The 144179-nt window shown below is 42.8% G+C and overlaps 3 protein-coding genes across 6 annotated transcripts; 1 reads left to right on the top strand and 2 right to left on the bottom strand.

The window, feature by feature from the left end:
- Nucleotides 1–25852: 25852 nt before the first annotated feature.
- Nucleotides 25853–42520, bottom strand: LOC147630093 (glycine-rich domain-containing protein 2-like). Of its 4 annotated transcripts, none has more exons than XM_086811713.1 (10): nt 42203–42520; nt 40496–40656; nt 34291–34402; nt 33875–34144; nt 33625–33771; nt 33221–33532; nt 32293–32849; nt 31059–31183; nt 30802–30965; nt 25853–26671 (listed from the first exon to the last, which is right to left on the bottom strand). In XM_086811713.1, the coding sequence occupies exons 3-10, from the start codon at nt 34384–34386 to the stop codon at nt 26069–26071; spliced, it is 2274 nt and encodes a 757-aa protein (XP_086667839.1). In that variant the 5' UTR covers nt 34387–34402; nt 40496–40656; nt 42203–42520; the 3' UTR covers nt 25853–26068. The 4 variants fall into 4 exon arrangements, with proteins under 4 accessions (XP_086667839.1, XP_086667838.1, XP_086667836.1 ...); XM_086811712.1 differs by having other exon boundaries at nt 30802–30968; nt 42203–42516; XM_086811710.1 differs by lacking the exon at nt 42203–42520 and having other exon boundaries at nt 30802–30968; nt 40496–41830.
- Nucleotides 42521–72999: 30479 nt separating this feature from the next.
- LOC147630092 (uncharacterized) lies at nt 73000–73524 on the bottom strand. The gene has a single exon (XM_086811024.1). The coding sequence runs from the start codon at nt 73522–73524 to the stop codon at nt 73000–73002; it is 525 nt and encodes a 174-aa protein (XP_086667150.1).
- A 28459-nt stretch (nt 73525–101983) lies between these two features.
- Nucleotides 101984–131877, top strand: LOC147630091 (uncharacterized). Its single transcript, XM_086811023.1, has 4 exons — nt 101984–102255; nt 130717–130844; nt 130945–131007; nt 131816–131877. The coding sequence occupies exons 1-4, from the start codon at nt 102122–102124 to the stop codon at nt 131875–131877; spliced, it is 387 nt and encodes a 128-aa protein (XP_086667149.1). The 5' UTR covers nt 101984–102121.
- Nucleotides 131878–144179: the final 12302 nt, after the last annotated feature.

Raw genomic sequence — 144179 nt, 5'->3', positions numbered from 1 at the left:
TCGTTACGACCTGCATATAAACCAGCTAGAATATCCCAAGCCTGTTTTGCTATTTTAGCTGAACGAATATGTGGGGTGATGTTACGTTTGACAGAAAATGCAATTAAGGCATGAGCCTGTGCATCTTTACCATCCCAACGAGCTTGTTCACAGCAGTGGGTAAAACAGCAGCAACAGTAGAGCTGATAGAACCTGTAATATCCTCAACAGATCCTACATCCATAGAACCTGGACATACATCCATACCCTGCACAATGTTCCACACTCCTTTTGCAACCAAAACATGCTGCATCATGTATGCCCAAAGTGGGTAGTTGCTGTCTCCATCCAATTTGTCATCAGCAGCAGCAGGATAACATGCGAAATACATCATTGTTGTTATCAGCCATGGCCACTGACTGAAACTGATGCAAAAGCTACTTGTAATGAAGCAAAGACTGAACAGAAAACAACTCGTGCTATGTAGCACGGTCCACAATAGAGTACGTATGCCTGTTTTGTAAAAAACTGCACTGTCGAAATTTCTGCAGAAAATGACGAACACCTGTGCAGAACTTGAAATGCAAAAACGGAGCCCGAAACGACCTCAGATGCGATTTCTGAGAACGTGAATACAGGGACCTGCAAGCGCTCGTGAAAGCTCACCTCAATCGGAGAACGTGAGTTGGAGGGTGCTGGCGGTGTAGCCCTGGGAACCGATGCCTACTCTGATACCAATTGTTGGAATTAGGGTTGCAGGAAAGCACACAAAGCTTGCAGAAGAAGAAGCAAGAATGCACACAACACAAAGTGTATTAGATTGTCAATGTACAAAAGATAAGTTAGCCCTAGAATGATGGGCGTATATACAAGCCGGGGAAAAAAACCTCCTAAAGAGGGAAAAAGTGCCCCGGCGGTCCTAAGTGTGTTCACACACATCACTGCCTATATATATGGCAACAAAAGTAGCTTGGTTTTCTATTTTCTTTTCCACAATAGGTGTGTTTTACGCCATGAGTCTCGTTATTGCATTCACATGTGGGTTAGGGTTTCTCAAAATTAGTCTTTGAGTTTGACCACCCACTCCAATCATGTTGAGATATGTGATGGTAGGACCATTCTATTGATTTGCAACTACAACTTTCATTGGGCAATCTTTGATCCAATGATCTATGCCACAACAGTTATAGGTTGCAGGTGGCATGCTAAAAGATGTAGCTTGGGTGACTGGTTGGTTTATGATGGGACACTTAAAGACTCGGTGTGGTCCCCGATAATGATAGTATTGATCGTGACAATAGAGTTGTTGATGTATTTACCTCTTCCTACCATGGCTAGCTAGTATATTGGTTTGTCTCCGCCTCTTGCATTGACTATATAGTAGTCTGGATAAAGCTCTGTGGAGTCCTTAGTGACATGTGATACACTATCCAAGTCAATTGTCCAAGTCAACTTCGTATTGTGGGTACTCAAAAAATTCCTCAAAACCTATTTTCCAATGGTGTAATCTTCGGAGGTTGAGGTTGAGGTTCCAAAACTAGTGGAGGTAATGACACATTTTGTGCATTGAAAATCCCTTTTGGAATAGGTTGCTATGTCATTTACTCAGCATTGGGCTGAGATGTTACATTAGACATTATGGCTTGTGACATGATGGAGCTGGTAAAGCCAATTGTTCAAGTCAACTTCGTATTTTGGACACTCAAAAGATTCCTCGAAACCTATTTGGTCCAATAGTGTAATCCTCGAAGGTGGAGGTTGAGGTCCCAAAATTGATGGAGGCAACAACACATTTTGTGCATTGAAAATCCCTTTTGTAATAGGTTGTTGTGCCATTTACTCAGCATTGGGTTGAGGTCTTACGGTAGGCATTATGGCTTGTGGCATTGATGGAGCCGGTAAAGCCAATTACTGAGGTCTAGAAGCATTAGCAAGGGTTTATAAACATGCGTGGCACTATGAAGCCTCATGACCATAACATCCACAAAAATTACAATTCCCATTATAGCGTGCGTACACTCATTGGTCGAATACACTTATCGACAGATTGAGCACCATTGAATCTCTCTCCTTGGGTGCATATGTACATTTTTAGGAGCTTTATTTGCCTTCATCCCCTCTTGGAGTGTTTTCATGAAGTCTATGAAATTCATCTCCACTAAAGTGTTACCTTTTGCAATGGGTTTAGCAGTAGAAGTGCTATGTCCAGTGACTTTGGAAGCAATAGATTTAGAATCCGATGCTTTGGCTCCTTTGACCATCAAATTATCTTCTAATTGGATGGCATTTGTTGTGACATGTAGTGAACCGTGTATTGACTAAGCCATTATAGATTGCTTCTTATTTAAGTCCCCATGGATGAATCTATCAAGCACTTGATTATTCAAATAGTGTTCATGCGGAAGGCAATGAGAGTTCAAATGATTAAGCCGGTTAATGAAATCTTGTACCAACTCCTCTTCTTCTCTCTCTGCTTTGTATAGCTGTGAAGCTACACCATAAGACTTCTTCACACACAAATTGCTTCAAGAACAATCTCCTAAGAGCGATAAAACTCAAGCGTTCCTTGACCTTGAGAGTTCTGTACCAATCCCTAGTCTTACCGTCTAATATTAGACTAAAGACATTGGTCTTGGCAACCTCATTTTGTTCTCCTAGGGCCTCACACACTTGATCAAATACCTCCAAATGTCTCCTAGGATCACCATTTCCAATGAATCTCTCAGTTAGCTTGGCTATTTGGGCAACCTTTTCATAGCTAAATTGACCCCCCATCTCGCACTATCGCTCTTCCCCCAGGGCTTGTGCAAAAGCAACTGGGTCTATGGGCAGAGCTGGTGGTGGCACGCCAAGTGTAACATGTGCAAGTGTAACATACAACACTGCATGAGGACACACTAATCTAAATCCAGGTGGAGCTAGATGTGTAGCAACATAAGGCGTGTGTTCTACTGGTGCCCCAATAGTTTCTGCAATCATGTGGGCATTAACTGCAGTTGGTCTCACAACAGGAGTTGGTAGCACACTCTTTCTAGGAAATAGATGTGTCATGGGTGCACTAGAATGAGATATGACGAATTATGGATGTGAAGTTGATGACCCTCTTGAAATGGCCATAGTAGATGTGCCATACGCATAGTAAGACTATGTGGAAAGTGGGGGTGGATTCTACCATGGTGGAAAGTGGGGGTGGCTTCTACCATGGTGGTGGGCCTGTGGCTCAGAGGTAATAATGATGTGTGAGCCACTTGATTAGGCAGTGCACAAGCAGTCTCTTGGGTAGGGATTGCTCTAGGATCTAAGAATGTAAAGCTCGTGTTAGCGTGCTCTTAAGTCCCTACATGGCCTTGTGTGACAGAAGATGTGGGTGGGTCCATGGTATAGCCGAGTGATACTACAAAAGTAGGATCCGCCGGGCTCACAAGGGGTGTCACCATTTTGCTCATTGTGGGTGCTCTTATTTTGGATGTCCTGACTTGCATAATAGGTCTTTGGATCCTTTTATGTTTGTTGATCCTATGTCTACAATCGTAGATGCCCTGCAAGTATTCCTCCTCTGTTATTTCCCTAAAGACTGATTGAACAATCTCTTCCCAACTAACACCATAGATTTTAGATGTGCCTAAATCCACAAGAGTTTCTGTCACCCGTGTCATACTCTCAATCTTCTATAAGAAGAATTTGGTCCAAAACTTGCACACCTAGTTCTTTCCTTGAGATAGATGCAATGTTATTGCATGTGTCTAGGCTATCGAGCACTACTTGTATGGTCCTGACTTTTTGGGTATATTGAGCTGTTTGGGCTGCTAATCATTGTTGTGCTAATTGCAAAGTCTCTCCTTATTTGGCTCTAGCAGCCTTGATTAGTGCCTCTACTTCTTGCACTTCTTCTAATGTTTTGTTGTCAAGCATAAGCACTTGTGCAGTGGGTGGTTCAATGGTTACAATTGTTGATTTGCACGGATATCAACGTGAATGCTCCCTACTTTGTAAAACGAATGAGACCACACCAGGTGTCTCTCTAGAGTTTACCTCAACTCCTCCATCATGTGATTGCTATGTACTAAGGTTTGGTTCAAAGATAACAGTTGAGCCTATGCCTCTGAGGTAGCTATGTGGTTAAAAAGATTAGTAGCTGGCCGAGCTGGTGAGGACAGGTTAGGGTTCACTTCTTAGGACTAGAGATCCTTCCATTGACTTGAAGTATCACTGACCCAAGTCCTTGTACAATGCTAAACTAGGTTTCGACCGAAGGTCTAGAGAAGCCTGGTGTAGGTTGGTATGCACCTAGCTCAATAGATGCACTATCGTCTAAATAGGCCTCTAATCCAGACTATATGTGTGACTTAAGGCTAGTCAGGGGGCAAAAGATTCGAATGGCCTTTTTTTTGTGTGAGAGAAACTCCAAAGTGGGTTTCAAGAAATTCTGAACACTTTGGGAAGGATTATGCATGCACTTTTTTGGGCCAACCAGAGAGTTGTCTATAGTTAAGGTGGGTCCCTTAACTATGGAAAATTGTAAAATTTATGGGCCTTGTATAGGTTGTGCCAAAATAACTGCAACAACTGTACTTTTTCAAAAAAGTCATATTTTTTTCCTACCTTTTTCCTTCTTTTTTAAAACTTTTTGGTTCTTTACTTTTTTACTTTTGTTTTACAGTTGCGGTTTACGATTTTCGATTTCACCACAACTACTTGAAAAGCGGTGGTGTCAAGATTTCTGAATTTTTCCTTTTTTTAAATTTGTCTCCTTTGACTTGTGGCCTAAAGCCTACCAAAAAGCCTTCCCACATTAAGGTGGCTAGCCAATCAAGGCCAACAGCTAGCGGCCTAACTTACAGGGAGATTATATGTAATTAATTTACATTATTAGGACTAATACCAAAACACAAAAAGGGAGGGGGTTGAGGGGAGCAAAACATAGAAATTAATCTTGTTTGTAAATCCACTCTAAATCGTTTTTTTCTCTCCAATTTCTCCATATAAGGAGTCGAAATTGGGATAAATTCTATGTTCAAAACCCAATTTTGAGATTTATTTAGCCCAATCGATTCAATTTCTAGTCCAATTTACTATTTCTTTTCTTTTGTGTAAATGTATAAAATCAACACAAAACAAAAATATAGAGAAATATGCAAAAATTAAAAGACACCCCAAATTAAAAAACAATCATTTCCTAAGCTAAACAACAATTAGAACAGAAATCGTAAAAATTGTAGAAATTAAAATATGCCCCAATTTAGAAGAAGCAAAAGCTAAACATTAATTCCCTGTGCCGCTAATAAGAAATCACAACATAAATTTACAAGAAATTGTAACAGAAAGGAACCACAATGCAACAAAATGTACCATTTGTTGGGGATTCTCTCCTACTTCATTCTTCAACTAAAAACAAAAATCTCATGAAATTAAACCATTCAAAATGCACCATGGCTATGCAGTGGGGCTATTTCCCAGCAGCAACGCCACTTATGGGGAGCCCTAGTACCATGGGAAGGATGCAAGGTGCAACCACATGTCATGGGGCTTTGCCCTTCCACACTTGGGAGCACAATAGCCCAATCGAGAAACCAACAAGTCCTCGCCTAGCACATAAATGCACAATCGAGGTGTGTCACTCACCCCATGAACACAGGTCGCATAGGATTTTCATAGGCAACGTTGTTGCCGACACAGCTTTACCCAAAATCTCCACTCTCCATGCTGCTGCCATTGTCGCACTCCAATAGAAGCTCGACCCTCTCTCTCTCTCTCTCTCTCTCTCTCTCTCTCAAATCACTCACATAATGGAGCACACAAGAGATAAGCAAGGGAGGAGAGGAAAAGAGCATTGAGCACTCACTTGGGATATGCATAAGAGAATGAATGGTGAGAATTACATTTTGCCTTTTATGTATGGCTTCCAAGGTTTACACTCTTACGCAACCAAAGTTAAAAATTAGGTCCTAAGGCTCATTCGGCCACTCTAGCTTGTGTAAACACTTAATCCATAACTAGTACTCTCTATCTAAGATCTCATGGTGCATCTTTAATAGACAAACAGTGATCACACACACAAAATAATACAATATAAGCACATTCCAATGAAATTCGACATTTCGAGCGACTTTTTTCAAAATTACTGAAGATGGTAAGATGGTCGACATCGACGTTGTGGATGTGTTTGGCAATGGTTTAACATATATATATATGTGTTGTGTGTATCCTAAATTATGGGAAAAAAATTTATATTTTTCTTAGTAAAATTGGGTAATTTTAATCATTTTTAGTAATTATTGGGAGTAAAAATTAGTTATTTTTAACAAGAAAATTAGAACATTTTGAGAAATTTTTTATTTTTTATTTTTTTCTCTATTTATTGCAAGAAGAAGACACACTCATCACATGGAGTAAACAACAAGGGTGTAGGTCACCATCCTAGAATCTCATGTGGGAGAAGCTCACCATGGAAGCTTGTTCAAGGCAAGGAGATAACCATATGGTCATGTATCAAAGATATCAAAAAGGTGTGCAAACTATCTCATAAGTAACTTATATAGTCACTTACTCTTAGGACCTTTCACACATGGACTGCCCATAAACCCAAGTCTATGCCCCATATCATGTGCTTAGGCCCTCATCTTACATGTGCACATAATTTCCTAAATTACAAACCATCCCCTTCTACAATGATTTCGTCCTCGAAATCGAAGGATGGTCGTGCATGTGGACAAGTCCCATCAACACCATGATCTCATCTAAACTAATGTCCTCATCAATTTGCAAAATACTTTGAGATATTTGCATGAAATCTTTGTCTAATCTTTACACAAAACCCTCTATGCTTTCCTTCTCTTTGATGTTGGGAATGAAGAAGGAAAGGTACCAATATCTCTCCATATAGCTAGATAGAGATTCCTCATGTGAGAATACCATGCATCGATCTCTAAAGCACTTTTGCTCTTGGGTGGATACAAAGTATTGCACATCATATGCCAAATTCTGTTAATCCCAATTATAGTTGTGCATTTTCTTCAACCACCAAGATCTAGCTCTTCCTTTGAAATGAGAAGTCACTTTCTTCACTTTGGCAAGATTGCCACAAGGAAAGGCATGAAAAAGACATCCCAATTACAAACCCAATCCTTGACCCATGTAAGTGACTCCTTCACCATAGAATGCAAACAATCTTTATGTAAATGGCTCTCCTTTTTTGAGCCATACTCACTTGAATAGATACCATATACTCAAGAAAAGCTTGCACTTTCATTGATTCCGACAACCTTGTATGCAAAAGTCCATACATCATAGAAAATCTATACCTTGCTTTTGCATCATAATATTCCATAATCCTTATGTCTTCAAAAGCATATTGTCCTTTGTCTTGACTCTCAATTGATAAAGGCCTTTGATAGGCATTTTCATCCATTGCCTTTGAAAATGAAGAATCTCCGTTTGGCCTTGCTTGAGAGAAGCCTTGTCCCATATATGTTTGAAGAATGTTGCTTGGTAAAAACATTACTTCTTGCTTGCATGTCATCAAAATCCTCTTGCCAACCATCATGCAATTTATCTTGCACAGGTGTCCTATCATGATTATGCATCCTCACATCTTGATAAGGTTGTTGAACAACACCATTCCTTGATTCACTTCTCAACAAGGCCATCTCACTTTTGAAAGTGTTGAGAAGTTGATTTTGTGAGGTGAGGAGTTGGTCTTGAAATTTGGATTGCTTGTCATTAAAACTATCCAACATTTTTCTCACCATGTACATCATGTGACACATGTCGTTAAAGACGGGTGGTACTTCTTTAGCTTTAGAAGATTCTACCCTTGCATGAGTGACATCATCACATACTCCTTTGTCCTTCAATGCCACTATGTTTGCATAGATAGTCTCTTCACAAGTATTCTTATCTTTGCTCTCTCCACGCATTTTGCTATGCATCAATCCATGTATCGGCATTGGTTGAAGACATGCATCATTCCCAATGTCAAGTGCACCATCCATGTCTTCCACAAGTGCCCCTTAAATAAGTTCCAACATCTCTTAAGTTTCATCCATAATCTTGTGTGGCCTTCCCCTAAGCATAGCTGCTGTAATTTTTTTGGATTTGAATGGATGAAAGATCAAACGAGATTAGAATTGAGTGATCAAGGCCTCTATGGATAACTAATGATATGTACTAATACAATATGCAAAAACAAAAAGTTTTTGGATAAGGCAAATACTCTTTGTTTCAAGGTTTATAAAATACCGCTGAAAATGAAAAGTTGACTATAAGATAACCAAAACTCGACCGATTTTAATAATCTATAGCTTGTTGGAACTATCATAGTATGTAACATCATTCTCCCAATGAGTTTGACCAAAGTCAAAGTGAAAGTCAACTCTGTTTTTACTTTTGTTAAAAATTCAGCTATGTCACTTTGACCTGGCAAATGAAATTAGAATCAAAGAGTTAATGGCTTGATTGGTAAATCTAATGAAGTACTAACAAGATATGTAAAGACCCATGCAACACAATCTAGGATTTATGACTGAATTAAGATTTGGTGATTTCTAAAAAACCTTAATTTCACTCCCTCAAACGATGTCGGAATCAAGATCTTTAAGGTTTGATGCAAAGTACTTACGGAGTATTGCAAGAGGTTATAATGCCCTAGGCAAGACCGAAAAATCCATATGATTGAATTTAGGGTTTAGGTTGTAGGTATACAGGAATTTTTTTTAAAATTTTTGGTATTAGCTTTTAACAATTTCCACCAAAACTCAATCCAAGATGTGATCACAAATGATGCCCAAGCATAGGCAATATGCAAATACCAACAATTGCAATCTTTTACCCTTTGCTTGTGCCATTTATTTGCTACAAATGCAATTACCCAACAAGATTATTGTCAATGCCACTTTGCTGGTACCATTGCTTTTCTCCAAATACAATTACCCACAAAATGATTGTCGATGTAGCGTGATGAAGCTTGTCGATCTCTTGGCCAAGCTCTTCCAACCCGCCTACTCAAGTTTGAAATCCAAAAGCATGGGCCATGTCTTTACTACCATTGTACCTAATCCCTTTCCGTATCGCTTTCCCACGGCACTCATGACACAAAAAGTTCAAGACACAAACTCCTTGGCCTCTTCTCCTTATTGCGTTGGTACCCTCACCACATATCTTGCTTCCTACTTATGTAAGAATCAAATGAAAGCTTAGAAATGGTATAGATGCATGCCAAATCATTACAACTTATAAGCATAAACTCTATAATGTATTGGGTGCCAGATCTTTCACCAAAGGCTCAAAGACACGCATGAAAGCCATCCATATGAATCATAGCATATCTCCCATGTACTATTATGCATACAAATGGACCATAATCAACTCCAAATTCACCACAATGCAATCAATCTTGACCATGTGAAGCCATTATTGTCAAAAGAGTCACCAATTTGATGTAGACTCAAGTAACCACCAATGGCAACATAGGCATGTTTGTGGCTTCCATGGCTATGGAAAACTTACCAAAAACCCTCAAGATTCAAGAAATCAAGCAATGAAGCTCCATTGGAATGATTTCTTTATCAACAAATGTAAAGAATGAAGCCAATCTTGTCATTATGATGAAAATTTCAAAGCCAATCTTGTCATTATGATGAAAATTTCAAACTCATGGTAATAGGAAGTAGCCCTTCTTGGTTTCTTGATGAAAATCAATAGAAGAAACATGAAAATCAAGCCATAGGCAACCAAGAACACTCACCAAAACTGTAGCAAATGGTTGTGAAAGGTCTTTGGTGCTATCAATGACACTTTCATGACTCAACAGAACAATTCCTCATTTTTAATGAGATCTGAGAGTCTGTATGTTTGATGCAAATCTGTAGAACTTGGTTTCAGCTCTAGAATCATGTGAAGATGAGGGCTGAATACCCATGTATACATGCAAGTATTACCCAGAGGACACCTAATTTTCCATATCATCAGACTTCAGAAAAATTGAATGATATCATAACTGACACACTAAGAATACAGTATACTCACAATGCTTGGTGAGCATAGCAAGCTGCTGTGCAAACGGCACCCCAGCAGTTCATGGGAATTTGATGCAGGTTTAGGGCATAGAGTTGTGTGAAGACGAGATGGCCGGATTAGCTCTGGTTTTGGAGCTTCTCTCCAAGCAAGGTCCTTCCATTTATCTCACCAAAACTAAACTGTTGCCGTCCACTCCCTCAGCACGGCCTAATCGAATGGCGCCAACACCCTCGAAATCCTCAGTACAGTAAATGCGCCACGATTCTTCCATGTTCCGGCTTGGAAGAAAGCTCATGAGTTCGATCTGCCAAAACCCTAACCTAATGGAGCATTTAGAGCGCCCATCGTACCCCTATGGCCATGGGAAGCTCGAAGGAAGAAGAAACACAGACTGGCCATGGAAAGCTCAAAGGAAGAAGAAACACACCAGGAAAAAGAAAAAGAAAAAGTGAGGAAGACTTCCTCCCCAAATTTGGTCCCTAGAGCAATTCTTTTTGTTCCCCCGCCTCAAATCTAGTCCATCTCCATTCAAATTCAAACTTTTCCACGGCGAAGCTAATGACAAAAGCGTTTATATGTTCGAGTCTTAGAACGAGCTTGCTTGCTTCTGACCCCGGCTCGAAAAACAAAACAAAATCTTCTCATTCCAAATCAAGAATCATCAACTCTACGCAATCTCATGCAAGTTTTCCCAAGAATTCAAGAAATCCAAGAAAATTTCCCAAAAAAAAAATCGTGAAAGGTCAAATCAATCAAGAAACCCAAGAATTTCTCAACACGTCTATTGATCACAACATCCATACTTGAAACATATCCATGTTAGGATCAAGATTTCCTAATAATATTAGGCTACTTAAGGGGTGATTGAGAGAGGATTTGTTCATTGGCTACAAATAGAGCAAAGAAGGATGAAGTTTAGACCCTAAGAGGCTTGGCAACACATTTGTTATCAACCGTGCAACCAAAGTTGAAGAATTGTTGAGGTAATCTTTCATAATTATGCAAGAAATGACCATAATTAGTGAATATTAAGAAATATAACGCATGATTAATGAAATGTTGAATAAAAGTTACATAATATTAATAATTATTGAATGCATGCTTTGTATCTTAACTTAAACATGATTAAAGACTTAATTAATCAACTTTATTAATTTTGACTACATGTCAATTAACAAAGAAAGTATATATTTTAATGTTGATCTTTGAAATGTTATTCGAAATAGATAAATAATATAGTTATAAAAGCTTATTCTCAATTTTTCATAATTATTAAAATCAGTTTGCTAATTAAAGATGAATTATAAAAATACACTATTTTTTATAAATATTTCAAGAAACATATTTAGTTGATGAAATTGGTAATGATGAACAGATCATATGTGTACTTTAGTGTGTTTTTTTATCCAAAAAAAAGAGTCAATGATGAAGGTTTACTCTATTATTTTAAGTTTGTGGTATTTTTAAAAGCTAAAAATAAGATAAATAAATAGAAATAATTAATAATATTTATAACTATAATGTATTTTTCTAATTTATAAGTATAATATAATTATTTAAATTTTTAAATAATGACTTTTAAATAGATATTATTTATTTTACTTTTTTCTAATTAAGTTTTTAGAAAATGAATAAATCAAAATGAAAAGAGAATTTAAGAATACTTTGAAAAGAAACTAATGTTTATTTCTTATGATAAATCTCTATGTAAAGGAAATTTCTAAAATAATGAGTTTAAAGTGTGCTTCCTTTGCAAAATGGCCTTAATGAAGGAATCGTGGAGGGTAATTATACTGGGGAAGAGATAAAGAATTTAGGAGTGATTTGCAAAGTGAAATTACTTATTTTTGTGTGTTCTTTTAGCCTTAGAAAGTGTAGGCTGAATGGATTTTATTTGGAGGTAGTTTCTTTGTAAAATGGTTGTAACTAAGGAGTATTTAAGGACTATTAATTGAATATCTACTGAAAATATATGCATGAGTAATAACAAAGGTGTGTGTTTTAATATAAAGAGTGTGTGATTGAATTATAAGTGCTAAATAATGTGTTCTTTATGTATGTGCTTCATGAAATGAATGTGATACATGATATTAAAATAAATTGTGTTATCATTTAAGTAGCATGGGGTTATTCCAAGTGCTTGAATGATTGTGTAATTGATCACGCTAGTGAAAAAAATGAAATTGAGTTGTTCTATTAAATTTATGTAAGGATTAATTTAATTAAAGGTAGTTTTTTGGACTACATATGTAAGTGAAACATTTCCACGCAATTACCCTTTCTCTAGCGCAATAATTGGGTATTGAAGGAGGTTATTAGAGAGGGTATTGAAGGAGGTTATTAGAGAGTAATGGGCTGATTTATGAAGAAGGAAAAATAAGAAATTTATGATATTTAGGCTTAATTAGAAAGAGAAAGGCTTATGAGAGTGCAACAACCCTTAATCAAGCCAAGGATGTTGCATAAATAGGAGATTAAGATGGTAAATTTTATGGTTTAGCACTTAGGGTTTGTGCCCAACCAGTAATTTTGATGGTGGAGATTAACGTCATTAGTGTTGAGGAACACTTTGTTTGGTGATTAAGATCACCATTAGTGTTTAAAAACACGATTAATGCTTAAGAGCACATTTTTAACATCTAATGACACTTATATTGGTGATTCGATTCACCATTAGTGTTTAAGAAGACTATTAATGTTTAAAAACACTTTGGAATAACTCCCCTTTGCTGGATTAGAAGCCTCATTAATGTTAATCAACACTATTAGTGCTCATAAGCACACTTTGAAGGCTTTGTGAACTTGAAGATGACGAGGAAGCTTGATGACGTTTTGATGAATGCGACTTATGAATGCCTCATGTGTTTGGCCACCGCTTCAAAATCAAGAGTAGGCGTACAAGGTTGCCTTTATAACATTAGGCGTACAAGGTTTAGGAATATAGATGTTGTTACATTTTAAAACAGGTGCTCAGAGGAGTTAGAGATTGATACAAAGTTAGCCTCTGACTCTTTGTTAGGACATTTAGAACTGATATGTCCCGTTTGTTTACACTTGTTACATTTCATTTTGTTGGGATATTTGATCCAATAATTATTTGCCAAATGACCCACCTTTTTGCAATGGGCACATCTTACTTTGACCACTTGATGTGACAAAGCTTGTTCGATATTCGATGAAGTGGTTGCATTTGAAGATTCAGCTCCTCCCTTTGGCCTCTTTTCTTCATCAAGACAAGATTGAATGACTCCTTCAAGGGTGAGATTAGGGTGTTTTCCCTTAATTACCCTTGATTTGGGTGTTTTCCTTCTTTGACATTGGGTATTGAAGGAGGTTATTAGAGAGTAATGGGCTGATTTATGAAGAAGGAAAAATAAGAAATTTATGATATTTAGGCTTAATTAGAAAGAGAAAGGCTTATGAGAGTGCAACAACCCTTAATCAAGCCAAGGATGTTGCATAAATAAGAGATTAAGATGGTAAATTTTATGGTTTAGCACTTAGGGTTTGTGCCCAACCAGTAATTTTGATGTGGAGATTAACGTCATTAGTGTTGAGGAACACTTTGTTTGGTGATTAAGATCACCATTAGTGTTTAAAAACACGATTAATGCTTAAGAGCACATTTTTAACATCTAATGACACTTATATTGGTGATTAGATTCACCATTAGTGTTTAAGAAGACTCTTAATGTTTAAAAACACTTTGGAATAACTCCCCTTTGCTGGATTAGAAGCCTCATTAATGTTAATCAACACTATTAGTGCTCATAAGCACACTTTGAAGGCTTTGTGAACTTGAAGATGATGAGGAAGCTTGATGACGTTTTGATGAATGCGACTTATGAATGCCTCATGTGTTTGGCCACCGCTTCAAAATCAAAAGTAGGATCAGCAACAAGCCCTCACAAGATTACTTAGGTGATTAGAGAAAAGTGGAGAGGATAAGAGCAAGAAAAAGCATAATTATGAAGCTTTTATGTAAGCTTCCATGGAAACCTCACAGGGGACCTGGTTTTTTTGATGTAGCATGTGCGTTGATGCACCATTGAAGCTGAGATTATAGCTGTAGATGCTTGAGACATTGGGCTTCAAAAGCCCTCAACACATGTAGCTTATAATGGCCTACAGGCGGCGAATCGTTGTACGGCCTCCAGCGTAGCAAAAAATGGTGTCGGCTCTCTCAGGCGGCAATGCCGCAGAGCAGAGCGAAGCATGCTTTTTGTCAATTGGCCATACAAGTATGAATGCCCAGGCTTCCTTTTCACTTCTCTAGTTGAAAGCTTGTTGAGATCTTGCCTCCACGAGTAGCTAGAGGTACTCCACCAGCAGGGGGTTTAGCTCCACAAAGGAGAAGATAAGGAAAATGACATATTCTACACCACAAATATGACCTAATCTACCCAAGCTCTAGATACCATATTAGAATTCGTGGTGCTCATGCTAGATCAAGTATGTGGAGGAGAGGGACTCACAAAATACAAAAAAATATCTTGCTTATTAAGTTGCTCAAATACAACTAGGCTTCTTGCTCCATACCTAAAAGCCTTCTAGCTCCACCTTTAAATAGGTGGAGCTAGAATACAACTAGGCTTCTTGCTTATTAAGTTGCTCAAATACAACTAGGCTTCTTGCTCCATACCTAAAAGCCTTCTATCTCCACCTTTAAATAGGTGAGCTAGTGGACCTTAAGTCCCTTCACACACACACCTTTCTCTTACCCTTTTACATGACCTTAGTCTTTTAATAATAGCCACATACTTATAGATAGATTCAAATTTAGGACCATTCATTTATCTAACTACTCAGGGTATTAGAGAGGACCTAGGCCATCAACACAAATTCCTTATTATGTACGCTTTGAGGGCTTTAAGAACTATTTTCCTCCATGTAGTGGAATGAAGGTAGAATTTTGCCCAAAAACTAAACAAAGAGCTAGAAGATTTAGAGACCTTGTGGAATGAGAGATCTAAATGCCTTGATTATTATTGAAATATCAAGTTATTATATTCTAGAGAGAGTATCAGAGAAATAAAATTATGAGGGATCATAGCGAGACTAGCTTATAGGTGCTTCATTAGAAACTATGTTGGTAGCCTAATTAGACCTCTATATGCCTTATTGGAGATTGAGTCTACTCTAGGATTATCCATCATCAGTGAAGTGTTAACCTGCATCAGTTATATAGGAGATTGAACTCTGTTGAAAGAAGTTAGTGAAGTGTAGATGGATGAGCAGTGGAAGTAGTAGTGGCATTAAAGATACAAAGAGAGAAGAGAGAAGGAAGCAAAGAGTCGAGAAACATATCCAACTACTAGTTGAGAGATTGGAAAGGATAAAGAGATAATTCAAGAAGGACTTGGAGGTCAAACAAACATTAGCATAAATCCAAAATAAGGACGTATCATAGGAAGTATTCCCTTGAGTATTGTTGGAATTAGGATTGCAGAAAAGCACACAAAGCTTGGAGAAGAAGAAGCAAGAATGCACACAACACACAATGTATTAGATTGTGTCAATGTACAAAGATAAGTTGGCTCTAGAAGGATGGGCGTATATACAAGCCGGGGGAAAAAACCTTCTGATCGAGGGAAAAAGTGCCCCGACGGTCCTAAGTGTGTTCACACACATCACTATATATATGGCAGCAAATCCCCCCTGGGAGTGATGGTGTGAACAAGAGCTGGCACTCATGTATAGGGAAGTGCCATGCCCGAAGTAGATCAGTCCACAAAGGGGAGCAAGCCTAAAGCTTTGCGGAAAGCTTCAAACTTCTCAGGAGGAGGCGCCTTTGTGAAAAGATCGGCGAGGTTATCCTGTGTTGGCACATATGCCAAGCTGATCTCTCTTGCTGAGAGTCTCTCCCTGACATAGTGATAATGCACCTCAATGTGCTTTGTGCGAGCATGAAAAACTGGGTTTCTCGCAACTGCCAATGCACTCTAACTGTCAGTGTAGATAGAGGTGGTAGACTCCTGGAGAAGAAAATGCAAGAAAAGTACACAAAGCTTGGAGAAGAAGAAGCAAGAATGCACACAACACACAGTGTATTAGATTGTGTCAATGTACAAAGATAAGTTAGCCCTAGATATATACAAGCCGGGGGAAAAAACCTCCTAAAGAGGGAAAAAGTGCCTCGGCGGTCCTAAGTGTGTTGGAATTAGGGTTGCAAAAAAGCGCACAAAGCTTGGAGAAGAAGAAGCAAGAATGCACACAACACACAGTGTATTAGATTGTGTCAATGTACAAAGATAAGTTAGCCCTAGAAGGATGGGCGTATATACAATCCAGGGGAAAAAACCTCCTAAAGAGGGAAAAAGTGTCCCGACGGTCCTAAGTGTGTTCACACACATCACTGCCTATATATATGGCAACAAATCTCCCCTAGGAGTGATGGTGTGAACGAGAGCTGGCACTCATGTATAGGGAAGTGCCATGCCCGAAGTAGATTAGTCCACAAAGGGGAGCAAGCCCAAAGCTTTGCGAAAAGCTTCAAACTTCTCACGAGCAAGCGCCTTTGTGAAAAGATCGGCGAGGTTGTCCTGTGTTGGCACATATGCCAAGCTGATCTCTCTTGGTGGCTGAGAGTCTCTCCCTGACATAGTGATAATGCACATATGCCAAGCTGATCTCTCTTGGCTGAGAGTCTCTCCCTGACATAGTGATAATGCACCTCAATGTGCTTTGTGCGAGCATGAAAAACTGGGTTTCTCGCAACTGCCAATGCACTCTGACTGTCAGTGTAGATAGAGGTGGCAGACTCCTGTCCAACACCCAAGTCAGCCCCATAAGCCGTTTGAGCCACACACACTCAATCGTAGCTGTGAAAGCTGCCCTGTACTCAGCTTCACAAACTAGAAGTGGCCAAAGTAGGTTGCTTCTTCCTCAACCAAGATATGCATGATGGCGGCAACGATCCCCCCTTGGGATAAAACAACCCACGATGTATGGTGCCACTTAAGTAGGAAAGATGCATTTAACTGCCTTCCAATGTTGAGACCCTGGGCTATGCATAAGCCTGCTCACCTGTGAGACTGCAAACTGAATGTCCGGCCTCGTAATGCATACATAAATGAGGCAACCAACAGCTGTCTGATAGAGTGTGACATCAAAGTGATCTCCAGCATCATGAAGACTCAACTTCAAACCTATCTCCATTGGCGTAGCAATAGGCTTGCAGTCTTCAAGGTCAACAATGTCTCAATATACTTTGTCTGACACAAAGCAATACCTCCATCACACTACCTCCATCACACTGCTAAAATTGTATCCCCAAATAATGATGCAAAGGCCCCAAATCTGACATCTCAAAAGAGGCATTCAAATCAGCCTTAAAATCAGCAGTTTGACTCTCATTTGGTCCTGTGAGCAGCATGTCATCGACATAGAGAGCAATGTTTAGATGTACATCATCCACATGTTTAACATACAAAGTGCTTTCTGTTGGACTATTCTGAAAACCATGTGTAGTCAAATATGCATGTATCTTTTCATACCAAGCTCGTGGAGCTTGCTTTAAACCATACAAAGCCTTTTTCAACCTGCACACTTTGTTTTCCTACCCTCTTTGAACAAAACCATGAGGCTGCGATACATACACCTCCTCATGCAAATCTCCATTCAAGAATGCAGTCTTTATGTCCAACTGATGTACATTCCAACCATTATGAGCTGCCAATGCACAAATGCTACAAATGATAGTCATATGACAAGTGGGAGCAAAGGTCTCATCAAAATCAATGCCCTTTTCAGCATAACCCTGTGCAACAAGTCTAGCCTTATAGCGATCAACACTGCCATCTGGCTTTCGTTTCAACTTAAAACCCACTTACATCCAATGACCTTTTGACCAATAGGCAAATCACACAAAGACCATGTACCATTCTTCATTATAGCATCATATTCACTTTGCATTGCAGCCAAACAATTTTTTGATTTTTGTGCCTCATCAAATGAAAGAGGTTCTTCCTCTTCACACATACTAGACACGGCCAAAGCATAACAATCTGATGCATACGAGCCATGGTGAAAACCTAAACGAGTACGACTAGACATAGGTGCATCAATTTTACTATCACACAAGGTTTGCACCAGCCATTTAGGCATGCCTCTAGTTTGCTCATTTTCAGCCCTATCCTCATAAATTACATCCTATAAATTTGCATCAGAAATAGGCTGATCTAAGATGTCATTTGAAATCTGCATAGGCTGGATATTTGCCTCATTAGGACTTACATTTGAATTCCCACCGGTAAAAACAGAGATAATAACGTATCAAATACATCCCGTGAGCTCACACCTGTCTCTTTGGTACATGATAACAAAGGCTGCACAACATCTTCCACAAAAACAGCATCTCAACTAATCAAGATACGCTTTGACTGCGGATGATACAATCTGTAACCCTTTCTCTCAGCACTGTAACCAACAAAAATGCATTTGACAGCCTTATCATCCAATTTTCTACGTTGTTGCACAGGCACTAAAGCATAGGCCAAGCAACCAAAGACACGCAAGTGACCAATAGAAGGCTTCTTGCCATGACAAGCTTCGTATGGAGTAACAGACTGCAAGGCCTTAGTGGGACACCTATTGAGTACATATGCAGCACACATGACAGCCTCAAGCCAAAACGCATGTGGCAAAGCTTGGCTCTTGACCATATATCGTGCCATCTCTATAAGTGACCTGTTTTTCCTCTCAGCAACACCATTTTGCTGAGGGGTATACGGCACTGTAGATTGGTGTTTTATCCCACGACTAGCTAGAAATGCATTAAACTCTTTAGACATGTACTCCCCCCCTCGATCAGAACGGAGGGTGCCCACAGTACAATTGGATACATTTTCAACCATAAGAAAAAACTGTTTGAAGCACAAAAACACTTCGAACTTTGCCTTCAGTGGATATATCCATGCATGCCTTGAGTAATCATCAATGAAAGTCACGAAGTACAAGTGTTTACCAAATGACAGAGTTTGCATAGGCCCACATACATCACTATGTACAAGTTGCAATTTGCGAGTGGCCCGCACAGAACCATCCTTTGGAAACGCAGAACGCTGCATTTTGCCCAAAATACAGCCTTCACAAACATGTTTTAATGGTGCCTCAAGAGGGGGCAATGAAGCAACCATATCAAATTCTTGCAAAACGCAGCAAACTAGCAAAGTTCAGATGACCAAAACGAGCATGCCATAGTTTTGCATTTGAAACTGCCTTTTCATAAGAAATTGCATTTGTTGAATCTTCCACACACTTTTCATAAGAATTGAGCCTATATAGGCCACGAAACAAGATGCCAGATGTAATAATCGTATCACCAGAAGTCAAATCATGAATAGTACATTTGTCATCCACAAATTTGACTACAGGTCCAAGTCTAGCAAGCGCAGAGACAGACAATAGATTCTTCTTTATCCCTGGCACATACAAAGCATTTGAAAGTGTGAAAGCGCTGCCATTTGCAGCAGTAAGCATAATTTTACCAACGCCCTTCACTGGGTAGTAAGAAGCATTATTGGCACATGTGACAGTATTCCCATTAGAGACAGCCTCAAAACAAGTGAACATATCACGATACGAGGTAATGTGCTTTGTATCACCACTGTCAAAATACCATACATCAGAGTCAACAGAAACTGCCAAACATGCATCATGTACAGATGGGTCATACTGGCAATACACGCTAAATGCCCATTCTGTATCTTGCACAACATCATTTGCAGAATCTGCATTTGTAGAAGCATCTGCTATTGTGGCTGCATTTGACTCTTTCTTCTTTGCCTCTTTAGCCTTTAGCTTAGGGCAATTCTTAATGACATGATCAGTTGCCTTACAATAGTTGCACCTGATCTTTTTCTTGCCTTTATCAAGAGCTTTCTCAGACCTATTGTTGCTACCTGTGGAAGGAGAAGAAGTTGCAGACCTACTAATAGGAGAAGAAACAATGGAAGGGGCTACCTTACCACTTCTTCTCTGTTGGTGGGTAGCAACAAAGGCCTGATCAACTGCACATTGCCTAGCCCTGTTTTGCCTAGACTGCGCTTCTTGCAAGAGCTTGTTGACTAAAGTATCATGCTTGACAACATCAGGTCTATCCTCAGTAAACTAGTCTCCACGTGGAAGCAAAAGTCTGATATGACTCAGGTAAAGCATCAAGAACAGTCTGTACAAGAGAATGATCAGGAATAATCTCACTTGCAAAAATCAACTGTTCCTTGAGATCTTTAATCTCAGCAAGAAAAACATTCATGTCATCATCTTCCTGCATAATCTTTGATTCTAGCTCTTTACGCAGGTAAGAGATTTTTGCCTCGTTACGACCTGCATACAAACCAGCTAGAATATCCCAAGCCTATTTTGCTGTTTTAGCTAAACGAATATGTGGAGTGACGTTACGTTTGACAGAAAGTGCAATCAAGGCATGAACCTGCGCATCTTTACCATCCCAAAATGAGCTTGTTCAGCAGTGGGTAAAACAGAGCAACAGTAGAGCTGCTAGAACCTGCAAACATCCTCAACAGATCCTACATCCACAAAACCTGGACGTACATCCATACCCTGCACAATGTTCCACACTCCTGTTGCAACCAAAACATGCTGCATCATGTATGCCCAAAGTAGGTAGTTGCTGTCTCCATCCAATTTGTCATCAGCAGACAACATGCGAAATACATCATTGATGTTATCAACCATGGGGCCACTGACTGAAAGTGATGCAAAAGCTACCTGTAATGAAGCAAAGACTGAACAGAAAACAACTCGTACTATGTAGCATGGTCCACAATAGAATACGTATGCCTGTTTTGCAGAAAACTGCACTGTCAAAATTTCTGCACAAAATGACGAAAACACCTGTACAGAACTTGTAATGTAAAAACGGAGCCCGAAACGACCTCAGATGCAATTTTTGAGAACCCAAAGCCCTACGGGCCGATCTGCAGAGTATAGGGACCTGCAAGAGCTCGTGAAAGAAGGTGGATGTAGACACTCAAAGCTAATTGTGAGATCAAGCAGAGGCAAGGAGAATGTAGTGGCAAATGCCCTTAGCACCACAAGAAGGCTACTTTACTCATACCAGTTACGATAATTTCTAACCCTCTACTCGCCGACCGCTGAGATCAAGGATAAAATCAGATAAGACAAATGTTTCATCCATGTTATTACATGACTTAAGTAGGAAAGTAAGATTGCCCACCACGAAGTTAAGAAAGTTCAAGGATTAAAAAATTGAAGAAAAATGCCGAGACTTCTAGTCTCTGAAAAATTCCTTCTAATCTTCTAACCCAATGTCCTTTGCAAGGGGTCCATTTGTACACATTTATGCATATATTTGTGCACATTTGTGTGCAGCATGTGCACATTGTGAGCATCCCTAGGGCATACACACTTATGCACAAAATTATCGCCAAGCATCTAAACCAATGGTAAAACCTTCCTTTCATGCATTATGTTATCTTATTCATTTTGTCTTTAATGTAATCTTTATGTCCTTGTTAATTATGCAATGTGATTTATTTGTTTTTAAGTTTTCCAAGAGAAAGTACTGACCTTAAGATGCCACTAGGGTAGATTCAAACCCAATACCTCTAGCTAGGGGGGGGGGTCAACCACTTGTTGGAGACGAGAGTCTTCACTTCCACATTAAGTATGCACAAGCAGGCTTGATTTTTTATGGGTGTTTTGAATGTTTTTTGGTATTTTGGACGTAAAGCCCTTGCAAAAATATTTGTCACCCATCATAAATTACATATAAATGGTAAAATACTTGGAAGTCTTGTCCCTTTCTCATCAAGTTTGTGTGTAGAAGTCCTCGAGACCATGTAGGATCCTAACCTTCTCAAGGATAACTATCTTGTGGGAAGGGAGGAAATGTCTGAGCTTGGAAATTTCCCTATAGAAATCATTCTTTGAGGCATTTTCAATATCCACAACCCATTAATAATCTACGAGTCTAAGCTCTTCTATTTCATGAAGGCTTTTTAGAAACACATCACTCCATTCTTCTAGCCGCCATGATTCTTGAAAAATAACATTCAATATTCTTAACTTCATCATTCTCTTCTAAGAGATATCATTATAACCATGGGTATGCTCTGATACCACCAATGAGGTTCCACCCACGCTTGCCCCTGGGTTCACGACCAAAATTCTATTACCGAGCCCAAGTACCGAGCCCAAGTGGGTTACAAATAGTATAAGAACTTGTATAGCAAAAAATTTAAAAACTTAAAATAGTAATGATTCCATTCCATTTAGTCTCGTCATACAAGAGGATACAACAAGTAGGAAAAAATCAAACAACAATGCAAGTACACTATATTTTGTGCAACATGCTCATGCAAGATTCTTACAAGAACTTTCATCATGTAACTTGCAAAAGGAAAACATCGAACCATTAGGCCCACCCAACCATAGGCTAGTACGTCAACCACACCACGCTCCCCTTATTGATGTTTTACTTCAAGATGCTTAGACTATGGGTTCGAACCTATCCAAGGAGCATTATATGAGGAGGGAGCTTTGCTTGAGGTCTTGTCAATAACCAATGAGCCTAAGCACCCTTAGATTTCTCATCTTGACCTCACCTAATCAAGAGGACCCACTAGTCAGGCCCTAGAACCACCAATTTCCATAGTGTGAGTGCAAACTTTCTCGCTACCCTCATCCATCTTGTCTGCCAACTTTGGTTCCAATCTTTTTTTATTCATTTTATTTTACCTTCTTTATCATAACAATTACATAAAGACATCACTGCAACAATTTGGAAACCAACTTAATCTTTTTTATAACATTTTCAAAAACCAACTTAACCTTTTTTGCATTCTTTTCATGACAAAGTAAATTCTTATAATACTTGACATGTTCTTTTTAACTTCCCTTTTACACACCTACTGCCTTCAAAAGAGTATATATTGTACTTATACAATTTTCTTAATACCGTTACTTGAAAATTAGCTCCTTTAAGTAGAAATAACAAGATCTAGATTAGGAGAAGATAATACTCTTTACTCACACACACCAAGCTCTCTACTAATTAGGAAATGAAATCTCTCTTTAATCTCCTATACTCTCATAAAGCCCTTGCTTCTCTCATAGTATAAGGTAGGGAAACCATAGCTTATGCTATGCCCAATATACAAGAATAATTCATCCTCTATCAATCCTAGCTTTACAAATACAAAATATTTTTCCTCTACTTAAAGAGAAACAAGACCCTAACCCCATTACCCATGTTGACCCACAAACTCAGTATTACAAAACAATAACTTTAACAATAAAACTTACTCTACTCTTTTAAGAGATTAGAAGTTGGATTATCTCTAATCTACTTGTAAATCATAAACAAGATGCTTAAGCTAGTCAAAAATTAACCCGACTTAAGAGAGAGATATTGGAGCATATTCATCAATGCCTGGTCTGCTAGAAGATAAAGGTCGAAAGAATAAAAATGCCTAGTCTACTAGACTTCCATAAAGGTCGAAAGGATAAAATTTCCTAGTTTGCTAGAAGATAAGGGTCGAAAGAATAAAAATGCCAGGAAAGTTGCATCCCCTAGACATTCCGTAGATGAAGTGGGAGTACATAAGTATGGACTTCATTACTAGATTGCCTTTAGTTAATGTTGGATATGACTCCATCTTACTAGTGGTAAATCAATTAACAAGGGCCACTCATTTGATTCTAATAAAGCAGACTTATACAGCTCTAAGGTCTTTTTAAAGAAAATATTCAAACTCTATGGATACGTGTGTGTGTGTGTGTGTGTGTGTGAGAGAGAGAGAGAGAGAGAGAGGGAGAGGGAGAGAGAGATATGGCAACACTCTAAACCATTTGCTTCTACCATCTTGGATTCATGCACATGGCAACACTATGGGATATGCAAAAGTGTGAAAGATGGTAGAAAAAACACCACCCACGTATATGGAAAAGTAAGCTTCCATTAAAGCAAATATTGTTTCTTTGGAATTGTTTAGTGGGTGTCCTTCCTATTACCTATTGTGTCCCATCCAAACCCTTCCAAGGAATATTTCCTTGCGTATTGTTCTTGCAGGCATCACATAGAACTTCCCTTCCAAGGGATTATTTTCAATGTGGAATAAAAGTGTGACTGTGCCTAGACAATGAATATGTTGAGATGCCACTGTGGTGATTGGGCAGGGGTATCTTTTAGTGAAGGTTCCCCGAGGAAACATGTTTCATGAGACAAAAAATTGTACCCCTATATCTACAAGAGCTAATTTTTGGGCGAATTTCTAACCACAATCGGACAGGCTTCACCTCCCATTCTTCCTCTTTGAGGTTGACCACTCGAGACATGTTGACCATGATTTGGTGTGCGTGATGCACACGAGTGTTGTGGGATCGTGACCTTTTTGAGCATTGGGGCTGCTTGACAATGCTATGAAAGTGTGTGCATGGCACTCTTTGGGGTTTGGCACCACGCGTGGATCTTCTTTGATGGGAATAGGGATGGGTAAGGCCACTACACATGAATCGAGTTGGACCCGGTTGCTATCCATTCCTGCTTAAGATTTGGGTTGGCGTTGGAGACATGGATTTTAGTCTACATTCCATCTTGGTCTGGTGTTATGGTGTGGTTGGCAGAGGCTTGTGTTGAAAATTTGTTTCCTGACTTTGGAACGTAAATGTAGGGCTAGAAGCCTTCTGCTTTTAGGACCCAACAAAATTTAAGTTGTTGAGCTTAAACTGGGGCATTTGAGGTGACTGTGGGGATCCCTTTTGAAAGCTTGGCTCAAGAACAAACCCCTTCTTGGGTGAAAAGGCTTTAAGAGGGGATCTCCTCATTCCGAGCTTGGAAAGAGTTTCTCCTCTCCAAGCCACAGTTATAAGTGCGCTACAGATTTTGAAAGAAAGGCATCTGCAAATGGTCTAACCTTTGCCACAAAAGGCAAAACAAATGGATGTATGAGAAGGAATTGGATGCTACTCACACTGTTATCACATTTGACATTCTCTAAATAATTGAGAGAACTAGCATTTGGGAAAAGCATATACTCTATTGGATTATGGGGAGTAATGCTTAGCCTAACAGAGAGTTCTCTCGGCATAACCAAGAGACTCTGCTACCCCTGCTCGACTGTCAAAAAATACAACTCAGAACTTATAGGTGCCCTTAACCAGAAATGGAACCCCACAGATCCACTACATGTGTGAGAGAGAAGAATTACATGGCTTGCCTCACCTGGCTTTTCCGTCACCACATGGTGTGGGTAGGGAAGAAAGCTCAGCAGTAGGCGTGGCAAGTGGGCTTTGTGAGCAATGCATTCTAAGAGTCGATCTTCTCAATGCTTGCCCCAAATCAAGGCAGTTCTAGTCTATGCCTGAAGCACACTTTATTGAGGGTATGAGAAAGTGGAAAGAGATCCTACCAGTGCAAAAGCAGCTCAGCCAGCCCTTCTATTTTTGCGCCTTTTGGAAGTGAAGAAATAAAATTGTTTTTGTTAACATCAAGTTTGCTCCTTCTCAATTCTAATGTTTTGACTCATTGCCAGAGAAACCTTCGTGCATTATTGAAGCAATGGAACAAGGAGAGTGCCTGAAGAAGGCTTGATAGGATCTACTAAAAAGGGCAGACCAATGGACTGTAGAATCCATGTATCCATGCTCAGAGGAGAGAAAAGAGCACCTGGCAGCAGCTTATAAAGATTGGCATTTTGACCAATGTGGAATCGTGCATGAAAAGCAGATGCGGGCCGATGAAGCAGCAGCTGAAGCTGCAGAGAGCACTGCTAACAACCTAGCGGTGGGGTGGAAAACACCTAAGGAGAGCCTCTTAGTATGTCTACTTCCATGGTGCCCAGTTTTAGTAATCCCTTAATATTGTGCTCAGGCATTTCTCTTTAAAAACATTGTATATAACTCCTACATATAATACTGAAGCAGGTTTTTTTCAATTGAGCTTTAGGTTCTTCACATATCTATGGCTGTCCATTGCGGACAGAAGAGATCACGGCCATAACTTGCTTGGACTAGCAATGTTTCCATCCATTGCCCGCCCCCATTGCCTGCCCATCCATGAAGTATGGTTGTGTGTGTAAGCTGCATTAGACTAGCGAGATACTGCAGGAACCTTGGTTTGGCTGCCAAAGCGAGGCAGGGATGCCAGCCCAAACAAATGGTCACCTCCATCACACGCCAAGGATTCACATGATCCCTTGCTGGACATTTTGTAGAGTCCCTTTGTGCTCCCTGCATAAAGCCAACTTGTGCCCCTATACATTTGTTCACTGGACCCTTTGGGCAGAACCTCTTCATTGTCCACTTCAGCTAAGTTTACCCTCAACACTTCCTCTGGATTCAGATACCAAAACATTAGCTCTGATGGTACATCTTGCCCTCCTTCCATCACTACTGAACCCCAATCCCTCTTCCCCAGTTCCTTCCTAATCTTTTTTCTTCTGTATAAGTTCCGCAAGGTCCTGCTTCCCAAATCTGCCACACCCCTCTGTGTTGCTGTGCATATGAGCATGACCAAGAGCACATCCTCCTCTTGCAAAACCTCCATAGCTGACATCTTCCAGTTGAAGAGAGCTGTCGCCCTTCCTTGTCGAGCTTCAGCAGTGTACCGTACCAACGTTACAAAGCCTTCTTCTTCCTCTGGCACTGCAGATGGTACCTCATACTGCATGTGACGCCCGTTAAGAAGCCGGACCTGATAACCTTTAAAAGTTAGCTCTCTCTCTCTCTCTCTCTCTCTCTCTCTCATGGATGCACCTGCAGATGTGGTGCGCACACACTTATCACTTACGCATGCGGTGCATGCATCCTTGTGTGTGCATGTTTCAAACACATTAGCTCATCAAATGTGATAAACAAACAATTATTTGGCCTCTTCTTTGAATTGGCTTGTTGAGCTCAAGGCTGTGGAGGTGGTTTTGGAAGCGGAAGTTAGGTGTTGCCTTCAAGATACTTTTGGGCAACTAACAGGTTTTTGGGGACCACTCTAGGGTTTTGTTGATAGCCAGGGCATGCAGCATTCTTAGGTAGCGAGATGAGAGTATTACCCTCGTAGTTTCCTTGTATGGTTTTTACCTTTCCTTGACTGCTGCTTGTCTTCCTTTCTGGGGATCCATCGTTTTGTGTAGCCATCATCATAGCCTTGGGCAATAAGCAGGTTCCTCAACACCCAGCATTTGTTGTGTAGGTAATGGTATGAGGCTTGGTTAATATTTGATGGATAGGCTTGGTTATTCCACCCTCATGGTCTAGTAACACCATTGTGCAGATCCATAAGGCTGAAGATCCATTCATTAGATCCAAACAACTACCGCACCATCATGATTGGCCACACACAGGCCAAAATCTATGGGTCAGTGCTGGAGTCTGAGGTCTGGCAGCACCTTTGCAGAGAGACATGGGCACAGAGCTAGGGAACAGGAAGGTTTCTAGAGGACCTATTCCACTTTGGATCTCTATTTACATTGACAGCCATCATTGAGGAGGCCAGATCGAAAGGGCAGAAGGTCTATGGCTGCTTTGTGGATTTCCACAAGACCTTTGATACTATACCCCGAGTGCATCTTCTTAGACATCTTCATGAGTTGGCTCTTCCACTGGGCATGATATGTGGAGTCATGGCATTGTATGAGTCGGTGACAGGGAGAGTTTGCCCTCCAGAGGAGATTTCGGTGCATGCTCCACAACAGGCTACATCTTGGGAGCAAGGTTCTACTTTTGAGGCGAGATCTCGTATACCCAATTAGTTGTACCAGACATTGCGGGACTCAGGGGTAACACAATTGCCTTCACCTACAGCAGGGGGTCCCCATCAATCGGAGCAGTTGCGTACCGCGACATCACCTCAGGAGAACCCGTGCACACTGATGTCACGCATCGAGAAGGCCTCAAAACCTACTCATATTGGGGAGGCACTCTGCAAACCAACTTGGAAGCAGGCCATGGAAGCAAAGCTCGACTCTATTGAACGGAATCAGACTTGGGAGCTAGTTTCTAGACCGGCAAAGCGGAAGGTGATTGGTGTCAAATGGGTCTATAAGACCAGACGGGACTCTGGATAAGCACAAGGCCAGGCTTGTGGCCAAAGGCTATTCTCAGAAAGCTGGCGTGGATTTTGATGAAACTTTTGCGCCGATGCTCGACAGTCCTTGCTCTTGCTACACACTCTCATTGGCCCATCTTTCAAATGGATGTCAAGTCAGTATTCCTCCACACGGAACTGAAGGAGGAAGTTTATGTGGAATAGCCCCCAGGATTTCAAGTTCCTGACTCCAAAGGTATAGTGTACAGGCTGAAAAAGGACTTGTATGGTTTGAAACAAGACCCCAAAGCTTGGTACGAGAAGATTGCTGCTTTCTTTCAACAGAAGGGTTTCAAACAGTCAGTGGTGGCTGATCCAAATCTCTACATCTTTCCCGAGAAATGGTTATATACTCTTATCATTCTCTATGTGGATGATTTGATCATCACAAGCAGCCATACATTTCACATTGCTCAGACAAAGGTTAACCTCAGTAAAGAATTTGAGATGACAGATCTCAGGTTGCTTCACTTCTTTCTTGGATTGGAGATTTTTCAGCGCTCAGATGGCATATTCATTTCTCAGCAGTGGTATGTTGCAGAGCTGCTAGAGGCTTTCAGGATGACAAATTGTAAGCCAATCACTTCCCCCATGGATCCCGGCATCAAACTCTCCTCTTTTGGATCCAATCCAACGGCAGATACACTTCTGTACAGGAAATCGGTTGGTTCCTTGATTTGGTTGCTCAACACATGGAAAGATTGTGCATTTGTGGTGGGAATGGGACAGCCTCGGATGGGGAAGATGGAGCGGCTGCCATGAGAGTCCTCCGAGGAGCTAAGGCCAACTGTTATAGACCACATGTCGTCGTCAGAGCTATCGAGGCGGAGGAACGGGGAAACAAGGGAGCACAGGAGGGAGGAGGATGAAGGCAGATAGACAACGGGTGATGAGGCCACCTGGGCATAGGGTGCGGGTAGCTGGGCGGAGACGGCGGGACCGAGCACCACCAGGGCACAGCAGGCAGAGAAAAGGAGGCCGGCAAAGCGACGGAGGAGGAGGGCGGCAAGCTCAAAGGGCCGTAGGGGGAGGAGAGGGCGGTGGGCGAACGAGAGCAGGGCAGTGGCGGTCGAGGAGAGCAGGGCGGCATGCAGAGAAGAGGAGAGTAGGGCAGGCGAGAGGGTCACGGGCAGAGCAAGGCATGGCAGAGGAGAGCATGGCGGCAGCAGTGATGAGATTCAGAGGGTGAGGGCAGGCGGTAGGGGGCACAAAAAAGGAAAAGTGGGGTGCACCAAGCTCAGGTGAGGGCTGGCACACAAACATGCATGGGGGGGGCGGGGGGGGGGGGCGGGGGGGGGGCAGAGACATGCATGGAGGGGGAAGGGAGCCCAGTATGCGCAGAGGGAAGCTCCACTTGAGGACGTTAACGGGCTTATCCGAGCTGACCTCTTCAAACTCATGTCACATGGCTTGATCCATTGCAGCTTCCTACGAAGATGCAGTTTTACCATAACCACTTTATGGGGCTTATAGAGGATGGCTTCATTGAGAAGCCTGGATATCTTCATAGACACATGTCACATGCCATGAGGTTGCAATCCGCTAGATCAGAGTCTCATCACATCGCCTGAGGGTGGAGACTGGGCGAGCAAAGGGAATTACCAGAGAGACCAGGATCTGCCGATCCTATTCACTAGAGGTTGAGACAGAGGAGCACCATCTTTTCAGATGCCCAGTGTCCTATGAGATACAAAAGAGGTTTGATTGCCTATTCAAGGAGGGATTTGGCTCACTGTCTTGGTTCATTGATTTCCCGGACCAGCAATACCTAGGACTCTACCCGATGGAACTGTGCCACCACAGATGAGCTATGCAAAGAGGCACAGAGGCAGGCCTCAGATACCTCACAGCCAGCATCACGAGTTTCATTCATCCGTCCCAGGATGGAAACCCTCACCAATGACCATGAGAGATACCCCTGAGCCGGATGCCCCTACTTGATGGCCCAAGCAGTGCACACTGACAGCGCATGTGCCATCCCACCTCCCGGGTGTCTCCTTAGACAGAGCCATCCAAGTGCAGCAAGCTAGTGGCCCAAGACCTACCGGTCCAAGGAGATGCTCCACCCAACAGCTTCAGATCCAAGAGATCCTCCTGAGATACAGGAGTGCCCCTTTACAGGCAGTGGACAGTCATAGATGTCGAGGACCCACTTTGATTCCCTCACATTGTATCATCAGTGCAGTGTTCCTTTGTTGGCACTTACAGGGCTGTTTGTTTTTACTGTTCTTTCAGCTCTTATGTTTCCATGATTCTGTCACTTTATGCACACATTGTAACACTTTTGGTCTCATATAGACCCTTTTTTGTAGACGATAATAGAACTCTCTCTCTCTCTCATGCATGCACCTGTGCATGGAGCACGCACATGCATGTACATAAGCACGCACATGCACACCCTACCTTAATAGAACTCTCTCTCTCTCTCTCTCTCATGCATGCACCTGTGCATGGAGCACACACATGCACGTACATATGCACGCACACGCACACCATACCTTAATAGAACTCTCTCTCTCTCTCTCTCTCATGCATGCACCTGTGCATGGAGCACGCACATGTATGTACATATGCATGCACACGCACACCCTTTGTCACTCCACCATTCACATACCAGTGGTCACGTGGTGCATGCATGCATGTGTGATGCTTCAATCATGTTAGCTCACCAATTGTTTTCTCAATCCCTTAAATCAACAGAATCACAAGGGTTTTCTGTGAATTCATATTCACTCAATACCTACCATTCCAAGAGGATTTCCTTTGACTGAAAATCGTAAGTGTCGCTCCCATTCAAGGTCCTCTATGGGCATCTGTATCGTTAGAGTCTCACCGGTGGAAAATGACCATTTCATTTTATACTGCTCAAGCTCATCAGCGACAGGTGTTGCAGTGGCAAGAACTTCATCTGCTATAGACACCACCGTCAACAAGGGTCATCACTAGAACATCTATGTATGTGATAAAATGAAGGTCTGAAACTTGAACCCTTCCAAATTACCTGGAGCGATTCCAATGGAACCAGAGATGTAATTCCATCCTCCCCCGTGAACACGAATTATCCTTTCATTCCAGTCAACACCGATAGGTCGCTCATTTTTGCTTCTCCACACACCTGCGGCAACCCTGCTTGTCATCCAGTAGTTTTAATCCTTGTAAGAAGGCATAACACTTCACATAACAAGAAGCTACATGTTTGAATGATAAAAATTGTGAAAAATGGAAACATTTTCCAACAAAGTAGACATTTTCGAGAAAATAAGTTTGGAAGCATTTGGGCACCCGAACAAGTGGGAACAGGACGTCCATGGCCAAGGACAATGTGGACACCCTATGGATTCCTTGTATGGTATTGTGAACGAACAGCCAATAGCCAACCAGCCGACCAGCCATCTAATGTGTATGTAAGGGCAGGGCAAGGGTCATTCATAGAGCATGAGAGATAGCGTTTGCAGCCAGAGCTCCCACGCCAGCATACATGACATGTGCATCAGCATAGCACAACTTCCATAAGCGTTTTCATGATGCTCACCTAGAGGACAACGAGTTAGCACATGCATAGCATCAGGTTTGCACAGCGTTCAGTTCAGATCCGACGACAACATTGTATATAATAGCCGCCTGCAGGGTAAGTTTAGAGGCTGGTTATAGCCAAGTTTGGGAGTGTTTGGGCACCCAGACAAGTGGGAACAGCACATCTATGGCCAAGGAGTTCATGGACACCATATGGGTTCATTGTACAGGGTCATGGAACAAACAGCCAACTGGATAACTAGGAGCCAACGAGCCAACCAGCCATCTGATGTGTATATATAACGGCAGGTCGAGGGTCATTTATAGAGCATGAGAGACAGCATTTGCATCCACAGCTCCAGGGCAGCATACATGACATCTGCATCAGCATTGTACAACTTCCATGAGCGTTTTCATGATGCTCACATGGAGGACAGCACAGTCATCAGTTAGCATATGCATGGCATCAGGTTTGCACAGCATTCAGCGCTCAGATCCAGCTCAGACCTGAGGATGACATTGTATATAATCATGTTTTGAGCAATATACAGTAGCTTCTGCACCCATGTTACATTTATATTATATATGTTTGTACATACATGCATACACGTAGGTATGTCTGTCTGTCTGTCTGTATGTGCATGAAGTACTTAAGTAAGCGTATGTGTAGAATTTGAACTTGTACTTTCCTGATAGATGGGGCATCTCACAATGGCACTTACCGGATACGAATAATGAAGCACTCCTTTCCAGCATGATTCAAGACCGTGCGTGACATCCAGCGGCCTTCTTGTGGTTTGTTCTTGTTCAATCTCAACATCATCTTTGAAAGCATGGCACCAGCATTATCCGTAACTCGATCTGACAATGCCTTGAGTAGGTAGGGTGCCTGAACTGGAGGCGTGATTGAAGTCAAAATGGTCCAAGTGTCTGAAACATGGCTCCTCTTTTTCATGGCAAGGGGTTTCTCGCTTGCCAAAAGTGCTTCACTTTCTAGCTCTTTCCAAATCAATGTGGCTTGTCCCAGCAGCTTTGAAAAGCAAGGGGCTCCAAGGCACTTTGTTGTATGTGACCTGAGCTCTAAAATCAAACCCTTTGAACTAACCTCACATTGCATCCACCATAATTTGTGCCATGCCATGTCATATCGGTAGCTTTGAATCGGCACATCTTGTTGCAAAAACTTGCATGCTTCCATTGTTCGCATGCGCACAAACAGGTCATCTGCATCTCCCTGCAGCTTCTCACTACTCTTTGTACTCTTGACATGAATGCACACCTGTGGATTACAAAAGAACAAGTTAATGAAATTAAGTTCAATGGAGCTTATCCTGTGGGACTGTGATCCTCATGATGTCAACCAACAGAACCTTGCAGTTGCCAAGTGCAGGGTTTTAATTAGTACCTGCCAAGTGTTTGGTGTTAGATAACAAATTTTTCAGCTATATAGCAGTTGGCACGTGCTATCTAATCCTGGCAGGTGCTATATAGCAAGGCAATTTGTTCTTTAGCACCTGCCAGGTGTTAGTCAATACTTACGAGTTAAAATGTAATCCCTCTCCCAATCCACAAAAATCATTAATAGTTAGAATGTGATCCCTCTCCTAATATACAATAAATTATTAATTGTTAGAGAATATAATCCCTCACCTCCACTACATATCTGGGAGTAAGAGATGCATGCTTGGAGTTTAAGTCAGTGCTCTGATGATGCCAGTTAACCGAGACCGGTATACTTTCCGACAATGTGTCCAAGGGGGCGATGGTCCCAACCATGTTAACTTGTTGACACAATGCACCTGCCCTTTCATAGGGATGTCCAAAAAGGATTTCCCAAGTTCTCGCAGTATGTTCAAAAGCTTGCAACATGCTATCATGTAACTGCTTCTGAATAAGGGAACTGTTATCTTCTAGAGATCCAAAAATTCCTTCCGTGTCAAGTGCATAAGCCACAGGAGAGATCTGTACTGCAAAAATCGCATCAAGCTTTGAAAACTCAATATTTGCCTCATTAGCTTTATCTTTTATTCTCGAGCTTAATTCTGATCTTTTACCTGATGAGTTTTCCACATAAGCTGTATGTCAGAGGTTGGCATGCAAGCTGTTCTCCCTTTTAACTTGTGTAACATGTACAAAAAGCACTTGTATCTTTCTGTTGCCACCTTTAAGTAATCATCATGATACATGTACGGCTGTGATACCTATACACACATTCAAACGGGCATCATCAAACTGAAGAGTTAACATCTAAGGTGGCCATCATGCTCTCCAAATACACAAAAAAGGCTCAGTCTATGTGAAAACCTGGTTATAGAAAGCACTTTGCTGCAAGACAGCTTCCATAAGCTCCTTGTCTTCTGCTTGAGATGGCCTATGTGTTCGAGAGGTTTGGTTTCTGAGGTTTGCTGGGCTGTTTTTTTGCGAAATTTGTATTTCAAAAGGCTCATTTGGATAGCTTTCATACCAGAGTGATCTGCACCTTTCCCGCGCAGAAGTCTCACTTGAAAGATCCAGGAAAACAGGGACATCGATAATTTTAAGGTAATGCAGTTTGCAAAAATGTTGATAAGACTTCTGCAGAAAAATAATATTAATAAGAATGATATCAGTCATATTTTTTTTCCTTTTGTTTGATTTATAAGAGAAATTTTACATACAAATGGCACCAAAAAAACATCTCAAGCCTCAAGAGAGTTATCTAATGGAGATTGGAGACCAACCGGACTCAAACAATGGCAGAGCCACACCCACTGGACATCCAAAGGTGGTAATAGACTGTTTCCAAAAGCTGATTCGCTTTTCGCAGCAAGTGGCATCCAGTAATTTCGGTACCTGGTCAGAACATCATCGCAAATCTCCTAATCATATCAAAAACTGCAACTGATTCACATTTCCTTTTTCCCATATAATTTTTCTTTTCTCAAAAGTAATGAGAAGAGAATACTTGAGATAAAACAGATAAGAAAACCCTCTTTTGAGGCAAAGTATTGAGGAGAGGCTTCCTCCATGGCTGGCTGCTCTTGGAGGGAGACTACATGTCATATTAGGGGCAAGGAGGAGTTCTTGTGATGAGTACCTGATTAAGGAGTTGTTCTTATGATGAATACCTGATCAAGGAGTTGTTCTTATGATGAGTACCTGATCAAGTGGAGGGCTGATATGAGAGGGAAGCTACGTGGGAATCTGTTCAAAATGTCAAGGCTCAATTTCCCGTATTCATTTCTGAGGACACCAATGGTGAGGGAAAGTATGCTACGTTTACAGGGTAACCCAGGATTAGGAGAGAACCCCACTTGGGTTAATGCTTATAAGGGAAGGCTATAGTTGTAGTCAATAATAGGGTTACTAGCTATTATTAGGCCCAAGCTAAAATTGTTGGACAGACGTCTATATAAGCAGGCCCTAGACTTAGTTGTGAGATACTATCATTAATAATAGGGTTACTAGCTGTTATAAGGCCCAAGCTAAAATTGTTGGACAGAGGTCTATATAAGCAGGCCCTTGACTTAGTTGTGAGATACTATCCTTAAGTAATAGCGCATGGCCCATCCAGACTGCTTGGTGCCAGGACACCCTCGGGGTGTGGCTAGGTGGTATGAGATGCCTAGTCTTCCTGCATTTGGGACAGGGCCCAAGATCTAGCTTTGGCCTCTAGCTCTCGAGGGTGAGTTCGAATGGACTCTATGGCTGGGAGCTGATGAGCCTTAAGCCTTGATCCTCAATGGGTTCTATATGAGAAGGTCCTAGGGTTTGGGTCTGTGAGACCTTACACTCTCCTTCTCTATTGTGTCTTTTTGCTCAGTGTTGATTAGCGTTAGATTAAGGCTAAATCTTGCAGGTGCTTAGCCTTAATCTATGTTTAAGTCTTCTGTTGTGTCACTCATGTGACACAACTGGAGAGCAGTTGTGGTCCTAGTGGCAACAAGAGGGAGGGTAGATGTGGACAGTGAAGTAAGAGCAGTTGATGTCCTGGTGGCAACAGGAGGGAGGGCAGATGTGGACAGTGAAATCGTTCTGCTGCAGCATACAAACTGGCCTCGCTCTGTGAAGTCCAACGCTAAGGAAAGCAGATGATTATGATGATATGGCTACTACATACATATATGTATGCACCAATGCTATTGGTTGGTTTGTTTTATTGCTGTCAGCCAGGTCCGCGACCTGCTACATGGCACTTGCGCCTGCCCAAATCCTTGTACATGCTATCCTACAGGTGAGGTGTGTCACGTTCTCCCCCACAGTGTGAAGGCTCATATTCTATCGCCGCCACGTCAGCACAAAGACTTGCAAAGGCACCTACAGATAACCATCTTCTATTCGATCCTTCAACACTTTCCATCTGCCCAACCGTCCATGAAAAAACACTACGGACCACTGAGTATCCTCGGTAGCCCATGAGAAGAACGCTCCAAAGAACAGCCTGGCAAAATGCCTCTGTCCAAAACCAGCCACGAATGCATCACCTCACACTGAAGTGTCAAGTCTTGGCCAGAGCGACACTTTTGGCGATCCTACTGGGGACTCGTTTCGAATAGTACTCTGACTCATCTAGACTAATCTTCAGAGCATCCCCTACTCATGCAGACCGGTGTTGGGCATGTTTTGCCCACTTATGGTGTTGGGCTCAGTCATACAGCTCAGCTCAAGAGAGCTCAGCTAGGCGGTCTGGAACCACTGAAGTGTCGGGTCTTCAACAGACAGTGACACTTTTGGCGATCCTACTTGGGTTGACTACTTGGGAATGAGTATTGGAGAGCGAGCGTTGGGGATTGAGCTCGCTAATAATTTATTGGAAGGAGTGTGATTACTATGTCATGACAAGAGTTGTGGTCACGTGTGTAATTTCTAGTGAAGCTATACACATTGAGACTGCATGGAAAATGATGGACGCTTATCCAAATCACTGCGTTACCGACGCAGTCAGATAAGACCAGACGGAACTGGTGGTGAGCCATAGCACACGAATCAGTTCTAGAGAGAAGACCTAAAACAACAAGTTGTGAGGGAGGCAAAGCTCCAAGATCAAGAAGATCAAGATTTAGAAAACCAAGAAATTCAAGAAGATCAAGAATTTCAAGAAGGACAAGCCAATGGTACAGAACACCTACAGCTACATAGTACAAGATAGAAGGCAGGAAGGCCAAAGAGAAGCTAGACAACCTCAACCAGTAGCAATGGCACTTAAGTACCCAAAGTTCAAAGTGAAGAGTAATAAAGATCCTGACGCTCATGTTTTCTCATTTGAAACCACATTTTTGACCACCAAAGCTCTAGTAGTTCAGAAGATAGAGTTCTTTGCAACAACACTGGGGGTGGTAAGCAACCAGCTGGTATGCATAGTATGGTCTCGACCACTTCCAAACATTTGATGAGCTCAAGAATGCTTTGTTGAAGAGGTTCTAGAAGGACAACACAACCACATAAGTGATGGAGAAGGTACAAAGGCTGACCCAAAAGAAGAGGCCCACTAAATGCGACAGAGTTTAAAGCACTCTTAATGAGATTGGATCAAGCAGACAGACCAACAACAGCTAGTCTGAGCCAATGGTTTGTTGGAGGATTACAAACGACATTCTAGACAGTTGTGGCCTCGTCTAACTTAGAAACCCTCACATTTGAGCAAGTGGTGGAAGGAGCAATGAGAGCACAAAGAATCATGAGGAATAGCAAGAAAGAGAATAAGAAGAAGAAGAAGTTCAAAAAAGAGAAAGAGAAGGAAGAGGAGTCTTCAATGTCGGCGAAGTCTGGTGAAGACACTTCTGACTTCAACTCCAGTTCACATTCGGATGCCGATGAAGAGCGAAAGCCCTGGAAGAAGAAGGGCAGGAAGCAAGAGGCGGTGGATGTTCAAGAATCGAAGGCCACCCTGGCCAAGATTACCGGAGGACACACGAGAAAGAACGGTTCCTGGACTGAGACCAGACATCTAGTGCACATGGTGAAAGTGAATGCCACACCCTAGATATTGCAGGAAAAGCCCCCAAGAGTACTGGCGGTAACAAGGTCCCAACGACCGGTAAAGGAATTGGCAAATAAGAGACATGATCCAGAAGACCAGATGAAGCCAGAACAATGGGTGGGACAACAAAGGATCCATGAACAAGTCACCAAACTTGTGAAGAATGCACAAGGAGTGATTTGGAAAATGCCATGCCTACAAGAGCGAGCTGAGGACAGTCTAGATAAGACCACTCTGGCTAGGAAAAGAGAGGAAATTGCTACAGGAAAGAAGCCACATGCAAGTATGGATATGATAAAGGAAGGGTTGTAAGTGCCAAAGAAAGCCCAAAGCGACCCAAAACAAGAAAGTCTTCTTGCAAGAAAACTTGAATGTGAACCAGGAGCAAGACACGAATGGAATCCTAATAGGAAACGTTCAAGAAAGAGAAAAGCATAAGCAAGGAGAGCCAAGCAAGAGAAGCAACAAGTCCCTATGCCCATGCCAAGGATGTAACACAAAGATAGAAGGAAGAAAGTTGTGAGGCAGGAGATCAAGTGGACAGGCAAAAGGTTACAGGGAGCTGCTACGTCACATCCTAACTGATTTCTTGGAGGAATTTCACTGAGAATCAACCACAGATTCTCTTCCTTGGCGCTAGGTGAATTCCAGAATAGGGCTGGTTGAAGTTTGGTCCAGGCTCAAAGGAGGCTTGTTGCAAACTGGGAAGTAGAAAGTTTTTCTATCTCAGCTTAAACCTATATGTATCCTAGATTGTAAGGGCCCGTTTCTTCCAGCTCCTGAGGCCATGTAGTTGGTCACTACCACAGCCACAAAACACTAAGTTTCCCTCAGTTCCCTCGAGGTAGACTACCATGTCATCAGCAAAGCAGCTCCTCGGTCCCTAATTAGGTAGGTCTGTGTAAATGCCTTTTAAAGAAGTTGCTCATGTCCTCTTCCAAGAGCAAGAAGAGGTATGAGGCAAGCAAGTAGCCTTGACAGACACAGTAGGAGCTACAAAATGCTCTACTCCCTGTCTAAGCACTGGGTTATGTGACAGGGTGTGACACACATACGAGTATAGTAGACATCAGATAGCAGCCGATGGGCATGGTCCGACAGTGTGAGTGACACATGGCATGATGATGTGGGAATGGTGGCATTGCCCTAATGACATGGCAATCAGGTACAGCTTGCTGACAACATTACTACTAGCCAACTAGGAGCATTGGTGCATATATAGGGTAGCCAAATCGTCATATTCATCTACTTTCCTCAGTGTTGGACTTCACAAAGTTTCTCTGGAGGCAAAGTGCTAGCCTCATTCGTCACAAAGAGTTGCATGGACCCACCCCCCTGGTCATGGTTGGCCACTTGACAGCCAAAATTTATGGGGTGATGCAAATAGTTGTGGCTTTGTATATAGAGAGAAAGAGAGAGCTCTCTTTGAGATTAGGGGCTGCTTTCATTGCCTATCAAGAAAGGAGTATGAGGACCAAAGGTGTGTGGCACTCTTTCTGCATGAGATACAGACACACAGAGACTCACTCATGAAGGAACAAAGGAGGCAAGAAGAACATAAATAGTGTCAGACACTCCTTACATCCTTCTTCCAAAGCATTGGACCGTACCGAGCCCAAGCGACAAATGACGAGCAGGAGACACAAGTGCACCAGGTTAGCGCACACATCGAGAGATTGCAGCCACAGGGAGTTTCTATTCTGACATCCAAACTCCTAGGTGCTGCTAGATGCCCTCGGACGACATGCAGAACACATCAAAGACCCACAGCTCAGCAAAAGGGACCAACCATCATGCAATGCCGGGCGCACACTCCTCGGGGACACGGGACCATTTTTTATCTTATGGCAATCCATGGGTTTGGATCATCCTCAAGTACATCGCCAGATGAGGACTTGAGATGGCTCTGCAACCCTATCAGGCTTTGACATATCATGCATTCATTGTCTGTCAGTGTCTTCTCAGCATACCTATGGGTTTCCACCTTTTTTCCATTTTCATCATGCTTTGTTCAGATTATAGGGGATGCCCGATGCATCTCCCCACCGATATTGTATCATCATTGGTCTCATGGGTCATTTTCATGTCCCAAAGACTCTCTCTCTCTCGCATAACGGTTTTCCACTTTGTACTCCCTAACCAGAGATCCCAGGTTCAAGTTCCATTCCCTACACTTCAGTGCCATCATATGGATCGAATGTTGTCTGCTGATCTGGCTATGACATTATAAGAAGACTCTCTCTCTCTCTCTCTCTCTTTCTTTTTTTCTTTTTCCGTGGAAATGTGTATGTATTATGTACAGCTATCTACGAGAGCTACATGGGTGATGCCACCTATGTTGGTTTTCAGTCAGGCCCCAAGTGGATTGCTCGAGCCAGAGCATGATGTGATTTTTGACTTCTTCCGATGGATTGGGGCATGGCATATATGGTTGACCAGGAATGCTTTCTTTTTTGATGCTGCGACGGGCATTCGTGGTCACCTTGGCCGCATTCGGGGTCTTCTGCTCTGGTCGATTTCTTCCATGGTCAAGGGACATGTGATTGATCAGCTTAAAGCTGACCCATGGATTCGAGCATTATGGGCTACTCCTTTCTAGGATTCTAGATTTTTGATGGCAGGGGCTGCTTAGCCTCCTCTCTCTCTCTCTCTCTCTCTCTCTCTCTCTCTCTCTCTCTCCGCCAAAATGCATGTTAACTTTCTCAAGAATATTCTGTAACTGTGAATTGAATCATTGATCACAGATTATATTTCAGAAAACATAACTTTTTTTCCCCGGAGAAAAGACTTCCATTAAGTATGAAAAAAATATACAACGGGGATATTTCCCCCTTGTTTGGCAAAAAACATAACTTTTCACTTGACCCTTATACAAGATTACACACAATCAAATGACAAGAATCAAAAGCTGCTTGCAAAAGCGAAAGATGAAAATACAACAATTAGAAAAATTGCAGAAAACTGACCTTCTAATGGCTTGAGTGATCAAGGGTCCTCCATGAAGGTGTGGCAGTCCTGAGACAGTCTTTAGAAAGTGGAGAAAACGCTTTGCAGCTGATACCAAATCAATGCTTATGCTAATCTGATCTGTTGATTGAAGCTCTGTGTCATCGTCATTGTTGGTTACCTGCTTGCCATGGGCAGAAGCCATGCTAGATCATTTTTTTAGGCCACTAATCTCAGATTTTGTTGAGATGATGTTACCAATGGTGCTTAATATGATTCTGCAGTTATGCTTTTGGGCAACAAGATTCAAAGACCCAAAAGCTTCCTTTTGTAGATAACGGTAGATTGAATTGTGAGTATCAGATGTTTGGCGAGCTACAGAGTTAAAGAGAGATCAGAAATATAAATTGTGATGTGGGTGCTGTTTTTAGCAAGATAATCTAGGCTATTTTGGGTATAAATCTATGATGAAGAGTCCAAAAAATTATCCGACAGTTGCACACGGCAATTATATGTTCTTGGATACCTCTATTGCACTCTGTTTGGCAAGATGAGGCTACTCAAGCAGCTGCAGCTTTTGTAGATAAGAGACGAGGATAAAAAGCACCAAAAATTGCTTAACAGAAGCAATTACACATATATAAGGCAAGATAAGCAAGCTCAAAAAAGTGGGCAAATTTTCGGATTAGGGCAAGATAAGGAGATTAAGATAAGTATACTGTGACCTCTATTTGGGGGGTTCCTGTTGTGAAGCTCTATCCGGCAAGATATGCTGACTTGTTATAATAGAGGCTCCTGTTTTGAAGCTCTATTTGACAAGATAATGGATCAGCTTCTGACCGTACATTTCTACTGTGTCTTTTGAAAAGATTAGAGGGGACCAAGCAACTTTAAAAAAATGTGTGCTGCTCAGGCCAGGTTTTCTAATGTGTATGAGAGCTCATGGAAAGGACCAAAAGTCCGAATACAAGGCTGGATTCTCTTTTGAAGGCTATTGTTTTTAGTGGCGTCTCTCTCTCTCTCTCTCTCTCTCTCTCTCTCACACACACACACACACAGGCTACAGGTCTCTGTGTGGCCCTCTCTCTCTCTCTCTCTCTCTCTCTCTCTCTCACACACACACACACACACACACAGGCTACAGGTCTCTCTCTCTCTCTCTCTCTCTCTCTCTCTCTCTCTCTCACACACACACACACACACAGGCTACAGGCCCTCAATCTATTTCATGGTTAAGCCCATTTGCTCTCTTTCTCTCTCAGCCTTTCAATCTATTTGACCCATTTCTTCATTGAAGCTCTCTCTCTCTCTCTCTCTCTCTCTCTCTCTCTCTCTCTCTCTTTCTCGGGAAATCTGAGAAATTTTGATAGATGTAAGGGGTAAATTAGAATGTGGGTTGCTTTGAATGGTGTTGATGCTATGCACTGCAGTGCGTAAATGGATGGATCTGTGATTCAACAAGAGAAGTTATAACAGCGAAGGCTAAAGGAGGGACGCAATTCCACGCAAAGGTGCAAAACGTGAGTGTACTGGTGCATGCCAGAACGATCGCAGCAAGATATAAAAGGGATGACAAGTGGTTGAGGTGTACACGAGTGTACAGATAGGAGGAGTCGGTCAGGTGCTCTGAGAGAGGTTGAGCTCTCTGGCCTGTGTGTGTGTGTGTGTGTGTGTGTGTGTGTGTGTCGCGCGAGGGCGCAAATAATGGGTCAAACAAGCAATCGTACCTAGCGTGATGATCTGAGAGTGCTTCTTCTTGCTGACAGCTGGGAACCAATCATGGAGGAACAGTTTCTGTTTTTCACATTGCATGAACAGTATGATCGGCCTGCTCCCTGTGGTCTACACTGTGCAGTTCCCTCCTCCTCTGCCCTACACCACCCATTCCCATGGCAATAGCAAAGGCATCCATTTGTGAGTTACTCCATACACTACTGTACAATTCCCTCCTCCTCCATGGCAATAGCAAAGGCATGCATTTGTTTCCTACACTACCACACAAGCACAAAGGTTCTATACCTGCCTCTGGCATTATGTGTGTACTCACTCCACACAAGCACAAAGGTTATATACTTACCTAGGCATTTTATTTGGTTTTGTCATGTGGCATTGATCAAAATCTTGACACTTTTTTCGACCATCGGATAAAGTAAACTAGAATAAAGTAAATTGGGCCAAAAAAAAAGCGTCGCAACTTTGATCAATGCTATCCATTGATGCCACCTGACAAAGGTCTTTAAGACTTTGTGGAAGATAGTGTTGAGGGTGGTTGGGTGCGTGGGGGGGGGGGGGTGTGTGTGTGTGTGTGTGTGTGTGTGTGTGTACATGATTATTCATATGGTCACGACTTCATAATCCATGAGGATTTTGTTTTAGCTCTTACCAAGTGTTTTACCACCCCTTCACGTCTGGTTTTGAGGTTTTTTTGCAAGTTTGTAGTGGTTTTGCTCACATTTCAAGCCACATCTTCACTAGTTTCAAAAGTGAAAATACAAACTTGGTCTTTGGCTTGAGCTTTGGTGGCCGAAAATTCACTGCGCACATGCATTTGTGTGTGTGTGTGTGTGTGTGTGTGTGTGTGTGTGTGTGAGAGAGAGAGAGAGAGAGAGACAAAGACACACACACAGACAAAGAGAGTCTTTTTTTCAAACAAGGGATTCCTTCCTTCTTTAGCCCTCAACACTTTTTCTTTGAATTTTTTCTTTCTTTTCATTTGCCTAGTTTAGAAGCTTAGTTCACACATTACAACACAATGGCTAACTTCCAAGTCAATCAACTCATAATATCTGATCTTTTTTGGGCATCTAACTTGCCAATCACATCGTTCCATGTGTATTTTGGCTAAATTGTTTACTTTCAAACTGTTTTCAATGATCAAGTAGAATCAAATCATACTAATAATAACCTATCCAAGTTGCCAATCATACTAATAATAACCTATCCAAGTTGCCAATCATAGGGATTTTAATAGTTCTATGTGTTGCATTTCTCTAAGGCCGCCGCTTTCTTAGAACTATAATTTTTATTTTAAATATGTTTTCTTTCTTGTTTCGAGAATAATGCACACACAATGAGATCTCTTTCTACATTTGTAGGGATTCTGCTTTCCACCCTTTCAAAATGACTTGTTTAAGTCTACATAAATAAGGGTTTCATATGAAAGTGGAAATTAAAACATTCAGAGAAAAAAATGAAGGTTGAGTAGTATTGAAGCATGCTCTATGTCACTCTTACTTGTTTCTTATTCATATTATATAGCCATCTACTTCCCCTAAAACTTATTAATTAAACATATTGCTAATCTAAGGAACCTAAATGCCTTCCTTGATTTTTATAACATGACCCATGGCGTGTTCGCATTTTACAAAAGCCAAGTGTGTATTGCCCTAAAGTAGTCTAAAAAGTGCAGTCAAAAACATACATCCCTATCAAACATTACATCTTAGAATAGTAGTCTCACAACTTTCTTAAATTTGGCTCATATCAATATAATAGATGTTTCAACAAACTAAGAAAACCCTTTTGTCGACTCAAACAATTCAATGTTGGGATGTGTTTTAGAAATGCTTTGTGTTATAAGAGTTTATTTAGAAAGACCTTTTTTCCATATGGACATACATGTATACAATTATGAAGTCGATGAATTTTAAAAATATGCACCCATCATGTTTTTTGAAATCCTTTTGTCATAATATTGTCCTTTAGTTTTTTAGTCATAGACACCCTTCAAACATGTGGCACCCCAGATTTAGTAGCTAGAGATGAATGGTCACAATAATAATTGGTGTATGTTTGTCAAGCTGAATAATTTTTATTTGCTTGCACTCATTCTACCCATGGTTAAAAGGCCAATGTATGGACATGGGAATAATCACTAAAAGTCTTCAATTCATAACTTTCTTCCTTTGTAATTTAAATTTATAAAAATACACTGCATTTTTATGTAAATATTTTGGTAATCATATAGTTTCCATTGAAGGTCTTTAAGATTGAGGGCCTACTTATTGACATTGTAATCCCCAAATCACGAAGATCAAAAAACCCATAAGTGCACTTCTTCAGCCAATCAAAAGATGCCACCTCAAAATTTATGCCCCTTGGTGCTGCTCTTTACAACCTCGTACACTGTACTAGACAATTTGGATGTCATTTTTAAAAATCCTTGTCCACATTATGGCCATGAAGCAATACAACCTAACATTCACATGAAGATGGAACTTGATACCACATTGCAATTTTTTTTTTGCATTCCTTATAATGATAGTTCTTTACTGCTTAGAGAACACTTTAGTGATAGTTATTTATCACTTGAAAAAAAATATCATTTAAATACTCTCTCTCTCTCTCTCTCTCTCTCTCTCTCTCTCTCTCTCTCTCTCTCTCTCTCTCTCTCTCCAACCCACAAAGGAAGGCCCTTTATATAGAGAGGTCCCTCTCTTGTTTGTCTTTTTTAGATCATTACATTGAACTCCATTTGAATAGTATACCAAGGTCATGTGCACAAGTAGTGTAAACAACAAAAGAGTTTGGCTAAATCCATTAGCATTACCAAAGCTACTTTCTAAAGTGGTGATTGGTCTATATGGGCTATACTATAGTTGTTTTGCAAGTGTAGAGCTTTGATTCACAATGGTTAGTTTTTGAAAGATGATACTGTAAAAGCAAGTGTGTAGATTAATTTAAAAGTAGGGCTACCTTCACTTTCTTAAAGTGGTTGAGAAGTTATCATAAATAATGAAAATATTTTTAACCTTAATCACGTCATGATAATATCATTGTGTGCCATCAAAGAATTTTCAGTATCTATCCGATATGTGTTTAGGTGGTTATACCTTAACATTTCATGATCAAAGTGCAATTGTATTTGTTTATAAATACACTTGTATTTGTCTATAAATGGGTAAAAAACTTGATTGATATCAAATTCACATATTGAAATTTGAGTTGTAAAGTTTTAAAACACACAAGTTATTAAACTTTTATATACAAATGTTTGAATTGATTTTCATTAAGCTTGAGTATGTGTTTTTGTGTCTTGGAGTTTTTTACATCTTTATTCAATCCACTTGAGTGCATGGTCCCCTAGTCTTTTTATTTTCCTTTTGTTTATCTTGGTTGCATTTTCTTCAATTTCGAAGCAAGCTTCTTATATTTTGTTTATGGGTTCTCTTGATTCTCAACTAGGGGTGTGTGTTTTTAGCATTCTATATCCACCATTCATTTTTTCCCTCTCTCTCTCTCTCTCTCTCTCTCTCTCTCTCTCTCTCTCTCTCTCTCTCTCTCTCTCTCTCTCTCTCTCTCTCTCTCTCATAGAGCAGTCATCTTATGTTGTGCTCGTCGGCCATGCCCACCAGGATCCCAACCATGTCATCCTCACCATCACCAAATCAGAGCCATTATTGCTTGGCATCGGAGGCACCTACCTTGCTTCTACAACCTCTCCATTCTAGACAGCCCCATGGCAGAGATATTTGATCTAAGGAGAGGGTAGCACTTCATTTGATCATCATACATGGATTTAGTTGATATACATTTTCCAGTATTTTCTATTCAGTATCATCTAGGAGTCTTACTTACAGTTCTTATAACTGTAAGATAATCAGTTTATTGTACTTTTTAGTTTCATTTAGTTGTTCTCTTTGATGAGACACCAACTTCAGATGTCCTCTCACTTTTGGTCTCATAGGCCATTATGGCCTCTTAGAGATGTTAATATATCATTTCATTTCTCTCTCTCTCTCTCTCTCTCTCTCTCTCTCTCTCTCTCTCTCAATCATTGAATATATATATATATATATATATATATATATATATATATATTCACTCAAACAATTTAATGTTGGATGTGTTTTTGCTTCTTTTTTTGTTACAACGATTTATTGAAGTAGACCATTTTTTCCCATATGTGCGTACATGTATGCAACTATGGAGTCAAGAAGCTTCAAAATATGTATCCAATTTGTTGAGTAAGTATTGAGGAGAGGGGAGCAACATCATGTTTACAAATCCATTGCTTTCAATGTAGTCCTTTACATAATTAGTCATAGACACACACCCTCCAAACATGTGGCACTTCAAATTTAGTAGTTGAAGATGAATGGTCAATAGTTAGTGCACGTCAACAACCTAAAAGTTTTTTAATTCCTTGCACCCATTTTGTATACGATAAAGGGGCCAATATTTGGACACGATGTGAAAAATCACTACAAGACTTCAATGCATACCTTTCTCCACTGGACTTCAAATTTATGAAAATGTAGTTTTGTCAACTAAAAAGTTTCCTTTGGAGGTATTTCAGGTTAAAAAGTCAAAGGGTATATTTATGGACATTACAAACCCCAAAATCATAATTAAAAAAAAACTATTTTGAGTGCACTTGTTTAGCCAATTACAAGATGCCACCTCAAAATTTTATGCCCCTTTGGTGTTCTTGTTTTGCAGTACAAGTTAGGGTTTATTGTTTTCAATTGGTGGTATGCAATAACCTTAGATTGGAGGCCATCCAATAATTAGCCATGTACCCTACACTAGATACTTTGGATGTCATGTCTTTAAAGTCTTGTCCATCACGTGGCCATGAAGCAAAATAGCCTAAATTCTCATGAAAAATAAATTTGATACTATAATATGCAAAAGCTTTTAGTTTGCTTTTATAGAAGGTGGGATATGTTAAAAGTTCTTTTTCTTTTCTTTAGCCATTCAAGAAATCTCATTTTTGTAAATGTTCTCTCTCTCTCTCTCTCTCTCAAACATGTTCTTTCTCTTCTTCCATCTCTCTCATAAAGGAAGGCCCTTTACAGATAAGTCCCTCTCTTATTTGCTTATTTGTTCATTAGGTTGAACTCCATTTCAAAAGTATACAAAGTCCAAATGGGTAGGTAAGATAAATTCTACATGTGTCATTTGTCTATATGGGCTATTCTAGGGCTATACTTTAGTTTTTTATGCAAGTGAAGAGCTATAATACACAGGGGTTGGGTTTCAAGGAAGAAAAGGTAAGAGCAAGAGTGTAGATAAATTTCCAACTAGGAATGCCCCCTTTCTTCAAATGAATAAATTATGAGAATATTTTTAGTCTTAACCATGAGAATATCATTGTGTTTTTTTAATGATATCCATCACATATATGGATTTTAGGTGGTCATGGCTTGAGATTTGGCATGTTCAAAGTGCAATTGTCCTTTTTTATAAACGAACATAGTTTCGATTAATATCAAATTCTTACTCTTCATTTGAAATGTGAAGTTGTAAAACATCTCGGTTAACTCTATATGTTCAAAATAAATACCAATTATGAAGTTGTAAAACAGCTCAGTTGGTAAAAATAGTATATACAAAAGAAGGTACCAATTGTGTTTGATAGTATCTAAAATAATTAATTTCTACCAAACTTAAGTTTATGGGATTTTCAAGTTTTTGCTTATTTTGTGTCGTGTGTTTTCAACTTGAGTGCATAATCCTCTACTCTTTTCATCTCTTTTGTTTAACCTTGGCAGAATTTTCTTCCACTTTGAAGCAAGCTTCTAATTTTTCTTTTCTAGGTTCTCTTGTGCCTCGTGTCTAGGTTAGGTTTATGTCTCTTTTGTCTCGGCTTTGTGTTCTTGTGGGGAATCTTTTTAACCCTTAGTCTTTTTTTCCCACCTCTCCCTCTCTCTCTCTCTCTCTCTCTCTCTCTCTCTCTATATATATATATATATATATATATATATATATATATAATTATATATATATATATATATATATATATAATATTATATTATATATGCATATTCATACATAGCACAATATAAATAGATCAATAATATTACATTTAGAAGTGTATGTTGCCCTATCTATTCTTCCCCCTTCTCTCTCTCTCTCTCTCTCTCTCTCTCTCTCTCTCTCTCTGTATATATATGTGTGTGTGTGTGTGTGTGTGTACGTAAGTAAGTATGTATGTATATGTATATATATATGTGTGTGTGTATGTGTGTGTGCGTGCATGTGTGCGTGCATGCGTGTGTGTGTATATAGCACACTATAAATAGATCCATAATATTATATTTAGAAGTGTATATTGCCCTACCTATTCTTCCCCTTCTCTCTCTCTCTCTCTCTCTCTCTCTCTCTCTCTTCCTTCAATGATAAAAAACTTTGTGAGCTCCTCAATTTCCTTTATGGATTGATCTTCAGTGTGGATATTGAGTGTCTTTGCACCAAAAGCATTCCAACTTAAGGTGTGTGTGTATGTGTGTGTGTGAACTTGTTCATGCATGCTCACACATGGACTTTTCACATGAGCCTAAAATCATAGTTGGCTACCAATATGGGGTTCCCATTCCGCATTTTATTCCTAGCTATCCATTATCCTAGTTGATGCAAATTCTAATAGGTTATATTTCGTAGAATCTTGGACAAACCAACATACCATAAATCAAACATTATCGGTTATATTTTACAAAATCTTGGGATAAAATCTCTCACCTTATATATACCATAAATCAACATTATAGACTGAGAAAGTTAATCAACTTAAGAGCAAAAGTATTCTAAAAAAATAAAATAAAATAATGGGTGCAGTCTCCCCCCAACAAGAAGGGCTCTTACTCCCTCACTTGGGTATTTTATCATATTACAAAATTTATCCCGAATCCAGTAATAGCATACCTTTCCAAATTTGAGCTTTTACGTATAAAAATAACCATGTGTTCATGTAACTAAGGTTTTGTAACAAAATAAATTACTAAAGCATCTGCCATGCAAATCAATGCCCCAACTATACAAAATGGGTGAAATAATAGATAACCAAAATATAGGGAGATGGTCAATGTAAGTGATACTCCATACAACAAAGCAAATAGTGTTCATGTGCTATGTACAAAACCATCATTCGTGCGACACCTCAATCGATGCCATCACATTGCTCATCACTTATTACTTATAAATACCAATCACATTAGTTAACAAATATTAATTAGACTCTTCACGTTCAATCCCAGTATGATTAGGTTTTAGTAGGCACAAACATATAACACCGGGTGCAAGCATGGAAGGGTGTATATACTATTGGCAAAGGGTCTACTATACTTTACACCTTAAATTTGTAACTTTCCCAAGTGAACCCATGCATATATAGTAATATCTACTAGTAATAAGTAGATTCTCCCACCAAGCCTTTACTGAAATAAGGCATAGGATCATTAGTATGATACCACCACTCATTCCTTCCATCCATTTTGAATTTTCACGTGAGTGTACCATTGTACCTGCAGCATGACATCGTGAAGGGAGACTCTTCACCTACACTGCATGCTCAACAACTTTTAAGATGTAGTTCACTCAACCCACCTAAGTGTGAATGATATATTATGACAACACACCCAATCACCAAGGTCTCTATAGGTCATCCCATTTTAGGGTTTTCTATGCAATTTTTGTTTGTTTTCATTATGTATTTAGTTTTGTTTTCATTATGTATTTAGTCTTGTATACGAATTCTTTTCACCATTACATCCAATACTAATGTATAATTCAACCTATTTCATAGTTTTCCTACTTTTAGTTTTTTATTTCCATTGTGTGTTTAGGGTTTTTTGTAAATTCTGTCTTGTGTAATCATTGCATGTGTGTAAATTTAGGGTGCTACAAATTGTCTGTTATGAGTGCTCCTATATAGCCAAAAGCTTGTGTGATGCTTCTATACTACTAGAAGCTTCCAAATTGCACCTTTTGTGCTACTTCTACACTTCTAGAAGCTTCCAAATTGCATACATTACTCTTTTACAAGGAAAGCCTTTAAAATATGCCCATTGAAGTTTTATTTTATGTGTGTGGACTGCTAGAGTTTTTTAAAGGGTTTTGTGAGTGTCGATATGCATGCTCTGTGTGGGAGGATAGTTGTTGCATCATGTATGTGTTGATGTTCATTGCTTTAGGGGGGAGAGAGAGAGAGAGAGAGAGAGAGAGAGAGAGAGAGAGAGAGAGAGAGAGAGAGAGAGAGAGAGAGAGAGAGAGAGAGAGAGAGAGAGCACCTTAATGCATGGGTGCATATGACATTCCCTCTTGCTTCACTTGGTGATAGCTACATGGCTTCTAAGTAGTGCGCCAAAATTTGGGGTACTTTTGAAAGAAATTCTTCGTCACGTCAAACGGCTTCATAAGTGCTTGAGTCTTTGAATTTGGTGTAAAACTATCGGATTTTTCAACTGGAAGGATGCTCACTTGTGGAGGAGTTTGCTTGGGCTCGATTACTTGTGCCTCATCGACCATTTTATTCAGAACCTCGTGAAGCTCCAACATAAGGCTTCAACCATGAGACATGGAAGACATCATGCACGGTAACTTAAAGTTCATGAAGACATCACTAAGCTTCTTCACAATAGGTAATGGACCAAAGCGTCGAAAAGAGAGCTTGTTACAATGCTTGTCCACTTGCTTCATAGTTTTTTCATGATTCAGAGAAACATCCAATTCCTCCCTGTAAAGTTTAATATCTCTTCGGATTGGTTGGCTTGCCTCGTGTATGCTTCTTGTGGTTTTATTTGATCATTTACTGTTGGTGGTGGATACAATGCTATAGTCCACACATAACTGTGTAGTCTTGTGAGATCCCCATCCTTTACAAACACTCAAAACAGCTATAGAAAAATACTAGCATAAGGGTAGGGCATTTCACTCAGGGCCTCGTTAATGACACTATACTAATGTGAGCGATTTCAGCGGCTTCTCTTGTAACTATTTTGGAATAGACTTCGCATTAGGAAATGCATACAATTTCTCCAAGGAAGTGTCCGGCGCAGTGACGCACAGAGACTAACGATGTCCTATCCCAAGATCATGAGACATACGCTTCTATTGAAATTTTTAGTTTTTGTTTGGAAAGCACCCATTTATTCAAGTCCATCCTATCTCCCACTTTCTAGTGGTTTATCTAGTTTCTACTTTGACCAGATCCTTAGGCGTAGCCTAGACCCCATCCAATCCCCCTGGGTCTAGGTTGTCACCCTACCATTGGGGACCTATGGAGTGGCGGTGAACTCACACATCTATAATTGATATTCCTAATTCATTACTCATATGTGTTAAGAGTGTGGATGGTGACACATGGGGCAATTGGATAGAGATAATTGCTACCGTAGTTATGTTTTCCACAACTTAAAGTTGTTTTGGAAAAGGGAATTCATGGATCTATATGCCTCCATATAAAAGTTAACATTATATATAATAACGAAGTGGGTATAGTGATGGCGCCTGCATGCATTTGTAGTGCACAAGCATGGAGTGAAAGTGGAATGGGCCAACTTTGCTTGTGACTTTGTTACTTTTTTGGTAGACTATTGTGTATTCAGTATTTTGTGGTAGTACTACTCTCACTAGTGATTTTGGTAAATACTTGGTAGTACTATTTAGTACTACTGTGAACTTGGGCAGTGTACAAATTTTATACCTTAAACAAGTATTATATAGTACTTGGTAGCATTGTGCATACTATGCAACTATGTTTGGTACCTTTTTGAAAAGTACTAAGTACTATGTGGTTTACACCAAGCATCATGAAGTAGGTCCTGCACTGTATTGTTGCCCTTTTTTAGTACTATTTAATACTTCATGCTTGGGAAGTATTGTTCAAAATTGATTCTTAGTTTGGTTTCTTCCTAAATGTACTAATTAGTACTTATTTTGGTAGTACTATTGAACATTTTATGCAATTTTGTTATGTTATAGAGGTAGTACAATTCAATATTGCTTTTTAATTCCAAGTTTAATATGGTAGTACTATTGATAACTTCTTGCAATTTTATTATTAACTAGGTAGTATTGTTTAGTGTATTGATTCTTAATTTGGTTTCTTCCCAAGTGTATTATTCATTACTTATTCTTGTAGTACTATTGAATACTATTTAGTAATTATTTTGGTAAAGCTATTGAATACTTCATGTGATTTTGTTATATTGTGGAAAGTAGTACTATTCATCAATACTTTTTATAAATTTGGTGCCTTTTGGGTAGTAGTTTTTAGTACTTTAGTAAACTAAGATATGTTGCATATGTTCATGTTATTACTGTGAATACTTGGTAAATATATTTGGTACTTTTGGGAGAAATATTGTACTAAGCACTATGTGGCTTACTGAGAGCATCATGAAGTAGGACTTAATTTATGGTCTTTGTACTATTATAGTATCACTTGTTTTAACTACTTCAAATTCTTTATCCCCTCTTCATCACTATAGCCTGCTTTGTGTTTTCTATTGTATTGTTTTATATGTTTCTACTACCTTGCCATTTCTTGCTTTTATATAATGCTTTTATCTCACTAATGGAGGATTATTGTGCGGGTTGGACAGTTTCATCTGACGAAAAACCAAAGAGTATGCTTAGAAAATGTGCAACTTGGGATAGTGCAAGTCTGCAAACTCCAAGCAGTGTTCATGTTCGAGATGTGAATAAGCAAGTGCATGTGTCAAAGTAGAGGGGTCATCCAAGGAAAGCATTCGATGAGGTTGATGGAGACAATAACACATATACGATGAAGACGCTATTCTTGTAAAAGTCAAGAAACAACAACATTAGAAACAATAGCTGAGCAAAGACTGAAGAAGCTCGTTTTCTTGGGTTGCAAGCTCCCTAGGTTTGGTGGACAAGCACTAGAGAAACCAAAGGATGCTAGTATACAACTCAAACCTATTGTCTCCTTCTGATGTGAATTGTCCTCAGATGTGTTTTGGTGATCTTCTAAAATGTGGTGTTTGCCTTGCTGCATAGCCACACCACAAGGCATTAGAAAGGAGAAGGTGGCTTCTCGACCAAGGTGGGATCACTTGAAATGAAGCAAAGGGTAGCTCTGAAGAAGAGTGTCATTGTTCATTCACTATACAAGAACAAGAAAGGTAGTGCAAGCAAAGCAAAGAACATCATGGAAGATGCGAGGGGAGGTATGTTTACTTGTAATGCATGCTACATATGCTTCAAAGATGTGTTTTCTACAGGCTACTTTTCATGTTGTAATTTGTTTATTTACAAGAATTATTTGTTGTATCATTTTTTTCTTTGTTAGATTCAGCTCCACATGCTATCCACAAAGAACATGAGGAAAAACACATGTCTGATTTGAGGATAGTGAGGAGATAGATCCTATCGAGTAAGTTGTAGAGTGCTCTATGAAGGTGGTGGATCCTTTTGACCAAGTTGTCGATCTCTCCATTAAGGTGGTGGATGCCTTGGCTATAGATTCTACTTGGAAGACTTGGGTGCATAGGACAGTGAAATGGTTGGAGAGGAAGACTTGGTTAGTGGCATTTGTGGCATCTATTACTTTGTAGGTAAACTCACGCATAAAAACTCCTCAGATAGAGCATGATGGAGACTTGGGTGGTGCAAAGGATGTTGGTGGGGTTCTGTGGGACGCCGTTAGTGGGGCGACACAGGTGGTGAGACTTCTCTTGAAGATGACGCATTAGACTTCGAGGATTTATTCTACAAACTATATGATGCAAATGATGGTGCTTTTATTGAAGACCATGGAGATTCTGCTGGCTGCAAAGGTAGTGAAGCTCTTGTGTGCAAGTAAGGGGACTGATATACTTGTTGCACCCACAAATTTAGAAAGCTTGAAGGTGGAAGGTGGTGAAAGTGTTGAGCAATGCAAAGGGGTTGGCCAACCAAAAAGCATTACAAGATTTGGTTATTGGAAATATAGTAGGTGCTACAGCCTCAACTTGCATTGATAAGAATGCCAGTCGGTTTACAAGCCTAGGAAAGGAGGTCGTGGATAAAGACAATATCCCCCTTCTTAACTGGTACAAGACTGGTATGGAATCTTAGACTGCCCCTAGCTCTATAAACACTAGGTTGAAAGAAAATGGTCACCCTACCATTGGAAAGACTAGGTCGAAGAAAAAGTGATGTTGCAACTACAAGACTACACTTTTTGTTGTTGCATAGTGTCATGCATTTGTCAACCATTATTTATTGTCTAATGCATTTATTTCTAGAGATTTTTCTTTAAAAAGATCACTTTTTATCTTTTTATGTGTTCTATTGTCTACAAGTCTTGGGTTGTGTATAGGTGTCGAACGCACCAGGTTACGAGTAAAGAAGCTGGTGATCCTTAACCTAAATTGACTACTTCTCACAATCATAGTGTGTGTAGGTCACACACACCCTTCGCATCTAATAGCTAGAGCTTTTGTTTCTTAAACCTTACACAGTGATCATGAAACATGGTTTTGCTTTTGATCTATTGTACACACTGCTAGTTGATGACACTCCGGAGAAAGCAATCTTGAAGCTAAAACATAACTGCATATCGCCCATCATTTATGAAGGGGAGCAAGATGATGATGAACTCCTCACCCTTCTCTTGCCATACCTGATGCAGCTATCAAAATATGATGGCATGGTCCTAGAGTTCATAAGAATGACACCATAGGAGTACTATAGGTTTGAAGTGGATAGCAATGTGTACGGTATGAGTCCTACCATGTTATTGAAAGATGTCATATGTAACTTGGAAGAGTACAAGGAGCCTTTCCTAAAGGAAAGTTTGGTGGTGGATGTTCGCAGAGTCCATGCCCTGTACCTCTAGTTGGAATTAGAGTCCAGACTGAAGATGCTTTCGGTGAAATGCTTTGGCAGAGTGAAACTCTTTTTATAAGAACTTACCTTTGAATGTAATTAAACATTATCTTAGGCTATTTTGTTTGTAGCATCTCCTAAACTACACCACATGGTGAAGGGTATTCAACCCCAATTGGCCCTTTTTTTGGATGAGCCTCTCTTTGGTGTAAAGATTATTCAAGTATATACTAATAAAATATAAAACCCTTTTGACTAATTGAAACTCATAATTGGTATTGGATCTTAGCTATTCTTTCAGTTTGAGTTATCATAAATGTGTGTGTGTGTGTGTGTGACATATTGCATCAACTAAATGCCCTTCTTGTTAGCATCATAAGGATAAATGCATCATTTTGTCTAGATACAAATGGATAAATGCCAAATGTAGCATTTGGTCGAGCTAAATGCTCAGTTTAATTTATTTTCCATTTTTTCTAGATGTATTATATGGTGAAGTCTCCCCTTTTGTGACTTTACCGTGTATATTGATATAGACAATGGTTTTGCAAAAAAAAAAAAAAAAAGTGTGCCACTCTCTCCCTATGTTGTTTAGAATGATGGGGCAGATATTGTTGTGGGGAAGGAACACTTGACATGCAACCATGTAAACATCTGAGTTCTAAGTAGAGTCCTTTAGTGCTCTACCTAAGTCGTACTACACATGTTGTAATGAAAATTGGCACTAGAACATTCATTCAATAAATAGAAGCATACACTTATCTTAAAAGCTAGCTCATGAGTGCTCTTACAAATAAGATGATAAAGGAGTGTTCCCTAAACTCTCAACCCTTAGAAGTAAAAATTCTCTAGGATCCTGGTGTGTACCTTGGGGGGCACACGAAACAAAATTTTATGCTCCTTAACCTTGTGCTAAACTTGTATCATTGGAAACTTTATTGCAATCAGCATGTCAAATAGCAGTTGGTACATCTTTGAGTAGAACATTACTATTAGTACCTGAAAGCCGTTTTTGGTAATACATACCATGCAACACTTCATCACCGATGTTGAAAACATTTCCCCAACCATCTTACAGCTACTTTGTGAGGACACTTTTTGGTTACTTGTATAAGACTATGTAGTAGTCCTCATTTTGTGCATTTGATGGTGATCACTATGAAATGATCTCCCAACTCATTCTCATGGAGAATTGGAGAAGTTTTTGTGGACGGATAGCCAGGTGGAAAGGGAAGATACCACTATGTTCAAAGAAGATGGTGAGGTGGAGAGGGAAGATACAGTTGATGTCGAGGATGGGGAGGTGGAGAGGGAAGTTACCACTGTGGTCGAAGAAGATGGTGAGGTGGAGAGGGAAGATATAGTTGATGTTGAGGATGGGGAGGTGGAGGGGGAAGGTACAACTGATGTTGAGGATGGTGTGTAGTGAGATGATGCAGGGCCGCTGATAGTCGGGGTAGGTGGAATGGGTGGGGAATCTGGGAGAACACTGCGTCGATGTGATGAGGTGGGGAGATCATGTTGCACCTGAGGTCAGATGCAGGATCCAAGAGTGGACTAGCGAGGTTAGCGAGGCGCTAGAGAAGTAAGGTGGATGGGAGGCTGCAGAGGGCCAAGTAAAAGAGGTGATTTCAGGCTTATGAAAGAATCAAAACAAGTGGTGGGAAAGGTTACATGTGGAGCCATAGTTGTTGGAACGACCGAGGCAAGAGGGAACAGTGGTGTAGTAGAGCCACCGCCTACTTCCGATGGTGCTGGCACAGGTACTTGGGTAGGAGAAGAGAGTGGTGCAATACAACCACCACCCGTTGCCGATGGTGTTGTCACACAGGTAGGAGGAGGCTCTTGAGAGGTTGGTGCCACCCTTTGAGATACAAACACCACCCGCTGCTGCCGATGGTGCTGTCACCTTTGAGGTAGAAGGAGGCTCTTGAGAGGTTGGCTCCACCTGTGAGGAAGAAGATTGCCCCCACCGGTCATTAAGAAGCGAGCGCTGGAGTGCCTGTGCGGAGAAGGTGCGAGAAGATGTCACTTTTTCTTTTTTTGTTCGTCCATTTTTTTTGGGGGCTAGTTTGGAATGAGAGGGTGAGGAGGGGAGGGAAATAGAGTGGGAGGGCGAGTAGGCAAGGGGTTGGGGAAGCGGATGGGGAGGGGAAGGATAGGGCGGTGTAAAGTGGGGGTCAGGGAGAGAGAGAGAGAGAGAGAGAGAGAGAGAGGTGTGAGCGTGAAGGAGGGGGCTAGGCGAGGGGGGTGGAGTCGTAGGGTGGGGAATCACTGGTGAGGGGTTGGGAAGAGTCATGTGGGGTTGGGGCCTGGCTGGGTGAGTCGTGGAAGGGGGTTGGGGGCTGAGTCGTAAGAGAGGGCGAGAGGAGGGAGGAGGTGAGTCGTAAGGTGGAGGCAGGTTGGGTGAGTCGACAAAGGGTTAAGGGGGGCAAGGGGGGTTGGTGGAGTTGGGAGGGACATCTTGTGGGTTTTCAGCGTACAGAATTTTGACCACCACTTTCAAATGCAAGAAAGTGGAAAAGGGCCATTGGAACTCGCCCCGAAAGGGGGATATTATTATTTTTCCAATGAAAATTTTCAGTCCTGTTCGGAAGGGTATAATGTCAAAACTTGGATACTGTATTAAGACTGGTAGGTAGAGAAAATGAAACCCAACACTTTCTTACTAAAATAAGAGGTTTTGTTTGCAACAAAAATGTCCCACCAGAACACCCAAGAATCAAATGCAAAGATGACAAGGAAACATGTTGTGTCTAATAAAGAGTCAAAACAGCAGGGATAACCCAAGGGGTTAAAAGGAATACCAAAGGTATCGGTGGATAAGTCGTTTTACAGGATGCTAAAGGTTGGGTAACTACTAAGGATGGTCATTCATCTAGTTGGCTGGGTGATGTGGGCACAAATGGAGAACGCATATGCTCCAACAGAATACAGAAAAGGAGCCTTGGATGTTTACCTACCATGCACTAGAATGCTACTCAGTACTTAAGGAAGATGGTGTAATGGAGAAATCGGAGGCAACTAGCTTGGATAAGATGGCAGCTTCCTGGAATCCTTACTATGATCCTATTCTCATAACTGAATTCCTAAACTCTTATGATGCAAACAGAGCGATGGGTGTAGTAACCATAGGAGACTATGATGCTGAGATTAAGTTACACAAAAAGTTAATCATTGCAGCATTCGGCCTGCCTTCAGGGGTGTCATATTCAAAAGTTAAACCAGGCACCATAAATATCAGTACACACATGAAAAAATGGAGTAAGTCACCGCATGGAGAATTCTTTGCACAAATCAAGGATACTACATTAGAAATAGCTTGTAGAGCAGTCAGTCTTCTCGCTCATGTGAAATACATTGACAGACATGATAGGATAAACTCTCGGGCTGTTTTTATGGTGGCAAAAGGATGTGAGGAGGATCAGGCACATATAATCTTTAACAACCTCATTGCTTATTGTGCAGACCATAAGTATATCATTGGGAATTCTTATCTTCAACATCAAGTTCTGGAATATGGGGCAAAAAAGGTCCTTAAAGAAGCGAGTGTCAACATTTCAACTCTCATAGGATATAAGGCTCAAAGGCAAGACCAGGGAGATCAAGGCTGTAAGGGAAGAACCAACCAACATGTGCACGGTGAATCGTCATCCATGTGCAAGGAAATCCCTATTAACCCTAAAGGTAAGAGAAAAATGGATTCTGGAATGACCACTCAAATGCCTGAGGTAGTGTCAATGCAATCTGACCTTCAGCCAAAGAAGCAAAGAATTGCAAAGGAAGTCTTAAACTCTAAAGTGCAACAAGTACAGCAATAGGTAGTCACTCTGTTTGGCCTAGACATTGCAACCGGAATCTCATTCTAGGAATTGATTGTGGAAAAATAGAGAATTAATTCAATCATAAAAACCATTGCTTGTAAGCTTCAACTAAATCAAATCAATTGAAAAATTAAAACACTTAAACAAAAATACTTAGCTCCAAAAAGACCATATTGGGTGCAATCTTCTCCCCTCTTGTGCGTGGCCTCTCCCCACACAAGAGTATTTCTTTATTAGCTTTCCTTTTCACCAAAATTAGGCCATAGCCCCCAAAATACAAGATGTGCTTTTTAGAGAGCACGGCACTCTTCTTTAACAAAAATAGAGTGTTAAATTGGGACTAGGGTAAAGCCATAGGCTTTAATAAATTCCACAAAAATAAATGTATCTTTCCTAAAGTTCAAAATGGAAAAATCATTTAATAAGGTTACAAGCTACTATGCTTGCCAAAAATGAAATGTGATGATCCAAGACATTTCTTCCAAAGTAAACTCCTTAATTCCCATAGTCTTCATCACCTGAAAATATAAGCCCAATTAGATATTAAATTAATCCCACAAATATTAAACAGGCACAAATCATCACCAACTCATGACTACCAGGCGTAAGTACCCCAGGAATCACCCTGCCATACAAACCTAACTGAAATAATCATAGGTGGCCTCAAACATACGTCATATACCACACGTATTAATATTTATAGTGGTGTCACCCACGATATTAACCTAGCCGGCATGACGCAAGAGTAATCTAGGCGTCCCCAAATTACTCAAGAGGGGATAAATAATATTTTTCTAGAGGACTTAAAATATATTCTCATGACATCTCTCTTGCTTGAGTTTGCAATTGTTCTCAATTGCGGATTTGCTGGGTTTGAAAAGAATGAAGAATTTCAGGGTAAACTCGGAAAAATTTCTCAAGCATCCATTTAGCATCTTCTTGTGGATGATTCTTAAAAGTCAAAAGATACTTGAAGTATTGATTACCTGTCCTTGTTGTTGTTATCTCTTGGTCAATGACAGCATCAGGAACTAGTACTTCTTCCTCTCCTTCAATAAGAGGTGGTTCCTCATATGTTGGGTGAGTAGGAAGTGTTCCTCGAAAAGGTTTCAAGAGATGTATATGAAAAGAATTGTGGATATTCCAATTAGATGGAAGCTCTAGTCTATAGGCCACATCATTAATCTTTTGAAGGATTTTAAATGGCCCATAATATCTAGGCGCTAGCTTCACTGCAGGGAATTTTTCCACACTCTTTAATCGACGCTTTTCAATTCTCAAAAGTACATAATCACCTTCTTGAAATGAAAAATCTTTGCGCTTCCTATTTGCTTGAGATGTATACTTCTCTTGAGCTCTTTGAATACAATCACGCACTTCAGATAGAATGCGATCAAAGTCTCTAACATATTGGTCGGCTGCTTCAATCTTATGAGAGAGTCTAGTAGCCGGAATAGGCAATGCTCTTCCATAGATGATCTCAAACGGTGCTCGACCAGTAGCAGTATGAGGAGTATTATTATAAGCAAATTGGAGTAGGTGTATGTACTTATCCCATGCACTAGGTTGCTGGGAAACATAAGCTCTAAGCATATCTAAGATAGTGCTATTTGTAACTTCGGTTTGTCCATTCGATTCCGGATGGAAAGCCGTGGAAAAGTCTAACTTAGTGCCCAAGTTTGAGAAAAGAGCAACCCAAAAGTGACTACAAAATTTAGAATCTCTATCAGAAACTATCACTTTGGGTAGACCATGATGAACAAAAATTTGCTTAACAAATATGTTCGCGGCTTGCTGAGAAGTTAGTGTCTTTTTACATGGAATGAAATAGGCTTGCTTACTAAATCTGTCCACTATTGTCCAAATCATGTCATGGTGACTGGAAGTAGTAGGGAAGCCAGTAATGAAGTCCATAGACACTTGTTCCCATGGTCTATCAGGAATAGGTAGAGGCATAAGCAATTCTAAAGCTTTGCCTTTGTAGCTTTTGATTGTTTGACAAATGTTACATTCAGCTACAAACTTAGCTACATCATTCTTCAAATGGGGCCAATAAAATTCTCGAGAAACTACTTGAAGTGTTGCGGAAACTCCTCTATGTCCCACAAATGGTGGTTGGTGCATCTCTTCCAAGACAAGTTGTCTATAAGGTTGAGTAACACACAATCTTTTCTCAAAGAAAAGATAGCCATCATTATGAGAATAACTTTCGTGAGGTGTCCAATTGTTTTCACGCAATTTGATCCATATTTGAGAAAAATCTGGATCAACTTCATAAGTTTCTTTCATGAGGACAAATGGTTCACTTTCAATTATGGAAATGTTGTTGATATTTGGTCTTCGACTCAAAGCATCAGCAACAACATTTTCTTTTCCAGGTTGATATTGAATCATAGGTTGGAAACTTTGAATGAAAGCTGCCCATTTGATATGCCTATCTGAAATAAGAGGTTGCGTAAGCAAATGCCTAATGCTTTGTTGGTCTGTCTTGATAAGAAATTCAGAGCCCATTAGGTAATGCTTCCAGATTTTCAAAGCATGCACTACTGCTGCTAATTCCTTGTCATAAGTGCTATAATTTTGCTCTGCAGGCTTAAGCTTTCTACTTTGATAAGCAATAGGATGGTTGTCTTGCATAAGAACAGCTCCAAATCCTTTGCCACTAGCATCAGTCACTACTATAAAGAATGGTCTTTGGAAATCAGGTAGTGTAAGAATTGGTGCTTGTGTTAAAGCATTCTTGAGTATTGCAAAAGATTTATCTTGCTTATCAGTCCAATTGAAATTTGTAGCTTTCTTAAGGAGTTCAGTCAAAGGATGTGCAATACAAGCAAAATTCTTGACGAACTTCCTATAATAACTACATAAGCCAAGAAAAGATCTAAGATCATGTATGTTTCTAGGCGTAGGCCAAGAAGCAATATACTCAATTTTCTTAGGATCTACACGAATCCCTTCGGCCGACACTATATGACCTAAGTATTCAATCTCCTCTTGAAAGAAAGAACTCTTTTCATGATTGACATACAATTCATTTTCTCTCAAAAGATTGAACACTTGTTCCAAGTGTTGTTCATGCTCTTGTCGATCCTTGCTAAAAACAAGAATGTCATCAAAGAACACTATAACAAAACTTTGAAACTTAAGGAATATACGATTCATCATACGGCTGAAAGTAGCTGGAGCATTGGTCAAACCAAATGGCATAACCAAAAACTCATAATGACCAGTTTGGGTTCTAAAAGCTGTCTTGAAAATGTCAGATTGAGTCATACGGACTTCTTGATACCCAGACTTTAGGTCAATCTTGCTAAAGACCTTTGATCCTCTAAGCTTATCAAGAAGATCATCTACCCTAGGAATAGGATATCTGTTCTTGACAGTTATCTTATTCAATGCACGATAGTCTACACACATTCGGTAAGTTCCGTTCTTCTTCTTAACAAGAAGTACTGGAGCTCCAAAAGGTGAACTACTAGGTCGAATAAGGCCTCTCTCTAGCAAGTCTTCTATTTGGCTTTGGATTTCTCTTTGCTCTAAATTGTTGACTCTATAGGGAGCTTTACAAGGCGGGGAATTTCCAGGCAATAAGTCAATACTATGATCCTCAGGCCTAGACTTAGGTAATCCTGGAGGCAGATCTTCCATGAAACAGTCACTAAATTTGGAGATAAAAGAATCAAACTTTGGTCTTTTGGATGTGTCCAACTCAGCATCAAGCTGGTTAACCCATACCATATAAGTCTTGTCTCTTTTTCTTAGAGCTCTCTTTGCTTGAGTGTGACTCAACAAAGGACTCATTTCTCCTTTGACTTGACACTGGAGGATAATATTTTCATTGTCCTTCCTTAGAGAAATACTATGAGTGTCATAGTCTATTATAGGATTGTATTTGTGTCTCCAAGGCATACCCAAAATTATATCTACCCCTTGTAAAGGTGCAACTAAGAAATCCCTCTTTTCTGTTAAAGGTTTGATGCATAAATCCAAATCTTTCACCTCTTGCATGCAATTATACTTTGTTCCAGTAAATGCTGCTTTGACTTTATAGTGCGTAGGTAAAGAATGAAGATTTAGTGCTCTAAGTACCTTTTCAGAAATGAAATCATGTGTACTACCATCATCATGCAAAATAAGAACTTCATGTCCATTTATCGTTCCTTTTATTTTAAGCAAAGAATGAACATGAGGTTTACCTTCTTGTTCTGAGTAATCTGGATCGGAATTACCCTCTTGCTTGAATGATTCTTCTTCATTGTCGTCTTCTTCAATCACGTTGACTCGAGCTGCTGCTGCTGGTGTTGAATTCTTGGTACGCTCCGGACAATTCGGTGCTATGTGACCTTCTTTGTGGCACTTGAAACATTTGATAGGAGATGTCTTCCATTGACTTTCTTATTGGTACTCAGGTTGCCTTTAGCCTCGTCCTTGCCTTTGTCATAACCTGGTTTATACATCTTCTTTGAAGCATAAAAATATTTAGTAAATGGTTTAGAAGAAGTACCCTCATGTGCTTTAATCTCTTTAGGAAAACCATTTTTACGTTCTGAATTAGTTGCCAAAGATATTGAAGAAGATAGTGAATGAGGTCGAAACATATTCACATCGGCCCTAATGGTAGATCTAAGGCCCGATATGAACTTCCTTTTTTGATTCTTCTCACTAACTCTATCCACAACCTGCACCTGTAATAAAGTATTCCAGAACTTTTCTACATACTGTGACAGTTTCCTTTTCCAATTGATGCAAAGTGTCCCATTGGTGCCTAACTTTGGACTTGAATTGTGAGGGTAAAAAGTGCTTTTTAACCAGCCGTTGAAATCTTTTCCAAGAATCTGGCTTGTCACGACCTTGCTTTACTACACTCCACCATAAAGCTGCACTGTCTACCATATGATTGACTGCACATTTAATCTTATCATTCTCTGAAAATTTTTCTCCAGAAAAATAGTCATCTAGTTGACTAAGCCAAGCTAAAATGACCCTAGCATCCTTCTTTCCATCATAATTTTGAAATGTGAAAGCTTTCCGACTAATCTTGGATTCTTTTTGTGACCTTGGTGCTTGCAATGTAGCATTTACAACCCTTTGAATAGTGTCATCTTCGTCATCAAAAGATAGCGAAGAGTCACGCTTGCGTCTACGACTCGAGAGCTGTCTCTCCAATTCAATACGCTTCTCTCTTTCTTCTACAATTTGATGTTGTAAAGAAAGGAGTTGCTCTTGAATTGATGGCGAGATAGGCAAATCTGTCATAGTGCTTGTGCAAATGATGTAGATAAATAAATTTTTACTTTATTTGATGTAAATAAATAAAGCAAAAATGAGTACTTATCTTGTTTTTCTCCCGCAATTCGATCTTGGTTGAAGCTGAACAAGACGTTGTTCAATGGCTGAATTGAATTCTCGTCGCCTCAAACAAATCCCGAACGATTTCGCGTGATTCGAGAGTCTTGGGCTAGTCGAATTGTTGATGAAATAATTTTTCTGCACTTTGAAACCTACTGAAACAGAATTGATTGTGGAAAAATAGAGAATTAATTCAATCATAAAAACCATTGCTTGTAAGCTTCAACTAAATCAAATCAATTGAAAAATTAAAACACTTAAACAAAAATACTTAGCTCCAAAAAGACCATATTGGGTGCAATCTTCCCCCCTCTTGTGCGTGGCCTCTCCCCACACAAGAGTATTTCTTTATTAGCTTTCCTTTTCACCAAAATTAGGCCATAGCCCCCAAAATACAAGATGTGCTTTTTAGAGAGCACGGCACTCTTCTTTAACAAAAATAGAGTGTCAAATTGGGACTAGGGTAAAGCCATAGGCTTTAATAAATTCCACAAAAATAAATGTATCTTTCCTAAAGTTCAAAATGGAAAAATCATTTAATAAGGTTACAAGCTACTATGCTTGCCAAAAATGAAATGTGATGATCCAAGACATTTCTTCCAAAGTAAACTCTTCAATTCCCATAGTCTTCATCACCTGAAAATATAAGCCCAATTAATTATTAAATTAATCCCACAAATATTAAACAGGCACAAATCATCACCAACTCATGACTACCAGGCGTAAGTACCCCAGGAATCACCCTGCCATACAAACCTAACTGAAATAATCATAGGTGGCCTCAAACATACGTCATATACCGCACGTATTAATATTTATAGTGGTGTCACCCACGATATTAACCTAGCCGGCATGACGCAAGAGTAATCTAGGCGTCCCCAAATTACTCAAGAGGGGATAAATAATATTTTTCTAGAGGACTTAAAATATATGCTCATGACAGACATAGAACAAGTAGAGGAGGAATCCGGGCTACATCTTTTAGAGTTGACAAGGGTACTCAACCAGAAGGTTGTAGAATTTTACAAACAACAGGCACTTAATAAGCAACAATTCATTGACCAACATCATACTCAAATAACACAACTCAAAGCCCAACTCCAGGAATCATCCAACCAGGCAAATAAAATCAATGAGTTGGTGGCCAATCTGGAAGAGGAAAAACTGTTCTCTTAAAAAGGGTTGCAGATGCTAGTAAGCAAAGGGAATGTTATGACAAGGTACACAAACAAAAGCAGGATCTTCTAAAAGAGTTGGAAATTTCAAGCAAAGAATTTACCTTGGTCACAACAGACGGGAATCAAGCTCAGAGTAAGATAGCTACGGAGATGGCTAAGGTAAAAAAACTAACAGAACAATGTAGTGACTTGGAGCATAGACAATAAGAAGCCAAGGAAAGCCTGGTACAATAGCTTCAAAAATAGAATAAAGAAGAAGTCAGGCTTAACCTCAAGCATAAGGAAGAAAAGGACAACTTATCCCAGGCTAGAAAAGGCATGGGAAGTTTGCTCAAAGTATCATGCTAAAGCTATGGACAAAGCCAGGGAACTGGAGTCTACTCTCCAGTAGCAGAATTAACATGAAAAGGAGGAGATTTCTCCAGTAGAACAAGGGGCAGGTACATTGCTTGCCACTATCTTGAACCATGCATCTGCTCTAGCTACATTAGTTGTTTCCCTAACGAACTCCAAAAAAAACCCAAATTTTTTTCACCTCTGCCCTTTTACTTTCTATGACTGTAAAAGACATAGATTTTGAGGTTCCTTTGACAAGTGAGGTAGTGCAGTGGGTTTTTCAAAAGATGTCCTGACAAAATGCCCCTACATTTGTAATGGCCATTCTTCATGGAGACATTAGTCTACAAAGCCCTAGTGATCTTTTCTATGCCCCATTTTATCCTATAGTAATCAATTTTCGGGCATGGGTTAGGGTGCTTTTCAATTCTCAAGATTTTTCTGAGGAAGGGGAACTTATGGAAGTGGGTCTTAACCTTTGAATCCCAAACATCTGTAGACTACATAGACCAAAGCCTTACTTGGATGAAACTTTTTGGACCTTATGAGGCTAGGGATGCTCCTTGTATATACGGGCTAGGGATGCTCCTTGTATATACAGGCTAGGCAAAGCAATCTTTATCACCCCTTGGGCACATGGAAGTTATTCAGAATCATTACATTTCATTTGGAAAGCCTAAAATAGGAAAATTCTTTAGAATTTGATTTGCCTCACATCAATTACCCCTCCCTTGATGATACTGAAATCATTAAATGGGAAGCTGATTCTAAACAAGGAAGAAGGTGGGCCGGGAAAAAGCTTTAGACAAATTGACCTACCCATATGTCCATGCATTCCAAGTGAATAATCAACCACAATTGTCACCATATCGGAAGGTTCTAAAGGCCAAAGTAAAGGTACTAGTAATGAAGCTGCAGCTACAATACTCAATCATGTAGGAGATCTTGACCTATCTTTACACAATTTCCAACATCTGCATTCCAAATACAACCAACTATGGGAACTCGGGTAGGTGTCTCAAACAGATGCACAAAGGCTTACATAATTAACTTATCATTGCTTTGTGGAGAGGAATAACATGGGGAAGTGCCTACAGTTCTAGACTCTGGAGGATTACAGATAGTGCAACATGAGGGTCTACAACATGAGGAGAACAATGCATGTATTCAAGATGATACATCTTGGTGGGAGAGGCATCACAAGTACCCACCCATGAACAAACTAAATCAACACGGGATACAGTTCTGGACTCTGGAGGATTACAGATAGTGCAACATCAGGGTCTACAACACGAGGAGAACAATGCATGTATTCAAGATGATACATCTTGGTGGGAGAGGCATCACAAGTACCCACCCATGAACAAACTAAATCAACACGGGATTTTCCATATCTTTTTGAAAATTCAAAAGCTGAAGAGTGGCCTAGGTACAAGATCTACCACACACATCACCCACATCTCCTGACATTGTGGCTGAACTTTTTGCAAAGCAGGACATGTTTGAGCAGTTACTGGAGAAAACATATTTGGAAGTAATCAAGGAGGAAAACCCTTGGTTGAAGCCACAGCTTCTATTTGAGGCACTCATCCAGGTAACAACCTTTGATTCTCACTGCCCTTATGATCCTACTATAGGTGTCAAAACACCCACAACAAAAATGATGAAAAAGAGGCCTTATTTAGCCTATCCTCCTAGGGGTGACATGGCAAAGCATGTAAAATTACACAGATGGAAAGCGAGAGACCTATGGGAACATGTAAAACAACACACAGAACCCTCACTTGGCGGATCTTCTTAATGTACATGTGGTTGCTTTCTTAATAGAATATTCTTTTGATAGATGGAAACATGACCATCCCATACAAGATAGAGGTGGTTCAACACTACCTCCAAGGTATAGTGAAAGGCCAACAGGATGGAAGGCACTCAACCGGAATAGAGACAAAAGTACCTGCACAGCAGGCTGGATCACTATGCCTATGCTTATTATAATTCACCAAGGAACCTTCGTGTCAATCCTTGCTTCATGTCATACCCTCGATGGTGGACTAGGGAAGTCTTCAAAGCTAAATGAGGCAAGAATCCCCACTGTACCCTCGGTTCCACCCATCAACCTTCATAGATATACGTGCCATGAGGAACCACCTTAAGGAATTGTACTACCCATGTAGATACATGATTCTGGTTTTGTGGCAACAGTTAGATTTATCCAACTTATTATAACACTTTTGGATGTTCCACAAATAGGCACAAAATGGAGCAAAGAGCAGTTACTATATGATCTTAATGAAGGCCCAAATGAGGATGTGGTAGCTTTCTATTTCCACCAACTCAGATTTCTACCTAGGTATATGCTCTGTGACTTTGAGACTATGGTAGATACAAAATTTTGGCCTCCATAAAAGCTTTTCGAAGAACCCAATACTCTTTGGAATTGAGGCATTTACATTGACAGCATGCTACCAATAACTTCTTGTGAATTGTAGTTGCCTACCTAAAAGTGGTAAGCATAAGAGTTCAAGTCTAGTCGCTCGCCAATTGGTTTTCCAACCACCAGTGGCATAGTCTTGCACATGCGTCAGTCCGCTAGTTGATTTTTTAATCACTAGCATAGTCTTTCCATGATTGAATCTACATTTACTTACCAAATCTTCTCGCATACTAGAGGTGTCACCAATCTAGGTGTTAGTCAAGGGCATAGTCTTGAGACACGACATCATGCATGGACATGTTGCATACTTAACTATTCAAAAATTTATATATATATATATATATATATATATATATATATATATATATATAAACACACACTCACTGTGCACTTTTATCTTTAGGACTAGAAGCCTCAAGATCAGAAGCCATCCAGGTACATTTTGGATGGGGGGATCTTGGCAGGATATTCCTGGCCCAAGATACGACCCATTGCCTGGATTACCCCTCAATTTCTCTTCTTGCACAACATGTTGTTCATTTCACTATGCAGCATATAGACACTTGCATTTTTCAAGTGCATGCATTAGGCACTCTTATTTGTTTATGCATGTGAACATGCATATGCACTTAATCTTGGCTTCACCAATTTCAACATCAACAACCAATATGTACTGCTACATCATGCAGTTATCTCAAAAACCTTCCAAGGCTCTTATACTTCACAAGCTCTATTCATTGCCACACTACTTAAGAAAGCTTAATCATCAATTCAGCAACACTGAGGCCTCTACAATGACAAGCCAATGATCTCTTTAGTAGTATGACTGATATTTAAATTTCCCCAGACCTTGATTTTCCATGCATAGGTCTGAGGACAGACCTACTCAGGCAAGGGGAGATGTTAACCGCCTGAGCAGGTTTTTTAGCAGTTCATGTAACATTTTACGGATTTTTCCCACATCATGATGTAAACAAGGGATGTCCGAGCTAAGTGTAATGCCGCCATCACAAGCACATATACACTAGCAGGTGCAGAGACACATAGTTCTCATTTTTACCCGATGGCCGCCCAAGTTTGGGTGCACGGCCACTTATAAGTTTTGTATAAATAACAATGTAAGGAATGAGAACACACACTTCCCTTGTGCAATTTCAAGAGCTCTTATGCTTCTTGTGTTCTGATCTCTTGCTAGTGCTTGTGAGGGAGAGTGTGAGAGTGTGCTTTGTAGGTTATTGGAGTGCACCACCATGGATTTGGAGTTGTGAGGGGATCGTCCAAGAAAGCTTACGCTAGAGATTGACACCCTCTAGGAGAGTTTGGAGAGATCTAGTCGCATTCTACATAGTCGGAGAGCTTCTTGGAGTTCATTTGGGTAATCACTTACACCCCAACGACAATAAGGTAATGCTTTTCTTCTCCCATGGCCTCTTGTTTACTTACTATGTCAGTACAATACCCTAGGTGAATGTTGTGAGAGTGAGAAGAGCTATTCTCCTTAATAGAGGTAGTGCCTTGTGTAGGAGTATGCCTTCTTGTTGGTACTCTTTTTGTCCACTCTCCAAATAAGTGGTTCAGTCAATTTCCAACCGACCACTTTGTAGACTAGGCCATTCTGAAGGACAACTTTCTCCACACTTTCCATCCTGGTAACTATGAGGACTACGTTCTCCAAGATCTAGGGAAGCTACAATTGCCTACAAGGGGAGAGGGTGTCGAAACTCATGACATGGACCATAGTGCTGGTGGCCTGCTTACCAACTTACCCTGTCGACTTCATGGTGCATCAGTGGGGGTGACACAGGCCTTGCCCAGGTCCACCCAATATTGTTGGAATTCCAAGAGCTAGCTTTCAAACTTGAAATAGCATGAATCATGTTTGAGCATGATGTGGGTTCTCTACATCCTATAGTGACACCACTAGATGACCCGGTAGCTTAGCTGAAGCGGGAGCTGGAGGCACTCAAAGTGAGCAAAAAATCTCCGAGCGAGGAAAGTACTCTAATCCAACTCAAATGGGAGATTAAGGAATTGAAGACTCAACAAGAAGCCAAGAACGACATGTGGTGTGCTATATGCCAGTCACTTGGACACACCATCCAAGAATGCCCAAAGAGGAGCCCAAAGAGGAGGTATTAGTTCTTTTGCAAAAAAGGAGGACATGAAGATAGAGACTGCTACTATCTTAAGGGGTTCTGTAAACTTCATCAGCAAACAAACTCCTCGCCCCGTCTCGATAGCCCCCAATCTAGCCCATTATACCACACCCACCCTTGCTATTCCACAAACCTTTCACACTATTACATTTTCCCCTTACCAACCTACCCCTCAGGTGACCTACTAGCCACCATGGCAGTAGCCCCCATGAATCGTCCTACTTGCCCTTCCCCAACCCTATGCAACAATCACACGACTACAAATGTGGGGAATATGGTCATTACCAAAGCCGATGCCCCCTTCTTGAAGGTGCTCCGCCCTGTCTAGAATTCAAGGAACATTGTACCTAGGATTGCCCCAAGCAAAGGGCATCCACTTCCTCCGACTTCACATTCACAGACTCTACCACCCACTTAGTCTCACATCATCCACTTGTCCCCTTCCTCTCCCACCCTTAGTATATTCGTTACTCCCACACCAACCACTCATGAGGATCCACCATCCGCCATAGTGGCCACCCGATCACAAAGAAGAGCCATGCCTAAAGAGCAAATAGAGGATGAGCCCAATGATAACACTCCTCCACCCCCCTCCACCCCCCCTTGCATAGCTATAGACCAGTCTTTCTTACAAGCCTTCAAGCACCTCCACATCCCCCTCATGAGTGTGTATACCCAAATGAATGCAATCATTACAGCTATAGAGGGTGGGTGGACAAGAATAGTCATGATTTTTTGAAGGGTTAAGAATTGTGAAATTAGGAGTGCAGGTAGTCCATGTATAGTGACTTCCATACCCATGCGGTCTCTAAGTCTGGAGCTTGTAACAAAATACAAGATTTTGCATATTGTAGAAAATTTTGGAAAAAAATCGGCAAAGTCTCCTTTGTATTTTGGACAAATTTTCAATTTTGACTTGTTAAAGAAGCATAAATATGTAATAGATGACAGACAGGGAAGGAAAAACTTACCTATTTGAAAAATAAAAAGATCACATACATATACTAGAGGGTGAAGTTATATGATGAGTGGGAAGCTCAAATTTTACCAATCGCTCACTCTGATTTGGTGCTGATTTAAAACCAACAATTTTAACTAGCCTGAAGCCTCCTGGACACAGGTAGACCATTAGTAATTGAAACAAAGATGATGAGTTTGCAATCATAGTTATCTAGTGATACGCCCTTGTCTTGGCCAAATTGAAACTGTTGACTATTGAGCCTTAATCTGTCTGACCGAGAATGCTTTGGTATGCATTGGTTTGCCACCAATCTTTGAATATAAGTCAGTAGGAGGCTAGGTGCTATTGTCTATACCCAAAAGAGGGATGGAACTGGAGGGTAGGTTGCAGATAAGATCATCAATTATCTTTAGGTCATCAGCTGATAACCTTTGATCCACTACTAGTTTACCCTTGTCTTTTTGATTTTCTAGGCACAGATTTTCCTCTTTATTCCATGTATTTGCATAGAGCTTCCCTGTTGGCTCCCATCATTGAATAGTGGTTTTACTATTGATGGCTCTGGAACTTGCTTCTGTAGACCCATCCTTGACCTTGTGTGCTTCCACTACTATCTACAAATCCGTAGTCTCTCCAAGTAATAGGGCATAGGTTCTCTGTTTGGATCCACTTTGCAGACTTAGTGGCCGTAGATTGGCCAATAAAGTCTTTTTGCTGGACAGGGGTGGATTTTATCTTCCTTCTAGAGGAAGTTGGTTTGACAACATGTGGACTCCACTCATCATTTGTAGAGAGCTTATGGATTTTAGACTTGGGTACCCAAAAGAAGTTCTTGCTGTGTGCTGAGGCTGGACAGTTCAGGTCTTTTTTGGCAACCCATTTTTATTTTTGAACAGCAGGTGAGGACACCAAGGTTGTAATTGAGGAATATTTGCTATGTGTAGGCCATTCATTGTTGCCTAAAATTTTCCTTTACTTGGGCAATAAGACTTCCCAGTCCGGTTCAAGTGTTGCTTCCTCATCTGAAGAGTAGTTGTCTGAAAACCTTTCCCATTCAATGGGTGCATGCGTATGGTACATTTTGGCATCCGACACGTCATTCGACAAATAGAGAGTCTGATTGCCTGAGGGTAGGTGAGCCACGAATGTATGAGATTTCCATTGAATGTCCAAGACATATCCAACCATCCAATTTCTACATAGTATGACTTCCTCTTTCATTTCCCCTGCATTCATGACGTGAAAAATACCTTCCACAAGATCATTGTTGATATAATAAGACACATTTAACAAGCCAAGGCACTTGGAGACACAACCATTGAATGAACTCAATGCTAGGCTTGAATCTTGAAGTGTTGGTTTACCCATTATAGCCCAGGTTTCATTAGACACGAGGCTTAAATCAGCTCCCATGTCAAGTAAACATAATGAAGGATACATCATGTTCATGGCACGGAATCCTAGGTATACCTGTCGTGGTGAGATAAAATCGTCATTTTCCCAGCTGTGGCTAGCCACATTGCAGTTTTGAATAGATAGCTTGTTAGACTGTTGTTTTCTTTTCTCGACACGAGCCCTAGCTTCTAGCCGAGCGAGCTTTTGTTTGTCTTTCTCCTCATGTTTCCTTAGTTTAGCTTCATGGATGGCTGTAAGCATGGTTTCCGTAAGTGGTCCATAAAACCTATGCAACTTGCTCCCATAGGAGTCAAAAGGTATGCCATGTAAGGTTCCTAATCTGGCCGAGCCGGAATCAGTGAGTTTAGAAATTCTAAATGGACCCATGCCAGCATCTTGAGTTTCTGTTTGTTTTGATTGACCATGTACATCAATACTAATTCACATTCCTTGAAGTCTTTTTTACTCAAGTGGTTGTCAAACCATTTCTTTCTTTGAAGCTTTTCAACATATAATCCATAGGTTGCACGAAATCTTGTCTCGTCAAGGCGTTCTAATTGGAACAACCTCTCGGATATCTCATTTCCCTCATATTTTTCTGAAATTGCCACTCTTAAAGAGTGCACAATATAATCCATAGGTGTAACCACCTCCAACCCATACACCATATGAAAGGGAGTCATTCCAGCAGTCTTATAGGCCATTCTATAGGACCAAAGAGCAACAGGAAGCTTTTGTTCCCAATCATTTCTTCGTTCATTTTCTATTTTGGTCAATATGGTGTATAAAGGCTTGTTAGTACTTTCTGCTTGCCCATTGGATTCAGGATAGTATGGCGAAGATTTTCTATGAACCACCATGAACTCAGCCTGGTGTTATGGGCTACCACACCTCCAAGAGGGAACTCTACACATTCACCTAAAGGATGAGAAATAGATCACAATTGTCGTAGGGTACTTACCAATGCTTCAAACTTGAGTCCCTTAAGGCCTCCAAGCTCACTTGTTAAGCTCCAACCTCCAAGCTCCACCTCCACGTTGTCACTGTAGGGTCGTTCACAACGTCGCATATATAAGGCAATCACTCTCACTCTCTCACACAAGGCATAAGAGAGGAACACTGCTAGAATGCTCTCACTCCTTCAATCTCTCTCAAGACATAAGGGAGAGCTCTATATAGCACAAAGGGGATTGTGTCTTTTCATTATGAGAAAATGCCTTATATACATTTGACCCTTATTCACACTTGGGCGTCCAAAACTTACTTACTAGGCTCTTATTCACACTTGGGCATCCAAAACTTACTTACTAGGCCTTGGGTGGCCAATATCTCATAATGTATAACTTTTATAGTGCCGTTTCATGACACTTATTAATGTCCTCAATTGAGGATCATGTTTGTTAATCCAAAATGGGATTAACATCCCATTTTGGATTAACTTTTATAGTACCGTTTCATGACACTTATTAATGTCCTCAATTGAGGATCATGTTTGTTAATCCAAAATGGGATTAACATCCCCCCCTTCTTGATGTAGGTTATGTCCGCAGAACCTTACCGAGGTCTTAAGACATGGTCACCGAACTTATGTCGGTAGAAGTTCCTCCTGGATTGGAGTTTCTTGAGTTTACGTCGGAATGCCGAATGTGATCTCCATAATCATGTATCCACCATGTCTTCAAAAGTGATATGCATGTATCCTGGAAGACATCTAAGCCGGTGGTAATAAAGCATGATTCCCCTATCTGATGGCCCTTGGTTCATGTCGAACCTCATGTGTTCTGCTTCATAGCCATCATAAGCCTCCTTTGGTTAGTCTATGAGCACCACCACTAATTTCAAAAATCTGACGCTAGCTACAATAGCGGGGTTTGGAATTCTGCGCCATGCCCTGATTCATGTAAGTATTTGCTGTCTTTGTTCCTGAATGTGTGCAAATGTTGCTGGTATAAAGATGGGGAAGTTGTAGCACACATGCGAGTCGCGCCTTTTGGCTTCCTGAAATTCCAACGGTGTCCATCTTCTTTTAAACTGGTATGTATAATGGATCGACCCGCAGTGTTTATGGCACGCTCATGTACACTTGGCTGTACTTTGGAATTTCAAGGTACTCCTTTCTCCACTCAAGCTGAATTCCAAAATCTTCTAGGAGGGGGTGCTCTTCAGTGGTGACTATGGTGGCGTAGCCACCTCTTGTGTGCACAAGGTTTGCTTTCCTCCACTTGCGAAAATAGTAAGCTGATCATAAATGCAACTATCCTTATCCCCAGCAAACCAGCTATAACTGAGGATTGGCTAGCTTTGTGTGCTTTGCCACATTCCCCCATAATGTGCCCTCTCCAGCCAATGGAGGTAGTTCTTCTAAGTCAGCGCGTGTGGGCTAATCTGCATGAGTACCTTTAACATTAACTTTGGCTTCAAAAGAGGATTGCCTGCACGTATGAGCCCCTCGTATTCTGCCAACTGGACACAGAATCCAAGATGGTATTATCAGTAATGGTTCAAGATTATCTTGTGGGATGGTGTGTCTTACCTCTTGAGAGTGCCTTGTTGGAGATGGGTGAGGTGCCAGTACCTCCTCGGGGGCAAGAGTGTTAGTGGGAAAATCTTTAAGAGCTCTGATCTTCTTTGCATGAGCTTTGTTGGTCTGTTCCCTTTCATGTTGTAGATGGTTTGCCCTCTCCTCCTCTGCTTTGAGTTGTGCTATTAACTATGTGATTTGGTGTTACAATGCTTCTTCCTTGGCCCTGGAATTGGCTTGGAAGTCCTGTACTTGTTGTGCATGGAGTGTCGTGAGTTCCTTTGTGTAGGTGACTTCTTTCTGGAGTTGTTCCTTCGCTTGTTCCAATTTGGCATTGAGATCAGCATCCTCCTTGATCCTTTGCACTATTGTTTGGCTTAATACCATGTCATTATACTCGAGTGCATTGTACCTTTTCTCCTGCTCCTTTGTAGCTTTCAAACTCTACATAATGACCTCTTTGTGGGTTGTCTCAGCTGCTTCCAAGTTTGCCTTTAGCCTTTGTACTTGTGTGGATGTATCTTTTACTTGCTTCCAAAGGGTAGTGTTACGGTCGTGGAGCATGTGTTGTCAGGTGGCATCGCCAAAATTTTTGTTCATGCTCCCACATTGCATTGGTGCTTGATTCTGTCTCCAGCACAGTCTGTGGTTGGTTGAGAAGCTCGTCAAGGCCTTCCACGGTCTCCTGCAAAGAATTGTTGATAGTTGATGTAGGGAGGCCAGCTGGGGTAGTCTTTCTTCATCTTCCAATCTTCTCCTCTTGCTTGGACTTGATGATGGCTCTGGAGTTAATTGTCTTTTACTAGTGACGACTTCTATCAGAGACTAATTACACTCTATAGTGACCCAAATCTACTAATTACACTCTATAGTGACCCAAATCTACTAATTAAATACATTAAAATGATTAACAAGAAGCCTAATTTATAATGAAAAGGATGAATTAGTGATTAGTAAGAGATAAAAGATAAAAAATCTCTCTGCAGACTGTCATCCAGAGAGCTATTTTTAAATGTTTTTTCAAATTTTTTTGTGTTTTAAGCTTAATCAACACACAATCTACTTATCCTAAACACAAAAACAACACAAATCCACCTAAAATCAACAAATAATCAACATAAGCAACAAAAACAAATTTAAAAAAAACACCAACTGTAACCTTCTCCCCTCTTCTTCCTTCAACCTTATCCACTTTGTTGTACCCACAAAGTGCTCAGTATTGTTGAAAAAACAAGCAAAGCATCACAAAAGAGTCTAAATGAGCTAAAGAAACCACTCAATCCCTGGCATCAATGTTAAGGAGAATAGCTCTTCTCACTCTCACAACATGCACCTAGAGTGTTGTACTCACACAATAAGTAAACAAGAGGCCATGGGAGAAGAAAAGAATTACCTTATTGTCGTTGGGGTGTAAGTGATTACCTACATGAACTCAAGAACCTCTCCGACTGTGTAGAATGTGGCTAGCTCTCTCCAAACTCTCCTAGAGGGCTTCAATCTCTAGCGTAAGCTTGCTTGGACGATCCCCTCAACTCCAAAGCCATCGTGGTGCACTCCAATAACCTATAAGCACACTCTCACACTCTTTCTCACACACACTAGCAAGAGATAAGGACACAAGAATCACAAGAGCTCTTGAAATTGCATAAGGGAAGTGTGTGTTCTCATTCCTTACATTGTTATTTATACAAAACTTATAAGTGGCCGGGCACCCAAACTTGGGTGGCCATTGTGTAAAAATGAGAACTATGTGTCTCTATACCTACTAATGCACATGTGTATGTGATGTCAGAATTACACTTAGCTCAGACATCCCTTGTTTACATCATGATGCACTCATTTGAGTGCGAAAAATCCATAAGATGTTACACATGAAGTGCTAAAAAACCCGCTCTGGCGGTTCAAAAATTACAAGTGACCCTTTTAAAATAACTTGATGAATGACGACCACTTAGATGAATAACGACCACTTGCTTTACTTAGATGGCCTTTGAAAATATGTTGGTGGGCCCACCTAAGCTAATTGCCCAGTTAACCGCCTTTGGAAATGTGGTTAACAACCTCTTGCATATGGAGATGAATCATTGGATGTGGTCATCCATGTCTTCAGTGTTGGATGAGGGAGAAGATGCTCTACACACTCACACAGAGTGTGACAGAGAAGCTTAGAGAGTAAGACAGATGAAGCTAAATGTTGGAAAGTACTCGATAATGATGATAGTTAAAAATGAGTGGAATACAAGAGTACTAATAGAAGCCCTAGCCCTAGGGCTGATGTGGCTACACACAAGAGTGTGTTGGAAAGTACTCGATAATGATGATAGTTAAAAATGAGTGGAATACAAGAGTACTAATAGAAGCCCTAGCTGATGTGGCTACACACAAGAGTGTGTTCACATGGGGAAAAAACCCCTGCTAGCACAAGGTAAAAAGTTCCCATGTGTAGGGCTATTCACACCAGGTACTTCCAAACTAACTAGGCTAACAAACCCCCCTCAAGTGAATGGTGTGAATGTGTACAGGGTATAGTAGGCTACCCTAGAAAGAGTTTCTGTAAGCCTATTTGCTACATTGGCCTATGTAGGCACATAGGTCAAGGCAATCTCTCCTACATGGAGCCTTTCTTGACATAACAATAATGCACCTAATTATGCTTTGGCGACTACATATGCGCTCTGACTATTAGTGAAAAACAGTGGTAGAAAACAATTGTCCAATACCAAGATCCGTCGATAGATGACAGAGCCATACACATTCCACAATAGTTGTGAATGCTGTGATGTACTCAACTTCACAACCTGAAGTGGCTATTGTTGGACACCTTAGTGTAGGAACATCATGCCCAATAGCTGTTTTAGTGGAGGCGGTAGCATAAAGAAAAGCTTGTGTTCACTATGTGCCAATGCCAAAGCTAGGGTAATGCTAAAATCTGCTCAACTGTGACAATGCATACTAAGTTTCTAGACAAGTACTGTATATGGAATAAGGCATTTGACAGTTTGCTGATAAGGGGAAACATCAAAAGCTTCATTAAAGGTAGCAGGATGCCCTCCTCGATTGCTATGAACTGGATACTTAAATTATGCAAAAGTTTAATGTTTAAACCTCAATTGCATGTTGTAACGTCATGAGCAAATCGTCAAGGATAATTTTTGCTAAATCTGCTAAATATCAGTAGGAGTAGAAGCCTGAATGCATGACTGTAACCTAATGGTTATCCTCCAATGCATCGAGAAGAGAAGGTGGCTCTTGTAATGCAGAAGCAACAAGGGTGAAATCAGTAAAATAAGATGCATAACCAGAGGTAGCGTGTGTCCGAGTGTTGTCAGAAAGAATACACATCATGTGTCTCCCCTCAAATGCAAAAGCCATAAAGATAATTATGTTAACTGCTATAAAGCATAATCAATTGAGGACAGATTAGCACCACGATCAATGTCAGGCATAGCACCAACTGACAATCCTCATTCAAAGTACGGATCATCATAGGATCAATGTTAGGTATAGTAGCATCATGCAATTCTGCATCAGATGAACCAACAACTTACAATCCGGCATATGATAAGTATGACGCAGTAGTATCGGGGACCCAAACCCAAAGCTTCAATAACCATGGCCAAGCGGACATTGTTACGAAAGTGCTGCTGACCCCAGGGTGTTACCCTAGTTATGTTTTGATAGGTCCGCCATTTGGTCTGCGCTACAGATGGGGATCCTAAGGTGATGTAAAGTCAGCGAGTCTGATACATCATGGAGTTAGCAGTTCTGAAACTGATGTGTCATCAACAGATCTGAAGGTGATGTGGAGTCAACAGGTCCAAAGCATACATGGAGTCAGCAGATCTAAAGCGAACGTGGAGCCATCAGGATCAAAGCCAATGTGGCATTCAAATCTGATGCTGATGTGGTGGTAGGCCAATGCTGACTACTAATAACAGCCTGAAAGGATTGAAAATTGTATGCTGATGTGGAAGCTACAATCAAATACTGAACGTTGATTGGCGAAAAGTTGAATGTTGAATGCCAAGCGAGTTGAAAACTGATTGCTAAGAAAATGACGCAGAGACCGCAATCAAATGCCAAATGTTAATGGTGGCTGAAAGCTAACCACCGTGAAAGTCTAGCCAAATGCTGAAAGCAAAAAGCTGAGCATCGAATGATGAAGGCTAAAGCTAAATGGCTGAATGTGGAGAGCCTAAAGCTGAATAGCTAAATGGCTGAGTACTGAAGGAAAATGGTTGAATGCAGAAAGCATGAAGCCCAATGGGTGAATGGTTGAATGCTGAAGCCGAATGCTTTAATGCAAAATGCTGAAAGCAAAATGGCTGAATGAGGAAAGCCAAACGTTGAACGACTGACCAGGAAAAGCCAACTGAAATAATTGATGGACAATAAAGTATGATGTTGAAAGGTGGAAACTGAAGGTTTAATTGCTGAGCATCTTGCTACTATTGAGAAGTTTGCTGAAGGAGAAGTTACTAAAGCATTTATCACTTGGATTAAAAAATTGTGGGATCAGGCTACTATGAGGATTACAAAGACCAGTGACTAGCCGTGCATCTGAATTCTCCCCACAAAAGTATGATGGCTTAGTTACAAAACTAAACACTTAGGTTAAAGTACCACCTCTATTATTTGAAGAGTTTAGTACTATGTTGCTTGAGAAGGAGATGTGGTTACTTCACCCATGATGGTGGTGATGCTGCATTTTTGGCCAATGCTAAAGTCAAAGATGCAACATTTTTTGATGATAAAAAGAAGAAGCCAAAGAAGAAGAAGTTTCAAGGGAGGTGCTATTATTGTGACAAGAAGGGTCACCCTATCCAAGACTATAGAAAAAAGTAGGCTGATGAGAAGAACGACATCTTGAAGTATTCATGGAAGGGAAAGGAGTCAATTAACAATGCCAAGATTGAGCTTGAACTTCGGCTTGCCATCATTGAAGAGGTATGATCATCTACTTAGGTTCCAATTGTTGATGATTCATGGATTTTAGATAGTGGAGCATCTTGGCACATGACCAATAAAATGGTATAGTTCCTGGAAGCCTCTACAAGAACCCATGAGTGTTGTTGGGAATAATGCTAAATGGTTGAAGGGTTTGGAACCATCTCTTTGATGGGGCACCTATAGGTGAAGAGAAGAAGCTGTCAGATGCACTCTATGTACCTCAAATAAAGAGGAATCTATCAGTTGCTGTGATGACACTGTGGACTTGAAGTACGGTTTAAGAAAAATGAAGCATAGATTCTAGATGTTGAAGTAAGGCGCAACAATATGTACAAGTTGAGGGCTTTGGCATAAGTATTTGGTCACATCGGATTTGCTTTGCTGATGTGGTGTTTGTGGAGCAACCACACTCAATGGAGGAGACATGTCCATCCACTCTATCATCAGCTAGAGAAATAATCCACCATGAGCCCAATCCACTAGTCAAATTTCCTCTTAAGGAGGAGGAGGGGTTTTCAAAGGACGAAGACTCTCACACATCAAAGGACGAAGACTCACACATCACGACGCCAGCCTTCTATTGCACTACATAGAAAACAACTTCCAAATTGGGCACATCAACTCTTTGATGAGCATAATCTAGTACCTGAGGAGATGGCAAAAGCTTCACGGATGGACCTTGTAGATCAAGGAGAATATACGAGCAAAAAAGAGCATCTAATCTCATTATCAATATGGCCTTGATGGCTAAGATAATGGGAAAAGTGAAGGAGCCAACCACCCTGGACGAAACCTAACACATCCAAACCGGAAAGCATCCGATGTAGTCTAAGTATGACATCATCATAAAGAACAACCCCAGCGTTGGCCCCCTTGCTAGGGGTGGGAGCCCCTAGCCCGATGGTGTATGGGTTCATTATTAGTGGGCAATGGACAGTTGGCCGTGTTTTGAGGGCGCTGAGATAATGTGTATGCCACATAATAGCCTAGGTTGTATATGCATCTACCACGCCTCTTGTAGCACTATATATGGACATAGTTATCACATTGTACCTATCTTAGAATTTTAAATTATCTCCATTCTCTATTGCATTGCCTTTTGCACTTTGTTTTGCTATCTACCTTTCTATTATGCTATATTCTTATACCACCCCAATGCAAGTACCTAATAGGGCAACCACCATAAAACCAACGGCTCCAAGTATTTATGAGTATTTTGGAGATAGGATCAATACAAAATAAATTTCTGGCTTTGCCAACAACTCTCATAGGATGCACCATTGAGCCCTTCTGTCTAAATACCAACCATCTTGCACATCACATCTATCTAAATACCAACCATCTTGTACAAAGAAAAAGATTGGTGTATCATTCTTCCTCGGAGTGTGGAGGCCCATAACCAACCAGTCAGGCCCATAGCTCAGGTATGAGGGGAGTGTCATGGATCTTGTCATTATGATTAGTTAGGGAGGTGCTTAACAATGCCATCTTCAGGACATGTTGAAGTATAGAGGTTGGACAATGCATGGGAGATTATTGCCAAGTACTACAACCTTGCACATTTGGAAGACTAGATGCACTAAGGTCATTAAGGGCAATTTGGTTTATCAGTCACAGTGAATTTGTAGGATTTGGAGTGAGATCATCCACACCCTCATGGCCACTTGGTCCAGAATTCAGGGATCTTTGAGAGCTACGAAGAGACAGCGTAGCCAATTTATGAGAGAGTGGGATTATGGCATCCTTTTCACTTCCACTCATATGGGACCTCGTTTGCAATGCAAGCTACGAGAGTGGTTGAGATTACCACCTTGTTTGGTTTGAAATCTCCATATTGTATATTTTCCATCCAATATACATATACATATATATATATATATATATATATATATATATATTTGAAGATGCAATTGCACATACACTTGATTAGTATTGGCCACTAAACACCTACTCCAATGGTAGAGGCTACATCTACCTCACAAAAATGTTGAGAAATATGGACCGAAAGCTAGGCCAAGCTATGGTGGATCAAATAGAATGCTAAACATGATTATTTGACCAAATGGCAAGACCAAAAGAGATAGACAAATATGAACCAAATAGACTTACTTGATATTGATGCTTGAGTTGAGTTAATGTGATACGTTGCTTGAAATGGTCCCCTTTTATTTGAGGAGGTACACTCTTGGGCTTGTACATCAATGTGGGATAAGTCTCCACTCTTCTCTCTAGTTTACATGTCACCTCAAATCTCAACACCCCCCCTTGATTGGTGACTTAACCTATCTTTGAGGCCTAGAGGTCATCTCTAAGAGTGAGGTCGCTCCCCTTAATAGAGACTTGACCTATCTTCGAGATCTAGAGCTCTTTTGTAAGAGTAGGATTACAAACCTTAGCTATTTCTTCTACCTTGGCTACATCATCAGTGCTCTAGAGAGTAGGACATACAATGTTTTTAGAGGATAGTTTTGGAGCTGGAGGCATCTGCCACAAAGTGACCATCTTCCACATAGTTGTTTTGTTGATTTTGTTTGGAGTAGCATTGTTTTTCCAAGTGACCAATTTTTCCACAAGCACTATGAATTCTTTCTGGTTTATTTTTGAAACGAGAATTTACAAAGATGTGACCAAGTTTTCTACAGTGATTACATCTAACAGTATTTCTTTTTTTAGTATACAAAGCAAATTGACCGATTCCTTGAGTAACATTTGATGTGTTTTTAAATTTAGACTCGTGCTCAAGTAGTGGACTTAACTTCAGTTAGAGTTTTGTAGACATTTTTTAATGTGGACACAAGAACATCATAGGGGGTTTTGTCAATGCTGTTGAAGAGAACTGCAATTGGTTCATGGCTTCAATCTTCTTCTTGATTTTTGCTAGTTGTTGCTTGAGTGCCTTGAACTTGTTGATGTGAGCCACCATTGTGTCAGCTTCTTCTTTGTCCAATTTGTAAAACTGCATCAAAAGGTTAATTTTGGAGCTCTTGGTTTCTCTTTCAAAGACTTGGTTGAGTTCATCCCATGCCTTCTTGCGATCTTTTATCCCTGCAATGTGATGTATGACTTCATCTCTCCTAAACTCTGAGCTATGATGCCAAGTGCCTTGTGATTGTTGAATGTGTTAAGTGATATACTATCACTATCTTCACTAGGCTCAATTAGACCCCATAGCCCTTTTCTCATCAACGTATACATGTTTTTCATTTGCCAAGTGTAAAAATTATCCCCATTAGACTTATTTTTCTCTAATGTGAGCTTCTCCATTAATGCACGACAAGGGAGTCTTACCGATATACATACTGTCGACAGTGTCTATCCCTTTTACAATATACGATGACGCCCAAACTTAAAGGCTAAGTGCTTGATGCTAATGCAAGGAGTGTGAGTGTCCAAGAAGAAATGGCAGCATGTGAACAAGGCCTTAGGGAGGTTTGAATGAATCCGTTAAGGACCTTATCTCTTCAATATATATATATATACATGAAGCCCAAAATGAATGCGCAACAATTGGAGTTGAAACGCAGGTAGACGCCAGTGCCAATCTGCTGCTTGTTTTACAAAAAAGGCCAGCGACGAGACGGCTGGGACTCACCTGTGTGCTGTGCTCGACTGTTAGTGGATTGTCTTGTTTGTTGATGTTTGCGTAGACATTGCAGCTGCTTGACTGCTGGTGGATTGTCTTGTTCGTCGATGTTGCACCGGCCAGCCTTATGGCCTCCTCAGCCTTGTCTGTGTGTTGTGCTATGCAACGCTTTCATCCCTTTTGTGTAGCACTTTGTGCAGTGATTTACTTGCTGCAAGTGTTGTTGCTCAGCTATGCTACACACCTTGACTGCCAAAAGAAAAACTCTACACTTGCTTGATGATGAGCACTTGAGTTGCTGATTAGTGTTGGCTGTTGAAGGCTATGGAGATGCGTAGAAGAGAGAGGATAAGAGAGGATTAGTGAGGCTAATGAAATGTGCTTATGCAAGAGAAAGGTGCATGAAAAGGAAAACTAATGCAACCCTAATATCCCTCCACCTTGAACAGTAGCACTCCTATTTAGTGGCACCACTTTTCAAGAGTGGAAGAGAGAGAAGGACCTAACCCTAATGACCTATCAAGCCGAGCCTAGCCATCCCGGCTCTGTTACTATGTTGAGAAACATATATTGAGAGCTAGGCTAAGCTATGGTGGATCAAATAAAATCCTAAACACGATTACTTGACCAAATGGTAAGACCAAAGGAGATAGACAAATATGAACCAAATAGACTTACTTGATATTGATGCTTGAGTTGAGTTGATGTGATACATTGCTTGAAATGGCCCCCTTTTATATGAGGCGGTCTACTCTTGGGCTTGTACATCAATGTGAGATAAGTCTCCACTCTTTTCTCTAGTTCACATGTCACCTCAAATCTCAACAAAAAAGCCACATGCACTTGCTACTGGGTAAGAGAGGAGCTTGTTGGCGATGACCCCTTCTTCTCTTTTTATGACCATCAGGTTGGGGTCTAGGATTAGTAAATCTCTCTATAAAACCCTAACTTTCTTGTTAACCCATTCATTATATCCTTAATAAAAAAAACCCTAGTTTTCTCCATGGTAATAGTACGCTCTCATGTGCATGCATCTTGTTGGGATGATTAGAAACCTTAATGACATGGGATTAGAAGCCTTAGTGTAATGCCGATTAGAAGAAGGCATAAACACCTTACTTTGAAGCCCTAATTTTCTCGAGTAGAACACTTGTTTATGTTGATTCAGAACCAAAATTCTCCTTGAATAACATCATTAATTTGTTGTGATTAGTACCCCAAATCATCCTTGGTTACTAGCTCAAATTAACTTTACAACACTATTCGCTTGTGACTATTATCCCTGGTTGGTACCCATTAGCAACTCAAGTTAATGTATGTTGTTATTTATGCATGTGGAGAGAGATTTTATTAATGTCTACAAAAGACCAAAAAAAATATTTTATTAATGTCTACAAAAGATCCAAGGGGTACATATGTTACAAAAGTTCTTTGTTACAAAAGACCCAATGGGTCTCTATGAGATCAACATGTATTACAAAAGTTCCTTGTGTAGACTATGAACATGGACTGGAAACAAAAATGTCCTTTTGTTATAAAAGACCCAATTGGTCTACAAGACCAACATGTGTTACAAAAGTTGCTTGTGTAGATTATGAACATGGAATGGAAACAAAAGGTCCTTTTGTTACAAAAGACCCAATGGGTCTATGAGACCAACATGTGTTACAAAAGTTCCTTGTTTAAACTATGAACATGGAAATAAAAAGTAATGAAAATGAAATGAAAGAAGACTCGGGCACTATGCGGGCCTCGCATGTACATGTGGTGCTGAAAATCCTAAAGCAAGATGGCGATAGATACTTGGGGAATGTGTTTCGGATCTCCTCAACCCATCCTCCTCCATAAGTGAGCATAAAGGTACTTAGGGAATGAGTCTTGGATCTCCTCATCCCATCGTCCTCCATAAGTAAGCATAGAGTTGTGATGGCATCCCCTGCATGTGGAGGAGTGACCTCTCCATAGTGGCTATACGGGACCTATTTCCTAGATGTACACAATTAATAGACTATACCTGGATCCTCAGACATGGGAGCATCTCGCTGGTGATACCATGGTGGGTGGGTCTCAAGGATCCCACGAGCGGGTGGGCTGTAGTCTTTGACCTGGATCCCTCAAACCTTGTAAAGCCTTGATGGTAATCTTTGGCATTTGGGGCAATGTAATTTAAAGATTTATGTAATGTATGTTTGAGAGGCATCTCATTGGCTTTGACTCCCCAGGTGTCATTTGAGCATGGTCTCTTGGTGGCAATGAAGCTCCACTAGGTATAGAACTTGTTATCTCTGGTGCTCATATATGCATAACCCATGAGATAGGGCTGAATCCATCTTAAAAGAGAGTGAAATATCCCCCAAATCTCATAGATGGACATTTGAACATGTAATGCTCATGCATCTTGACCTCCTTTATCATGTATACCTTGCTTATTCGTGACTCCTGAGAGCTACGATCTACAGAGATCGCAACCCTCAAACTCAATTCATAGACGATGGGATGGTACCCGTAGCTATGCCAATGGTGATCCATATGGCATGTGATGTGTGCCTTTGAAGATAGCCACCAGGGCTCACAATTAATCAATCCTCTAAAACTTTAAAAAAAAATATCTCTATAAAACTAGCGTTTCATAGCGAGCTTTAGTGGGTAGCCCCATGTAAGTTCATGTGTGTAGATTAAGGCATATAAGGCACTTGATCTCTTATCAGGAGAGATCAATAAATGTTGAATCAAGGCTATCAAAGGAGGGGATGTGGTCCATTTGAAGGCCCATTTCAAGGCCACTTGTGAATACCAATCTTTGCTCTACCCCTCTTGGGTAAGGTTCATGGAGGACTCAAAGAACCAAGTGCAAGAGAAAATCTACAGTAGTTATACATGGTATATGTGGTAAGGTTCATGGAGGACTCAAAGAGCCAAGTGTAGGAGACAATCTACAGTAGTTATACATGGTGTATGTAAGTGATGCTCTAAAAGGATGCATCTATTACGAGAGGGGATAATCTGAGATGATCTTATGTGGAACTGATTGCTCTCTCTAGATCATACATGAGCATCATCACCTACAAATAGTCTCTATGTACTTTGCCAATCATCCACTATGAGATTTGGTCCCAAAAAGGGGCATTGTGCATTGCTACAGAACGTACCAAATTGTTAAACAACTAACACTTCGAGCGTTTTAGAAGCGGGTAGCATATGATGAGATGGTAGCAATTCGCATTGACGAAGACCAATGGGTCACAGAACAAGCCAAAGTCATACTTGAGTTGGAGAAAATGTTCGTTTCAAAATGGAAGGCAAAAAGGAAGGTAGAACCTTCAAGTGCACCTATTACAAAAAGCTCAGACATACGAAAGACAGGTGCTTCAAGAAGATGACCAAGGTACAATCCAATGAGCATGCAAACCTAGTTGCAAAAGAAGAAGATGAAGAAGACAAAGATTGATGTAGCAGAGTCTTTTGCTACTATTGACAAGGCTCTTTAGGTGATAACTAATCTTTCTCTTAATGGGGAAGATTACAAGTGGGCTTTCTAAAGCCTTTATTGTATGGGTCAAGGGTTCTTTTCTCGGGTAGTTCCCTAAAATATGATAATGTTTTCCTTTGTAAAGCCTTAATGTTATAAAATTCATTCTCTACATATCCCTGTTTAGAGTCATGGCGGGATTGTTTCTGGGTAGAATAATGTAGGCATAACCATCAGTGGTCAAGCGCTTATATTAAGCTTGACATGAGAGTTTCAGGTCTTGGCACACTATGATCTTCTGTATCATGTGTTGTAGTCTTGAGCCCAGATCACCATAGTTATTGAAGGTCTTCTAAGATCACTCCACCTTTGATCCAAAGGGGGGCTTATCGGGAATTTCATAGTCCTATGTGTGAATTTCCTCTTAGAAGGTTAAGTGTGCTAGTAGTGTGTGAACCCAATTGAAGTCATGGATCAGGAGGCAAGTGGTGGAGATGTGCAAGATATAGTAAAGGTGAGGTATGTGTGATCTACCATAATGGGTGGTGATGGGATGGTGAAATTATGTATGCGGCGTGACGTGAGATAACACTGTCCCCATAAAGTAATCCACTATGCTTGACCCCATAAAGTAATCCACTATGCTTGACCCCCAATATATGGGAAGGAGGCAAGATTATACGATGCTAGACATTTAGACATCCCGTTTGTAGGCATGGCTCCTAAATTTATAAAGTATCTGCCATATGTGGTGATGGACCCTATTGTGATGATGACCTCTATGTCCATTGTGTCTCCATCCATCTCTCTAGAGCCTATCTCTAAAAGCATGCATGTATTTGCATGGAAATCATGCATGGCTCCCAAATCCAAAAAGCATTTGCCACATGTGGTGATGGACCTTGTATCCTGTGTGATGATTGTTGTGTCGCCATCTCTTTATAATCTATCTCTAAAACAAAAACAACGATCCTCGAGAAGCGTGTAGAACATAAAATATAGGCGTGAGAGAAACACCAGATTGGGTATAACTGCCCCCCCAAGCGTGTGCCAAAGGTATCCCTGCTTGAGTATTTATAGTTTTTATTACTTACAAAAATAGGTTACAAGCCAATTTTAGCCCTTGCTTGCTCTACAAGCTTTCTTTTACAAAAATTGGGTGATAAAATATCTAAAAAATCTCACTTCCACGATAGACAACCATCCTTGGTTTCAAATATTAGCACGCACATAGGTGATTAAACACATTAATCGTTCCCATGTGTAAGCAATGATTGCATAGGCATCCCTATTTAACCATAGAGGTTATAACTAACATACCCTTTTATCTGATCTACATACTTCACATATGGCATCACACATAATTAATCACATCCACTACCACATTGGATTCACTCACAATGTCTTTACACGCATCACACGTATCTTAGAGTTGATCAAATTCACTCACAATCAAACTCACACAATCTTTACACACGCCACACGTGTCTTAGAATTCGGATCGGATTCACTCACAATCAATTTATCAATGAATATGCACGTTTCACATGTGTCACAGTTGGTTGGATTCACTCATAACCAACTTGGGTCACCCTCAAGAATTAATCAGATTCGCTCTCTTGATTCTTATACCACACCGAATCCAATGGAATAAATCCGAAATTCATTGTCTCTACAAAATAAATTGGAACACAAAGATTAAGATGTTAATAAGTTAGTTCAAATCCATCATGAATTGCAAATTTGGAATATAAATTTTATTTTCCCAAGGTTCGGGCAAAATAAATTAAGACTAGAAAAACATGCAAAAATCTATATATTCTTTATTAGCTTAATGTAAAACTAGGTGATGAAAAATAGATAACATGTGCATTTGAAAATTTTTAAAAGTTGCTACAAAAATAAACAAATATTAAATAAAACTTGACGACGTAAAATAGAATCCAAAAGTAAGAAAGTCTTAAAGTCTTACCTTGATGTATTATTGGCTATAAAATGAAAAAGTTAAGAAAATAAAGAATTTAAAGCAATTCGTAAATAACTGAAAATATATTAATTCGGTAAAGATGACTTATCGTGCGTAAGTCGAGTTGAAAGTTGTCAGAAGCTCAACTCGACTCCATGGTAGTGATCATCGGTATAACTTGTACATCATGCTTACACCACACATAACAACATGCCTACCCTCATGTAGAAACTCAAGTCTATAAACTAGTTAAGTGAAATAACCATATGGCCTAGAATAATGTCGGCCCAAGTGAAGTGCATAACCCAAAAATTTACCCGTCACTCACGAGTCCCATTAAAACCATTAAATCAAAATAATTTGGTCATGACCGTATAACAATAATCACTTTTTTTTTCTCTTCTTCTTCTCCTTCTTTTCCTCTTCTTCTTCTCCTCCTCCTTCTCTCTCCTCCTCTTCTTCTTCTTCTTCTTCTTCTTTTCCTCTTCTTCTCCTTCTTCTTCTTTTCCTTCTCTCTCTTCCTTTTCTTCTTCTTCTTCTTCTTTTCCTTCTCTCTCTTCCTCTTTTTCTTCTTCTTCTTCTTTTCCTTCTCTCTCTTCTTCTTCTTTTCCTAGTGTCTCTCTCCTCCTTCTCCTCCACTTCTTCTTTTTTTTCTTTTCCTTCTCTCTCCTCCTCCTCCTCCTCCACTTCTTCTTCTTTTTCTTTTCCTTCTCTCTCCTCCTCCTCCTCCTCCTCCTCCTCCTCCTCTTCTTCTTCTTCTTCTTCTTCTTCTCTTATGGCTCACCAAATGCTACCATGCAGAGGTTGTTTTATCCCATATGGCATCTCGATAGCTTAGCGAAGAGGGTATAAGAGGAAGCACGAGCTGGGTTTTGCCTTTGCCTCTTAAAGAGACACAACGACTTTCGTCGCTTGTTGTCGGTCGTGTAATGCTGTCGTTCATTAGGCCGTTGCCGTGTTGTGCCAGTGTTTGTTGCAGTGGTCAGCCGGTGCCCGGTGTGTGCTATCATTGCGATGCATCAGTTTCGCCGATCGTTGGGCTTGCTAATTCGCGCATTATGCTCTGATGCTCACTGTGGTTGGTACCTGGCTTGTTTGGGATATGTTAAGGCCTAGCCGACAAGCACCCCGGGGGTCTACGCATCGATGGAAGATGCATAGGAGGGAACTACCCAACCATTAGTGCCACTCCGGCACTCGAGGGGAAAAATAGGAGAGGAGAGGAGAGAGGGGGTAAAGGGTAACTAGATGAAGATAACAAGAAGATAAGGTAACAAGAATCAGAACTTGAAAAGGGATAAGGTAACAAGAGAAGAATGAAACAAAATAAATGGGATAAATAGAAATAACTCCTGTAAGGATTTTATGACAAAACAAAGACACAACTCTAATGCTCTCACTCAATTTGATGTAATGTTCAAAAGGTACATCTCAACTCGTACATAGATAGGCGCCCTCTCCATACAGCACAAGGAAACACACCTCACCTCTCTTATCACATGCAAACTAAGGACATTAATAACATGAGCACAACGTTAACCACACAAGCATGCAAGCATCTCTTGCATGCAAGAGCTTCTAGTGAAAGACTTCACCTAGAAAGCAAGAGCTAGAGAGATTTACCAAAATGACACCAATGTGGTGGATTCCAACTTGGGCTAGAGGGAATGCCTTGCCTCTCACCCTTTGCTTCTTTATATAGGAAAATGAGGCTCATCTCCTTGCCACATGGCAAGCATAGAGTGATCCCACATATTACAACCAATAGGGTGTGTGCATACCCATCACCCTGAAACCATCCAAAATATGTGCACAAAGCAATACAAAGTGTGTGCAATGTGTGCACATAAATGAGTGCAATGTGGGCTATCCAAGGGAAAAACCTCATGGGAAAAAGTGCCCTTGGATGATTAGAAGCAGCTAAATGTGAGGTGACGGATAAGAGAGAGTAAGTATAGGGGTTAACATCCTCCCACCTTTGAAGCACATCCAATCCCTTGGATCTGAAAGGGGATGGGAGTGAAGTGTGTTGACCAAATGGAGGGGTTTCTAGATGAAGCATAAGTTGAAGGGGAATACAATATAGGTATGTACAAGTGAGAGATGGTTGTCCAAGAGGGGAAAGAACCCTATAGTAGGAAAAAAATGCCCAAGGACATGGCGGAATGTCATGGATGTCATCCATTTGGATCCCAAATAAAAATGGAAAACTCCATCAGCACCTCTAGAGTATAATGTTGATGAATCCATGCCAATGAAGAGGGTAAAATATATGTCAAAGCAAGAGGACCACTACCTGGATCCCAAACAAAAATGATAAACTATGGGTATCCTGCCTGATTAAGCCAGGGTCCCAAATGAATGAAGACAAATGGGGTGCCCTACTAGCCAATGCCAATGTACTACTCCCAAGTGAAATAGATGTGGGTAGTGAATGGACTATGGAGTAGAGGGACACCTATGCAAAAGATGTGGCCATCAGGGAAAAGGTGTCCTTATCAAAAGGATCTACAAAGGTGGTTACATAGGTCAATGATGAGGATAAGATCATTGAAGCCCATGGAGTGTTGGAGCTTAACCAATGAAAGTGCTCCAAATTGCAACTCGATCAAAAGCTAGTGATGAGTGGTGGGTGGTTGCAAGATGGGAGTACTCACTTTCTTTCACTCTCTCTAAAATTGGGACATCGACACATCTCGGGCGGCGGAGTACCTCGATCGCGATATCGCCATCAATTAAAACATGACACGTGCCTCCCGAGCCTAAAATGACATATCTTGAACGAGATACCAACTAATTCCACACTAGCAGGTCCGGGTGCCAAGTCACCATGTCACCAGTACAGGTCACCCCGCCACCACACTATCTCGATCGAGATATTCATGCCACTTGGATCCACATCAATGCCACGGTGGATCCCCCTAGACATCCTGCTCAAATGTACATTCAACATATTTAATCAGCCCATCTCAACCATCCACATATATCGAATGAGATATTGAAATATAATCTTGACCATTGAAATACCTCGTTCGAGGTATAGAGATGCAATCTCATCCGTCCACATACTTCGTTCGAGGTATAGAGATGAAATCAAGACCGTTTAAAAACCTCGAACGAGGTACATCTACAAAATCCGAGCCGTCCATTCGCGCACATTTGAAGATGCAATCCCAGCAGTTTACATATCTCGATCGAGGTATTAAATGAATCTCGACCGTCAAACATACCTCGATCATGGTAATGACTTAAATCTAAGCCATCCATGTACCTCGAACGAGGTACTGAATTCAAATCGTAGCCGTCGATCCTTCACCAACCCTAAAATTAAGTGTGTATCTTGGCCGTTCATCTCACTAACCCTAAAATCCAGAGCGTACATCTTGCAAACCCTAAAGTGCATGATGCCACTGAACCTCGTTCGAGGTTATAAAACTGGGATTTTTTTTTTGCCTCATTGTCACGAGTTGTTTTCACTCTCCTTGCTCTCTTGATTTGGATTAGCATTAGTGGGCCCATTAGCATTGTTTTATAGCTTCATTAGTGCTACTTAGCACTAAGCATTGGACCTTTGTGTTAGGCTTAGGTTTTAGCATGTCACGCGAGGAGGGCCATGAGGAGGGCCGTTTGTCTATTGTGGACCTCATCGCGAGAGGAGGGCCGTTTGTCTATTGTGGACCTCATCGCGAGCAGAGAAAGATCGCAAGTTAGCGGCTATCTGTAGGAGTGCTAGAGACATACCGTCTACATTACATATCATGGTGGCAAACTTGGAGGCGATGCTATCGTCCCTTCGTAGCCTTCACGATATTGTTTATGTAGATGAGTGGATAGCCCACCACCCATCGCACTGCTCTTATGTCACATGGCCTGACATATCGTTAGGTCTATGACCTTGGTCCGATTAGGGATGGAGCTTACTGAGATCTTTTCCTTGATAGTCGTGGGATGAGGCATGGGGCGGGCAAACCCCTTACTATTTTGCGGTGTTCACGTCCTCGTATGGCGGCACATATCTATAGTCGATATGTTGCCGCATATGGGAGGATGCCGAACGACTGCCAGATTCCCATATACTTCGCAAAGCAATTTATATGCGGAGTTTGTCTTAGGGGAGGAGGTGGATTACACTAGCCATCGGCCTAGTGGTGGTGCTGTCCAAGGCCGTCTCCAGGACCAGGGTAGGCGGCCTCCACCAGCCCTTCGTGTGGCTCCTACAGATCCGGCGTTTGTGCCTATGTCGATGGTTAAGGCTCTTGGCACTCAGGTTGGCATTGACGTACGGAGTACCATGGAGAGCATCCAGCACATGGTGCGCTTGTTCTCAAATGATCGATACCGAGACGAGACAGATGTTGAGGTATTTACACATTTATTACTTCTTAAGTTTTTTTAGTCATTTATTTACATGTTTATATGTACTTTTCTATATTTTTACATGAGCGGCATGGTTGATTGTGTCCTATAGGGTCCCACACCTACCACTGAGAGACTCACTCAAGAGTTGGTAGAGGCGAGAGCGGAGATTGACCGCCTTAGAGTTGCATTGCAGATGACAGAGACAGCTACTGTAGAGGCACGGCATGCGAGAGAGTCTGACAACCAGCAGGTAGGTTTCTCTTGTACGTAAAAGAGTTATTAAGGTCTTAAGTTATAAATTTCTTTAAGTAATACCTAATGAGAGAGACTAATCAATTATTTTTATGCTTTACTTTTTGTGTAGGCTCGGACTGAGGTAGAGAGTTCTAGAGTTGAGGCGTAGCAGCACATGATTATGGAGCGGATTGCACAGCATAGGGCAGAGCAGTTGACGCTGCATGTTCGGGAGTTCCGCAGTTCCTCAGACGTGATAGTGCCTTACTTGCCTCTATATCCACGGCCTGTGTTACAGAGGTTTTTCGCGAGACGACCTCTCCCTCAGGATGCACCACCATTCCTCCGTGATGCTTGCTGCTGCGCTCTATGTATCAAGGACATTGATAGTATTGGTGGATATGCTCTGGGATGTGGACATTTTTTCCATTTGTCTTGCATCACCCAGGAGCTAGTACGCTTCTCAGCATGTCCCTCTTGCCGCGCACACATCGACCTAGCGACATACAAAGTTTTGGGCATTGATGATCTTCACGCAGGCTTCGCTCGAGCAGATGCTAGGACTGGCAGGCCTCTTGATTTTACCTCAGCTCTACTGACTTGGGACTCGACGCTGCCGATTGACAGAGATCTGGAGCCTGAGGTGCCTCTAGAGATTGAGTGGAGTGCACACGAGTTTGATGCATACCAGAGAGTCCACGAGAGCTAGATCATAGCATACAAGCATGTGGGTGGTGTTGGTCCTAGTGGCACCTCAGGTGATGGTGCTAGTAGCAGTGCTGCTTCTCATGAGCAGCATGTCCTTATTATAGCAAAGGAGTTTACATGCGTAGAGTGGCAGGCACGTACCATTGCTGATTATAGATTTTGGGTTTACAGACAGAGACGTCTTGCAGTAGCACGACGTAGAGAGAGGTAGCACGATCGAGAGAGTGGCAGGCACGTACCATTGCTGATTATAGATTTTGGGTTTACAGACAGAGACGTCTTACGGTAGCACGACGTAGAGAGAGCTATAGTATCTTATGGGACTTGTGAGCTCCCAAGTACACCGGCACCAGCTCATGATCCTGCCTTTGAGGCGGCAGACCTCCCCGTCGCAGATATTCGACGACCCCCACAGCCGGCACAGCGTCCTTGACGTATACAGCAGCCTCGACGCGTACGTTCACCAGCAGTCAGAGATAACTATTTTGATTGGGTTGTCATTGTAGAGACTAAACTCATACTAGCTGGGTTAGCTCACTTACATTGTACTTAGATTAATGGGCAGTGACTAACCTCAGAATAGCTGGGGTAGCTTATTTTCATTATGCCTTGATCTTTTGAGTTAGTGGCTAAACCCAGAGTAGCTGGGTTAGCTCACATTCTGATGTACTTATTTGATGTTTATATCATTATGAGTTTTTCATTATTGAGTATCATTACATTTTAGTTGATGTTCATGGTTTTTTTATTTTTTTTAACACTTTGGCTATCATATTGTTTGTTGAAAATCCCCATGCCATCGTACCCAAACATGCTCCAATGGAGACCAAACTTTGCAAGCATGTGGGGGGAGCCCACCCCCACAAGCTTGCAAAGTTTGGTCATAAAAAGAGCATGTTTGGATTAGTAACTAGCGCCCGGTGCGGATTTTTCAAGTCTCTTGGTGTTTAAAAGGCCATGGAATATCCGAGTCTTCCCCATATCATCGTACTCAAACATGCTCCGATGGGAACCAAATTTGCAAGCATGTAGGGGGGTCCACCCCCACATGCTTGCAAAGTTTGGTCACCATCAGAGCATGCTTGGGTTAGTAATTAGCGCCCAATGCAGATTTTTCAAGTCTCCTAGTGCTTAAGAGGCCATGGAAAATCCGAGCCTTGCCTATACCATCGTACCCAAACATGCTCCGATGGGGACTAAACTTTGCAAGCATGTGGGAGGACCCACCCCCACATGCTTGCAAAGTTTTGTTATGATCGGAGCATGTTTAGGTTAGTAATTAGCGCCCGGTGCGGATTTTTCAAGTCTCTTCGTGCTTAAGAGGCCATGGAAAATTTGGGGCTTCCCTAGGCCATCGTACCCAAACATGCTCCGATGGTGGGGACCAAACTTTGCAAGCATGTGGGGGTGGGCCACCCCCACATGCTTGCAAAGTTTGGTCCCCACCATCGGAGCATGTTTGGGTTAGTAATTAGCGCCCGGTGTGGATTTTTCAAGTCTCTTGGTGTTTAAGAGGCCATGGAAAATCCGGGGCTTCACCATGCCATCGTACCCAAACATGCTCCGATGGGGACCAAACTCTGCAACAAGCATGTGGGGGTAGACTTGAAAAATCCACACTGGGCTTTAATTACTAACCCAAACATGCTCCGATGGGGACCAAACTTTGCAAGCATGTGGGGGTGGGGCCCCCCTATATGCTTGCAAAGTTTGGTCCCCCCATCGAAGCATGTTTGGGTATAATGGCCTGGGGAAGCCCTAGATTTTCCATGGCCTCTTAAACACTAAGAGACTTGAATAATCTGCACATCGGACCGTACTAATTACTAACCTAAACATGCTTCGATCATAACCAAACTTTGCAAGCATGTGGGGGTGCCCCCCCCACATGCTTGGAAAGTTTGGTTCCCATCGGAGCATGTTTGGGTACGATGGTATGGGGAAGACCTAGATTTTCCATGGCCTCTTAAGCACCAAGAGACTTGAAAAATCCACATGGGCGCTAATTACTAACCCAAACATGCTTCGATCATGACCAAACTTTGCAAGCATGTGGGGGTGGGCCACCCCCACATGCTTGCAAAGTTTGGTCCCCCCATCAGAGCACGTTTGGGTACGATGGTATGGGGAAGACCTGGATTTTCCATGGCCTCTTAAACATGAAGAGAGTTGAAAAATCCGCACACCAGGCGCTAATTACTAACCTAAACATGCTCCGATCATGACCAAACTTTGCAAGCCCCCCACATGCTTGCAAAGTTTGGTCCCCATCGGAAATCCACACCGGGTGCGAATTACTAACCCAAACATGCTCTGATCATGACCAAACTTTGCAAGCATGTGGGGGTGCCCCCCCCACATGCTTGCCCTAGAGACTTGAAAAATCCGCACCGGCGGGTGCTAATTACTAACCGAAACATGCTCCGCTTGTGACCAAACTTTGCAAGCTTGTGGGGGTGGGCTCCCCCCACATGCTTGCAAAGTTTGGTTCCCATCAGAGCATGTTTGGGTACGATGGCATGGGGATTTTCAACAAACAATATGATAGCCAAAGTTGTAAAAAAAATTAAAAAAACCATAAACATCAACTAAAATGTAATGATACTCAATAATGAAAAACTCATAATGATATAAACATCAGTATATCAGAATGTGAGCTAACCTAGCTACTCTGGATTTAGCCATCTGGGTTTAGCCACTAACTCAAAAGATCAAGGCATAATAAAAATGAGCTACCCCAGCTATTCTGAGGTTAGTCACTCCCAATAAATCTAAGTACAATGTAAGTGAGCTAACGCAGCTAGTCTGAGTTTAGTCACTATCAAGATAGAGACCTAGTCACTATCAAGACAGAGACCTAGTCTGAGTTTAGTCATATCCAGATAGAGACCTAGTCAGCAGCACCCTCTCTAGCTCTCAACTGCTCTAGAATACTCTCATGGTCATCCGCTCGAAGCCAAAAACGAGGGCGAGAATCGTGTTTTCGGCTCTGTACTTGAGTGAGCCTAGTAGCAACCACTAGATGAGAGAACTGAAATGCCTCTAGCTCCCACCTCCACTGCTGGAACTCAAAACACCCCCGATGAAGTTGAATCTGCTGCCTACCACAATCATGCTATGGGCGGCAAAAGAAAACCCATGATCATCCACTATATCCTAGTCAAGGATGCACTTTGGCCTAGTGTAACTCATCAGATAGTAGTCTACTCCCTCGCTAGTGCCCTCACCGGCAATAACAGCAAATACATCACCCTCCTGTAGCAAATTTGTCAGGTCATCATAGCTGGCCATGAACGTAGGACCTGTGTGCTCATCGGATAACACTGGGATGTGAAGGATGCTCGGGGGAGAGGAATGTCTGTATCCATGCATTTGCCCATCCTCTTGAGGCACAATGTGACCAATCGCCATCCATACATGCTCCACAGAAGCATGCAAACTGTCGTGTCTAAATTGTGGGGACCGCCATGCACGTGCTCCTGATGGAATGTAAGCCCAAGGTGCCAGGTACTGTGTCATAATTGTGGGAGGCTCTACGGTCAATCATGCCACCATACACATGCCAAAAAAATCTCCTGACAATCCGAGCATCATGTTTGGGATACAATGATGCTGCACTCCCACACAAATGTTGGGAGCACCACTCGACTACGTGGCCCGCATCTCTGAACCGCTTAGCATCCTGCCGCCAACTGATGATGCCACAGGGCACGTTTCACACAAGTGCCCGCACCATCATGCTCTCCCTTCCCTTGACCAGTCTCAAAGAATGACCAAATCACTGGGATACTAGACTGCACATGTCACCTATAAATCCATAAACCAAAGTCTTAGTTATTGTTTTCTTTAAGATGTTCTAGTGAATTTAGTTTAATTGTGAATATAAAAGAACCATAAGTACTACCTGTAGAGCCAATAGAATTGTCGGGATGCTTTGGATACGATGCCACAAACTAAGAATACAACTCTGTTTGGATCATTTCAAGAAAGCAAGCACCGTGCTCAATGAGCACTCCTCTTGTCACTCTCTTACGCAAAGCTTTCTTGAAAACTGACGAGGCACGACAATTCTCCTCCCAAAAACTTTCTATCAAGGCTCTAGTGGTTTCATCTAGTAGGCGATCATGCCTAGCTACATGACCACTACTCGCCCCCACAAAGCACCAACCTCATTGGCATCTAAACTTTGCCGTCTAATAGACCCAACTCTAAGTGCGTGTGGTGCTATGGAAAGGATGCGAGATATGGCACTCACCTTACCCTTCATTTGGGAGGTACTTTATGGGGCTGCCACAATAGCCCGTCGAGCAGCCAAAGTGTCCATAGAGTTCCTGTTCTTGTTAACTGTATAGGAACGACGAACACTTTGTAGCACCGCCATGCCAGCTCTCCTCTCTCTTCCGACCTCCAACGTCAGAAAGCGCCCTGTAGTTGGCCATGTTGGGCAGATTGATTAAAGCATCAAGCACGCATGCCTGTGATAAAGGCGTGAGGTCTTTGAAATAGGAATGGAAGATTGCATGGACACGACGATGCACCCCTAACTTTGATAGTTCTTTCCTATCCACACTATGGGCGCCCAAAGGAGGGGGGTGGGGTTCTTGTGGAAGAGAAGGGGGCTAAGGAAGGGTGGGTTCTTGTGGAAGAGAAGGGGGCTCAGGAAGGGTGGATTCATGTGGATTATCTAAACTAAGGGGTAGTGGGGGGAAAGAGGGCGGAGGGAGAGGAAGTGGAAGAGGAGGAGCAAGGCTTGGATCATCCAAATGGAAGGTGTTGCTCGTTGATGTGCTCTCCACTCTCTCTTTCTGTCCACGAGCTACCCTTTGCCTCTCCTCCTCTTGAACTCGGTGGACAGGGGGAAGTCTAGTCCTATCACGTTTTTGACTCCTATGACTTTGAGAACCCATTCTCAACAACAAGGAAGCTAAGAGAGTAAAAATTATGAAGGCTCAATGATGGGATAATACTAGAGATAAGTGTGGGATAGTACTACTGATGTGTGATTATATAAGAAAAATAGATTATCCACTTCAAATCTCATTGGATTTCCTATCTAAAATTGATTGGATAATTAAGATAAACTATTATTCACTTAAAAATTAATATATTAATAATATTTATTAACAAGTCTAAATATTTATCATTACTAGATATATAAATATATCTTTAAATTTATCTTTGTTTTATAATTATATAACTGTATTTTCTTTTATAATGTATTTTTTATGGAGAACCTCGTCCACGACTCGTCAAATAGTGCGGATGCAAGAGTATCCCATGTGCTCTTAAGAAATGGAAGTATACTACTTGCAATGTATCCAATTTGGTCGAGAAGATACGTGATTTCCTTCTGGTGTTCCACCACCAAATTTTGTTGCTTTATTGCATTAATACTATCGGTGTAATGGGCCGGTTTGAGGGAACCGACGACTTTGTAGAAGTCATTTTTTTTCAATTCCGGGAGAGCGCCTCCCTTACACTGGGATATTATTTCAGTGAAATTGACCCAATCGTTGCATATGTAAAACCGGGCGTCGCTTTCAAGTATGGCCATTTGGCGCTGTGAATGGCATCAAGATTTTGTTGTACCAATTCTCCCAAGAAATGCTTAAGTATACCCCACCAACTCTAGTACCATTGAAGGATCCGCATGTAGCTAGTGATGCATAATTCATCATGAATGTGAGGAAAGACATGTTGCAATCGATGTGCCATAGCTATGCATAGATTTTGAGCAATTTTCTAATGCTCGAGCAAATAATTTTGAAAATTGTACAACTACTAATGAGAGAGGGAGAGAGAGTATAGACTGCGCATTTTGATTGTGAAAAAACGTCTCTTTTCTCTCTCTCTCTCTCTCTCTCTCTCTCTCTCTCTCTTTGGGGAATAATTATTAAGTTAATTTTGTGTGCATTTGTGTGTGTGTGTGTGTGTGTGAGAGAGAAAGAGAGAGACATTGTTAGTGGGTTAGTTTAGCCTTAAATCCCTAGTGATTAGTCTGAAGCCTGGCTGTCCTTCCTTATTAGCTCAGCTGCGGCGGTTTGCTTTGCTTGCTGAGCCGAGCTAGACTTCATTCCCGCTGTCCTTCCTTTGCTGTGCTGAAAGCACGACCCTTTTTTTTTTTTTTGGGTTTGCTGTGCTCGCCTGAGTACGCCTTGCAGTGCTTCCATTGAGAAAAGCTGATAATAAATACTAATATTGCATTTGAATTCGCTTTGTTGATTCTCGGATTTGATGATTAGTGCTTTTTGTTGCGTTTACCAAGTGTTGAAGTACGGTTCCGTTTGTGTATGTTGACTCCTTGTGAACTGGTCCGTGAACCAATGTTAAGGCCTAGCCGACAAGCACCCCGAGGGTCCTTGCATCGGAGGCAACTACCCAACCGCGTCAGTGTGCCACTACGCGTCAGTGTGCCACTACCGTACTCAAGGAGGAAAGTAGGAGAGGAGAGGTGAGAGGGGGTAAGGGTAACTACATGAAGATAAGGTAACAATCTTCTTGAATGAACTTGAAAAGGGATAAGGTAATAAGCTAAGAATGTAACAACATAAATGAGATAACTCGTGTAAGGATTTTATGACAAAATTAAGGACAAACACACACGAAAGCGTAGCCTGGCTTTGATGCCACTGAAACGGAAAACAACAATTATCGGGAAGCGTGCAGAACAGAACATACAGGCGCGAGAGAGAAACACCAAATTGGGTACAACTGTCCCCCCCAAGCGTGTGCCAAAAGCATCTCAGCTTGCGTATTTATAGTTTTTATTACTTACAAAAATAGGTTACAAGTCTATTTTAGTCCTCCTTGATTGCTCTACAAGCTTTCTTTTTAAAAAATTGGGTAATAAAATCTCTAAAAAATCTCACTCCCGTGATAATCTCTAAAAAAGCATGCTTGAATTTGCATGGAAGTCATACATATGCATGTGTGTCGATCTGTCTATCTTTGAAAGCATGCCTGAATTTGCATGTTTAGAGTCTAAAAGCATGCTTGAATTTGCATGCTTTAGAGTCTATCTCTGAATTTGCATGCTTTAGAGTCTATCTCTGAATTTGCATGTTTAGAGTCTAAAAGCATGCTTGAATTTGCATGCTTTAGAGTCTATCTCTGAATGCATGCCTGAATTTGCATGGAAGTCATACGTATGCATGTGTGCCGGTCTGTGCATTGAAGTCTCCTAATAACAAGAGGATGTTTGCCTCATGGGAGAACTCCACTATGTTTGCAAACAAGGGGGCATATGGGGACTCCCTGTCGTGCATTGTGTACGAAGGTATATGCCTCAGGTGAAGCACATCCACATTAAACATGCCTCCTCGTCTCATTTGACCACTGTGAGTACTCTACATAGGTGAGGCTTAAACATGCATGCCACACGTGCTGAGCCACTTACCCCTAAGAAAGATTAAAATTTTGAATATCATTATCTTGTTAGTTATATTTTTCTCTCTTCCACTTAATAATTTTATGTTCTCAACTTCAGTTTAATTTAAGCTACAAAGTCATAAAAAACCGTGCCAAGAACATTGAGCCCGTTCAGTAGGGCAGGCTCGTTCAGTGGAGTGTGGCTCCGTTCGATCCACCTGAACATACTCGAAGTGTGTGTCATCAGGACGAGTAACAAGAAAACGAGAGAAAAACAGAACGCTCACCACCTTGTGACCATGGCGACTGCCTCTCACCACCTTGGTATATCGCCCACCAACCCTCTACTGCAGTTGCTGCCGCTGTTATTTTTCATCTTTCTGATGGCAAGCTGCTATGCCGTATCCGACGAAGAAGTCGGTAATTGGGACTGGTACCCTCCCTCACTTTCAAGAGTACATAAACAATACAAGTCATTCCGTTTAAAAATTTAGAAATTGCCAAAGAAACACTTCCTCCCCTTTTACCCCCCCAAAAAAACAAAGACAAAGAAGAAAAGAAGAAGTAGAAATGTCGTGTAGTTTTGTTGCTCAAATATCACCTGCACCAGCATGATATGGCACAATGCTGAGCACTATTATTTTATGCCTTTGACTTTAAACACATTGGGTTCTTTGCAAGTTTTTTTTTCTTTGGGTACTGCTAAAAAAGACTTCTTTGCAATATGAAAGTTGAAACAACATCAATGTTTCTAGATATGGGAGAAAACTTCCACAAACAAAACTTGTCATGGCCAGGCCCATGTAATTTTGCCACTTCATGCTAGAGTGGCCTGTGACGAATAGAAATCATGGGACCTTTCTAAATTGTCTCAGATGCCCCTAAGAGCACGAATGAATTTTATCCAAAAAGGTGCTAGGCATTCATTTAGGGATCTTCAATGGCATATAGACAACCTGCCTTCTAGTTATGTGTGGCCAAATCTTCCAAGCCAAGGCCTTTTAGTCTTATATAGATTGGAGATTGAAGGAAAATTTATATCAGTAGAAGAGGGGTCTCCCTGATATCCCATGATGGCCTCTTTCGCCTGCATCGGATTTCCCCTGGAAGTTTTTGGGTACTTGCATGGCCACTTCATCAACATTCATGAGGTTGGACCAGGCAGCCTTCAGACAGTGGTAGCTTGATAATGCCTCCCCTCCCCTCCCCTCCCCAGCGGGTCTGCATGGTGGGTCACAACAAGGGGAAGAAGTAGGCAGGAAACCCCCCCCCCCCCCTCCCCCCCGCCCGCACCCTCCCTCTTGAGGTCAGAGGTGTCGCATCCTAGCGCTTATGGCTTTGGGAGAACAACCAGTTGGCTCACGTACAGTGGGACCACAGAGAGTGGCAGTGGAGAGACCCATTGATTCACAACCCCGAGGAGGCCATTCCAGTCTTTGACTACTCCAATTGGCTTCGCCATCGGATCCTCCTTGAGACCATAGATGGCACCCCGGTAATGCAGCAGCGGCAGGCCCAGGAAGTCCCAGCTACTTTCATCGAGGATTTTTGGTAGACTCTGGAGTAGCTTCCATCCCCAGAAGATCTCCTTCTTTCTCTGGCTTTAGCCCATCGGAGCTCATCGGAGCTTAGTTGTGGACACGTGGCTTGTGATCATTGGCGGACCAACAAGTTGTTGCCACTCTAGCAGTCCTAAGGGGAGCCAGAGACATTACCTGTGGGATTACTCCCAAGCACAACAGGTGTGGCAGCACATTGTTCACCTATATACCTCCGATCCGAGCACTGTCCGCATCATCAAACGGGGGGCCATAGCTTGGATTACAGAGGCAGGCAAGGCCTTCCTTTATGAGGATGACGGATGCCATTGCACTTGTACATGCTAATCTCAGGTCTAATCCTAGAGTGCAACCAAATAAAGAAGGATTAAGAACCAGATAGAACCAGGATTTTGGAGCATGGATGTGCAAGTTATGGCAAGTGATGGACTGGAGTGGACATGATGACCTGTCGGCTGCGTGGAATGCAAGAAGAGGCTATGTCGGTTGCATTAAAACAGGTCGGGTACTTCATTAGTGATATTGGTGTCTAGGCGGCTGGCCGACCAGCAGTCGGCCAGATCTCTAGCTTTTTCCAAGGCCTATAAAAGGCATTTTTGCTCATCGTTTTATTCATTCACTCCCTCTTGGGTGTGGGTCTAGACATAGGACTAGTCTTAGGGTATTCTACCTTTTCCGGAAGGCAGCCCATGGCTGCAAGGATTCATGTACCTTTTTTTAATATATGATATACTGAATTTCCAGCTCTCTCTCTCTCTCTCTCTCTCTCTCTCTCTCTCTCTCTCTCTCTCTTGTTTGCGTTTTTGCATCAACATGTTCTTGGTGGTGTTTAGGGCTGAAAGAAGACTCCTAGAGCTTCCGTGTGTAACATTGGTATCAGAGCATAGGCTCAGCAAGGCTAAACACTGATTCAGTCCCATATGAAGGTGTACGGGTCCAAGGTACATGAAAGTGCACAAGTATGAGGCCCAAGGCAAGGAATACAAGACAGGGAAGAACTCCCAGGAGGTTGGTTGGTGGTGCTCCACAAGACCCAAGGGGAATGGCAATCCTGTGAGTCGGATGCCACTTGGGGCATACCAGGAAAGGCTTTCACGCAACGGTTCCAAGGGAGGATGATCCTCCAAGGGGTGGAGTGAGAGTGCAACAAGACCCAAGGGGAATGGTAGTCCTGTGAGTAGGATGCCACTTGGGGCATACTAGGAAAGGTTTTCAGGCAACGGTTCCAAGGGAGGATGATCCTCCAAGGGGTGGAGTGAGAGTTCCAGACTCATTTCTCAGGAATGAAGACCAAGAGAGTGTTCAGAGATAGGGTAGGAACGGAATGTAACACGAGGAAGCTCTGTGAGTCTTCTTTCAGCCCTAAACACTACTGGCAACATGCTGATGCAAAACGCAGATATATAGAGAGAGTAGAGAGAGAGAGAAATGCTAGAAATTCAGGTATATTCATATAGTACAAAAAGGTACTCTTACACAGCCCTAGGCTGCCTTCATCTAAAAGGTGAACAACACCCAAAACTGTCCCCCTTTGGGACTCCTAGAGACCCAATCCCTAGAGGATTGAATGAATTGAAAGAGGAGCTTCTTGGCCTATTTATAGGCCTTTATTTTGCTTTGGGAATTGGCCGACGACCAATGTCGGCCAGCAGTCCTGGCTTTTCCATTCATAAAACGCAGCGCTGCCCTAGATTTGATCCAGCCGCCTCTGATAGGCCAGCCGCCTCAGTTTGGTCCAGCCACCCACCTTGTGTAAGCAGCTGACAGCACCATCTTCTCCAAGCCTTCCTTTTCCTCCAAGTCCATACTGCCAATAGCATTCTGTGCTCCTAAATTTTGGTTCTGACTGTCTTTTTCTGGTTGCCTTCCTTTGGACTAGCCCTGAGAAGGTACATGGCATTGATCATGCACATGACACGGAATGGGGACTGGATGGAACATATGCATAGATCTTCTTTAGAGAATGGATTCGGAGACCGGGGTTGTGCTAGATACTTCAAAAATCTTGCATGCTCCTTCACCTTACTAAGGAACCTTTCAAGTTGTTTAATGTTTTGGGGTAGTGAAAAGGTTGCCAGAGTAGGAAGGATGACAAGGGGACTCCGGGAATAGAATGGGATGATGACAGTCATCCAAGAAAGACAGATTGGAATCCCATCATCAAGTTTAGTAAAGGGGGATGTCATGTGCATGCACATGTACATGCTAATCTCAGGACTAATCCTAGAGTGCAACTAGATAAAGAAGGATTAAGAACCAGATAGAACCAGGATTTTGGAGCATGGATGTGCATGCTAATCTCAGGACTAATCCTAGAGTGCAACTAGATAAAGAAGGATTAAGAACCAGATAGAACCAGGATTTTGGAGCATGGATGTGCAAATCATGGGAAGTAGTGGACATGATGACCTACAGCTGAATGCAAGAAGAGGCTGTGTTGGCTGCATTAAAACAAGTCGGGTACTTCATTAGTGATAGTGGTGTCTAGGCGGTTAGCTGACCAGCAGTCGGCCAGATTTCTAGCTTTTTCCAAGGCCTATAAAAGGCACTTTTTCTCATCATTTTATTCATTCACTCCCTCTTGGGTGTGGGTCTAGACATAGGACTAGTCTTAGGGTATTCTACCTTTTCCAGAAGGCAGCCCATGGCTGCAAGGATTCATGTACCTTTTTGTACTATATGATATACTGAATTTCCAGCTCTCTCTCTCTCTCTCTCTCTCTCTCTCTCTCTCTCTCTCTTCTGTTTGCGTTTCTGCATCAACATGTTCTTGGTGGTGTTTAGGGCTGAAAGAAGACTCCTAGAGCTTCCGCGTGTAACAATGCATGAGGCCTTGCCTTGAGTATAACCACATGCGCATCTCTGTGAGACTACTATAGTGGTAGCTCCGATAAGGCCCCGGACTCCATAGTCACACACTAGCTCACGATGGCCTCCAGTTGTAGCCTCCCTCCGATACACCGGCCGACTGAGGAGGGAGTCCCCCCTTCCTTATCTCGCATGTATATTTGGACTACTTTCTAGCAGTGTTGTATTCAGCCAAGCGGGTTTTTTTTTCTCTATAACTAATAGAAGGATCTCTCTTTGGAAAAAAAAAGTGACCAATAGTGTCAACAGCATTTTCCCACTCCTCCACAAGCACATCGGAGCTCTTCCCTGTTTTAGATGCATCATGTGAGGATAAGAAATGCACACCACCTCGTTAATAAGCCACAATACCATGGATGGTGTGAGAGCGAGAGTCACTCCAACCATTAGTGATAAGAGACACCCCATTCCTCTTCCACCCAACACGAATATTCTCTGATGTTGCATCAATGGCCTCTTTCTTTTTTTTTAGCAGACTAGTACATGTGGGTCCAAATCTAGCAATTGCATGGACCATCTCTTGGGAATATGATGATCTTGCCACATTGAATGCAATGTGATCATGAAAGAAAAACTTAACCAGTGTAGCATCCACAGCTTCTCGCTTTCGAGGATCCCATGAACCAAGAATAGTTCTTTGGCCACCTTGTGATGGTGGTGCCATGGGAACAACCTAAGGCCCAAAAGGATTTCCTGGAGTAGAGCCGATACTCCGAGCTTGTGTTGCATAAGTACCACTAGAAGCACTAAAAGCAAAAAAAGAGGGATTTACAGCCAAAGACCTTGCAGGTGGAGCTTGAAACACTTGTGCATTGAGCCTTTCCTATAACTCCTTCTTCTTCCCTAATGGAATTGATTGGCAAAAAGCCACGTTCATGCATCAAATGAACTCGCACAAGATTGGCACCTCTTGTCTTTGCTTGCTTGCAATACCTGCACTTTCATTTCTTGACACCTCCACTTGCATATGTCTCATCACAGTCCACCTCTTCTCACCATGACCAAGCAGCTTGCTTCTTGGACCGCTTGTTGCTTGAAGCTCTAGGTGCCATTGAATGATTGATGATTGAAGGAGAAGAAGATGAAAGTAATGAGGAGCAGGAACACATTGCTCATTGCTGTGTACGGCGTGTGAGAAGGAATTGAGAACGGCTTCTGAACTTTGAAGGAGCTCGAGTCTCTTTTCAATCCCAGGGAAGGGCGGCCAGCGCACATAAAGTAGTAGCCCTTTTTTTAAATCATTCAGCCCTTATCAACTGGGCAAGTACTTTAGTACATAGGTACCTTTGGTACCTTAAATCGCAGCATGATGGCCGTTGCATGCTAGGCCGTCACATGGAACGACCGTTCCAAAAACGGTAATGCCGTTCCCAAAATGGCACAACCGATCCCAGTTCCGCCATTCCAGACCACAGGGAACGACTGTCACGTCCATCCCGCATTTGGATGCCACGTAGACATGTCTGTACAGAAGGTGCAGGACCTGGGATGGTAAACTGGTCCCATGTGAGCCTAGTCCGGGACGAGTCAGCCAGGGTTCCATCCTAGTCGTCTGAGGTCAGGTGTGCATTGTCCTGCACATGAGTCCAAGGTCAGGTGTGCATTGTCCTGCACATGAAACAGTGCCAATGCGCACTGTGAGTCTCCCTCTGGAATGATGTCAGTGGTTTTGTGTATCTGGTATGGTATTGGATGCCAGATCACTGTGTAGACAGTTAGGGTTTGGATATAGGAAAGGGGCCAGCCCATAGGGCTACCCTGAGGACACATGTGGGCATGGGGAAAAGTGTAAGACCACCCCCATAAGGGCCAGGAAGGCCCTGGCTGTACCCACCAGCCATGGGATGGCCATAGGAGGGCTATATTGGGACTCTTGGACAGGTGGCCGACTAGTCACACAGCCCCCAAGAGTCTATAATCCAGATGTGGGGCAGCCCACACAGGCTGCCCAGCAGCCAGGCTTGAGACATCTGGTGGCCAGCATTTATTGAAGGCATGCACAGCATTTTCTAGTATTTTCTAGCATTTTATGCTGCATTTTACAGTCGTGGAGCATTAATGAGACAATCGACTGGCTGTCTAGAAGGGTATAAATACCCATGCTTTAATTCAGTTCATTTATCTCATCATTTGCCAAGTGCTGGTAGCTGAAGCTAAAGCAAGGGCCAGGACAGCCCAGATCAAGCTAACGCAGAAGGGGTGAAGGATTGAGGTCTAGGGCAGAGTTATCTCAGCCAAGAAAGGTCAAGTTTTCTATATTTATTTATCAGTTTTGTATCATTCTAATAAAGCAAATACACCATTCGTGGTGGGGGCCCTACCGAGGGTATTCGGGAATCAATACTGTGTCCTCTTCTCCCTCTCTCTCTCTCTATTTTTCTGCACATCTATATTTAGTTTTGTGCATTAATTTCATCTCGACAAGTGTGCTGATTTCTGAGCATTGAAGTTACCGATCTCCCCCGAAGCTTCCGCATGTTATAGTGGTATCAGAGCCTACTTCAAGTGTAAAGATTCAGCAAAGAAAACATAATTTTTTCTCGTTCATGTGGTTGGTTTTCAGACTCTGGTGGACTACCCCTTTCGGAGTGACTCCTGTCCCTCGAAGGACAGTTGGTTTTCAGCCTCCGGAAGTCTCCCACACACATAGTGGATGGTCAGATTGCGCTCCGGAAAGAAAGTGCATTTTCCTGCTATGGTGAGCTTTGATGACAAGAGAGACCAAGAACCTTGGGACCAGAGTGCACCGGGCAGCCCAGCTAGGGCACCAGACTTGAGTGTTATAGAGATGTTCGAGCAGATGATGCGAGCAATCGCAGACCAGACGACCAAGTTGGAAGAGCAGAAGGCATAGATCCTGGCTCTGGAAGAGCGTACCCGTTCTCCAGCATCGCGTTTTCCATCTCCTCCTCCCTCACCTTCCGTATCCGAGATTCCAAATCCTCGACACAGGGACCCTCTCGCGGGGTCACGACCTCAGCCAAGCTCTTTGCTTGAGTTGCAGATGCATGCATTATGAAAGAATGTGCACAAGCGAAAGCAATGAACATGAGAGAGAGAAAGATTGCAAGCAAGAACTGTGCTTTATTAGCTTGAGGTTACAGAGTACAAGAGCCAACAAATAGGGCAATGAATGATATGATGGAATGAATAAAGGGAGAAACTCTTATATACTTATGCATGAAGCAGAGTCGGCTGTAGGAAAGAGGCCGACAGCTCCACGACAGCATGAGAGATGCAATATTTTAACACCCCCTCTGCATCTTGAAGTGTGCAAAAAAGTCAGAAGAAAACTGATGATGAAGGTGCGACCATGGACACCTCAGCATGGCCAGTACTGAGTACACCTCGGAAAATGCACATGTCAGCTTGTTGTCTTCAGAAAACATAATGCCACTATAAAGAGCAAAAGAAATCTGCTTGGCTCCAAACTCAAAGTAGAACTGTGAACACATCACATCCAATAACCTTAAACAAATGAACATGGAATACATCCTGTCCATAGTCTCTGTAAACCAATAGTTCTGGAACTCATCCGAACCATGAAGGAAACTTGGTTGATCCTGGAACTCATCCGGGCCATCAAGTGAACTTGCTTGTCTTTATACTTGGAACTCTGACACACGGGTCCCATGCTCCAGATTTAATATAAGAGAGCTTTTGAAAGCTCCCTCACCCGCCCACGAGTTTGTGTCAGTGTCATGTGACTTGTCTTTGCCCTTCTTTGAAGACTTGCCCTTGTGCTTGGCTTTGCCTTTGCCCTTGGACTGACAATCCTTTGACAGGTGACCTTTCTTCCCACACTTGTAACACCGACTCCGAACTTTCTTCTGCACCGTCGAGAGTGCCTGATCAAGTCCAATAGATGATGAAACTTTCAATTTCCCCTGAGAAACTAGGATGGATTCCTCTTCCAAGAGGAGAGTACAAAGATCATCAAACTCGAGGGAACGTGTTGTGATCTGAACTCGCAAAGCTCGGGAAACCATGTCATAATCTGCAGGAAGCCTGATGAGGAGGAGAGCAGCTAACGGAGAAGAGGTCAGGGCAGTACCCATTGCCACTAATTGGTCATGAATTACCTTAACCTTCATCACAAACGACTGCATGGAAGTCCCTGTTGTAAACTCCTGAGAAAAGAGCTGACCCAATAGGTTGACAGACTGCATTGTAGAGTCCCGTGCATATAGGTCTGTCAGCTTTCTCCAAACAGAAGCAGCACAATCCAATGTTTGCACGACGGGGGAGACCTCTGGTGAGGTGGCTCATACAAGTACAGAGTGAGCTTTTGAGTCTTGATTCTCCCAAGCTGAAAGTTCAGTGAGAAAGGCATCCTCCTGGTCCTGAGTCCACTTTCTAGAGCTCGTAGGGCGTTCGGGCTTTCGTTTGTGGCCCCGACGAACAATCTCCCAGAGACCCTTGTGCGTGAACCAGACCTTCATCTGTAGCTTCCAGTGATCATAGTTTGTACCACTGAGCTTGTCCTCCTTGTTCTCGTGCAAGGGGGACCCATGTCTGCCTCAAAGAAGCTATGTCTCAAACAACCTCTGTAGCTAAGCAATCCACGTGCTCTCTCAAGCACCTTTCCACAGGATCCAACCCACAGGATCCAACTAGGGACTAATAGCCCCCTCTGAAGATGCAGGCTGGACAGCAGCAAAAGAAACCCAAAAAAAAACACTCCACCGGGAACCTCCTACCAAAAGAGGGAGGGGAACTTGGAGGGAGAAGAGCTGATGTGCCACGTTCTGATGCACTCACTGAATCTGCAGCTAGAACTGCTCCACTTGTCTCTGTAGAAGAAAACGCAGCCTGGGGGCTGGCCGATAGCAGTTGGAGAGCTTGTAGAGCAAAAACGCAGCTAAGAAAGAGAAACGCAGCCACTGTTTTGAAGGATCTACAGCCTGGAGAATCTAGGGCAGCAGAAAACGTAGAGGAACAGAGTGTGCAGCAACTAGAGCCTAGGCAAATGATACCATGAAAGAATGTGCACAAGCGGAAGCAATGAACATGAGAGAGAAAGATTGCAAGCAAGAATTGAGCTTTATTAGCTTGAGGTTATAGAGTACAAGAGCCAGCAAATAGGGCAATGAATGATATGATGGAATGAATAAAGGGAGCAACTCTTATATACTTATGCATGAAGCATAGTCGGTTGTAGGAAACAGGCCGACAGCTCCACGACAGCATGAGAGATGCGCTCCAAGCCAGCATGAGAGATGCAATATTTTAACACATTAGAGATCCGACAACGTGAAGATGAAGCCATGCGATGTGTGGAACATGAGCGTTACCTTGCAGCTTTGGATGCCAGATTGACACTAGCGGTGCCCTTGAATCATTTTCCCGAGAAAATGAACTTCAGTAAGTATAATGGTAAACTCGACCCCACAACTCTTTATTCATGGTTGCATCAGTTTGAAGCTTACTTTGCCGCAGTTAGAAAGATAGATACTGACAGAGTGATCTTAGCCAGTTGGTACTTAAAAGGTGAGGCCATTCCTTAGTGGACTCAGTGGGCTCATGCCCACACTAGATTAGGTATGGTAGCTTATGTGTGGGACGAGTTTGTCCGCGACCTTGAGCAGCGGTTTCTACCACCCCATTACCTTGAGCGACTCGAAGACGAGTTAAGGGGAGCGCGTTAGAACGCGCAACCAGTCTTTCAGTTTGCTAATAGAATTTCGACTTTATGTTTGCAATTAGGCTTATCTGATTTGGACAAGAAAGGGCAGTTTTTGTATGGCCTTGACATGCAAATCCAGTGGAAGGTGCGTATGTTTAGGCCAGCCACCTTCGAAGACGCACTCTCGCTTGCGCAAAGTGCAGAAATGAAGCATAATGGTGGCAAGCCCAAGACTTCCCAGCCGGCTACTCCCAAGGCTACCGCCTCGGGGGGAAAAGGTCAGAACCAGACGGGGTCTTCCCTAGGACAGAGCACGGGAGCCTCTGGCTCCAGAACTCGAACAATGCGTCTAAGCTTACTCCAGATCAGAAAGCAGAGGCAGGCAAGACAGGTGGCAAGAGCTTCCGTGGTGAGCCGAGCTCCCACACAGACCCCAGTGGCTGCCCCTAGTTCTTCAAATCCCAGTGCTTCAGTTGGAGCAATTATTGTTGGAGAAATCATAGTCAAAGAGTGTGTTCTAGTGTGTACTAGGAACTAGTTTATGAGTCTTTGTGCGAAAGAGTGCCACGTGTCACTTTGGGAGTTATTCCATAAGCATATGGTACTTGAGTGTGTGTGTTCACTCTATAATAGTGATGTACTTTCTTGTTTGTGAAATCAATCAAATCAAGCTATCTTGGTCTACATGTAAGTACTTGTTCATTGCTTTCACTTCCTTTCATTTTCATTTCATTATGTTTGCCATCTTTCCTTTCTGCACACCTAGAGTTAGCTTGCTCTCCTGCTCCAACATGGTATCAGAGCCATGCTTCTCCATGAGCAACCCTTGGGGTTGAAGGCCGACCCACAAATGGACGTTGGTCTTCCTCCTTTGGTTGTCCATCTCCAATTGGCTCCAACATTTCATCCTCATTGAGGCATTTCCCGCTCTTCAACATTTGCACATAGAGCTGTTTGATGGGGAGCAAGAGTAACCTTCAACCTAACCATGGTTGGTGTGAGGTACAATCTAGCCATTTTCTAGGGTTCAGTCTAACCAGGGTTTTAAGGTTCTCTTATGAATTTCCAACAAGAGGAGATCTCTCAAGCAACAGCTTCTGCTGAACGCACAGCTTCTGCAGAACGCTTGTGAATCAGGCAACATCTTCTACTGAACGCCTATGAATCGCAGCTTCTCTGGTTCCACTCTGGTACCACCTAACACACGGTTGCCTGAAGTCCTCAGCTGCTCACACCATCAGTCCTCAGTCTGCTCACGGCATCAGTCCTCAGTCTGCTCACGCCATCAGTCCTCAGTCTGCTCACGCCATCAGTCCTCAGTCTGCTCACGCCATTAGCTGCTGCATCAAATGGGTCGTTCTCCAATAATATTCTCCGACATGGTATCAGAGCCATGCTTCTCCATGGGCAACCCTTGGGGATGAAGGCCGACCCACAAATGGAAGTTGGTCTTCCTCCTTTGGTTGTCCATCTCCAATTATTAGCCGAGAACTAGAAGATAAGCAGAAGGGCGCCCATGACCAGGAGTATGAGCGCAACCAATTGCTCAAGTCCTTTGGCTACATAGGTGGCCGGAGAGTCGTTGTCTTGTTTGACAGCGGCGGCAGCACAGAGGACGTGGTCACGGAACAGGCCACTCAGCGTGCCCGTTTCGTCCTGACTTCGGTGGACAAACAAGTTGAGGCTTTTAGCACAGGCATGACAACGAACATCAAGTATGAAGCTCTAGGTGCTAAATTAGTTATTCAGGGCATAGAATTTGTGCGTGATTTTACGGTTGCCCCTCTTGTAGGAGCAGAGAGTTGTCGTCTTGTTTGACAGTGGTAGCACGGAGGACGTGGTCACGGAACAGGTCGCTCGGCGTGCCCATTTCGTCCTGACTTCGGTGGACAAACAAGTTGAGGGTTTTAGCATAGGCATGACAACGAGCGTCAAGTATGAAGCTCTAGGTGCTAAATTAGTTATTCAGGGCATAGAATTTGTGCGTGATTTTATGGTTGCCCCTCTTGTAGGAGCAGAGATAATTTTGAGCATTCAGTGGTTTCACAAGTTTCTTCCTGATGTCAAGTGGGACAAGCACACGTTCCAAATTAATCGGAATGTGTCAAACGCCCTAGTGACCATTAAGTGTGAGCTAGGAATTCTGAACTTTCCACTCATAAGCCACTTGCAGGCTAAGCGAGCAGTCAGGAAAGGCACACATTGTGCGATGATATACATCCAGACAGCCTAGACGATGGCCATTGCTTTCGAGAAGTACTTGGCTCTCCATGAAAAGTTCCAAAAGATTTTTCTTCGTGACAATCTCCCTCCCCAGCTCCCCCTGTCCAGACCAGAGGACCACAAGATTGACCTCCTCCCAGGCTCGGAACCCCCGAGCAAGTTTCCGCATCGCCTTTCCAAGGCAATGGAATCGGAGTTGCACCTCCAACTCCAAGAATTGTTGCAATCTGGCTTCATCCGCCCCAACGTGTCGCCATTTGCAGCACCGATCTTATTTGTCAAGAAGAAAGATGGGTCTTCTTGGTTGTGTGTTGATTATCGTGCACTCAATAAGCTGACTATCAAGAGTAGATTCCCAATGCCTCGAATAGATTATATTCTTGAGAGGCTGAATGAAGCAAAGGTATTCTCAAAACTTGATTTAAAGAGTGGGTACCACTAGGTGAGGATTGTGGAGGGGGACATTCCCAAGACAGTCTTCCGTACGGAACGGGTCCACTATGAATTTGTAGTCATGCCATTTGGCTTGACGAACGTCCTAGCTACATTCAACCGCACGATGATGCGTGTTTTCCGGGATTTGATTGAAAAGTGTGTGTTCATATTTCTTTACGACATACTGGTGTTTTCAGCTACGGTTGAGCAGCATGACATTGATGTGGACAAAGTCCTTAAGTTACTGGAAAGCAACGAGCTCTACGTCAATGAGGAGAAGTCAGAATTTTATTTGTTCAAGGTGCATTATCTGAGATACATAATTAGTGCAAAAGGCATTCGACTTGATCCAGCTAAAGTGGTCGAGATTGTCAATTGGGAAGTACCTCAGACAGCCTATGACATAAGATCCTTTGTGGGTATATGCCAGGCATACTCCACCCACATAGACAAGTTTTCTGACACCTATGCGGATCTCACCGATCTGCTAAAGGGTGTTGAGACAAGAAGGCACCAGATTCGAATGACTCCACGAGCGTTGAAGGCATTCAAGAACCTCAAGGTGACTTTATCAGAAGTGCCTTGTTTAGCACTTGCCTCGTGGGACGAGCCATTTCAGGTGATCACCGATGCGAGTAACATCGCACCTGGTGGTGTGTTACAACAGAATGGTCATCCAGAAGCTTACATGTCTCGTAAGTTATTGCCTGCAGAGAAAAATTACTCAGTCTACGATCGTGAACTCCTTGCAGTTATACAGGCCTCAAAACATTGGAAACATTTTCTTTATGGCCGTGACTTTGAGGTTCGCACTGACCATCAGGTATTACGTTGGATTCAGACAATGCCAAGTGCACAATGGAGTGACCGACAACACCGCTGGAGTCAGATATTCCAGCAATTTGGTGGTATGATTGAGTACCTTCCAGGAAAGGCTAATCCAGTGGCCGATGCTTTGAGCAGGAAGGGACAAGTGACTTCGATTCATATCACTAGACTCGACCTTGTTGGTACAGGACTAGATGACATGAAGCACACGTACGCGGATTCCGAGGAATTCGGTACATAGTGGGAACAGGCATTGGATGCCACATGACCATGCCACTTTCTGATACACAATGGTTGGCTTTTCTACAAAGGCCGACTGTGTGTCATGAAGTCGTTCAGGGCAGCTCTTCTCCATGATGCCCATGACGCCATTACTGGTGGTCATAGGGGCATGAATTCAACCTTGGAGAAATTGGAACGGCAATATTATTGGCCAAAGATGAGGCGAGATGTGTTTACATATGTACAGCCTTGTGATATTTGTCAAAAGGTGAAAGCTCCTCGTGGAAAGAAGATAGGGTTATTACAGCCCTTGCCAATTCCTGAGAGACCTTTTCAAGATATGTCAATGGACTTGGTCACGAATCTGCCTCCCAGTCCGAGTAAGTGTAATACGGAGTGCTTAACTATTGTTGATAGATTTAGCAAATTTGTTATGCTTATTCCTTGGAGGGCCAATGTGACCGCCGAGGATGTTGCCCAGTTGTTCATTCGGCATTGGTACCCGATTAGCGGGATTCCTAGGACCATAGTGTCAGACTGAGATGCCAAGTTTACCAGTCATTTTTGGAGGGCATTGTTTGATAACTTTGGTACTAAATTGAATTTTTCCAGTGCATTTCACTCACAGACGGACGGCCAGACAGAGATATACAACCAGTTGGGCTTTGATGTGCTGAAGTGTTATGTCCATGATCAGCAAGGTAAGTGGGTTTTTTTTTTTGCCTTTAGTTCAAGCGGTTTTGAATGATTCTTTTTCTTCAGCTATTGGCAGGACTCCATATGAGGCAGCATTTGGATTATGGAAGACCATCCCAGTCGTTTTTGACTAGGATCTCGTCTTTAGTACCTGAAGCGAATAGAGTGACGGAGTCTTACCAGGAGATTTTAGAGTCAGTAAAAGATAGGTTGGCTAAAGCGCAAGAGGCTTACACTCGACAGGCCAATAAAGACCGAAGGGATATGAAGTTTTCAGAAGGGGATTGGGTTTATCTTCGGATTATGAAGCAAAGGTTGAAGCAGGTGGGCAAGCGATGCCCAAAGTTGTCTTTCAGGAGCTTCAGACCCTTTCCCATCTAGAAAAAGATTAATGAGGTTTCAATGCAGTTGAAGCTACCTCCGAGTTGGGACTATGCACGATGTGTTTCACGTCAGTTGGTTAAAGCCATATGCAGGTCTAATCCCTTCAGAAGTTAAAGACGAGACGAAACCAGATATTATTGATGAAGCAGAAGTTATGGTTCCAGAACAGATCCTTTTGCACAGTTTCAAGCATGGCTCAGGCTGAAGGTAAAGAGGGACCCATGAAGCGGTATGGCTTGACAAAGAGTTTTTCGACGACTATCTGGCGTTATTGACGAATTATTTGGAGGCTATGCAGCTTCCGTCAAGTTAAGTAGAAGGGGATGTCACGTGCATCCCGCACTTGGATGCCACGTAGACATATTTGTACAGAAGGAGCAGGACCTGGGATGGTAAACTGGTCCCATGTGAGCCCAGTCCGAGACGAGTCGGCCATCCATCCCAGTCGTTCGAGGTCAGGTGTGCATTGTCCTGCACATGAGTCCAAGGTCAAGTGTGCATTGTCCTGCACATGAAACAGTGCCAGTCCGCACTGTGAGTCTCCCTCTGGAATGATGTCAGTGGTTCTGTGTATCTGGTATGGTACTGGATGCCAAATCATTATGTAGACAATTAGGGTTTGCATATAGGAAAGGGGCCAGCCCATAGGGCTACCCCAAGGACACATGTGGGCATGGGGAAAAGTGTAAGACCACCCCCATAAGGGCTAGGAAGGCTTTGGCTATACCCACCAGCGATGGGATGGCCATAGGAGGGCTATGGACAGATGGGACTCTTGGACAGGTGGCCGACTGGTCACACAGCCCCCAAGGGTCTATAATCCAGATGTGGGACAGCCCACACAGGCTGCCCAGCAGCCAGGCTTGAGACATTTGGTGGCCAGCATTTATTGAAGGCATGCACAGCATTTTCTAGCATTTTATGCTGCATTTTACAGTCGTGGAGCATTAATGAGACAACCAACTGGCTGTCTAGAAGGGTATAAATACCCATGCTTCAATTCAATTCATTTATCTCATCGTTTGCCAAGTTCTGGCAGCTGAAGCTAAAGCAAGGGCCAGGACAGCCCAGATCAAGCCAACGCATAAGGGGTGAAGGATTGCAGGTGAAGGGCACAATTATCTCAGCCAAGAAAGGTCAAGTTTTCTATATTTATTTTTCTGATTTGCATCATTCTAATAAAGCAAATACACCATTCGTGGTGGGGGCCCTACAGAGGGTATTTGGGACCCAATATTGTGTCCTCTTCTCCCTCTCTCTCTCTCTCTCTCTCTATTTTTCTGCATATCTATATTCAGTTTTGTGCGTTAATTTCGTCGCGACAAGTGTGCTGATTTCTGAGCATTGAAGTTACCGATCTCCCTCGAAGCTTCCGCATGTTACGACGACGTTTCTTGTGACTATGTTTTAGAGGCAGAAGAGCAGCTTAGCCTATCTTCAATGGCTTCAGGAGCAGAGCCCAGAGAGTCCCTGGGTTCACACCCAGATGGAGGCATCTTGTACTTCATTGGAGGGTCTGGAGGAGCAATGGATTCAGTACAGATACCATGCATGGGCATGCTTTTGGATCTAGGCGGGGCAGAGGGTCTCTTGTGAGTTTTTTGCCACTTCAGGACCCCACTTTTGGGTGAGAGGGGATTCAAGCTCTTCGCCGGCCCGATGGGTCTATTGCATCAGAGCCTTAACAAGTCCAAGAGGTAGCCTTGATCTTTTACAACTCTCTGCACAGTGTTGACTCCGATTCTCCTAAGAGAGGCGGCTCGACAGCGAGTTTGGAGCCATGTTCAGTCTTGTGTCTCAGAGCTCCTCTAGATTCCCTGTTCTTTGACATGGAGCTAGCAGCCGCAATGGAGGCCCTTTTGTGTAGGAAGTGCCCAGGAGAGGTTGGTCTGCCGGTTTCTCTCTTCCCTTCGCCATTGGAACTTCATGGGAGTAGGATTTCGGCCTTCTTTCAATGAGGTTATGCAGACAGGCTTACTTCCCGAGCATTTGTCTGAGATGTCTTATCCCGAAGAAGGGTGGTGAGTGATCACATGGAGATCCGACATTGGAGTTTAGGGATGGCGTACAAGATCTTGGCCAAGGCGATCAGCCAGCGTCTTTAGCTCTCCCTCCCAGAGTTGATCCATGCTACGCAGACAGGCTTCATCCGGGACCGCAACATCCTAGATAACATCTTCACCTTTTGGGAGGCAACAGCCACAGCTAGACCTTGGGGGAGGACATGGCCATTTTGCTTCTTGACTTTGAGAAGGCATATGATAGAGTTGATTGGGCCTTTCTGGAGGGGACTATGCTGAGACTTGGATTTTCGCCTGTTTAGATTGAGGATTTGTGGCCCTCTACATGGGAGCCCACAGCTAGGTCCTTCTTCAGGGCGACCCGACCTAGGAGAACGGTTTGCCATTTCCCGCTCGGTGCACTAGGGCTGCCCGCTTGCACCATTCCTCTTCCTTTTTGTGGCTGAGGCCATGAGATCGTTTCTTGGAGCATTGGATATAGGTCCTCATGGGTTGCGCTTGCCCATTTGCACTATGGAGGAATTGCTGGATGCAGAGTTTGGAGATGACATTGCTTCCTACCTCACGGGGTGGGAAGGGAACCTCCATCTTTGCAGCAGCGGCGGTCGAGGAGTTCTCACTCGCTTTAGGGGCGAGGATCAACTGGCACAAGTCGTGTGTTTACTGGGTTAGTAACACTCCCAGTCCTTTTGGTGCCCAGTTGATGAGTTCCAATGGATCCCTCATGGCACAGCTGTGCGGTATCTTGGATGCCAGGTGGGCATTGATATTTCAGACTTCAGTAGAACAGCAGATAGCCCTGCTCCTCCTGAGGCTTGGGATGCATGTGTCCCTGGACTAATCGGTCCCACAAAATATATCCCCCATTTCTTAAATGGTTGTCTTACAATAATAGGGGTGAGCGGCATCTTGTTCTTTTGTTGTGGGATAGCAAAGCTGGCATTTTCTTCGCATCTTTTGACAAATTCTATGGCATCGCCGAATAACGTGGGCCACCATAGTCCTTTCCGAGCTGTGATTTCTCTAGCCAAATGCCTACCCACTATCCCTAAATGAGCCTCTTCCAATATGGTTGACGAACTCATCCTCTCTAACGCACCATCTAAGCACATTATCTTTTCCTAGTCTATATAATTCTCCCGTAATTAATTGATAATGAAACCAAGAGGACGGGTGAACAATATGGGGAAGAGCTTGGCTGAACCAAATCCTTCTCAAGAAGCTTATTTACCTACTTCATGATCTCCTCTTTTTGGGATGTACTTATGCGATAAGTTGACCTATTAGGTGGTGAGCTACCCGGCACAAGATCAACGTAATGATCTTCTGGTCATACGAGTGCCAACTCATTTGGTAACTCATTAGCAAAACAATCATTGTACTTTTGCAAGAATTTCAGCCTATCATTACTAAGAGTGTTTACATGCACATTATTTTCTTCAAAACATGATCCTGTACAAAAATCAAGTACGTAAAAACACTCTTTTTCATTACTTTCTTAATTTGTACATGAGATACAAGGGCAATGGTATCACGCTCTTCACCAGCATCAATCACATGCTCTCGGCCTTTATGTATGAAGGTGATCATGTTGGTCTTGTAAGCCTTTCACGGATCAATGCATGTATGCTGAGGCTTTCCAAGCAATACATCACAGCCATTCAAAGGCGTTACAAGAAAGTCCTCATGATCCACATAGCCTTGAATGTGTATGCACAACTTGCTAATAATAGACATAACGTGCACTTCTCTACTAATAAAGGTAGTCCCTACTTCAATTTGAGGACCCATGTTCTCCACTTCAATACCCAAAGCAGCTGCCATCTGTATAGATATGAAGTTCTCAATTGCACAATCATCAAACATGAGCAAAGTGGGCTGATCCTTAAGTTGTCCCCAAGCTTTACATACAACCCTATCTTTGCTATCATTTGAAGTGTTGCCCTACACATCCAGAACCATATGCACATTGGGCTTTGATGCATTCGCATTATCACGCTGCTTCTTGTTTGGACATGCATTTGCAATATGCTCGTTGCTACCACAAGTAAAGCATTTCCCCTCGCTCATATATTGCTTTTTCTCCTCCGGAGTGAGACTATAGTCTCTCACTTTGAAGGGATGCTTCTTGGTAGACTTATTTTCAGCCTTTGGACCATTTTTGTCTTGGTTTTGGTCCTTTTTAGGTGGCTGTCCATTATTTTGCAAGTTTTGGGCATCTTGTGTAATGATGTATCATTCAGTTGTTATGTGCAATATTATTAAGTGTGACATGTGTATTGTTCACGAGATGGTACCCAAGGACGTTCACACCTAGTTGGTGTAGTTTCAGTGGTATTAGAGCACGATTGTTTCGCTCTTCTCAGTGGGGAAACGGTCGATTGAGCATTGGGCTCCGTGTGGACAGCCGTCAAACACTATGGACAGCCATGCACAAAGTGGTCAAGGGGCTAGTTCACATGGCCGGTAGGCAAGTGGTACTTATGCTTCTGAAGCTTTGGGCAATAAGCATATGCATGCAAACTATACAGAGGAGCAAATACATGTAGGGCTGAAAGAGGATGACCCAAATGTATTGAAAGCAGAGATCGAGCATGTCAAAAGACAGTTGTATGCCAAAGAAGAAGAGCTCAAGATGCTCCATGATAACCTGCAAGTTCACAAAGCTTATGGAGGCCACAAAGGCCAAGTCTATGGTGGGGCACACTATGGATTCTATGGTGAAGGAATTGGGTATGAATCCCCAAGAGGTAGCCCTCAACTACCTTATATGCACTGAAGATTTGGTGAAAGGAAATGCAAGGAAACTTTGTGTGAAAGAACCCCCACATAGGGAGGCAGGTAATGCTATGTTTCGTAGGGTCAAGCCTTATGTGCACAAAGATGAGGCTTCCATGACTTCCAAGCAACCTTCCACCCCACATGGGTTGAGAAAAGAAAAGGATGTATATGGCAAAGAGAGTGGCAAAGAGGATGTTAATGTACACATGATGCATGCACCCCATAGGGAAAGTGATGGGCATCTTAGCCGCCGCACTTTGCCTATGGAATTGGCTAGAGATGAGCCCCGTCATGGGCTGGAAGTTGTGTATAATGTTGGGACAGCCAAAGCTGATTATGTATCACGTACCACTCATGCCACCGAGTATACCCATGGTGAACGAGTCTCATGTAGGGAGCCTTATGTGAATGCAAGTATTGGGAGGCTACCTTTCCACAAGTCACCGTCACATAGAGCACATGCCTCCGTGCCGCATGTTTCTCATCAGGGTTTGATGCATGCACCTACTGCTGCCCCATTGGATAAGGGCAAGAGAAAGCTGGAAGTTGAGGGTCACCATGCCAAGAGGCTTAAAGAATTTAATGCTGGTGACAAATTTGTAAATTTTAAAGCCTATCATGGTGGTTATGATGCAAGAAAGGCAATGGCTTTTATAGCCCAATTTGACATTGCCTTCAATGATGAGGAATTCTCTAAAAAATCCAACCCATTGGTGGATCACCTCTGGCAGCCCCGTTCAGACATGGGAGGACTTTAAAGAGAGATTTTATGCAGAATTCTTGCCTCCCAATGCTGTAGAGAAGATCATGAGCAAGTGGGTAAGATTGAGCAAAGGGAGCAATATGCCAAGGAGAGTAAATGCTTCTCATGTAGTCGCAAAGATCACATGTTTAGGGAATGCCCGCAATGTAAGAAGAAGGAAAAAGAGAAGCAACCAAATGTAAATGTGCATGCCATTCCAAACATACAAGGGAATACAAAGTGTGACAACAAAGACAGAGTGGTATGCCAAGCATGGGGACAGCTCAAAGATCAACCTGCTCTCTTTTATATTTGATGATTGTGCCACAGATAATTATATTTCTGTGGAAATGGCGGCCACTTTGGGTATTGAAATAGGGGACATGGGACCCCAAATAGAAGCGGAGGCCGCGTTTGTGGGTAAAGAACTGCAGGTAATCCCAATCATTGGGAAGTTGCGCATACATATCCAAGGTTATCTCAATCATGAGAACTTTTTGGTTGCACCACTCAATCGATGTGATGTATTGCTTGGGAAACCATGGCATCACCGCATAGAACCATGTAAGGAGTATAGATCTAACATGATTACTTTTATGCATAAAGGCCGCATGCATGTTATAGATGCTGGCCATGAGGGAGACTCCATCCCACTTGTATCTCACATACAAATTAATGAAGCAACGAAGAAGAGTGTTTCGGCATACTGGGTCTTTGTTCGTGACAAGGTTAAATGTAATGATGTATGTGTAGATACTCTCACAAGTGAAAGGCTGAAATTTTTAAATGCATACAAGAATTGCTTTGCAGATGCATGAGTTAGGAGGTCAGCACCCACCTTTACATATGGTCAGGAGACAGTGGAGTATACAGATGCATATACTTACCTTGGTGTGGTTTTTAGTGGCCCACTATTTTCCTTGAGGAGAGCAGCGGAGACCAGATTGACTAGAGCTTATGCAGCATTGGGGAGACTAAGAGGGTTTTGGACCACTTTCCAGAGTCATGAGATACCAGGATCAGAGATGCCTCGGATTATACTTGCTGGAGCTACGTAGACATAGAGAGGGTCTCTTGAGAGGGAGGGGATCAGAGAGGGAGAGACACCTACAGAGGCAGATTACAGACTTCTTTCGACCAGAGATTGAGCAGTCAGGCGAGCAGGCATTGTAGCTAGCCCCAGAGTATAGCGGCACCAGAGGCATTGCAGCTAGGGCGGTCTAGGCACGCCAAGATGAGAGGCCCATCTCGACAGCGGCGGAGACTACAACAGAGGATCAGGACCATACTAGCACAGCATGGGAGACGTCCAGTCAGAGTACTCACCATGGAGGACATTGAGGAGAGACATCTTTGGATAGTGATGTATATGATGCTTACCTTTGTTGTTGGAGTTTTCCTTCCGAGATGCTATCCATTAGGAGCTCCTAGTACCTTACTTTTCCTCATAGTTGTTGTTTCAGTTTCAGTTAGTTGTTTAGTTGTTTTAGCTTTTCTTACACAGACATTGTATCAAATCCACCAATTGTTGTAACCTTTTTGGTCTCATAGGTCATTTTGGCCTTTTGAGGACGTTAATATATCATTTCATTTCTCTCTCTCTCTTGCTGTGTTTTTCTGCAGTGCACTTGCTCGTGTTTTCAGATCTTGTTTTCATCTCCGCTGCTTATTCTGACATGGTGTTAGAGCTTTAGGCTCTTGGAAGATCTTGGGAACTGTGTGAGAAAGAGGGGGGCTGTTTTGTTGCTGATTGGTGGACTGTTTTGGATCGTACGGGAAGAGGAGAAGCAAGAGGAAGGCGGGCTGATTTGTTGGACAGCAACTTGCAGGTTTAGTTGTTCATTTTTCCCACCCACCCACCCTTTTTAGTTACACCTCCGCAATGGCAGATTTACTTGAGATGGCTGAGAAGCATGTGAAGATCCCGACACTCCCCCCCATTCCGAGTGGACCGTCAGTTGGACGGGAACAACTACGGCATATGGAAGGTAATGATGGAATTTGTTTTGGAGTCTTACGACCTTGCTGATTTCATTGTTTTTGGGGTTCCACGGCCGGAGTTAGTGGAAGGGGAGTTACCCTCGATTCGGAAGGAATGTGAGGCACAGGCACAGTTATGGGATCGTGTCAATGCCAGAGTCCGTTCTTTCATTTTCCTCAACTGCACACCACAGGTAATCAATCATATCAAGCATATAATGTTGGCCAGAGATATATGGCAGCATTTAGCTTCCCTTTACAATAGGGTATCGCCCATGAAGAGGATCTCCTTGGAAGTACAGATGCGGGTGATGAGTCTTGCAAAGTCGTCGACGATGCGGGAGCACATCAACGAGCTGCAGGCTGTTCAGCAAGTTCTCTAGGCTAGGAAAGAGATATCATCGGGGGATATGGCCATAACGTTACTGTCACATTTGCCCTCTCAGTACTCAGCATTTTACTCTTCGTTGATTACCAGTGTGGCAGGCTCAGCACCATCACATGGGAGGAGCTTGTGTCCATGGTCTTGGACGAGGAGGAAAGATTCACGAACCCTCCATAGGACGGAGGTTCAGAGGCCTTAAGTGGCCAACGGTCGAAAGGCCGTACTAACAAGGGCAAAGGGAAAGCTTCATCGGAGAAGTATTTTGAGAAGAAGTCCGACTCAAACAACGAGAAACTGAAAGCAGAGAGGACCTGTAATGATTGTGGTGAGAAAGGCCACTATTGGAGGCAGTGTCCTAAGCGGAGCACCGAGAAGGGTGAAGAATCCTCAGCAGCAACCGTGAAGACTCCAGCTTTTGTGCACCTAGAGGTGATGGACACTAATGTTTCATCTTCTTCGTGCAGGGAGGAGGTTGGAGGACTCTCCGCTACGAATACTCGGGAGTGGATTCTTGACAGTGGTGCTTCCAGGCACATGACTCCTTCCCGCTCGGCTTTACAGGATCTCTGCAGGTATTCTGGTCACATCCTTATTGGGGATACATCCACTATCCCAGTTCACAGTGAGGGCAAGATGGAGATAGTTCCCGATGGCAGAGGGGGGAAGCATTCCTCCCAAGTGTTGTATGTTCCATCACTTGGTTTTCATCTGTTGTCAGTGCATCAAGTCTGCAAGATTGGCATACAAGTGGAGTTTGATGAGCATTTTGTTGCTCTCCGGGACAAGGCAATAGGCCAGGTAGTTTGGGAAGGCGGAGTGGAGAATGGAGTTTACAAACTTTCAGCACTCTCTTCCAGGTTCGAAGTTTTGTGATGAGCGGCAGTCTGGTAATGGCCACTTAAGTGTGGATACGCTGCAGGTGCAGGCTTTCCCGGAACAGATAGTGGATGGCTTGCCAGTTGATGGCAGCAATTGGCAGGAACTTTCCAGTACAGATTTTGGTAGTTCTTGTGTTCGTGACTCAGAGGAAACTTTACAGGTAACCTATGCTCTGATGTCTTGTAGCATTCGGGACAGAAATTCTTGTAGTTGAGGAAGCTCTTTCCATAGGGACCTATTGGAAGGCCAGGGAGGTGGCAGTTGATTACTTGCAGAAGGAGGTGGATGTTGCACACTCTCTAGGCTTTGTGGTTCCGGATTCAAAGGGGGGTGGTTTACAGGTTTTCAAAGGCCTTGAGTGGTCTTCAACAAGTTTCCAGGACTTGGCATCCCACCGTAACAGTAGTTGATCCTTGTGAGCAGTATGATGCCTCCTTGACTCGGAAGCAGAATGGTTCATTGATCTGGTTGCTGAAAACCAGATTGGATGGGAGCTTCCTGATGAGGCCGTTGAGCTCATGTTTGCAGAGGACTCTTTGGGAGGCAGGATTGCGTATCTTGTGGTTTCTGCAGCATGCGAAGGATCTTGGGCTCTTTTACACAGGAGGGGGATTGATGGATGGAGTCAGACTCCACGGTTGGAGTGACTCAGTTTGGGGAGGAGAGCCAGACATGAGGACCTTGACATCAAGCTACAGTTTTTCCCTTGGCTCAAGAGCGGTTTCTTGGAGCTGTAAGGGGCAGCCATCTATTGCCTTGTCGTCGATAGAGGCAGAGTACCGGACTGCTTGTGGTGCTGCTTACGAGGTGGTGAGGTTGCAGAGGTTACTTGGCAGGATTGGGTTTCCAGTGGTGGAACCCATGGTCATCCAGAGGCATTTTGTTCGTGAAAAGATTGTTGCTGATGACATCTTGCTAGAGTGCTGTTCGAAGGAGGACAGTACGGTGGACCTCTTCACGAAGTCTCTATCTCAGGCTTTGCTCCGGCGGCACTCCAGCTCACTGGCGTTGGTTCCACATCCAGGAGCTGAGAGGGGGTGTTAGCAGTCATCTTTTGTCTGTTTTTTTACACCAAGGCCTCCGTTGTGGGTGTGCCCACCCGATTTAGGTGTTTTCTCATTTTTCCCTGCTCTCCATATTTTTTTCCATTTTTTTCCTATTTTTTCCCGGTGTGGGACGCTGTCCTGTGGCTCTTGGCTGATGGAGGTGGTGGCGGACTGCCCTTGCTTCTCCACGACTCTCCCTGAGTGCTGGCCGATTGGAGATGCAGCTGGTCAGGTGTCTTCAGGCTGTTGTCGGCTGCCTTTTATGCTGGCTGACTAGATCATAGGGGCCATATAAAATGGCCCCTAGCCCCCACACACTTTGTAATGGCCCCCTAGTCCCCACACACTTTGTATTCGGTATTCGGGATTTTCTTGTGTATATAGCAAAGTTATACGCCTCTCTCTCTCTCTCTCTCTCTCTCTCTCTCTCTCTCTCTCTTGCTGTGTTTTTCTGCAGTGCACTTGCTCTTGTGTTTTCAGATCTTGTCTTCATCTTCGCTGCTTATTCTGACAAATCCCTCCTCTGAAACTTTGCCTTTATCTTTGGTGTTGTCCTTATCAGATGCTTTAGAAGCATCCTGGGCTTTATACTTGGCTTTTGCTACTGGAGAATCATTACGACGAGCAAAGCAACGAATCGAGCCTCAGTATGACTGTCCTATCACAATAATCACATTCATTGCTTTTGTCCTTGGATTCCTTAGAATCCTGTTTACCCTTGCCTTTGCCTTTGTTTTTGTTGTTGTTGGAGTTCCCTTTTCCGCCTTTGCCTTTGCCCTTGTCAGAGGCAACAAAAGTAGACTCTTCTGCTTTGCATAAAAGGATCAATAATGCCTACTCCATGTCTGTGGCGAGGCTGGAATGATGACTCTTCCAGTCACCTTGGCCCATGCCGGCCTGCCATTGCTACCTGCCCAAAGGAAGTTGTGGTTCAACTGCTGTACGTGACCAATACAAACGCCCTGGAAAGGCTCAACAAGAGGTGATGTACCACAATGTAGCGAGAAGAACTTGGTTCGCTACCACTACTCGACCAACGAGTGAGATCCTGGCCGTGCCTTAATAAAGAAGCTTCTTCCAAATGCTTTGAAGACGGCGGGGGGGGGGGGGGGGGGTGGGGCAAGCTGCTGCTCGGAGGTGATGCTGATCCTGACCTGGCAGCCAAGATAATGCGCTGGGGTACCCCTCGGAATCCATTGGAAGGGCTCAACTGGTCACCAAGCCGGGGTAGGGGATGAGCTAACCCAAATCCACGTGACTTGTGTCAGGGTTCTTGAAGACTTCAAGACATCACCACTTTGGGCTCTTTGAAAAGTGCTGGGGCTATTCAAATGGTCCAGACATTTAATGCATTGCAGAATCAGGGTGTTCAAGGAAGGATTCCTTCCTTTTTTGGATATGGCTGTGATTAGAGGGTCTTCCGTGGAAGGATTTCTTCCGTTACGGATATGTCTGTGATTGAGACATTGAAACATTTGTTTCACTTACTTTCATCAATTCAGTTGTACTTGGAAATCTGACCATCCACAATGCTCTCACCATAACAGTGGGATATGGATGGCTGCCCATGACTCTCTACGGGATGAGATGGGACAACCCTTGGGAGCTAGTGGATATATGCAGTAGTTTAGATGGGATAGAAGGCCAGCCTCTTCTTTTGGTGCATCATGCATGAAAGGCCTTCAAAAGCCTTACAGATGTAGAAAAGGATAGGTTGACGAGAGGAATTTTGTGGTGTGCAAAGGAGAAGGTCACAGATTGATTCGGCCATCCCTTTCATCTTTAGAGGCACAAGAGAAGATACCTGTGTCACATGGCTGGAATATTTCCCGGCACTGGTGTACCCCTTCTAGACATTGGAGTTCATTGAAATGAGGATTGTGATACTTCACTTTATTCCTTAGAGTCTGGAAGATAAAAAGGATGAACTTGCAGGAACTGTTAAGAGATGCATACCACCTTCCCATTAGAGCAGTGTGACGAAGAAAGAAAGATAGGTATATTAACATCTACCAAAGAGCCGAAGGCCTATGAGATTATGAATAGTGCAATGATACCATGGGTATACATCGCAAACATTGGTTTGTAGAATGTCTTTGACCTATGATGTGCAATCTATCTTGGAGACTTTGGATGTTTGGTGGACTTCCTATCACAAATTTATATTGTGATCCAGGTAAGTGAGGTTGGACTGATAATTAGGAGAATTTTCACACCAGTCCTATGACTACACAGCTAGAGTGTGGCCGACAGGTATAGCTCAGTGCTTCCACTTGGGTTCTGGTAGAAACTGAACTGGAAGGTTGCACTCTTCCTTTGGCTGACAGCCCATGGTGGACTACGTGTAAACCAGTTGGGCTATCAGCCAAAAAAATGAATGACGGGTCAATGTCATTGTCCCCAATGCACTGCGAGTCTTGATATATTTCATGGGGCTCATTTTTTCTTGTAACTCATGGCCGTTTTACTGGTGATGATATTGGGCCCATCATATTTGTTTACTCTTTCTTTTACTGCTTGTTTCAAACAAGGCAAAAAAAAACTGCAAATTCAAGTCTAATACAACATCACATTGTACACCGAGGGATGGAAACTTGGATTCACGCTTAGCATAGCATTACATCAACCAGAGTGACAGCTTAATACTACACTGGCTCAACATTAGATGATGTGTAGCAGCGTTGGGTTTGTCAATTAAAAGGTTGAAGCAGTTTTCCGTAGGGATTTAGGCCAAAAAATAGCTCAATATAACATGACATGCATAGCAGCATTCCACTCTTGAAAAATGACATAAAAGATGGCTTCCTTAGGGATTCAAACCAAGAAACCATTCAACATACAAGCAAAAAAGTAAAATCAAAAGCAGGAACGTGTCTCACCAAACCACGAATTTCAGGATTCGAACTCAGGAAACTCAGGACCTCCAAAATTGTTCCCTACCATCTTACTGTTAAGCTAGCATTTCTGGAACAAGAATTGATAGCCATTATGTACACAAAAATTAAACATAGACAGAGAAAAGAAATGGGTGAAAACATTTTGCCAGGTCCCACAGAAGCAGTGACAACAAAGGCTTCGGAGGTGGCAACAGATGAGAGGAAGAAACGATAAACAATAAAAGGAACTCCATGAGAATTATCCTCACCCATGCACATCAGAGACCATTCAACTTTGTGTTTGGGGTTGCATAGAGACCCAAAGGGTAAGATTGTGGTGCTTATATCTCATATCAGGAGAGGGCCCTGTTTGCTGTTTGTGGATTGGTCCATACGTTGATCTTGGCAATAGACTCAGCTTGTAAGATTGTGGTGCTTATATCTCATATCAGGAGAGGGCCCTGTTTGCTGTTTGTGGATTGGTCCATACGTTGATCTTGGCAATAGACTTGTGAGATTCTTGGGAGCTTGACAGCTTGACAAATTTGGAGGCCTAGATGTACAAAGGCTATTGAGGGCATCATGTACATACTCTTTCCTCCATCTGGTCTGACACAGTCCACACCCTCTCCTCTATTTGGAATGGGATCCAAGGCAGGTCCAGGCCAGTAGAGGTCAACCGAAAGCTTTAGTGAGTATCTGAGGTAACATCCCATTCCTCTGTTTTTCTGTGCTACTGGGATCATTTGACATTACCACAATCCTGAGTGGCTCTTTGAGCTACTGCCATGCAGGTCTAGACCAATTCAAGCGATGAACCCTAATGGTAAGAACATGCACCCTATAAGACAAAGGATGACTTTGTGGGAATCATATTGCTCTTACTTTGTCACATGGCATCTAGTTTCAATAGGTCTTTAGAGGTACTTTGCTTAAGACATCGCTAAGATTTTGTTATGAAGTATGTAAGCTTGGTTCATAGCTATATTAAGCTGTTCTTTGAAGGGTGACTTGACTGTAACTTTTGGAATGCTCAACGATTATAAATGAGTGGAAGTTGTCCCTCTATTTCATAGAAAACTCCCTACATGTCTTTAAATAAATATTATATATCTAGGGAGTGAATGTTGTCCCTCTATTTCATAGAAAACTCCCTACATGTCTATAATAAATTCTTTTCTAAGAATATAATATATCTAGTTAAAGGTGCTCATGGCAGTAGACTAGGGAGGGATTAAACTTGGGTCCATGCTTTGCAAGTACTCTCCAATAGGCCATGTGCCCATGGCTGTCGCAAATAAATTCTAGACATTACATGTTTGAATGCAAATGATGATGTTTAGGTATCAAAAATACATTGGGAGGGTCAAACATGCAGTGTTTCATACTTCTACAAAAGGAAAGAAGCAAGTATTGGTTGCGACAGAGCAAAATGTGGTGGCATCTCTCAGTATTCGCAATGGGGAGATTAGTACGTTTGTTACTCATATCCTTGTTAGAGCTTTTTGATGCAAATAAGTTGACAAATATAACGCTCAAAAATCAAAGCTAACATAGGCTGGGGCCTTCAGTTTGGAGACAGGTATTAGGAGACACTGACAAAATCAACGGTCTCGACACTGCATCTGGAAAATGTAAGCTTTTGTGTATGGTGTGTTCCCGCATTAAAAGGAAGGTAGGCATGCAATGCAAAATTTTACTTCTCTCTCTCAAAACCTCAAGGCAGTAATGTTATAACGGTGCTTTTGAGATCAAGTGCAATTGAAAGAGGCTGGAGGATGCAGAGTATGATTATGCAGGAGCCTTTGGTAGATGCAAATGTCCGTCCTATCAAAGTTGCGGGACAAGGAGGCATGCATTGGTATGCTGATCCCCCTTCCAGAGTTTGTCTTGGGACTGGATGTTCGCCTCATCAAGATTTACAATGGGATCTAGGTGAGTGGGGACTGGGGATGGGGATGTATTGACACCTTGAGGCTTTCAAAACGGTTCTACATAATCAGGAGTGGTCAATGGGATATAGCTTAGTGCTTCAACTTGGGTCCCAATCAGGAGATCCCATGGAAAAAATCACGTCCCTAGATCTACACAGGCTTTCTTTTAAGAGGCGACTTTAGAGTTCTGGCAGAAGCTGAAAAGTTACACTCTTCTAACCTAAGGTGGACTGCCTGTCAGCAATGGAGATTAGTTACAAGGCAGCATCCTAGTGCCAGTTGAGATGCTTTCGTCATACCATGACTTCCTGTCACCAATGGAGATTAGTTACAAGGCAGCATCCTAGTGTCCAGATGCAGTGCCAGTTGAGATGCTTGTCATACCATGACTCTAGCACAGCCTGGGGGGATTGTTGAGAATTTGACAGCTTGGCAGATTTGGAGGTCTAGATGCAGAGAGGCTATTGAAGGCACTTAGCTTTCTCATGTGCCATCTGGTCTGATACAGCCTGTAACCTTGCTGTGGACATCACAATATTCTTGACACCAAGGATTACTGTAAATGGGTAGCCAGGTTCTCCACAGGTTGTCTCATAGGCCGTTTTTTGGCCTTTAGAAGATGTTAATAAAATCTTTATTTCTGTCTATCCCTCATCTCCACCTTCTCTGCCTCCAACTGGTCATCACCTCCCTCTTTACCGACTCCATGGCCTCAATGGCTGCCACTGCCTCTGATCCCTCTGTACTCTTCGACCTCTCTAAGCTCTCCGGTTGCTGTCATTTCAACCTCCCGACCTCTCCGGCTGCCTTCACCGCTGGTGCCCTCCGACCTCCTGACCTTCACCGCCAATGCCCTCCAACCTTCCGACCTCTCCGGTTGCCAGCACCGCCAATGCCCTCCAGCCACTGCCGGAGCCCACTGGCCTCCGTCACTGTCGGTGTGCTCTAACTCTTGGACCCCCCCATCCTCCCTTCCGCCTCCCCCTCTTCCATCTGCAGCCCACACCCCCATCATCGCCTTCCGCCTGCAGCCCATGCCCCCATCCTCCCTTCCGGCTCCCCCTCCCTTCCGCCTACAGCCCACACCCCCATCCTCCCTCCCGCCCTTGCCTCTCTAGCGCTCCCTCCCCCTTCGCCTCTCCACTTCCCCTTGCCTCCCTCACCTCAACAGCCCTCCTAAGCCTTGCTGCTTCGCTGCCTTACCCTCCCCTCCTCCCCTCTGTTCTTCCGCCTGCTCCCCCCTCCTTACCCTCTCTCTTGTCTTCCCATCCAGGTGTTTATCGCTCTCAATTTTTTTATTATCCATGGCAAGTTTCAACATCTTCTAGTCTTGAACCTCCAAGAGGACTCCATGGCAGCCGCTCTGTCATCAACGACTGAGGCCGCCGTCCCTTGCCTCTCCTTTTCCAAAGAGGATCTCTTGCTCCCGCTTCAATAGTTGTCTCTTTGGAGGCCTCCACCTTGGTATGCAATATTGTGGGTAACCACCCGGTGCGCGGAGCATTTAGGGATTTTTTATCAGCCTTCTTGGCACACCTGGAAAGATCACTGACATTCATCCTTTGGGGCGTGGCTACTACCAGGTTGAGTTCCATTTGCTTGCAACTTCGAACGGAGTCTTGCAGCTGAGCCCCATCGCACCGCGTACGGTCTGGGCCTTCTTTGCAAGAAGGTGGCAGCACGGCTTCGACCCGGCGTCCGATCCTTTGGCTAGTGTCTCAAGCTTTCCTGTGTGATAGTCTACTTTCTAGGTCTTAGGAAGGAATACCTTCCTCTCCTCCCGATGATAGGTGGTGCTATTGGGAGGATGATGGAATCCCTCCCCACCGCTGCTTTGGTTCTTGCTTGGACGGCTGGGATTCCATCCCCTCGTATTTGCCCTCCAGCTACCCCCCCCCCGGCGGCCCAACCCTAGTTCAAACCCCCCGCGGCCCAGCATAGGAGAGTGGCTGACCACTGGCCCGAGGTGGGGCGGAGGGGACACAGGCCCCCATGTACCATAGTACCACGCCTGGCTAAGGCCAGTGTAGGAGAGTGCATCCTTGGCTAAAGGCATTTTGGGTCTAATTTTTGAGTAAATGAGAATTTTTGTATTTTTCTATAATCATATCATATCATATGAGAGTGGTGTATGACCTTGCATCTAAAAGGCTTGGCAATATATGCCCTTGCATCTGCTTAGCTTGCAAATGGCAACCATATGGTGATGATGTGTCGTTCCCATTTTCTTTCTAGGTTCCCGTTCCCTTTCCAGAACAGACCCCCGCTCTGTCCGTTCGTGTTCCATGTGACTATGGTTTGAGGAGACGGTGGCTCCCACCCGCATTTGTATCCTGTAATACCACTGCAGGCCGTCCACCCCAGAGAGTGGGACGATGATCTTATCCTTTCCCCTAAGTGTAGCATAGGAGACAGACTAGAGCATGGACTTAGTGTCCACCGCTATATAGGGGCAAGCCATTGAGCTTTCGCATCATCTGCCTGACCTATGTATCACTGATGTGCTTACTCACCTCTGGCCTTTGGCTAGGATGGAGTTGGGCGGCTTCTCATGGATCAGGTAGGGGAGATGGTGTCCTCCAACCTGGAGGTGCTGCTTTTTGTGTTCCTTCATGTTTCAGTGGTGGTACCACTTCCCCCCTCCTACAGATACCTGCACAGTGACACATGGAGTCTAGAGTATGCATACTCTAGGGCTCAAACAGAGTGGCGCAGCTTCGCCCCAGGATTGATAGTGACTAATCTCCATCGAAACCCACTCCCAACGCTCTTCTAGTGGAGGGCAATTACGACAATTACGCTTCCCACCGCTCTTAGCTATGTGGATTATCTCATGGAACATCCAAGGGTTGGGGGGCCCACAATGCTTCCAGAGGCGATGTGTCCTTAGAGAGGAGCTCCACAGAGCAGCAGTTGACATTCTCTTCTTACAAGAACACCATCTTTCTGAGGGATGGACCTGCTACTGCAAGAAGATCTTGTGGGGCAGGAGACACACCGTTTGGTCCCACTCTTTTGGCCCCTCTGGGACACAGGGTTTAGTATGCATTTTCGTTAGTGAGTAGCTTTTGCCGGCAGTGGTCAAGTCGTGCACCATTGTCACTGGACGGGCTTAGTGGGTGACCATCAGGGTAGGAGAGGACTGTATCGGCTTCCTGAATATCTATGCGCCGAACGCGGCACCAAGCAGAGCCACCCTTTGGTGTTTAGTTCGTCAGTCCTTGCCCCGCAAGCAGATTTCTAGTGTATGGGTGGGGACTTTAACATGCTAGAGTCGGCCGATGATAGACTTGGAGGCGGCATGGCTGCTATATCAGGTATGGAGTACTTGGCATGGGAGGAGTTGATTATGTTATGGCTCTCAGGGGACAGGACCCTTGGCATCTTCCAGAGTTTGGACATAGTCCCAGGAGTGTGTGTTTCTCTAGATATGATAGGAGGAATACTGGCCCTAACCTATCTGGACTCCATCGGTTTTATGTTGACGAGTGGGCTTGTGGGGGTGGCGGCATGGTTGATATTTTGGCTGGCACTACTTTTTTTGACCATGCACTTGTTATTCTCTCCGTGGATGTGACCCCTGGAAACAGGACAGACAGGTGAGTACCCGGATTCTAGATAGCCTTATTTAGGACCCATAGATGTGTAGCAAGATAGAATTTGGGAGAGGCTTGATTTGCACGCAGGAGCCCTAGATGCAAGCTTTGGCGACATTAGCAGTCTCTTACAGGAGGCAGTGCAAAGCAGATTGGCTGGCATCTGAGAGGAGGAGAGGAGTACTCGCAAGGGTCTTGTCTCTCTACAGTGGCTTCAGGAGTACCAGGTAGCTGTGTATTAAGAGTCCGCTGGCTTCCGCCTGTACACAAAGCTCAGATCCATGGAGGAGCGGCATGTGGAGTATAGATACCATGGAAGAGCCTCTTTTTGGACGCAGGCTAGAGACAGGGTCACTGGAGATTTCTTTGAGATTGCACGCCCACACAGACGGAGAGGGTATCCGCAATTTGCGTGGCCCGGATGGATCCATTGTTAGAGACCCCCCTCATGTGAGAGCCATTGCCACATATTTCTTCAGCACTCTTCTCACTTGTGGTCCCATTTCCTCAAAGGTGGTGGATGCGTGCGAGTGGGTGTGGCAGCACACGAGAGAGGTGATCCCTCATGCTCTCATGAGTTTCCTCCTGACCCCCTTCACATCTCAGGAGTTGGCAAAGGCTATGACGGCATTACCTAGGGGCAAATACTCGGGAGAGGACAATCGTCCAGCCTCTTTATTTCTACCGCATTGGGATCTTATGGAAGGTGGCCTCAGGGCTGCCTTCAATGAGATAATGGTTGCAAGAGCCATGCCAGAGTTGTTGGAGGGTTTGATTGACTTGATTCCCAAGGAGGGTCGTGACAAATTGGAGATGTGGCAGTGGAGACCCATCACCCTCCTAGGGACTGCCTACAAAATTCTGGCCGAGGGCATCAGCCAGAGATTGCAGCCCTTTCTCCCCGACTTGATTCATGGTATACATAGACTGGTTTCATTCAGGATTGGAGTATTCTGGGCAGCATCTTCACCTTTTGGGAGGCGACCGCATGGGCTAGGATGGGCAGCAGGATCTAATTGTGCTCCTTGATTTCAAGAAAGCCTATGATAGAGTATATTGGAGGGGACGGTGTGTAGGATGGGTTTCTCGAAGGAGTGGGCCCAAGGTGTATTGGGACTCTACTTAGCTTCTCATAGCCAGGTTCTTATTCAAGGTGCTAGAGGTGATAGATTTCTGCTTTCACGCTCAGTCCAATAGGGGTGCCCTCTAGCACCTTATCTCTTCCTGTTCGTCCGCTAAGGCCATGAGCAGTTCTCTCTTCGCCCAGGAGACCGGACTCGAGGGATTGCATCTCCCCATCCGAGTGTAGGAGCAGCTCCTTGGTTCCGAGTTCACCGATGACATAGCAGCATACCTGTCGGGGACCGAGGGGAACATCCAGCGATTCGCTGAGGTGATTGAGGTTTCTTGTCGTGCATCCGGAGCATAGATCAACTGGCACAAGTCATGTGGGTTTTGGATTGGCTCATCGCCTGCCTCGACTTGACGTCCAGTTGAGGCTTTTCAGTGGGTCCCAGGGCCCTCCAATCAGGGCTGTGCCTTGTTGGGCAAGTTGATTGTTCGAGGTCTTCTTCTGGGCTGTGAGCCTAGGAAGGACTTCCTCCTAGCTAGGATCTTTGCCTGTAGTCCGATCTTGGGGGGTCCTTGGCCTTAGAGCATGAGATAGATCTTCACTGAGATGCGGGCACATGGCAGCCCAGCATTTGAGGACAGATTTGTAGCGACTCAGTGAAACCGATCCCGTCAAGTGGGAATAGACTCCGTTGGACACCCACACGCGTAATAGCACAACTTAATATCACAATTTGAAATGGACAACTTAATAACAATTGAAAAATTGAAATGAAAAGAAATGTTGATAGATGGACACCAGCACTGGGGCCGGAACGGGCCGACCCCCCCCTCTCAATATATGATATATTGTTGGGAGTATTTAACAAATAAAATGCTCCATGGGTTCAATGAACCAGATTATGTCCATGTACAACTGAGATGAATACAGTACCAAACAAGAAGCTCGAAGTAGATGTTCGAAGGAGAGCGACCACTTGAGTGGTCCAGTCTCTACGGTCCCGTGCCTTCACTGGAATCCGCGGAGAGCGCCCCACTGGTGTTCCAAGACCACGCACAAACAAGCGCTCCCGTACTAACGCCTGGCTCTCCCAATCTCGGCACCTTTGGACCGTGGTTCTCCAAAAGCTTGGACTACCCGACACCGAACGGGTGTTAGCGGTAGAGAGAATCCTTTATCAGATTTACAACAAAGTTCTTTACTTAAATCTGAATTCACTTACTTGTAGCTCGCAAATGGAAGACAGATACACGAGGTGTCTGTGTGGAGCTACTAATGGTGGACACCAGGACGCAGCAGCCTGTCGAGGAAGATGAGGAAGAGCTGCCTGTGTAGAGGGTGTAGCCACCTAGGAGGAGCAGAGGCGCCTGTAGCCGTCTAGGGAAAGGAGGTGCAACCACCTGTAGTAGAGGAGCATAGCCGACTGCTGAGCAGGACACAGCCGCCTGCTATGGAGGAGGAGCAGCCGCTATGCAGAGTAGGCAGCCGCCTGCTGGAGAGGAAAAGGGAGGTGGCGCAGCCTGAGGAGATGGTGGAACCACATGGCTGCAGGAGCACAGCCACTTGCTATGGCCGCCTGTAGAGAGGAGAGGGCAGCCTGCTGGAGAGCCAACGTAGTCGCCAACTGAAGGTACAGCAGCCGTCTGGCTGTAGTGCACATCCGCTCCTTGTGAAAGACAATCTGTTCTGGTTGGAGGATCTCCTCAAGCTCATCAATCTCTGGCGGATCTTCTGTGACAGGCTCGTCAGGATCTGGCCCCACATATTTCCGAAAAAGACTCACATGAAATGCATAGTGAATCTTCCAATGACTAGGTAAAGCAAGCCTGTATGACACTTCATTGATCTTTTGAATCACCTTGAAGGGTCCATAATAGCGAGGAGAAAGCTTAGGATATGATCCTTCTCGTCATGGCCTCTTCCGAAGCCTAGCCTTCTCAAATTTCAGCAAAACCCAATCACCTTCTTTGACTTGCATGCCCCTTCTATGCTTATCAGCAGCCATTTTATGCTTATCTTGAGACCTTGCAATGGCTGTCCGTACCTGAGCAAAGGCTACATCCAAGTCACGAACATATTCATCAGCTGCAAAAATCTCATCCTTTGTACGAAGGATGGGTGGCAATACACCACTCTGCCATAAATAATCTCAAACGGAGCCTTTCCCGTGGAGGCATGGATCGTATTATTGTAGGCAAACTCAACAAGTGGAAGATACTTCTCCTATGCAGTCTTTTGATCTGCCACATAACACTTCAATAAATCCAAGATGGCTGAATTTGCAGCTTCACTTTGGCCATCTGTTTGGGGATGATAAGCTGATGAAAACTCAAGTTTAGTGCCCATATTATCAAATAAAGCCCTCCAAAAGAGGCTCGTAGTCCTGGGATCTCTATCCCCAACAATGGATTTAGGCATACCATGATGCTTGAAAATGTTAGCAAGAAAAAGCTTTACCATATGATCAACTTTAATGGTTTTCTTGATGGGCAAGAAACGAGCTTGCTTGCTAAACCTGTCCACAATGGTCCAAATAGCATCATTCCCATGTCGGGATCGAGGCAAGTCCATAATAAAATCCATAGTAATACTTTCCCAAGGTTGCGAGGGAATAGGCAATGGCTGAAGCAAACCTGGAGGTTTTTGCCTGTCAAATTTCACCTTTTGGCAAGTAATACATGCACGTACATAAGCCTCAATGTCTTTACACATGCTTGGCCAAAAGAAATATCTCTCAATCATGCGTGTAGTGGGCATGATACCTCTATGACCAGCATAAGGTGGTGGGGCGTGACATTCCTCCATAACCTTTGGACGCAAATCCTTCACCACACATAGGCAAGTATCCTTCATAAGATAACCGCCGTTGATAACATAAGAGGCATTTGAGTGACCAGCCATCATGAGAGGCCACTGAGACTGCAGCCACATAAGGCCTCGTGGATAATGCATCGGCCACCACATTTTTCTTTCCCGGAGTATGCACAATCTGAAAATGAAACATGGAAAGAAAGTTTGCCATTCTCATCTGCTTCTCTGAAAGCTTTGTTTGAGATAGAAAATATCTCAAGCTTTGATGATTTGTCTTGACTACAAATTCAGTCCCAAGAAGATAATGTTTCCATATCTTTAAGGCATGAATTACAGCCAAGAGCTCTTGCTCATAGATATCCATATGAAGCTTAGCATCATGCAAACGACGGCTCTCGTATGCAACTGCATGCTCTTCTTGATTTAGGACAGCCCCTATACAATCACCACAAGCATCACATTCTACTACAAATGACCTTTGCAAGTCAGGAACAATCAATACAGGTCCACATATGATAGCATGCTTGAGTTGCAAGAAAGCATCCTGTCCTTTTGAAGTCCATTTGAAATTGTTTTTCTTCTTGGTGAGATCATGTAGAGGGGTGGCTATCATAGCAAAATGCCTTATGAAACGCCTATAATATGAACATAATCCCAAAAAACTACAGACTTGATGTACGTTTTGCAATTCTGGCCAATTCCGAATGGTCTCTATCTTTGCAGGATCCATTGTTACGCCATCTTTGGATACAATGTGACCCAAATAATGTATCTCTAAAAGGAAGAACTCACTTTTCTTGGCATTAATGAAAAGTTTATGCTTCCGCAACTCTTCGAACACTGTGGCGAAATGAGTTCTGTGTTCTTGCTCATTCTTGGAGAAAACCAAGATATCATCAAAGAATACTCCTGTGAATTTACGATGGGGTCGGAATATCCTATCCATCATACGATTAAATGTGGCAGGAGCATTGGTGAGACCAAAGGGTATCACCAAAAATTCATATAATCCAAAGGCTGTTCTGTGCAGTTTTATGGACATCTTGTGGCACCACTCGTATTTGGTGATAACCACTCTTTAAATCAAGTCGGCTGAAACAAGCCGAACCATCAAGCTTATCCAAAATGTCATCAATGCGCGGAATTGGGAATCTGTTCTTGATGGTAAGCTTATTTAAAGCTCTAAAGTCCACACACATGCGGAATGACCGGTCTTTCTTTTGGACAAGAAGCACAGGAGAGCAATAAGGTGAGGAACTAGGCTGAACCAAACCTTTCTCTAAAAGCTCATTTACCTGCTTCATGATCTCTTCTTGTTGTGCGGCACTCACACGGTATGCGGGTTTGTTAGGTGGAGAACTACCTGGCACAAGATCTATGCGATGATCTTCGGGCCTTTAGGGAGGTAATTTACCTGGTAATGCATCAGCAAAACAGTCGTTGTGAATGCATGAAGAAAATTCAGCCTATCGTAAGTCATAGCATCCACATTTTAATGACTTGGTACAATGCTATCACAAACAAAAACCAAGTACGCAGAAAAACTCTTTTTCATTGCTTTATTAATTTGGATGTGAGATACAAGTGGGATGGAATCCCCTTCTTCGCGAGCATCAATGAAATGCATGCGGCCTTTATGCATAAAAGAAATCATGTTGGTCTTGTACTCTTTGCGAGGCTCAAGTCTATGATGCCATGGCTTGCCCAACAATACATCACATCCATTTAGTCGTGCAACTAAGAAATGTTCATTATCAACGTAGCCCTGGATATGTATGCGCAACTTCCCTATCAATGGGGTAACCTGCACCTCTTTACCAACAAAGGCAGCTTCGGCTTCAATCTGAGGTCCCATGTTCTCAACCTCAATACCCAAGGCAGTTGCCGTTTGTATAGAGATGAAGTTATTGGTTGCATAGTCATCAAACATGAATAAGGCGAGCTGATCCTTGATTTGACCCCAAGCCTTGCATACCATCTGCTCTTTTGCATCATGATTTGTGTTTCCCTGCACATCCGGAACTGCATGTACATTAGCCTTGGTTTGCTTGTCCTCATGCTTAGGTTTGCGGTCAGGGCATTGTCGAAACATGTGCTCTTTGCTGCCACAAGAAAAACATTTTCCCTCCTTGGCATATTGCTCTCTTTGCTCCGGGGTCAAGCCGAATTTGTTCTTCTTTGGGCCCTGATCTTTAGATGAGGTATTTTCAGCTTTACCTCCCTTGTGGGTCTCCCGGAAGTTCTTTTTAGGTGGCTGTCCACCTTTTTGCAGATTTGGGACAGCCTTGTCTTTCCCCTTTGAACCGCCTTGATCCTCCTTAATTTTGAGCACCAATTGCTCCGTAGCAAGAGCAGAGGCTGTGAGCTATTGCAAAGTATGTTTCGGGTGCAATTCAATGCCCGAACGATAAGCTGGTTGCAATCCGGAGCGAAACTTCTTCTTTCTTTCATCCTCAGTGATTTGCATAAAAGGAGTTACCTCCAGCAACACTTTCCAAAACTTGTTAACATACTGTTGCACACTTTCATTATCTCTTTGCTCAAGTCTATCCCACTTTTGGGTGAGAGTTTGCTCCGCATTTGGTGGCAAGAACTGAGCATAGAATCTGTCCTTAAACTCCTTCCAGGTGCAAATGGGATCCTTGGTGATCTTTTCAGTGATCCACCAATGAGCAGCGGTCCCCTTCAAAAACATGCTAGCATGGCGTACTTTAGACTACTCAGTGAAGTCCTCATCGCTAAAAGCAATGTCAATTCTTGCATGACTGTATTTTCTCAAGACAGTTGTCCCTTTGAATCACTATCATTTACCCTTTCAAGGAGCTTGTGCTTTCCTCGTAGAGCATTAGAACCACGCGAGGCACTTGATGGGCCCCTCGAATTAGGCACTTCCAAAGGGTGGCCTTGGCTGTCCATCGTGTTAAGTGTCCTAGAAATGGGGTGTCCAATACACAGGTTCGTTTCCTAACTAAGAAGAGGGAAATAACCGTGCTCTGATACCAATGAAACCGATCCCGTCAAGTAGGAATAGACTCCGTTGGACACCCACACGCGTAATAGCACAACTTAATATCACAATTTGAAATGGACAACTTAATAACAACTAAAAAATTGAAATGAAAAGAAATGTTGATATATGGACACTAGCACTGGGGCCGGAACGGGCCGACCCCCCCCCCCCCCCCCCCTCAATATATAATATATTATTGGGAGTATTTAACAAATACAATGCTCCATGGGTTCAATGAACCAGATGATGTCCATGTACAACTGAGATGAATACAGTACCAAACAAGAAGCTCGAAGTAGATGTTCGAAGGAGAGCGACCACTTGAGTGGTCCAGTCTCTACGGTCCTGTGCCTTCACTGGAATCCGCGGAGAGCGCCCCACTGGTGTTCCAGGACCACGCACAAACAGGCGCTCTCGTACTAACGCCTGGCTCTCCCGATCTCGGCACCTTTGGACCGTGGTTCTCCAAAAGCTTGGACTACCCGGCAGCGGGTGTTAGCGGTAGAGAGAATCCTTTATCAGATTTACAACAAAGTTCTTTACTTAAATCTGAATTCACTTACTTGTAGCTCACAAATGGAAGACAGATACCCGAGGTGTTTGTGTGCAGTTACTAATGGTGGACACCAGGACGCAGCAACCTGTCGAGGAAGATGAGGAAGAGTTGCCTGTGTAGAGGGTGTAGCCACCTAGGAGGAGCAGAGCCACCTGTAGCCGTCTAGCGAAAGGAGGTGCAACCACCTGTAGAGGAGCATAGCCGACTGGTGAGCAGGACACAACCGCCTGCTGTGGAGGAGGAGCAACCGCTATGCAGAGTAGGCAGCCGCCTGCTGCTGCTGGAGAGGAAAAGGGAGGCGGCACAGCCTGAGGAGATGGTGGAACCGCCTGGCTGCAGGACCACAACGGCCTGCTATGGCCGCCTGTAGAGGAGAGGGCAGCCTGCTGGAGAACCAATGCAGCCGCCAACTGAAGGTACAGCAGCTGTCTGGCTGCAGTGCACAGTCGCCTGGCTGCAGCCTGCACCACTTGCAGTGTAGAGGGCAGCTTGCTGGAGAACAAATGCAGCCACGTACAGAAGCCACAGCCGCCTGCTGTGATGCTCAAACCGCCTAGCTGCAGCCTGTAGAGGAAGAGGCATGGAGGAGCAGCCGCCGATGGAAAATAGGTACAGCCGCCTGCTGGAGGAGATGGAGCAGCCGCTATGCAGAGTAGGCAGCCGCCTCCTGGAGAGGAGGAGGTGGCGCAGCCTGAAGAGGAAGAGGCATGGAGGGTGAGGAGGTGCACAATTGCCTGGCTGCAGCCGCCTGGTGGTGCAATCGCCTGAGAGCCAACGATGAGGAGATGATCGCCGGCTCTATGCCTTTACAGGTGGGGATGGTCGCTTTCTTTTGTAGAGATTTGAGAGGAGTTGCACGACCACAGCTGGTTGGCTCCCCAAGGTTGCATGGGGGCGGCCAGTTTCATGGTGTGGTGTGGGTAGGTGGCCATGCACCCACCCCCACACACTTAAAGGGTTAAGTGTGGCTCCCCACCATGGCCCATATGTGGGTGCCCATAATGGGTGCCCACTTTTAAGTGAATATGAACTTACAACCTTCTAAAATGAAAGGTTAGAATTAAAACTATTACACCAACAAGTGCAATACACTTACCACTTGTTCACACGTAACAAAACTCGTTAGAAGACAGAGCAAACTTCACGACTCACACTGGCAGGCGTCCCTGCACAGTAAGTGGCACGTCAAGCAGGCAAACACAAGAATACAAGTCATGCGAAAACAGTTTCAAACATGCAGAACATGAGTGCATGTGCAAATAGTATCATGGACATATCTCCTGTTCATGGAACAAGTACAAAACATTTGTCGGTCACAAAAATGGCACGACATAAAACATAAATCCTGGTCTTCCTATGGAGTGACAGTCCCATAGGTAAAACACAGTTCCAGGCACGAGCCTCCCTATGGAGTGACAGTCCCATAGGTAAGACATGGCACAAATACTGGCTCTTCCATGGCGTGACAATCCCATGGATAGAACACAGTCCAAGTCATACACGGGTGGCACCAGTCTGGCTCCCGTCCATACGACACCATCCTGCCAACACACGGGTGGCACCAGTCTGGCTCCCGTCCATGTTAAGCAAAAATAGTGGCCTCTTCACATGAGACACCGGCCTGGCCTCAAGTGAACGAGACACAAAACTGGAGATGGACCAAATGGTCGGCCAATTGGTGACACTTAGTCTCAACATCGACTCTTCCATCCCTCCGGAGTGGCTTGAACGAGGAATAGTTCTCTGGCCACCTCGTGATGGTGGTGCCATGGGAACAACAAAAGGCCCAAGAGGATTACCCAAAGTAGAGCCAGTACTCCAGCCTCT

This window comes from Cibotium barometz, chromosome 17 (assembly GCF_041138505.1).
Source record: "Cibotium barometz isolate CiBa-2024 chromosome 17, ASM4113850v1, whole genome shotgun sequence".
In the NCBI taxonomy this organism is placed as follows: domain Eukaryota; kingdom Viridiplantae; phylum Streptophyta; class Polypodiopsida; order Cyatheales; family Cibotiaceae; genus Cibotium; species Cibotium barometz.
Note: the sequence above shows the minus strand (reverse complement) of the source record. Positions and strands in the feature narration are given on the sequence as shown.

Coding starts and splice junctions, on each gene's coding strand:
- LOC147630093 (XM_086811710.1), bottom strand. CDS start 40,680: ATGGCTTCTGCCCATGGCAAGCAGGTAACCAACAATGACGATGACACA. Junction 33,772..33,874: donor AAAGTGCTTTCTATAACCAG/GTTTTCACATAG, acceptor ATGTGTGTATAG/GTATCACAGCCGTACATGTA. Junction 32,850..33,220: donor CTCCCAGATATGTAGTGGAG/GTGAGGGATTAT, acceptor TGTAATCCACAG/GTGTGCATTCATGTCAAGAG.
- LOC147630092 (XM_086811024.1), bottom strand. CDS start 73,524: ATGGTGGTTCATAGAAAATCTTCGCCATACTATCCTGAATCCAATGGG.
- LOC147630091 (XM_086811023.1), top strand. CDS start 102,122: ATGGCGACTGCCTCTCACCACCTTGGTATATCGCCCACCAACCCTCTA. Junction 130,845..130,944: donor TATTCGCAATGGGGAGATTA/GTACGTTTGTTA, acceptor TGGGGCCTTCAG/TTTGGAGACAGGTATTAGGA. Junction 131,008..131,815: donor CGACACTGCATCTGGAAAAT/GTAAGCTTTTGT, acceptor GGTCTGATACAG/CCTGTAACCTTGCTGTGGAC.